At 40.4% G+C, this 119,265-nt stretch overlaps 4 protein-coding genes and 1 long non-coding RNA gene across 12 annotated transcripts; 2 read left to right on the top strand and 3 right to left on the bottom strand.

The window, feature by feature from the left end:
• The first annotated feature begins 2,446 nt into the window (after positions 1-2,446).
• Positions 2,447-61,672, top strand: tns2a (tensin 2a). 7 transcript variants are annotated; one of them, XM_077514771.1, is made up of 28 exons: positions 2,447-2,966; positions 21,344-21,449; positions 21,901-21,938; positions 38,384-38,422; positions 38,905-38,943; positions 40,078-40,127; positions 40,406-40,589; positions 41,498-41,548; positions 41,644-41,766; positions 42,518-42,582; positions 44,165-44,248; positions 44,396-44,508; positions 44,968-45,028; positions 46,309-46,384; positions 50,056-50,185; positions 50,721-50,786; positions 51,492-51,608; positions 52,285-53,829; positions 53,914-54,079; positions 55,477-56,642; positions 57,704-57,835; positions 58,090-58,185; positions 58,273-58,350; positions 58,448-58,525; positions 58,719-58,887; positions 59,086-59,154; positions 59,395-59,424; positions 60,059-61,672. In XM_077514771.1, exons 1-28 carry the CDS (start codon positions 2,838-2,840, stop codon positions 60,195-60,197), a joined length of 5,139 nt encoding a protein of 1,712 aa, XP_077370897.1. In that variant the 5' UTR covers positions 2,447-2,837; the 3' UTR covers positions 60,198-61,672. The 7 variants fall into 7 exon arrangements, with proteins under 7 accessions (XP_077370897.1, XP_077370895.1, XP_077370899.1 ...); XM_077514769.1 differs by having other exon boundaries at positions 38,902-38,943; XM_077514774.1 differs by lacking the exon at positions 2,447-2,966 and adding an exon at positions 9,726-9,870 and having other exon boundaries at positions 38,902-38,943.
• Positions 24,246-24,774, top strand: LOC144013232 (uncharacterized). Its single transcript, XR_013282194.1, has 3 exons — positions 24,246-24,281; positions 24,359-24,392; positions 24,470-24,774. It is a non-coding gene; the product is annotated as an uncharacterized LOC144013232 (long non-coding RNA).
• A 74-nt stretch (positions 61,673-61,746) lies between the features above and the next one.
• On the bottom strand, positions 61,747-66,138 carry tmem106c (transmembrane protein 106C). Of its 2 annotated transcripts, none has more exons than XM_077514777.1 (8): positions 65,972-66,138; positions 65,465-65,742; positions 64,816-64,879; positions 64,577-64,736; positions 64,088-64,228; positions 63,933-63,982; positions 63,777-63,830; positions 61,747-62,648 (listed from the first exon to the last, which is right to left on the bottom strand). In XM_077514777.1, the coding sequence occupies exons 2-8, from the start codon at positions 65,688-65,690 to the stop codon at positions 62,516-62,518; spliced, it is 828 nt and encodes a 275-aa protein (XP_077370903.1). In that variant the 5' UTR covers positions 65,691-65,742; positions 65,972-66,138; the 3' UTR covers positions 61,747-62,515. The 2 variants fall into 2 exon arrangements, with proteins under 2 accessions (XP_077370903.1, XP_077370904.1); XM_077514778.1 differs by having other exon boundaries at positions 65,831-66,057.
• A 24,258-nt stretch (positions 66,139-90,396) lies between these two features.
• On the bottom strand, positions 90,397-92,701 carry LOC144015106 (keratin, type I cytoskeletal 18-like). Its single transcript, XM_077515424.1, has 7 exons — positions 92,301-92,701; positions 91,819-91,901; positions 91,574-91,730; positions 91,239-91,403; positions 91,036-91,161; positions 90,724-90,947; positions 90,397-90,605 (listed from the first exon to the last, which is right to left on the bottom strand). Exons 1-7 carry the CDS (start codon positions 92,676-92,678, stop codon positions 90,479-90,481), a joined length of 1,260 nt encoding a protein of 419 aa, XP_077371550.1. The 5' UTR covers positions 92,679-92,701; the 3' UTR covers positions 90,397-90,478.
• A 2,362-nt stretch (positions 92,702-95,063) lies between these two features.
• Positions 95,064-99,979, bottom strand: krt18a.1 (keratin 18a, tandem duplicate 1). The gene is made up of 7 exons (XM_077514768.1): positions 99,498-99,979; positions 97,513-97,595; positions 97,059-97,215; positions 96,370-96,534; positions 96,161-96,286; positions 95,730-95,950; positions 95,064-95,636 (listed from the first exon to the last, which is right to left on the bottom strand). Exons 1-7 carry the CDS (start codon positions 99,900-99,902, stop codon positions 95,522-95,524), a joined length of 1,272 nt encoding a protein of 423 aa, XP_077370894.1. The 5' UTR covers positions 99,903-99,979; the 3' UTR covers positions 95,064-95,521.
• Positions 99,980-119,265: the final 19,286 nt, after the last annotated feature.

The raw sequence follows: 119,265 nt of genomic DNA, 5'->3' as shown, positions 1-119,265 counted from the left end.
TTGAAAATTGGGTGTTGCTCGGCAGTCAAAAAGTAAGCAGCAAAACGGAATCAACTGTGTGTCCTCAAAAAGCTTGGAGAAGATTTTCCCATCTATTCTAGTACATCACATAGCTTTTGTTAGTTGGGGTTAGCTTTTGGCAGTTTATGCTGCACAGAGAGATTCAAAGTAGACTCTCTCTGCAGCATCATTACTGTACATCTTTCTGGACGTAATGGGTCCTGACCAGATTTTTAAGATCAATTTCCTCCTTTCCTTTCCATGATGACTGAGCAGACTGACCTAGACACTCTGTTTCCGTCTTTTGTACTCGACACGTTTCTTTTGCCGTGTAACAAACATTTACAGTATCTGATGACATGATTGTGTAATATTGACACTTTTTTTTTTTTTTTTTTTTTTTTTTTTTTTAAATTTAGCAAATGTGACAATTTCCCCCTGGACGTTTTTCTTAATATCATTGTGATTTCAGTCATTTTTTTGTTCTCTCCAGTCACGGTGTGAAATTGACATGTTTTCTTTGCTCCCTGTTTCAACTAGCAGCAATATTAAAAATATTTGTGCTTATTTACTGTCATAATAAATCTCACAAAACTACCAGTCAATTAGATATTATGTCTAAATGACAATGCATCCCAATGTATTTTTAAGATTAAAAAAAAAAAAAAAAAAAAAAAAAAAAAAGATTAAACCCCATATCTTCTAAGTAATGGCAAAGTTAAAAATAATTTGTCATATACTGTACATATTGCTAAAAAACAAAAACAAAAAAAAGAAACACAAATGGACAATAACGTGAGAAATGAACAGACAACCACAAGTCTGCTCAACGACATGATCTGCATTTTCATGTGCATTCCAGTAGTGTACAGTACAGGATAACATAATTTCAGTGCTTTTGCTCCACCTGGTGGAGAGCCGTTAGATTACAGTTTCGTGAACCTTTAGACAAAAAAATAAAAAAATAAAAAAATCAAACTTCCCCAAAGTTTAGGTTACTACGGTAGCCTACGGTATATCTGAATTTAGTGGAATACTGTACATATAAACATGCTAGATAGGCTATTATGTAAATATTTTTATAATCGTATATGAATACATAAAATACTGGTGTTTTGTTCACATGGTAACATTGCATCTTGCTTGTAATTTGGGGAGAGAGACAAAATATGGGGAAAAAAGACGTGTGAGATATCAGGCTGTCAGCATTGCTATGCTTTATGAGGCCTCATCATGTGGACAAAACACATGCCATATTTTTGTTATTCTCTTTGGTCCACCAAATATGCTGTAAAGCCGCAGACAATGAGAGTCACATCACTGCCAAACCAACCAAAACAAATTTGCTGCTATGGCACCTGAATTTCCCTCATAGGGTGAATAAAGTTTATATTTGTCTCGTTTACCCTGCCATCCCCCTTTTTCACTCTCTTTTCCCATATTTGGATTCGTTTTGTTGTCGTGAGTCTCCTCTCTGACCACCCCTCAGCCTGTTGTTCCACCTTTTCCTCATTTCACCATCTTCCAGAAATAAGCCATTAATCTTTGTTCATCCAGACTGCATACTGAGTGTAGAGCATTCCTGCCAAGTATGCTGCATGTTGAAGCTGAAAGACACTTTGGCCAATAAAACAGCGTAAAATAGGATTTGCAAGCTACTACCCCCATATTTTGCAGGTGGAACATCAAGTTCTCACTGGGTACAAGGGGGGAATCGTCACAGTTGTTTAGGAGGAGTTAATTTCACATCGTGTAAAACCAGGAGGACGGATGTAGTTGTAAACACTGCATTCTGAGAGCAGAAACTTATAAAGAAAGGTGAGGAGATTGTAAAGTGCGTATCTTCAGGTGGTCTCTCAGTGGTGGATTTGTGGGCAAGGAAGGTCTCCTGGAAGGCTTTCTTGGGGGAAAATGCCTGTAATAACAAAGATGTGGAGGGTAGGGTGGGGGCTTGTGGAGGTGCACGGAGAATTTGCCTTTTAAGGGGGTCCGCTCTCTCTTGTGCAAGCCCTGTGAGCTCATGCGCAGCCATCACAACACTGAACAGAGTAGTTTCAAAATAAACAAGAGCAGAGAAACATATGTGGAGCCTTTTCTTTTTGCTGCGATAGTTTGCTCCTTTTTCAGGTTTTCTCGGCTGAATGGATCATATGTTGTTTACATACTTGAGCACAGTGGACAAGAGTCTGCGGCTGAGTCAGCGGCGTGACGAGCATCCTATCAGCCGCCGTCACCGCTGCGGTTTTCCAGACAATACCGACAATGTGCTTTGGGAGTGAGCCGGCCAAGGGGAGGCCGCTTGCATCTGGGGGCAGGAAGCCCAAGGAGATGAGATGAGACGAGGGGAGGGGGGGTAAGAACAGAGAGGTGATTGTATATATAAGAGTGAGGTAACCTAGCTGAGCGGCAGAGGCAGGGCGGGCAGGAGAGGGAAAGGGAGATGTGTTCTTGGGATGGGAGTGGGAAAGAGTGAAGAAAGTGGAGATGGATACTGTAGAGTCGAATAAGGAATAAGTCAAGTAGGGAAGCGTGCGTGGGAAAAACAGAATAATGGGTCCACACGTGCCAGCATGGAGTTGAGTAAGAGGTGTTTTTAAAGTGTACTTGGAAAGGAAAGGAGGGGTGAGCATATCCTCCCCTCTGTCCCTTCTAGCAAGTCCAACCAGGCTGTACAAGAGCCAGGAAAAGGGGAAGGGCCTCCATCTCCTCGTTTTCTAGCTGACAAAAACAGCTGCCCAGGAGTCCGATCAAGAGGCTTTGCGGAGGACCGGGAAGACGAGGACCAGAGGGGAAGAGGAAGTGGGAGACGTCCCTGAGGTCAGGACCCGTCCGCCTACATGGGTTGCGTCCTGAGTTCGGACTGGTGCGGGGAGGACGTGGTGCAAGCCGTGCCGGTGGTCAGGAGCACGTCTGTGAGGAGTCGGAGCCTGGAGAGGAGTGACAGCGGCACGATGAGGCTGATGAAGGTCAGTGTGGGAATTTTGATCACTGCATTGCATTCCACAGTACAAGGTTTGACATTTTTATGGTGGTGTATGAGGGACTTACAAGGAAGACTGAAATTGATGACTACTGTCAATTATCATTCACAAAAATACGTAGGTGACTACGTGTTACTGTATTTACAAAAACAACGTTGAATTGTCTTTAATATTTACAAAAACAGGCATGAGACTAAAATATCTTATATGATGACAAAAACATGTAGGTTATGTTATGAAGTTGAATACTGTTTGTAAATTGTCTTCAATATTTACAAAATAGGATTAAATTATCTTCAGTGATAACATGCAGCCTACTGTATTTTATGTGATTAAAACCTAATTATCATATTTACAGTATGAACGTTTTATGTGACAATTTTTTTCAGTGATGATTAAAACGTGAATTTGAGGATTACTTTATTGATAACTTAACTGATAAAAACATATTAAGGACTAAATTATCAAATCAAAACAATGCAATAAAGGCATAAAGGAACTGAATTGTATTTACTGTTTACAAAACGGTTTTCTGGAATTTAAATTTTTGAGTTCACATAAATGTGTTTTATGTTCATTTAAGACATACACATGACTACATTTTCTTTAATGATGACAAAAATATTTACAGTACGTGTATGGCTATAACAAAAAACAGTTTCAACTACAAAATCTTTTTTTTTTTTTCGTTTAAAATATAAGAATGCATCGAATCAAACTTAAATCTATTAGACTAAAGTGTTCATAAAAAATATCTTCAGTGTTCCGATGGTTACAAAAACATGACTAAATTATCTTCAACGATGACAAAATCATATACCGGTACTCTATGTTATGTCTCTGAAGACTAGTTATCTTCAGCGTTTACAAAAAAACAAATGCGACAAAATTATCTTTTGTGGCATCATTGAATGTGCTCAATTATATTTTAAATCAGTACCAACTGTGATGGCCTAATCAATGACACTACTATGCTAATGGGATGACAAACTTTCAGACGGAGAAGTCAGAAGTCATCAGATTTTACGACGTATTCCATGTGGCTTAATGATGATGATGATGATGATGACATCGCCATCCCATCGCACATCTGTTGTAACACAAAAATAACAGTGTTGCAGTGTGTGATGCTGTGCTGTCAGCGCTGTAATGCAATGACACACTCATAATGCACAATGAGGCACTCTGGCTGATGCCGAGAAGCTACAAGTAATAGTCAGTGAGTACTGCTCTTGTCAGAGACAAAGTGAAAATTTATATTTACCTGCCTCTGACTGTTAAATGCAGGACACTCACAAAGTTTTTGTGCCTGCGAGTCTTTGTCTCCCAAAACGTTTGCCTTTTGCCATCTGTGCTCCATGTTTAAGTACGCATGCTTGGTTGCACCACATGTCCCTGCGGGGCCAAACTCACATGGCGAGCACTGTGGGAATGTGGCGCCCTCTGGACCACGTCAACTGGCGGCAAATGACCCCTGCTAGAGTAAATGTCTGGGAAGCAGCCCGATCCCACTAAAAGATGTCTCTTCTATTTATGGAAGGTTTTTTTCTTTTCTTTTTTTCTTCAATGCACTTGATTGCATCTAGGTTTTTGGTGTGTGGACTGCAGTTCACATAATGTGGCTTCCTGTAAATATTTAGTAGGCTACCTATGAAATCTATAAGCGTATGATTCACAAATCTTACACATTTGAGTATATTCTCCTCATAGTAGACTCTTTCTCTCTGTGAATTAATCTTATAACTGCACAAGCAGCATGCCTTTTTTTCTTTCATATTTTTCTCATAAACTTTAAGTTGATTTATTATTATTTTGCTGAGCAGCCAGTACAAAGATAGGTGTACCCAAGCACCAGCTAATCTAGAAGAAGCTAGGCTAAATGCTAGTTGTTAGCTAGACAGCAGATGCAAAGTCCAAAAACACTCTCCTTGTAACTTTTGTACAATGATTTTGACAGTGATGGAGTACATGGCTTGGCCAACCTCATTGCTGACCACACACATAATTTGTGATTGTAAGATATGATATATTTAACCTGTTTTCCAAGCAGATCAAAGGAAAAGTGAAAAAACACCTTTTAAACCTCACACCGCTGAATAAGCTCAGGGTAATTTTGAGACTCGGGATTGTTGACTTTGATCACAAGAGAGGAAAAAATGGTCAAATTTAGTGCCTATTCAGAAATCAATGTAGCTTCAGTGAAGTTGAGCTCGTACAACATCTATTTGATATTCTAAAATACATGGAAAAATGACGTTCTCAGCCCCCCTATGTGTCAGCATAGTGGATTGCGGATGATGTAAAGTTGGCCATGGCGATTACAGATCACTGTAAAGTGGGCACTTTGGGACCGATTTCCACCCCAGTCGTTTGTGTCCAACCCCTCACCCACAATTGCTGTGCTGTGGTCCAGTGTGGCGATTTTAAAAGTATAAAGATGATGATAATAATGCATTTAATGATTTGATTTCTACATTGATTCCGAGATCAACTTCACCAAAAAAGTGTTACACCATCTGTGCCACAACTTGGACTTGTTTTGAGCTGGTCGAGTTTAGTCTACTTTCAGTCAACAAATTGCAATGTGCGCTGGGGTTGTGTAAAAGAAAATGCCCTCAGTTTACTGGAACGCCCAGCCTGGCACAGCACGGTCGTCCAATTTCTGAAACACTCTAAACGCAAGTTTTTACGCCCAAGTGCACGTGCACTCTCCACAAAAACTGAGCCCATAGTGTTTGTATGACTTATATTTCATGGCAATTGTACAACCTCAAAAGCCTCACAGCAAATCCCTGGCAAATTACTAGCATGCTAGCATGCTCAACAAACATTCTCAAACTTCTCACTCATCTTCCAGTAAAGAGGTGGCCACCACTGAAAGCTTTGAATAGAAACCACTTTTGCTTTTTATTATTAGAAAAACAAATTTGACTTGTCATTGTGATGTTTTATATCGCATGCGTCCATCTCCCTCTGTAATTTTCATGTGAACAACAATGTTTAGATTGACCTAGACTGCGGCCTGAAGCCGCAGGCATTCACTATAAACACACCCGAGACAGGAAGGAGCACTGTGGGAACAGCTATTGGTAAATATAGAACCGCTTCAGACTAGAATACAACTGAGGACATTTTCTCTCAGCCATGTTTGTGAAAAAAGAAAAACAAAAAACAAGATGGATTCTAGTCCGAGTGTGGTTGCTGTATATTGTAGGCTAGATTCCTGTGGCTTCAAAACAATCATCTGGACCAAACTCTGGGCTACGTTTAGAAGTCTTGTTTTTTCTTACAGACGATGAAGGGCAAAGGCACAGAAATAATCTGTTTCCTTTGGCACGCTGCAAATTCCCCTAAAATAATGTTTCACAACCTTTATTTGTCCAATGCACCCATTCTGCTTTCTACATAGTGAAATGATGATGGCCTTGTGACTCTTGTCTCATTGTATTTACAAATTTGTAGTATTTGCTCAGAATGTGGGCATGTAGGAAGCCATGATTTACAGTGAACCCCTGCGTATTCATGCTCAATTCAATTACAATTTCAGTTGTTACACTCCACAATTACAAAATCGGCGTAATCATAAACAAAAAGAAAAGATTATTAATACTAATTTTGAGGTGTTTAAATGTATAGATTTGCACCTTTTTATTTTAAAATGACGAATTTAATAAATCTTGTTTGGTCCAAAAGGAACTTCACAAAAGGAATTATAGTTTCAAATAAATGTATTTGTCTTAATATTTTTGACACGTTTAAACATTTTCTTGTTAAAGAGGGCGGTGAGTCTGAGAGGTGGGTTCAAAATGAAAGGTCATACTGAAATAAATGTAATATATTTTTGAAACGGATCCTCCATTATTTGTGTGTGTGTGTGTGTGTGTGTGTGTGTGGGGGGGGGGTGAATCATTTGCTGTTTCTTAGCTCAGGCAATAACAACGCAATAACAATATTGCTGCGGCAGCATCTTGGAGTCAAGAAAGTATGTTGACATGAGTTTGCAAGAGGTGCTTTGCTCACCCATCTTGTGGTAATCTATAGGCAATTATAAATCTCGTTTTTAATTATTACTCATGGATTCAGGCTTTTGGATGGATGGATGATTTGTTTAACGCATAAACTGAGCAGCCACATCCTCTCTTATGTCGCAGTCGGTTGAATGGTTATCTCACTCACTGATACCAATCTGTGGTCAGCATCGTCATAAACCAAAAACCAACGGCATGTTGTGTGTAGCCATCAAATGCCCGCAGGCTGAAGTCTCACAAGATTTGCATTATCACCTGATAGTGATTTGGCTTTAGAGGCATATTTTTGTTTTCCCAGGAAATATTAGTTGCAATCAGCTTTGGAGGGTTCATTCTTTACATGCTGGATTTTTTGTTTGGTTTCTTTGGGGAAATTACAAAATGGAAGTGTCAGAGATAAACAGAAACACGTGAGCTAGTCGTCCCTCGTGCTTTCTTGCTCCTAAACAGCTGCACTTTATCAGTACTTTGGCTTAGTGCGCACAATCCAGCCCAGCTTCTTTAGTCTCCACCTCTTCCTCCTCCCCTCATTTCCTGTTTAGCCCCCACTCCATCCTTTTTGTCATTTAGCCTCATCCACCACTGGTCCATGTTATCTCATTTGGACAGAGCAGACAACCACACCCTAAATGATGAAATGATGATGTGTTTATTAACATCTAAAGTAATTTTACCTTACCCACCTTCCATCAGCAATTCAATTTCTTTTCCACGAGAGACCCTCCCCCACCATGGCCTCATTCCAACCCCAAGCATCGGTTTCCTGTCTCTCGATCCTCATTACTTTTGTGAATGGCAGCCGCCCATTACATTTATTTCAGTATGACCTTTCACCTTTCATTTTGAACCCACCTCACAGACTCACCGCCCTCTTTAACTCCCTTTCAAGTTGCATAAAATGTGCTGTAAATTCCGAACTAACTCCCAAGAGATGGGGAATCAAAATCCAGACATTCCATACGTATTACCAAGAGGCATGGACTGCATTTGTGCATGATTTGTGTTCAGAATCGGCCGTCACATTCTCCTCTGATTGGAAAGGATACAGTTACCCCAACATCACACGTGTGTCTGACAACATAAACATAAACATATGGCCGTTGCTGTTGCTGCAGAGAAATAAAGCTTTCGTCTGTCAGTTGTCAATTTTCACCACTAGATGGTAGTGCTAGCACACTTACCTTTTGTTGAGGATTCAACTACTTCCTGATCACTTGTTCACATTGTTTAATAGAAGAAAATGGATGTCTGATTCCAATTATATATATTTCAACGGTAATGTTGTAGACTTGCAAACATAATTAGTGTTCAACTAAACTACATTTTTGGCTATCGTGCACTTTTTACTGGTCATGTCACTTGTTGCTTGGCAGAAGGCCAGGCCTTATTTCAAGGTATCGTCCTCACACTGTTGGTGGCGATTTCATGATCAGGAGATGGAAATTAGAAATGTAGAAAACAGCCATTAATTAAATGTATTTTCAAGGAAAATGCTAATCTATGATATATTGTTTTTTAAATTATCTGTCATTTAATTTTGGAAATGTTATGCATCAAAAGTAATAGTGGTGTCGGTTCTTGGTATCGGTATTGGTGACTACTCAAGAGTTGAATACTTGTACTGGTATCGGTCTGAATAAAGTGGTATTGAGCCCTAATTATTATGGTTGTCCAAAACCAGTTTCGGTCATCTGAAACCCTGCAAAAAAATCTGATAAGAACCCAACTGTGATTTGCTAATTGATTGATTAATTGATTGATTTTATTAAACTGTAAACATTACCAGATATGAAAACACAAATTGAAAGAAAGAAAATGATCATCAATAGATGTCATAGTTCAATGCACTTTACATGCTCAACGGGAATAAGAAGAAGTATAAAAACTTACCAGTCCTACCCCATATTACTCATGTCAATACACTAGTTACTAGGTTTATTATTTTCAATAATACGTATATCAAAAATAAAAACTAAACAAGCTAATGTTCATGTTTATACCTGATTTGGATTTCTTCCCTAACACAGTAGTTTTAAATCTCTTTTTGAACACAGCGAGTGATTCACACTTTTTCAATTCTATTTCATAATTGTTCTATGAATTAATACCTTTTATAGAAAAACACATTTGCTTTACGTTTGTTCTCATCTTGGATTTCTTAAAGTGTACCCCTTATAACTGTAAACCTCTCTGATCTGACTATTGGTTTAAAAATAAATCTAATATGATGACATACATGGATGTGGATCTTAATTAAGCCATTTATCTGGAATTAGTGCATTACAATTGTCATTTTATTTTAAAACATGCACTTTTGTATCCAAAACATTAAATGATGGCACAGATAAAGAACAGTAACACACATACACAATGAGTTGGGGAATCCAGGTACAGAAAGTAAAAATCACTTTTAGCCACAGGTGCTTCAACTCACCTGTCAGGTAAAATAGCTTGTCTTCACCTGCATCTGTGGCTAAAGCCAAAATGTTTTAGAGTTTTTAACCTTGTGGACTTGGATTCCCCATACTGTACCTACGACTTGTCCCAAGAGGTGTTTGACTGTCGTGGGGCATTTGAGCCAATCCAAAGCGGCCGTTCTCGCGCTACCACCCTAAAGCGACCAATGGGACGGCGTTTAGCGGTAATGTCACGCCCCCAGATGCAAAATGCTGCGCGTGGCCCCACCCTGTTGCTGCAGCCCACCACCACAGATGAGGGTGGACCGGAGCAGAGCAAACAAGTGATCTCATAGCAGCAACAGCAAAAGAGTGTGGCCGTGTTCGTGGACGCTCGCCTCGGCATGAGGGGCCCCCGTTGAAAGTTCAACCACTGGAAGCATGTTTAGCGGCAAAGGGAGCAAGGTAAGAGCAACTAGTGTGACAGTGTACAATCCAACACACTATAGTGAGTTGTTGGATGAGTGATGGGCACTTTGGATTGTGTGGCATGTGTTTCGCGTGAACTTGGTGTCAGTTCAAGTTTTCAAGTTCTCACAATATAATCTGATCCCTTGTTGCGTTGTACTTGATTCCAATGACATGCGGGACTTGGGAGGGGGGTTTGTCATATGATTCATTAAGTAGTCCGTTCCCACCCCACCTCTTCACCCCCTCAGGGTTACTGCGTCAGAGCAAGTCATTTGTTGTTAGTGTCACACAGTTAAAGGATTATAAGGAAACTCACCAGTGAATAGTAGATGTGTGTACGTGTACGGTCTCTTTGTACAGTGTTTCCCAAACTTTATTGAGCATAAAAAGGTTAATTAAGCACCTGTTGGTATTTAGTGGAATAACATTAATTCATTGCTCACATTATCTCGCTAGCATAGATTGTCAAAGTTAATTAAATTGAAGTGTACATCATTTGCGGACCAGTGAAGTGAAATTGGATACTTTCCCATGGCACACTGGTCAAGAATGACTTATCTATCCTCACTGTCATTGGCCCAAAATCACCTTTTGACATGAGCAGAATATCTAAACTCAAACACAGTCTTATTTCATAATTGAAGTCAGACACGTTCCAAACGTGGATATGGGATGTTCATATGAGCGGGGTGCCCCAGTGGTGCATGCAGCCGGCGGCGCCTTTCATCCTTTGTTTTCAGTATGTATTTTAGATATAATACAGATCCAAAAAGGTTGCAAAAAAGTGTTTTGTCGGCCTTCGAGTCTTAATTTTTTTTTCCCAGTAACTTATATCCTTCATTTCTGTTTGCCTGACTTCAGGTTCCTGTTCCCAGATGTACTTTCTATTTATAAAGGATTGATTAAATTATGAAGGACTATGTGTGTAATTAAATGGCTCCTAACCCATCTGTTTTTTTTTGTTTTTTTTTGTTTTTTAGTATTTCCATGTCTGCCTGACTTCCTGGTCCTGGTCCTAGATTTTTTTTATTATTATTTTTTTATTTTTTTTAAATACAATTGAGTGGTTTAAATGGGAAATGGAAATACATTAAAAAAAAAAACAAAGTCATCATCCTTATCTTTTTAGAGTAATTTCCTGAGGATATGTCAGTAGTAATAAATTGTTACTGTCAGCACCTATGTCTAGGTGCAGAGCACTGTCAGTCTGGTTCAAATAACAGACTTAGACTGACTTGTCACAATTTTTAAATTGGTCTTTGTGGCCGTTGTAATTGATGCCTATGAATTAAAAAATTCAAACATCCATCCATCCATCCATCCACTCTGTAACACTTACTGTATGTTCATGAGGGTCACGAGAATCGAACCCGCACATGAGAACTGTAAGGCAAGATGAGCTCAACACTAGTACACCATGCTGTACCCTGCTATGAAAATGTGACCACAAATAATTCAGCTCACATTCATGCTTCAACTTCCCACTTCCATTTGCTGTACCCCACGTCACTCACCATGCCTGGCCCCGCCTTTTTAATCCAAACTCACTAACAGTCACAGATACTACAGTTGAGCATGGACATGGCAACCCATAATGAACAAAGATAATGCCTGAGCATTACATGCACCTTTTTTTTTAATTTATTCATTAATTTATGAATTCCTGGCTCAATCAATTTTATTTTTTACAAGTTGTACTGTGGCTAAGTAAATGTGACACTTGTGTGACCATTAGAATGTTTAAAATGGAGATGCACACAGCCTATCTGTCTTGTCATCTGAGAAATGCCTTCATCAAAGTTTTCTGTCACTGTCCATGAAAGATGTAGATTACCTCTAATGCATTCTACATCTTTTGCATCATTAACATTTAAGCGTGAGACTGCTTTTGACATCTTGTAGGTGTGTGCGTGTGCGTTTTGATGTCAAAATGATTAATGATTGGTGTTTGTGTTGGCTCTACAATCTACATCATGACGCTTTGTCAGGGTCCCCATCCTGCTTTACGACTTAAAGAACAACCAGCAAGCAGATAACATTGTCTGCAGTGCCACCAGCTTTCCTCCGTCAAAAGTGCTGTTATTAGTAAAATTCTAAAACCATATTTGATGTGTGACCCTGGGAAAAGTTTTTTTTTATTTATTTATTTTTTTTTTATCAAGAACGTCTGCTTAAAAGTGGGAGTAAATGAAAAGATTAATGATGTGTGTCTGGGATAGTTTACATTATAGGGTGTAACTGTGATTGCTGGATGCCAGGCAGCTGTTCTTTCCAGGTTTCCACTCTCACCTAAACTTAGCCAGCAGCATTAAAGGAGGCATATTATGCATTTTTTGGTGAACATTTCACCACTGGAAAACAACTCTTAAACCTGTGACACTCATATTGAAATGACTATTTTGAGGGTGTGGTTCTGTGTCATGCAGTGGAGTCACTGTTTAGTGCCAATGGGTATTTGTTACAGTGGTGACTGGGGGAGCGAGAGGGGGAGTGTTGCCTGGTTGTTATGACTGAGTGGCTGAAGAGAAAGGCAAACAGGATTTGAACAGAGAAAGACAGAAATTTTCACTCGTGGAGGCAGCACAGACTACAGGCTAGAATTGCAGCTCTGCTTACCTTTTGGCTTTGACCTGATAGCCTTTTGGTGTGGATCGAAAAATCAAAACTCCATGAGTTCCTCTTTAAGGAACCTTGAGATGTAAATGATGTCCAGCGTGATCACCAAGTAGCAACAGCTGTTTGCTTCCAAGCTGACTGATGCTTGGATGATGCCATCCTCTCTCTGGGCCCACTTCAGTGCACATGCTTAACATTTTTAAAGCAAAGCAGATGTTGCATTTTTCTGGTAAACATGAACAAATGCAGCTGGACTGTCAGTATTGGTCCTTAGAGACAATTTTGTGTGTGTGTGTGTGTGTGTGTGTATACTTGTTTGTGTGCTAACAGCAGGAGTCCTGAGGAACGGAAGTGCGCCGTGGCGGTGCACTGACCTCACCTCAGGAACAGGCACTCTCTGTTCCCTTCCTTGCCTGTCCCACCCAGTGGACACACACACACACACACACGCACACATGAATTAACACGCATGTAATAACTGGAGTGGATGCCAGTAAATGATGCTGGCATCCTGATAGCAACCCATGTGACAGAATTTCAATGGAGGGTGGGACTTACATAAGCATGATATAACAAACAAACCAATGAATGAATACAGCCACAGTTTTTCAACAGGAAAACAGTTGTTTTAGGTGGTTGGCGTCCGATTAAAACTAGTGTTGTTCCGATACAGGTATTGGCAGAGGTGCCGATACTATATTAAAACAGTGGTATCGGTATCGGTGAGTACTCACAAGTAACATGCCGATACCATTAATTCCAACACTAATGTAGGAGTTTGGATGCAGCATCTTGTGTCTTGCTCGTGCACGACATTCCCTGATATGTGACATGTTCACTGCATGCCGATCTAAGATATCCTATTGGCCCTTGAATGCTCTGAACCAATGGCAGGACAGCTTTTTCATGTTGAGGGAAAAAAAACCTTAGGTATTGGTATGGTATCGGTATCGGCCGATACTGTAAAGCTGGGTATCGAAATCGGTATCGGGGGGCCAAAGAACGGTATCGGAACAGCACTAATTAAAACTCTTCAGTACTCTTCTTTAACTTTTTGTTGTGCTGTTGAATTCAATGTACGTATCACTGGCACTGCTAAACTGCTGTGATTGCAAAATAATCTATGATTCTTATCATACGGCAGATTCTCTCAAGGTATCATGTCAGTCCAGTCCAGTGTTGATGAAAGTGACTACCGTGACCAAAAATAATCTTTAAATTGTATTATGTTTCATATGGGTAACAATCAAGTATAATTGAAGGGACACACAATCAGTCATGACGATTTGCTGTCAAACCAATATGAAACATTACACATGTGTGTCCTGTGTCGTTGTCACCGACCATCTGCGGCCTAATCTGAGGTTAAGATATCCAGTCACATGTCGGTCATGCACCCCTCCCACACAACGGCCACACTTGTCCCACTGTGGGGATATTTTTAGAAGGAAAGAAATGAGGAAGAAGTGAGGAAGCATCACCAATGGCCCTCACTGTGTCGATGTGTTAGTTGATTCATGTGCATGTGCACCTTGCCTTCTGTGTGCCTCACTTGTACATGGGCACAACCCCTCCTTCGCTCAATCCTGCCACTGTTCTGCCATGGATGGCGAGCAAAGGGAGGGATTTCGGGTTAGGTTGCGTTTCTTTGACTTAAACATCTTTGCTTCGTCTCAATGCTCGAGGAACTGATAAGTAAAGAAAAAAGGTCTTGTGTGTCTGCGTGGAGCATATGTTGAGGGGTCATGGTCTGTCCTGGCATATGGGGTGATGCAGGGATGGGAATAGTAATAATTTCCTCTGACTCTTTAGAAAAAGACTCTTCGACAAAAAAGTGCTTCTCAGTTGGGTTTGACTGTGTGTTATAAACAAACATGGTACAGTCAAACCTCGGTTTTCGAACATAATCCGTTCCAGAAGGCTGTTCTAAAAGCGTTTTGTTCGAAATCCGAAACAATTTTTCCCATTAGAATTAATGTAAATAATTTTAATCCGTTCCAAGTCTAAAAAAACTTTTTCCAAGTTTTTTATTTTTATTTTTATTTTTTTTATTTTTTATTTTTTTATATTTTTTTTTACTATTTTACACCATAAACTGCACTGTATACTGTTTACCATAAGTAGAAAAGGGTAGAAATAGACACTGTTTTATTTAGATATCCTATCAAAAATGATGAAAAAAAACAAAACAAAATGCAAACATTTCTTTTTTAAAGTCAATAGTTCTGCACACTACTTTTCCTCTTTTCTTCACCAGCTTTACCACTTGCACTTGCTTTCCTCGGAACCATGATTAGGGGCTAATACACGATGCAAAACTACAAAAAAGATTTGCGTAAATAACAATGAACAGGTCTGCTCCAAACGAACTTTGAACACGAATGTACTACGGAGGAAGCATTCGAGTTAGCTCGGCTCTCGAATGAGTCACGTTCAGGTACGCTCAGCTTTTTTCAGTTTGGTCGAGAGACGATTTTTTGGATGAGTTCTGAGACATAAAATTCTCAAATTTTCTGGTTGAAAACCGCTTTGGTTGAGAACAGAAGCGTTCAAAAACCAAGGTTTTACTGTACATTATTCTTTAGTTTGATGTACTTTTCGAATGTTTTTTTTTATTTTTTATTTTTTTATGTAAACTAAGCCCAGTGATAAAAATAATAACAGATAACTAAAAAGTAGATAAAAGACAACAATCTTCCAAGTGATTGAGTGTGAAAAGATGCTTGAATTTTGCCATGTATGAAACTGGTTTGCAATGTTTACATCGAGCGACACTGAGTGTAAATGCAGACTATAGTCTCAATTGTGGTATGCTTTGTAGCTTGCTGAAAAGGGCACGTGTGCAATGCGGCTGCATGTTCGTGTCCATTACTACAAAGAGTCCCTAATGGCAGACAGACAGTCTTTTTTTATTGTGGTTGTGCATTCACATTGTGGGTCAATAATTTTATTTGTCTCATTTTGGATGCGTTTTATCCGCCAGCAGCAACATTCTGACCAGAAACAGTCTTGAGTATTATATCAGAGTGAGGAAGATGTTTTTTAGCTCTTCCAGTGGTGACAGTAATTACTGACCTGGGGACCGGCTTGTTTTTAAGTCCTGATCCGCTCACACTGTACCAGCTGTTTTCTGTTTCCTCCATTGTAAACCTTCTGCAAACTTGTTAAAATGCTCAAATGTTTGGATCATTTAACGATCAACTTAAAACTAGTAGTGATGGTGTTGCTACCTTATAGTAAGATGAATAACTGTAGATCAACTATCTTAATGGTATATTAGGGGCGGGCAAAGTAGCGCTAGCTTAGCACTTAAATCCTTTCCTTTCCTTTTCCTTTTATTATTTTTTTGAACATATAAACAGATGAACAGCAGAGATAAAACAAAAAACAACAATCAAAAAAGAAGAAAATCCCAATAACATAATCATTCAATTAATCATAACTTACATGTTCAAAAGGGAGTAGGAAGAAGTTAAAAACTTATCTAGTCCTACCCCTTTTACTAAATATATTTAAACTTATTTCATTATTAATACAATTTTAATTTACTGATTATTAAAAATAATAATAAAATAATAAATGATATATATAACCCAAGTTATATATATATATATATATATATATATACACAAGTGCACTTAACCTATTCACATTTACCAAAAACATATATACATAAATTTACTAAACATATACCATAATACCTATCTAGATCACTTACACATACTCACATGTACATTTTTCATATACTGGTTTGACATAGATAATTTTTTTTAACTTTACTTTTAAACATTTTTTTAAACTCCAGCATTGAATCACAATTTTTCAGAGCAATTTCCAAATGATTCCACAGATCAACACCTTTTACAGATACACACCTTTGCTTAATATTTGTTCTTGTTTTGGGTTTTTTGTACACACTTGTACCCCTTATATCATAAGGACTGTGTCTAATTTCAAATAACTTCTGAGTACTGTGGCAGAGTAAATTGTTATAAACTTTATACATTATTTGTGCTATTTTAAAATCCACCAAGTCATAAAATTTCATTGCATTTAATTTAATAAATAGTGGATGTGTTGGCTCTGTATACTTTGATCCATTAATAATTCTTATAGCTTTCTTTTGCAATTTGAAAACGGTGTTAGTATTTGTTTTATATGCCATTCCCCATAATTCCACACAATAGGTCAAATATGGTAATAATAGTGAACTATATAATATATATAATGATTTCATGTTTAAAACATCCTTACTTTTATAAAGTATCCCTATGATTTTTGACATTTTCCTTTTAACAGTTTCTATGTGTGGCTTCCAACATAATTTATCATCGATAATAATTCCCAGGAATTTATTTTCATTCACCCTTTCTATTTCAATTGAATTCACCATAATTTTGACTTGATGAGTGATTTGTCTCGTGCCAAAAACTATGAACTTGGTTTTATTTAAATTCAATGATAATTTATTTACATCAAACCATTTTTTTAATATATTCAATTCATACTCCACAGTAGTCAGAAGCTGCTTCAGGTTTTCTCCTGAACAATAGAAAGTTGTATCATCAGCAAATAAAACACTTTTCAATGTTTTTGAGACACAGCAAATATCGTTTATATACAGTATAAATAATTTAGGGCCGAGCACAGACCCTTGGGGAACTCCATGAGTGAAATCCAGCACATTGAGCATTTACATGATCATTTTGTTTGATTCATTTGTGACTTAGCGAGGTAGTGAGCATCGATGGTCAGTGGTCACTAGAGGTGGGAATCTTGGGGCACCTCACGATTCGATTGCGATTACGATTCAGAGGCTACGATTCGATTATAAAACGATTATTGATTTCCCCCCCAGGCAGCAGAAAAAAAACAATGTATTTTGGTGCTTTTAATGTTTCGTACATTAGTTACAAAAATAGTACAAAAGTCCTCTCAGGCCTACATAAACTACTATTTCAGTATCAAGTTAACAGTTCAAAACAGTAAATAAAATACTCAAGTCCTCATTCTGTAACAACAGCTTTTAAGTATATTCAGTCTTCAACAGAATAAAACATAGCACCGAGCAAAAATATATTATTTTTATCCACTCAAAAGTGCACTGAGGTATAAATGAAAGACAATGTGAACTACTACTTCAATACAAATGCCTAAAAAAAAAAAAAGTGCTTTCCTGCTTTTTAAGTTGTGTAAAGATGAACATGTAAACATTAAAGTTTCTCAGAGGTACAAAAAAAAAAAAAAAACCCTCAAGTGCTTTTCTGCTTTTTAACTTGTGTAAACATGAACGTGTAAACATTAAAGGGATCGTTCGGCTTTTTTAACATGAATCTCAATTTGATCCTCACCTCCCGTGTGTGCGATCAGCACTGACTTACCCCTGACAGCGTTCGGTGACACCAGTTCTGGTTCGACGTTGGACGAGAGGAAAATAGTCCAGCAAGCTGGCTGGGGTCTCGGAAATAAAGCGTTTTTCTTCTAAAAACTATTTGTTTTCAAAAGCGTGATACATTTCCACCACAATACTCTTTTCTGAATAAAATCAGACGCCATTACCGCCAGCCACTACTTTTCTGTTCGTTCGTTCGTATCACTGCGCGGTGCCCTGTAGAACGCTAACCGACGCATTGCAGCCAGCTAGCTGATACTTCCGCCTGAAGTTGTTTGCCTTTTCGGAGCAGGTCTGATCTCACGAAGAGGTGGGTTGGTCAGCTCAGCCATGCTTGTTTTTGTTTTGAATCTCGAGGCGTGAGTTGTGGATGTGTACTCTCGGTCCGTCCCATTAAGCGTCCCGAAGACCGCGCGCGCTACTGCATTTTAGTTCCGCGTACTTTTCGCTCCGGTTCACTTTTAGTTTCGGTTCCCTTGGCATATTTATATAATCGGAATTTGGACGTTTGTGAATCGTTCTCGATTGTTCCACGGCCGAATCGTGAATAATCTAAGAATCGGAAATTTTGCACACCTCTAGTGGTCACTCAAGAGATAACTATCGAGTCTATATTAATCTATATTATAGACCACTATGTATTGCGAGAAGTAATGCACAGGTGCATCATGACAGCTACGGTGGTCAGGTGATGTGCGATGAGGAGCAAGTAGTTAGCTGGCTGTCTGAATCACCAAACAGAATGAGAGAACTATATACACTGTAGGTTACTATACTATATGGTGAATGAGGGATTAGGGGATAAGCGCGGACATTCGGGTTGGGTATGAATGTCCGACATGCGCATCATTTGCTATTGCTAAATTCTTAGACGCAAAAGCAGGAAGTAGTTGTAGTTCTTGCTCTCCTGCTACACAAGTCCGTCCTGCTACTGATTAGCTGCGGATCCAAATTAGAAGGCAAATGTGAATTTGGAAGTAAATAGGAAGGTAATTAACAGTTATATTCTCTTTTAATAAGTTTATCTATTGAAATATCTATGACAACTGTGGGATTGACATCGACATGGCAAAAAACGAGACGCTGAGAGAGGACCGTAATGCGTACTGGACCCATTTTCACAAAAAAAAAAAAAAAAAAAAACGGAAACTACGTCATCATTCTATCTCAGCTTCCAGTCCTAGCGATTTTTTCTTTTATTAGAGAACATTTGTAAGTAATGGCGTGGCAGTGGCCTTTTATCTATTGCTTGTCGTGTCATACTAGTTCCATACTGTTACTTGAACATATTTATGTTCTAAATTTTCCCTAACCCTAACCGCAACTCACTCATAAAAGCATACATGAGGCTCACCATAACTTTAAGTTAGCACACTGTTGCTGTTAGTGAAACCACACTGGGGTGAAATACACATTTCAAATAAGTGTTTGGCAGAATTCCTCTGTTTGAGAGGCATCAAGAACACAATATAAAGCCAACCACAGGCTGCCGTGGTCAGACAGTTCAACATAACTCTTTTATGCTGTAGCTTGCTTTCCGGCGAATGGCGAAATTCAATATGTTTTTGTTATATATGTTAAATTTATTGTCAGGTTCGGTGTGGTGGTGGACCCAGGTGCAGGAGGCCAACGAAGCAGGGAGGCAGAGATGCTCAAAAAAATAAGTAATTTAATTAACCAAAACTAACTTCAAAACATAACCAAAACATGAGGGAAACATGGCAAACAAAGTGGCAGCAAGGCGTGACGAAAACAACAACAGCAACATGAACCAACCAGAACTGAACGGAAAACAGGTGACTAAATACACACCACAGACTAATTGACAATGACTAGACACAGCTGGGCAAGACACAAGTGGCAGGGGAAGCTGATTGGTAGATACACTGGGAAGGGAAAACACACGCAGGTGGACAAGGTTAACAATAACGAGACCAGGGGACACAAACCAGAAAGCACAAACAGAAACATGACAAACTCAAAACGCCAACAAAAGCAACAAAAACCCAAACCACAACATTTATTACTTTATAAATATAATTTAATGTTTACAACACATATTTTTATACCTTAATCATTTTTTGTCATTAAAGTGAAGAGAACATGTGTAACTCCATCCCACATTCAAACTAAGACGGTGGGGAAGAATTCCAAGCCATTTACCTGTTGCACTGCCTTGGTGAAATGATATGTGGGGGTTTGTTGACTACAAGTGACAACAGATTGTGTTTCGGTTCTACTGTACTCTATGCAAATTATTGATTTGAATGAAGTGAATATCTCATTTGAAATCCCATGATCCTGTAAGTATGACCAGTAGATATTTAATAAGTGGTGTCACTTTTCCCTACACAATATGTTACATAACTAATCTGATCCAATCAGGGTGCCTACTGCTCACTCTCCCTCCACTTGTACTAAGAGCCACTCAACACAGCTGGTAGTGGGCAATGCCAACAAGCAGGCAGCTGTCCAAACAATGACCAGCCTCTAGAGCTAAGTTGGAGCGTCAGGACCATGGAAAAAGTACGCAAACAACTTAGTGTCTTTGTTACCAAGGAGTCACCTCAGAGGAAACAAAAACTCTCTTGTGCAGAAGGTAGATGAGTTAAAAAGATGTTTAATCTCCAAAGAGACTACACTCCAATCACTTCTGGATACTTGCCCTTGTTTCCATAAAGATACAAATTTCACTTTTCACAAATGTTCCTCATCCTTCGCTAACTATGCATCTAAGCATCCAAACTACAGCCTGTAGTCATAAGCGTGCTCATGTTCAGAGTGTTTGCTGTGTCATGTCAGGATTCATAACACTGTGGTTAGCATGTCTGCCTCAAAATTCTGAGGTTAGGGGTTTGAATCTTGGATCTCAGCTTCCTGTGTGGCGTTAGCATACTCTCCTTGTTCTTGTGTTACTCAAACCTTTTCACACATTCCAAAAAAAAAAAAAAAAAAAAGCATGTTAAGTTCATTGAAGATACTAAATTGCCCAAAAGTTTTAATTTAAGTGGGAATGGGATCAGTTGTATTGTCTATATGTACCTTGCAATTGAGTGGTGACCAGTCCAGAATGTACCCCAGATCTCCCCCAAAATCACCTGGAATAGGTTCCAGCCTCTCTGCGATGATTATGAGGACAAGCACTATTGAACATGGATGGATGTTAGCTACCTTTGCTTTTCCCTGAAGTTCTGAACACACATGCACATGCACGCATACGCAAGGTTCGGATTATGATGTGGTATGAGCGGGAACCACGGGGATTATTTCTTTAAGACTGTTACACAACCAACGGTAAAACAGGTGAAAGGAGTCGTGGGTGAATGTGCATACAAACTTTTTAAGCCAATACTGTGCACTAAAAATTTGATTGTTTTCATTACAGTGCAACTAGTTGAGAAATCAAATAAAAGTCCAAGCGTTTTTTCTGATTGTCCTTTGTTTGTGTGTGACTACTAGTCAGGGAAGGGGGAGCCTCACGTCTTCAAGGAAAAGACCTTCAAGAAAAGGCGTCAGTGCAGCGTGTGTCACCAGAACGTGGACAACGCAGGCTCCTTCTGCCGAGGTAATGTAGTACAACTACTTGTTGGCCACTGTTAGGCCTAGTATAAACTGCTACGTGTTGTTGGTACGAGAGAAATCTGAAGGAAAGGGAGAAATATTCAGTCCTAACTTCAACAACATGAACATCATTAGTTCACTTGGACTAATGTGAAAAGGTCACCATTCGTCAAAGTCACGGTGCATAAGGAGATGTTTATGAAACACATCATTCTGTCGACATGGACAAGAGACTCACAACTTGAGTTTGTTTTCATCTGGATTCAGAAGTAATTCAAATTTTCACTAATTTATTAGCATGACTCAACAACATTTGGCTATTAGACGTCACAATGTATATATTGATTGTAATGAAATAATGTTACATTTCTTCTGTGGTTATTGTTCGGCCAACGGAGCAAAAGTAAGACGATATTCTTAATTTGTTCTTTTGTGTGTCCACCTTACCTTCTCAGTATGCAAGACAGCCACTCACAGGAAGTGTGAGAGCAAGGTAAGACTTAATTTGATAACGTTGTTTATGGAACTCCTGAGTGCGCGTGTGTGTTTTATGTCATCTTGCACATTATAATATTCAAATGATAAGTATTAATTGCAATCACTGACAAATAAGAATTAACCATGGAACCTTTAGCGATACTGTATGCTAGTGTTTCCCAACCCTGGTCCTCGGGGCACACTATCCAGCCTGTAAGCCTGATAAGGATTCTCACCTGCGTGTGGAATAGGGAGACATTGAAAACAAATGGATAGTGTGCCCCGAGGACCCGTTGAGAAACTGCTGTGTGCAATGCCAGTCAATTCAATAAACAAATAATAAAACTTGAAAAAAAACAAACAAATCACAATCCTTATTAATAAACATTTGTCCAATCATTGTATCATTAAAACAGGTTTTTTTTTTTTTTTTTTTTTTTCCCTAATATGGATGGCCGTTAGAGCACTATAAAAATCTCTCTGTAATAAATTATAAATCCTGAGTGATTGTGATACATTTAACTCTTTGACCGCCATAAACGTTTAAAGACGTTCAGTATAAACCTAGAATTGGCCGCCATAGACGTTAATTGACGTCTACTATGTTTTTTTATGGAGGGTGGAGGAAAGTCTTGGGCAGCTGTGCTCCAAGTATCAAGCCGATCGGGTTACTATAATGAGTATTCCTGGCCACTTGATGGCTGTGATGAGTCTTTTGGACAAGATCGGGTAGGAGACAACAGTAGAAGAAGAGAGGCGGAGCTAGAGTGTTGAGGGGGAGAGAATGGCTAACTTGGCTAAGGGAGTCAAAAAGGCTACAGATGGCAATCAGCTCATACTTGATCCTTATTTTCAAAGCTCAAAAGCATCGACCAGTGCTCAAGAGCACAGTGATGACGGAGTTAAGTCATAGTTGAAGCGGTGACGCGGCCGTTTCGAACACGTCCTAAGGCCCCACCGGCTAGCGATGCTAATAACTAGTGATGGCAAAATGAAGCCCCGTAAAGCAGTGAAGCTCTGCAGTGAAATGCTTCACACACACGTAGGGGCTTCAAGATGATTCATTTCCTCGACTACGCCATCATGTGGACAGAAAAATGTATAACATGCTTGGTGCATGCAATAAAATGGTGGGGTGTAAATCATGCTCTAAATACAAAAGAATATATATTTGAAGAGCGTTTTAACATGAATTGTTCTGTGTTACTTTGTCTATGTTTGTGCTTATACAACAAGTGAAAATGTGAAATGAGGTAAAATAAAGTGCTTATTCATTTTTATTTAAAAACAATATTTTTTCCGAAGTTTTTGGACTCAGGCGGTTTCTTTTTTTTGCAGACAATTTCACCTGCTTTGGAAAAAAACTCTCACATGGTACTGATGAAGCAGGGGTGCATCGATATGAGATAGCAAGTTTGTATAGAATTGGACGCGTATATTTCTGTGATTCCCAGTACTGAAGGGGACTTTCAACTGTTAACAGAAAAATGTGAATTTTATCTGTTGTCACATTTTATTTTATTTTATTATTGGAATCTGTTAAAATAGTACCGTAATTGCAGTGCATTACCTTCTGAGGTGAGATCTGTTCAAAGTTCTCCTAAACAAGGGAAAATCTCTTTCTTGCTGGTTCCATCGCAAAGAGAAGCTCGTCAAATCGAATGCCAAAAGCAAAAAAAATAGCGCAATAAGGGACCCGAAAACACAAAACGTGAAGGGGAATCCATAGCGTTTCTTTGCAGCTTTTATTTCGAACTACACTCAAACCTAGCGAATCATTTCCTGAATCAGTCACGTGGTACACCTGCTTCGTGGGGCTTCAAACGTCACCACGTACGTCATCAACACACGCATTGACACGCCGTTCATGAACCACTCATCTGCATTACTCGGCACACGCTTCAGGGATTCGACCCGAGAAGCACATCACTACTAATAACGTCCTAAGGCCGCACCGGCTAGCGATGCTAACACCGGTGAAAAGTGGTGCACAACTGAGCACGTCTGCACAGATGACGTTTCATCGGACGATGACGACTAGTATGGGTCCGATGCAAGACAGTCTTCCAAAGAACGTGAAGGTAAGCGCTAACATGCTAAGAGATTGCAATTAAGATTACTTTCCTAACTTTCTCGGGCGATCTGCTAGCAGCGTGTGTAAATGTGCTGATATACACTAGAACATATATTACCTATACAAACGTGAATGTATATTTTATAGATCGTGCTCACAGCAACGTCCGACCGCTGTTTCTACGACAAAGAAAGGTAAAAAAAAACAAAAACGTTTTCAATACACCGCAACAAGCTCTCCCTCATAGGGCCCAAAGTGACCCTTCTCACAGTGAGCAGAACAAAGGTAAAAAGAAAAAAAAAGAAAGATTCTCCACAGCTCTAATAAAATATTTGATGGTAAACGTCTTCTATAATTTACAGAATGTGCATCAATCAATACATCCAAGAAAAAAAGGTAAACATGCACACACACACACACATTGCATCACAGTGCTGTAAAATAATATATGATATTGAAATGTATATTTGCAGATCCCAAAGATTCTGGCTGGCTTGAAGTTGATGAATTCGGCTGGCAGCCAACCATCTTCCCCTTTGCTGCAAAACCAGGACCAAGGGATGCTGCAGCAGAGCTGAATTCCCACCTGCCAGCTGACATCCTGGAGCTCTTCATCACGGATGAACTTCTCCAGCACATCGTTCATCATACCAACCTCTACGCAAATCAGTCCATGCAGAAGCAGACTGACAAAAACTGTTGCGCACGTGTAAATAGTTTGCAAAGAGTTTTCCAAATTGTTTGTTCGGATTGCTACTGTAGCATGTAAATAAACTGTTATTTTGCAATCAAAAATTTTTTTTTATTGTTGGGGTAGTGTTTTATAGAAGTTTAGGTGTTTGTAGAATCACTCATGCAAAAAAAAAAGTGCCACATTCACTAGAGTGCATGAAATAACATCGTTTCACAAAAAGCTTGATTTCTCCGTATTTTGGAAGAAAATAGAGGATTTGGGTGCAACGAAGGTGTTTTCTATTGTTGATTACTGAAGATCCGAATAAGGTAGAAACAAACTTTTTTTTTTAGATGAAAGAAGAGACTTCAATCTTTCATTTGGTAGTATCCGCGTTTCCATAGTCCTAACACAACATTTTCTGAGGAGCTTGAAAGATCGGTAAAATTCTGTAAATCAGCTGGCAGTATAGGGGTTACCTTTTCCGAAAATGGCTGGCAGTCAAAGAGTTAATGGATGGAAACCAGTAGCGGTGAGAGTGTGGGCGACTCAGGGGGTCACCTGTTTTTATCACGAACCACACTGTAGTTACAGTTGCCTCAGGGAGACAGTTATAACAGCGAAGCCACATAAATGTATATTTGCTTACAGGGGTGCAATGGTATGCCAAATAATCACGATTTGGTGCATCGGCTACACTGGCTAACTTTTAATGTCATGGTTCAGTTCACATTACAGTCAGGGAGCAAAATGCAAAACAGACTGCTTCCGTTTTGTGAAAATTAAAGGACATGAAATGACAAAATGAAACATCAACAGCTTGAAATCTTTTTTGAAAAGTGCAACATCAATATTGAAATTGTTTTTATATGGTTACAATACAGATCCGGATATCACATGACTATTTCTCTGAACACACCCCCCTGCGGCAGGAAAGTAGCGGCACAGCGTTAATGGACTACAACAGCGAGGAGGGCTAATACTAGCGTTTATCTACCAACTTTCAGCTCAAGAGCATTGACAGTCACTTTGATGAAAAGGACATGAGATGCATGCGCAAAGTGGACATGTTGGATTGCCGATAAAGTGTCAGGAGTGCTTTTTTTTTTCAACTCAACTTTTCAAATCTCATCATACAAAGGCTTTACAAGTTCGTACAATCCGGATTTATTTCCCCTTTATGTGTGGCCAAAATACCATCGAAGTTAACAGTTTCACGTTTTCAAGTCTTGCAGTGTCATTTATGTACGTTAGCAACTTAGCAGCTGCTAATTCATTTATGCCGTAAAAAGTCTCCTTTATGGTGTTGGTCAGTTATTAAATTCAACTATATCTATTCAACTGTAGCAGCACAAACAAATGAAACAGATTACAGTATTTCCCCCACATTTTGCATGTGGTAACAGTTAGCATCTGCTGATTCAGCCACCATGTATGTACAAAGTGCTCCATTGGCTACACATTGGCTCCTCTTTTGGTTGCCTGGAGCATGCTCGATCCTTTTTTTTTTTTTTTTTTTTTTTTTGCCTCTTCTAGTTGTGGCAGCTGGTCCGCAACAGCTGTCAATCATTCTAAAGTATCGCGTTTGCTGTTTACTCAAAGTGGCAGACACGTTTTCTATGCTGCCAAAATGGCTGTGTTAACGCCCATTTTGGGACTCGTGACGTCAAAGTCCGGATCTTTATGGATGCAGACAACAGTAACAGTTTGACGTATATTATTCTATAAAAACACCAATGGCATTTGTTAAGAAGAGTGACTGTTTAAAAGCTGCTGGAAATCATGACATGCAAATTCATAGCCATGACATACACTTGGCAGAAGCTGAGCTGCCGTGAGTTTGTTTACGGATTAAACGTGTGGTACGAGAACATTTCTTGTCCCTTACCTATTATTATGTATTAGTGGGAACCTTAAATCGCCCCAACGTATTACCTGCATTTAATTATTATCACATTTATGATCAATTACTAGTTTTGAACAGACTTGAAGGAAAATTCGTGGCAACATTCCACGAGACACATTAAACGATGTGGAGTGCCGTATATGGTCTGCAGGTCTTGAGTTTGACTCCACGTATACTTTTAATACTGACTTAATATCAATGAGCATAGTAGATGTATTATTTGCACAGTAAAGTGTTGAAATATAGCACAGTGGGAGCAGAAGTCTCGAGACGTGCACTAATGCAGTAGCCGCCCTGTCACATTCCTCAGAAAGAGCTGCGAGCTCGTTCCAAAGCCGCCCTGCTGCCTCTGTGAAAGGCTCATTGATGGAGGGATGCTCTAATGAATAGACAGAATTGAGTTGGGTAGGGGGCGGGATGTATCGGCCATGCTTGGAGCGGGTAAGAGTGGGTAGGTAGAGGCCGGGTAGCTGTCGAAAGTTGAGGGCAAACACTCCAGCACCCTCTATCATATTCTTTTTTTGGCTGAATTGAGGAATTCTCCAGAAGAGACAGAAAAGAGTTCTTTATTATTCATAAACGCTCGTAAAAAGTTATTGTGTTTTCCTCCTTCAGTTTAATTTTGGACATTGCTTTTTTTGAAAACATTTGCACCGTGTGCTAACTTCCTCATTGCCAGCCGAAGCGTTTAATTGTGCTGTAATCAAGCTAAATGTAAAGTGTTGGATCATGCTTTTACAGTTTTTATCAATATTAAAAAAATTCTATAGAAAGTATGGTGATTGATATCGTGATAACCCACCCCTGTGAATCCGATTTCCATTCGGATTCAGCCTTTTCATTCTGATTGAGGTGTTTGTATGGGGCATTTTCATTACGTTTGGCCATTTGGATTAATTCTAATCGGAATACATGGCTCCATGTAAACATGGTTATAGAGACCAGGATAAACATTCTATAGTTGAGCTTCAGTACAGCAGGATGTTCTGTAATAAGCTGCACTGTAATCGTTCTACACAAGCATGTTTCTTGATGATATCAGTCGCGGCTGGATGCTCAGGAAAGGAGTGGTCGGATATGCCAGGGTCTATGGGCTCTAAACTTGAAGGAGGGTGGGAGGAGGATTAAATCAGGGCTCAAGACTATTTTTTATTTTTATTTTTTTTAATTACTATCATCACCGTTCGGTCCTAACCTGAAATATTAGGAGCTCAAGTAAAAACATTTAGGGACACACATTCTAAGCCTGTCAGCAACAAAACTATTCGAGAATAGTAGTAGTAGTAGTAATAATAATAATAATAATAATAATAATAATAATAATAAAACCCAGCAAATTTATTGGTTGCACTGGCACGAGTAGATGCAAATGTTAATTGCGTTGTATGTAATTTTAGGAGCAAGACGCCACCATTCAAGCATAGACTGGAGCAATGGTTTAAACCACAAGATGTATTTAGCTTAATTTTAGTGTAGGTACAGTTTGAGGGTCCGTAGCCTTATCATCAGTCTGGTTGTGGATTGAGTTAAACAGCTGTTACAAGTGTGATAAGTTCAAGGTGTTTCCTTTCTTGCACTTCATTCCCATTTGGGACCACCTCAACACATGAACTTGCAGATGTGTGTGGGGACACATCTGGATGCCTGCCACCTTTATATCCTGCTTCAAATTTGTAACCTTGGTGACTAATTTATGCTTCTCTCTTCTTTCTTACCAAGCCGTCGAGTATCATGTTTGCCCATTCTCACTTATAAAACTGTCTTTCTCATACACTGTTTTAAATATTTCCCTCATCTTCTGCCATTCTTACCCCAAATCTTTGCCTACCATGTTGACAGCTTGCAGCTGGCTCATCTCTATTCTCTTAACTCATTCACTGCCATTGACGGAAAAAGACGTCAAATGATACGTTTTTGCTGGGCTGGCAGTGAATGTGTTAAAGCAACTGCTTCCAAAAAAAAGCATAGTTAACTTTATTTTGGGCATGTTTCTCTTCTGAGAACAGACCTTCCTTATCTTGATCCCGAGTGGAAAATTGGCGTCCAGTGGGCCTGCTGCATGAGGCCCAGGGGCAAAGATGTGGAGAGAAGTTTGGAACAAGACAATGAGAGAAACGGGGAGGAGGGAAGAGTGGAACAGTGGGAGAAGGAAGGATTAAGTTATGTGAAATGCAACCTTTGACAAGTAGACTGGCCCGTCTGTATAATTGGGAAAGAGTGGGAATTTCCGCTGGCCGAACAGAAAACTTCATCAAAAGCACTTTTTCACTGCCTGTCAGAAGAAAGACAAAATTTGAGCCTTTTTTCCCTGTTTGTTATTCTGTATCAACATCACTGACACAAATCAGTGCGCAAAGTCAACCTGGCACTTTTTGATCTTGGATGTTTTATCTGAGCTGCAACAAAGGCACCACCATATAGAAATCTTTCAAGCAAACTACATCAGCACAATGGGATGTCTGGATTAAAGAGGCCATTGATTGCAATCCAACGTCACATACTGTAGATGCTCGCTGGCTGACTATAATTTATCGAGGTTGAAGAAAATACATCCTCATTGCAACGTAACTAAGCGTTTTTGACGATGCAGAGGTCAACATCATCAACATTGTTTGCAGTGTGTCTGTCAAGTTTGCAAGAGCGTATTATGGGTTGACTCACTATTTGGCATCGTGCTCATTCTTCTAAACTATCCACTCTAGCTTGTGTTTTTTTTCAGGGATTCCTATTAATTTTAACAATAAACTCCATGTTTATTTCTTTAACATCTAACATGCTCAGTTCAAAGTACTTCCTGGAAGACTTGTTGCACGGCGCAGTACGAGGACACAGTCCACGTAATTACAATTCCTGCTGCACGTTTTTGTGTGCTCCGTGTGCATTTGTCTTGTAAGTCCTTTCAACTACTTGAGCTGCAGACATTTTAGATGGAGCAAAAAATAGGGTGCCAACTGCCAACCACATACGATGGCTACACTGTATATTCTTTTACTGTCAGTGCCACTACCTGTTGCTAGGCAGAGTTCATTCAGCTCCAATGTAACTGCCCCATAAAACAATGTAAATGAAAGGCCACATCCACTAGGTTGTTTTAGTGCTCGAACAGGCACACACTCAGAAATAACTCCCTGAACATGACATACAACATAAACAAAACCAACTGTGATCATTTGGGAGGCAGATTTATGAATGCAGATCAGTTGAATCCTTGCATTGTATTAAATAGCAAAATAAACGCTGGCACGGTGAAAAAAAAAAAGTTCCAACTACTGTAGCTTGTTTAATCCAAAAAGCAAAGTAGCAGGATGGGAAGTGGTAAGGGTTTCAGTTGTGTGCATTAGAGCAACATAATCCTTCTGATGTAAGACCCTATGATTAAGGTTCTTGTGGTTCCAGTTGTCTTCCTAAACCAAAAGTCAAAGCCACTCTAGCTGGGAGAGGGCGCATGAAACTGAGCTCTGACCCTCGCCTAGAGAGCTCGAACACCGGCAGGTGAGCAAGTGATGAAGCCATGGGATGATAGTCGAATACAAAACATTCTCCATGTACAATCTTGTGTTTCCCATGATCCAGCTGAGCCGACAGACCCGCCTCCACGTCCCACTGGACGTTTTGCTGGTCAAATAATACTTCTACTGTGATGTAATGTGTGGCTCTTTGCCCCTTCTTACTCTTTAAACATGAGGCACATTTTACTTACGTAGTGGTTTTATTGGCCATTTTATGTTTAACAAATCCCCCTCTAAACCTTTCTGACATCCTTCTCCTCTTTCGCTTTTCAGCAAGCAAACTTGGGAGTCCAGTTGTGGTATCACTCGTGATGAATCTCTGGTTTACTTTATGTGGCCTTGAGTGAGGCCCCCCCACCGCTGGCCCTGTACCCCCCACTATTTTTTTTTTATGTGAGTGAGTCATTTAGGATAACACAAGCCAAATGTAATGTCGCTGGGGCCTTAATGCCTGTCTCTGCTGATGATCAACCAGCAGACAACACTGCTATCACACACACTTCTGGTAATTGCAGAGATAGGCTGACGTGTTTTGTGTATGCATGTGTTTGTGAGGGTGTAGTGAGGGCTGAGAGACACAAGAGACACTGCGTGACTAATTTGACAAGGTCCGACTTGGTCTACAGTGTGTGTGTGTGTGTGTGTGTGTGTGTGTGTGTGTGTTCATAGGCCTGTTCTGACAAGAATTTAGGGGGATTTTGCAGGTAAACAGTTTGATGGAGTACTAGTTTTGAAATCAGAAGTCAAGGATAATAGTTGGTTCAATTATTGCTGAAGTTACTGTAACCAGCATAACAAAAAATATTGCAAAATATCCATCCATCCATCCATCCATCCATTCATCTGTCCATCCATCCATCCAGCCATCCATCCATCCATCCATTTTCTTGACCGCTTATTCCTCACAAGGATCACGGGGGTGCTGGATCCTATCTCGGCCGGCTTTGGGCAGTAGGCGGGGTACACCCTGAACTGGTCGCCAGCCAATCGCAGGGCACACAGAGACGAACAACCATCCACAGTTATTGCAAAATATCTATGTTATATTACACATGACAATTTGTAATTCTGATGCAGATTTTAGCAACGATCTTACAAGACGATCCTTTCACAGGCCACATAAAATGATATGGCAGGCTTGATCTAGTGACCTATAGGAAGAGACAACCGTCCACACTTGTATTCACCGTCACTGTGTGGGAATTGAACCTGAATGAAAGTCAGACGAGTGAATCACTACATCATCAGTAATATGTTTCTGAACATATTCTTAGGCAACTGCATCAGACCATCCATCCATCCATCCATCCATCCATCCATCCATCCATCCATCCATCCATCCATCCATCCATCCATCCATCCATCCATCCATCCATCCATCCATCCATCCATTTTCTTGACCACTTATTCCTCACAAAGGTCGCGGGGGGTGCTGGAGCCTCAGCTGGCTATGGGCAGAAGGCGGGGTACACCCTGAACTGGTTGCCAGCCAATCGCAGGGCATCAGACCACATAGTACCTAATTTCTCTAGCTTTAGGCTGTATTTGAAATGGTCTTCGAAATGCGACAATCCCCAACAAGTGAATTGGGATACTGTATACTATTATATTCTTTTTGCTACTTAGCAAAGCTAAACAAAATAAAACAAGGCATCAAAAAACATCACAGAAGTAAATTAAGTTGCGATTGGGTTTAAATGTCTTTAAACAGGGTTCAGGCTAATGAGAGCTGCAGCTGTGGAAAAGAGTGAGGGTGTCTGGGATGTTTTTGGAAGTGTGGGTATCTGAATGTTCTTATCAAGATCAGGATCAGTCACAGAGATGTCATGGACGGTGGCTGAAGTACAAAGGTTACAGAGGGAGGAAAGCAGCGTGTTTACATTGCTGATCCTGACTCTTGTCTTCCTGTTTTGTTTTATTTACCCATGTTTATTTATGTACTGGCTTTCCAGCTTTGAGTCCCTGTTCGTCTCGGGTAACGCCAGTTATATGGCAAAGCTGATGTTTTCATCTGCGTGTACTTTGTGTGTGTGGCCTTCCACACGCACACGCAGCAGTGAACGCGCATGTGCAAGCAGGAACATGTGTGCATTCTTGTTTTTTGGACTTCCATCTACATGCTCGTGGGCATTTCTCTTTATGTGAGCGCTGACCCAGCTCAGTCCGTAACGTGGAATTGCATTCCACTTGGATGTTAAAGCTCCACCTCAGGGACCCGTGTGACCTACGATATGCCTTCCTCTCAGCTGCTTGGGAGTCAGAATGAAGCACACAGAGGTTGATTTCTTTCCTTTCAGAGCCAAAGGATAGTGTGGGAACAAGAGTTAAAACACAGACGGAAACGTGCAGAAGAGTGTGAACAACTCTTTGTTAGCTGGCCCCACATATCAGAAGCCATCTCCCAACCAGGGTGCCATGAGAGACCAGCAGGTGTAGGGCTGTGCAATTACTTGAAATTCAATTACAATTTCAATTATTATTACAAAATCAGTATAATCGTAAAAAAAAGTTTATTAATACAAATTTTTTTTGTTTAAATTTATACATTTGAACCATTTTCAAATTTTAAAATCACTAATTTAATAAATTTTGTTTCATCCAAAAGGAACTTGCATAATTATAGAGTTTTAAAGTATTTTATTTGTCTTAATATTTTTTTTTTTTACTGGTAGTTTTTTATATTTAAACGTTTTCTTGTTTTGTACCAAAAAAATTGTCCTACTGCACAGTGGCACATGCTGCTCTCCAACTTCAAGTTTTTGCCAACGTAAATAAAAAAATAAAAAAATAAATAAATAAATAAATAAATAAAATATATAATCTGCGACCCTTGTGAGGAGCAAGCGGTTTAGATAATGGATGGATGGATAAATATATATTATTATATATTCTGTTTGGTCCGAAAGGAACTTAAATAATTATAGTGTTTCTATTTCATTTAATTGGTATTAATATTATTAAATGTGTAGATAAATTATTGTTTTGTACCAAAAAAATAAATGATCGTCCTACTGCACAGTGCACAAGCTGCACGCCAACTTCAAGTTTTTGCAAACATAAATAAAAAACTAAAGATATATTATTCTAAATATATATTATTGTAAATATATATTATTTTAAATAATGTTTGGTCCAAAAGGGATATTTTTAAATGTTTAAATATTTTCTCATTTTGTACCAAAAAATAAATAATCATTTGAATAATGATGATTTCAATTATTGCCAAAATAATTTTGATTATTATTATTTTTTCCCATAATTGAGCAGCCCTAATCAGGTATACCGAGGGAGATTGTCCAATTTCCCTTAATTTGTCTGGAATTTATCATTATTATAGGTGCAATAAAGCTATGTATCCACCTGTTGCCTGCCATTGGTACAGCAAAATAAATCATGGTTTCCTGTGTATAGTACTGTATATCAGCTGTTCAAGTAAACAGGTCCAAATTCCAAGTCAATATGTGAGTGAATTGAGATGAGATTTTTGCTTGGTTTAATAAAAGTTGTAAAACACTGCTCTAAGTCCCCATGTATAGTTATTTTTTTATTTTTTTATTTATTTATTTATTTTTTTATCCATAGGTGCTGGTTTTGCTTAGCCATGGCCTTGAAGTCCTCTTGTGTTGCTCTGCATGCTCTTTTTCTCAAGCAGCCCACCTTGACATGCTTATTAGACTTATGAGGTGCACCTTGAAGACTTGGCAAGGTCACCCCTAGTACTGCCATAAAATGAGCCATGCAGGTTTGTGCAAAAAAAAAAAAAGGCTCCAACTTTTATTATTTTTCACTAAGGCACTGCTCTAAGTTATTTGTGTGGCCTACTGTAGAAAACTGAAAAAATGGAGTCAGTACCTCACGTAAGGATTTTGCATTTTATTGATTATGAAAAATGATAATACTGTAGTGTGTAACCTCTAATGCTGAGAATAATCCACACTGTGCTAATTAGTTCATTTTGTCAAAAACAACAATCCACATTGAATAATCCATTCATTCCATCTTCAAACACAGAGGCAATGTTAATATTAAATTGTTCTTACACTTGTATGATGATTTATCATCAACAAATGACATTTATTTTTTGGTACCAGCCCCAAAACATATTTAAAAAAAACTTCTGTTGGTGTTGTAAATAATTAAAGATCTTCTTGGGATTTGCAATGCAACTATAGATCGATAGAACATATATGTAAAAGTTCTTACTAGCCAAATGAAGTTGGAGATCATACGTAATTGTTGAGTTTGTGCTATATCTCAACAATCCCTGGCATTTGTAGTGGATTACATCTGCCATGTCTGTAGTCTTTTATAGCTCGTGTCACATCTGTTCCCTCACTGTTGCTCTCTCAATCACTTCCACAATTCCCGGATCTTATTGCAAGTCAAACCCCGTTGTGGTTTGAGCACATAGCAGCTCACCCTCTGATGATGGCGATGATGAAAGCCTGCAGGGGTAACAGCCAGCTCCGACTCTCATTGCTGATTTGGTGTAGCTTTCATCAGTGTGTTGTGATTGGCCTTCCCGAAGGGAGTTGGAGGAATGGCGAGGCAATTAGGCTTAAGGCCAGCCATCAAACCAAATTCCCTGTTCGTATGAGGATGGTGACAAAGACTGGTCATGCATGGACCAGTAAAGGGAATTTCTGAAGTTTTTCAAACCAGACCCACTTTCGATAAATATTCATTTTTGCACGTCGCTGGCCGTCGGCGAAAAGGATCCGTCGTCTCGTCTGCACGAAAAGGATTTGGTGGATGTAATTCGTCCGCAACAAAATTGTTCCTAGTCCGTCTCTGCTGTCAACTTACTAGTTTTTCAATGACAAGCCTTCACTTGGTTATTTTATTTTCCTTAGTGAAAATTTGTGAGCCTCAAATCTCTGCCGCTGGAGTGGGAGAAAAAAAATCAGAGACACTTTCAGCTGTTTATTGAATAAAAAAATTAAAACACTCATTAGGAGCATGGAGCAGATGCTAACATTAACTGTTAACTGTTGCTCCTGAAATCACTCACTATAGGCCACACCCCTAAAAGGCACACGTCAACACATGAATGTACAGTATTACTGTATGCTTATGCAAGTGTGACTTTTGTCTTAATTACACTTGATAAAACCAGTTTATTTCTTTTCTTTACAGAATAAATTAAACTCTTAAGTTAGGTATCACTCTACTTTGAACATTGTGACCAAAACCTGAAAGGCTAGAGGAAATTTGGAGAGGAAACTTTTTTTTTTTTTTTTTTTTTTTTTTTGTAATTGATTTAGAGAAAGAGGAAGGAAGTATTTGACGGAGAGAAGGTGAAGAGGAGGTGCTGTGAAAAGAGGAAACGATGTCGGGAAAAGGTTGGGCTCATAAAGAGGAAGGATAGAGTGATAAGACGTAGAAATTTTAAGTATGACCTCAAATGTAGAAACACATAAAGGCGTACAAAGAGAAGGGGATGGGTGGAGGTCTATTGGCAGGAAGTTTCTGCGTAAGCATTGGCTTGAGGAGATGGAATCTGGTGTGGTGTTTTTGTTGTGGTTCAGCAGCCACCCTCTGCCTGGCCCTTTTACGGGGCACCCGCCGAGAACAACATTCGGTTTCTGGCTCTTTAAAAAAGGCAGTATGAAAGGTGAATCAAGGGTGACGGGTAAATCCCGACCTGAGTTTAGCCTGATTCATGCTGCAGGGTACGCACCGGATAGCTGTAGTCATAACAACTAGAAATTCGAAACAACTTGAACTGTATCCATATGGCCTCCTTCCAGGCTCGGGTGAGGGAGGAGAAATGCTTTTCTCTTGTAAGAAGCAGCTTGGATTGCTGCAATTCGCAACTATTTCACTAAATTGTAATGACTGGATTGACTGAGACCAAACGTGAACCTTTGAAAAGCGCTTTGAGCACCATATGGTGTAGATAAAATGGCTATATAAGTGCACTCCATTTACCATCTACCATTTACCATGGACATTCTTTTGTTTTTTGTCTGGAATGTTAGTTGGCTGGAGTGAATGAAAGGTGGCTAATTAAAGGGAGGGCAAAGGCGACAACAGAAGCAACTCTCAGCAGGAGAAAAATTCAATGGTGGACCAAGTAGATATTTTATTATAATCAGTGAATAAATATGTTAAACAAAATTGCAAGTATACATTAACCCAGGCGTGGGCAAAAGTCGGTCCTCGAGGGACGGAGTCCTGCAGTTTTTGGAGGTTTCCCTCTTCCAACACACACTCTGATTCCAATCAATAGGATCGTTATCAGGCTTATGCAGAGCTTGCTGATGAGATGATCATATACCAACTGTTGGAGAAGGGAAACATCCAAATCCTGCAGGACTCCGGCCCTTAAAATGGCATACAGTATGTACACATTATCATCATATCAGTACTACAAGTAATCCACACACAGAAAAAGTCTCCAGTATGTATCATTTTTTCTATTTTTTTTTTAAATGTTCTGTTATTTTGGATACTGACGCTCCTAGTTGGGATTCTCAAATGATTGTTGTAAGCACGAGGACCATGTTGGCATTGTTGCCAGTCATTTGTTTGCAAAATAGTCGCCAGAGCGGTCACTAAATATACTGGGAGTGACAATGTTGCTAAGTGTACAACTCCGAAAACAACAAATAGATGCTCTTCAGTGGTGCACATAACAATTTTGTTCTGGTTCTGGAGCACCAGAGTTTGTCACTTGGTACTATATTTTCCCCATCCTACCAACCTTACTGAATGAACTTAAAAACGTACAGTCAGTAGCGGTTCCTGGTTTGCGAAACCAAGCATTCATCCATCGTGTTGCCTTGGTAGAAAACAGTTTAACAAAATGCTTGCAAAAACACACGCAGCTATGTTGGCATTTTAAGAAAAATAATCAATTCCCTGTTAATGAGATTCAGGCATTCAATGCAGGGTGTGCTGTTGGATTACAGATGCAAGATGCTGGAGCATGCCACATTATATCCCAGAAAATGGCTTTCATATGCTGCTACAGACTCATAAATAGATTTCAAGATTTTTTGGACTGTTTGCATGGTTGTAAAAGAAACAGACTTGATCCAGTGATAGAAGTGAAAGAGCCAAGCCTGAATTTATATGGTCTGAATGTGGGTTCAGGCAGGGAATGAGAAAAGCACCAAGGATCCACAATATGGAACAAGAACAGAGATGAATTTCCCTGTGGAGATAGAAGGCCATCAATTCTCAGAATGAGTCACGAACAGACACTTATTTGACAATCACACCCGGATCTGGTTCTGGATTTAGCTCGTTATCTGCCCCTCTGCTTTCCTGTTGATTCCTGTCGTTACTGTACAAGCAACAACAAGTGACATGGCTTCATGTTTGTGTGGAGACCCCCCAAAGTTCAGGGCCTGTGTGACTTCCTTTGTGTGCACAAGTAGATATACACAAGGCCTTGCCCTTTTCCTGTGTCCAAATAAACAGTCCAAAAACAGCCACATGATGAAGGAGCTGCCTCGTGTTCATGTTTTTTCCCCCTCGTGTGTTGCATCTGTTACGTAAGCGTGACTGTGCCGCTACCTTCTTCATTAAGTTGGCTGTCCAAAGCTCCTGCTTCCTTTGGTCACAGTTCATTGACATGAAGGCTAACAACATACCAGAGAATCATGTGCCACACAATCACAGTCACAGTGTTCCTAGTCAAACTGCATGATAGGCTTTACATTATCCTCTAGAAACAAGAACAAAAAACAACAAAAAAAGCAATTTTTGTCACATTTGTCAGTTGTTGCAGAGTACATCTTTTCTCTGAAAAATTCACCTTTTCGCTTTCTTCTAAGATGCCAGAAGATGGTGCCAAAGAGCTGGCTAATAGTAAAATAGTAATAGATGTCAAGGACGCATGTGAAAGTGGTACACTTTGACTATGGCTAAGAGCTTTGTGTGTTGGGGAGGAGCTAATACTAGCTAGATTGTTCGCAGAAGTTACATAGAGTTTGTCGCCTGTGTATGTTTTCGCAATAACTATTAAAAAAGATGAAGCATCTGTTTTGTATCTATTTATTTTGAAGGATGATGATGATGTAAAATTAGTTTGTAATGATATTAACGTGTTTTGGGATAGGTTGTGGTATATTTACGGATTCAACAAAAAAAAAAAAGGGGGTAATTCTAAACATTTGGGGGGCCATCATTTGCTGGTGTTTTAGGTACTATATAGAAATGGTTTACAAGATGTAATGTATATAGTTGATCACTTTTAATCTATTGAAATAATCCAAATAAATAATCTAAGTGTTCTTTAGCAAAACAAATGTGTCTGTTATTCACATGTGGTTTTCCTTGTGTGTTTTAGGTGACCACAGCATGTATCCCAGCTCCTGCCAATGACCTGGTAAGTCTCTCTAATATGTTCGTATTTTCCTCAAAAGTCTTCTGCATACGGAAATACTTGAACCCTTTTTGGTTCTCCTTTGTAGCTTCCAGCTACAATACAGTATATGGTATTTCAAAACCACCAAATGGTTTTCTTCCCCAAATTCCTTCAGGGAAGCCGATCCCTCGGTTGGCCTAGTTTGAGCTCTGTTCATTCCTCGTGCTCTGCAGGATTCCTCTCCTGAAGAAAAATGTTGATGTTGGTGTAGGAAGTAGTAATGTTTATCCATTACAGAGCCTGTTTGTTTAATTAATTCTCCTTTCCTTCCTCTGCACACCCTTCTTTTGCGTTCTTTGCCCTTCCTCTCCTATTTCTCGCCCTCTTTTCCACATCATTTACCCCCTTCTTGTTCTCTATCCTTCAAATGCTTTCCTTTCTTGTTCTCCTTCCCTTCATTTTGTGCCATTTTGCTGTCATCTTTCCGCCTTTGCTTCCAGCAGCGAAGAGGAACAGCTCCTTCACGAAATGCCCAACACCTGGTAAGTGCCTTCATGTTCTCTCTCTCTCTCTCTCTCTCTCCATCCCTGTCTGTAGACAGGGGCCACGGGGCAGCGATAGCTCAAGTGGTATTGAAATCCCAGGTGACCCATAATTGTGTCAGTGGATGGATGAGGCAACACTGTAAAATATGTTTAAGTGCAATGAATGGCAAAACATTTACCTTTTGACTTTGCCATTTCCTCTGTTTCCCCCATTATCTTTAGTGTTGTGCCTGTCTTCCAAATGTCATCTATACAATGATGAATGATTGAATGATGACATGACTTTGGTACCCAGTAGAGTGATGACCTTTCCCAAGGAAGAACAGACCTAATTTAGATTGGCACCTACTGTAATAATAAAAAGGAAAGACATGTCTATGTTTATGTGATTTTAAAACCCGTTTTCAACTAAATCACCAAAACCCCCCCAGTGTAAAACTTTCCACATAGTATTTCAATACATTTTGTATCGGCAAAAACAAATGTATAAAATACAACAAAATTCCATATTTGCTATGTTCTCTCTTGTACTATGTACCACATTGTTGGTAGGAACACTTTGCTTAATACTGCTACTCAAAAAAATACTCTTAAGTTCTCCTTGTATCAAAAATACATTTTGGATAATGTAAAACATTATTGTGATTTTTTTTCTTTTAAATTGTGTTCATGTTGAGCAAGTTAAGCATTAACACACACATTTTAATAGCACATGGCAAAGTCACAGTTTCACAACAGATGTGGACTCGAACTATCAAAGAACAAAATATGAATATTTGAGATAAAAAATACATTAGATAATAATAATAATAATAATAATAATAATTATTATTATTAGAATAATAAAAATGCTTTCTCAGTCTAAACACGTGACCAATATTGTATTGCTTTTCTTAAGAACTTTGTAACGGAGATCATGGGCAGAATCTAATCACATTACCTATACTCCTCCTCCATGTGGCTTTTTCCATTGTATTTGTAGGTTGCTGTGATGAGTGTTATAGTCCTCAATGAATTTGTTACTTTTAAGCTTGACAACAGCACCTATCACATTCACTTTCCATTTCTTAGGAAACGGCAGTTGCTTTTTTCAAATTTCATTGTATGTTCTAATTGTATTCTACTCTACAGGGCTCCACCAAGTCTTTGACTTACACCAAGCAAAGAAACACGCTGCCAAGGTAAAGGTCATCTCATTCTTTCATTTACGACCAAGCCTATTGGTTCTTTCCTCCAAAGAGAGGAATCTTTGTATGGGCTTTCTTCTGCTTGTGTCTTGCACTTTACTTTAATTACTGACCTATTCTCTCACAAAGGGTCACCTCTACATTATAGAGGCTTTGATTTAAGCACATGTTGCTTTTCTTATTTCGCTTTGGTGGCCATCATAACTTTATAAATGGACTAAGATGCCGTACACAACTTTCAGTAAGCTCAATCCCACCCCAACCTTTCACAGGAGCTTCAGCGTGGACCGCGTGATGGAACGAGTGATGGAGCGCCACTACGACTTTGACCTCACCTACATCACGGAGAGGATCATCTCCGTCTTCTTCCCACCCAAGCTGGAAGAGCAGCGGTACCGCCTCAACCTGAAGGAGGTGGCCGCCATGCTCAAGTCCAAGCATCAAGACAAGTTTCTGGTGAGGAATATGCAGCTGGCAAATGATGAATGTTCCTTGTTTATGCATAACATATAATATACAGTATGTTGGCATGACTTTAGGTACTTGCACAATATATTGACCTCCTATATACAGCATTAAATGCTGGAGGCGGCCACAATTTTTCATCAGTGCTACAGGGGGGCCACATGGGACCACACACTTTATAACCAGAGGTGTGACCAAAATGCCATTTTAAATATGGATGAAATATGTGAATGTGAAAATTATGTGCTCTTAATATATCCAATTTTTCACATTTCTTAATGATTAAATAAAAGATTCATTATTCTAACCTAAAGGGTGTGAAGCAAGCAACAAGATAACCACAAACTGTGATTTGCATTGCAAAAGGTTCTCTAGCATAAAAATTACCACTCAAACTAACTCACTTTATGCATTTTTTCACAAAAATCAATTCACTCAAAATTTTAATATTATTGTGGCATTGTTTGTCCTGCACATCATTCCAATCCACAAAAACATAAGACCCGTAAGCACAACTAAGCCATGTTTGCCATCTAGTGATGAGTGGTGGTATTACAATGTAAAACTAAAGTTCACCCCTGCATACTCGTGGTTCGACACCTACGCATTCACATATTTGATGATGTTTTTTTCAGTATTATCTTTGTCCTCATTTAACCACCGTTTTTCATACAATTAATGTTGATCAGCATTTTTTTTTTTAATAATATTTGGCGTTTGTAAAAAAAGTTTTTAATTTTTTTGTGTGAAAATTAATCAAGGACCCACTCAGAGTGCGGCTATTACGAGTTTTTTTTTTTTTTTTTTTTTAAGTGAAAAACAAATCTCAGTATTTTAGAGAGCATGTATTGTTAAATTAATATTACATCACTCAATCAAGGTACTTTTTTCTGTTTCAGCTCCTCAATCTCTCAGAAAGGCGCCACGATATAAACCGACTCAATCCAAAGGTAGCAATACGTGCTGCATTTCTCATATCATCAACCATTCTTGAAATCTCCTCTCTCATCACATGATGCTTTCCCCTGCCTGCGTCCAACAACAGGTTCACGACTTTGGCTGGCCTGACCTCCATGCTCCGCCGCTGGATAAAATCTGCGCCATATGTAAGGCCATGGAGTCATGGCTGAACTCTGACCCCCAGCACGTGGTGGTCCTGCACTGCAAGGTCAGAGTTCATGGGTTCAGTTTTTTCAGACAGATGTTTTAGATATTTCCCAGGGCTGGAAAGACTGATGTATGAAAATGCAGCTGAAAAAAAAAATCAATGTAGGGTCAAAGATTCTATGAAGAAGGTCCTTCAACATACTTAGAAATACGTGTGGTTGATATCTACAAAGTTTAGCTCGGAAGTTGGACACAATCGAACATCTTGATGTCCAACATTTGAGTGGAAATAGGGCAACTTTTCTACTGCTTCCCAGAGACGAGCAGACAGCAAGGGTGACCAAGCACTAAGCGGCTTGACTGGATGTTAATGGTTTTGGTCAGGGAGAATTTAAATCCTGAACCCAGACCAGGTCTGTGGTGTGTTGACGTACTAGAGCCACATGTTATTCGGTCCCGGCTGTAATTCACCCTACATACCCAAGTAAACAAGTCATTCGAGCAATGAAGAGCCCTTCACTGAGCAGTCACTCTGCCTAACGAACTTTAATTTGTGAGTGCACTGGTGCAGCCTCCTTCCTGCTATCTGGAGGGGTCACATTAGGAATTTGATGCTGGAATGTTCTTGGAATGCTTCAGGATGTTTGGGATAGAAAATCATGGGGAGAGCTTAATAATTTGAGAATAGTCATTCTAGTACGAGTTTGATTACTTGTAAGAAATGTCAAATCTCTTTAACCTCAAATCATAAGAACAAAACTTACAAAATATGTTATTGAAGGTACTGTTATTATCATTTTTTCTTCCTGCAGGGTAACAAAGGTAAAACGGGAGTGATCATTGCAGCCTACATGCACTACAGCAAGATCTCAGCAGGGTGAGTATTCTAAACATCACATATCAACTTTGCTTTGTATTTGATCATACTTAAAATAAAATGCTGGCTGCAAGGTGGCGCAGTCATTAGCATGTCAGCTTCCCAGTTCCACTGAACTAATACAAAAAAATGTATGGACATTGTTTGCATGCGTTAAAATTCCATTTCACATTTCAACATATTGCACAAAATAAAATCATATTCATGTTGGTGAAACATGATTATTTTCATACATGCAACCAATGGCCATATATATATATTTTTTTAATGTAAATCCAACAGGCTTTATTCCCCTCCAGGGTCTGAGGATTGGGTTAAATCTTGGCCTTCCTGAGTGGGGTTTGAATGTATGATAGGTTCATTGAAGACTAAATTTTCCATAGGTTGAATGTGAGTGTGAATCAGAGTTATAATAGTTTTCTACTTTTCATTGTAGTTTTTTTTTTTATAGTTTTTTTTTTCCATTTTGACTGTTGGTTTTCAAATTTTGTTAGTTTTAAATAGTTTTTAGAGCACGTTTGTTAGTTTTTATCTGTTTTAATTTTTTGAAACTGCTTTGTTTTATTTATTTTTTTTAGTGTTTTTTTATTCTTATTATTTTTTTATGTAAAGGTCATATTTGACAGGTCACTACCTGGTAATTATTGTGTAACAAGTAAAGTTCAATTCTTAAACAACTGTTTGACCTTCCTTCTTCTGTACAGATGTACAGTAATACCAAAATAAATACATTCAAAATAAATCCCTAAATCTCATGTATGATATGAATTGAGAAAGATGAAAATGAAGAACATTTTCACTATAATTATACCAGTAGTTAGATTTAGTTTGCTTGATAATGTTAAAGAAAAGTTTTTTTTTCAATTTATTTTTAATAATTGTTCACGATAATAATGCTGCTGTGAATGGTTTCATCAATCCATTTTTTTAACCGCCTACTCCTCACAAGGGTCATGGGGATGCTGGAGTCTATCCCAGCCCCTATCCGGGCAGTAGGCGGGGTACACCCTGGACTGGTTGCCAGCCAATCGCAGGCTGTGAATGGTCATTTCTCTAATATATGGCCTGCAATGTCTGGCGACCAGTCCAGGGTGTATTCCGCCTCTCGACCAAAGTCAGATGGGATAGACTCCAGCTCCACTGTGACCCTAATGAGGATAGCTTTGTCAAATTAAACTGCTGCTGTTAAAAATGTGTATTGACTGTACAGACTGTACAGTTTTCAATACACATTTTAGCAATGATATGCAAAAATAAGTTACTGTAGATATATAAGAGTGATAAAACTCCCAACCCTTAACTTTAATGATAAATAACAACTTGTATGTGATTTGCCTCTTGCATGTAATTCTTTCCTCAATGCGCAGAAACATAATTTCCATTCTGACCTTCCTGGAAATTGGATGAATTGAGCCCTTTGGCTTTAGCACAGGAACACTGGAATCCTGTGGCCAATGCCAGCTGTATCCTCTCCATGTCTTTTCTGGCATGAAGAGTGTCTGGTGTGAGACCCATGATGGAAATTTTCTGCTGAAAGGGCATGTGTATGTGTGTGTGTGTGTGTGCTTGCATTTCGGTACAGGGCGGACCAGGCTCTCAGTACCCTTGCCATGAGGAAGTTCTGTGAAGATAAGGTGTCCACATCCCTCCAGCCATCCCAAAACAGGTAAGGGAGGTTTGGTTGAACCTCTCTCTATTTCTATTTCTATTTCTATTTCTATTCTATTTGCTCAGTGGCTCATCACTGCATGTTGTCGAATAATTGTTGACAATGAGCTATTTCATTCATGCAACTACGTTTTCCACCTCTCAGGTATATCTATTACTTTGGGGGTCTTCTGTCAGGAGCCATCAAGATGAACAGCAGCCCACTCTTCCTCCACCAAGTCCTCATCCCATCACTCCCCAACTTCCAAGGGGAAGGAGGTTGGTGTTTACTTGCACCGATTAATTTACGTAATTGACAACACCGCTACTATGAAAGGAGAGATTGTGAGCCAGGGTCTCTTACAGGCCAAACACCAGTGACCTGTAATCTCACAAATGGACATATCACAAAAACATCTTGTAGAAAGTCTTGCTAGAATAAATGCCATTGTCATGTTATGATCTGAGTTTTTTCAGATCCATGCAGTGCAACAAAATGCACAATGGTAACACGTGGTGTGCAGGACTAAACAGGCCTCCCTGCTGAATCCCAACAATGTTAAAACCACTTACACTGTCATAGTTGGTCACATTCAGCACTCCACCCACACAAACATGAGTGTGTTTATCTTTAATCTGATGATGGAGTCCATCAGGATAGAAGATGACAGTCAGTCAGCACATTCCTCTGACTTCATGATGATTATAAGTGCTCCATCTGTCTAAATGTGTCTACAGGTTACTACCCCTTCCTGAAGATCTACCAGTCAATGCAGTTGGTCTACACTTCAGGCATATAGTGAGTAACTTGGCAAAAAAGAATGTGCATGACTACAGAGGTCTCTACAGTTAAAGCGACACTAAGGAACTTTCAGTTTATGTTGATTATGGTGGCTCCGTATGGACAAAAGTGTTAATGTTATGCCTGAAGGAAGACCCCATTTCCCATGAGGACAAGCGTGGTGCGTCATTTTTGAACTCATGCCAGCGAGTGAAAGCTGGGCCAATGTTGATCCTTGACTGTCCTTTTATCCAGAGTTTCCTTTTTCTTTTTTGTCTCCTCAGCTAAAACATTTCAGATGTTTTGAGGCTTCTGCCAGGAAAGCAGAAATTGTGCGTCGACATTCAAATTGACTTTCGTCTTTGTAACAAATGGGGAAAGGGGGAAGTGACGTATGTCATGAAGCAGTCAGCGCATTTGTAGTTTTGTGTGTGGCAGTGTTACTATCATCCTCAAAGTTGCTTAGTGCCAGTAAAAATGATAGAGACCCCCTCAGGCCATGGCAAAGGTACTAATCACTTAGTATTAAGTCCATGTTTCAACAGAAGTTGTGAAAATATTTTATTAAGGTTGAAAAGTTCCTTAGTGCTACTTTAATATATTAATCAGCAGTAAATGTCACTTTTATGCTATTTCTCTTGCTGCTGACTCTCCTTTCACTTGTCATTTCACTGCTGTTTGGGGTCTCACAAATTCAATTAACAAACAATTGACGAAGCACTGTTTTTAAATGTCACTATTTGCCCTTCATTCCATGTTTAAACAGGATCAGAATCATTGTCAAACCAAGAAAAAACCAGCATTTATATATTTATGTATTTATTTGTTATTTTGTGGCAGTGGCCCACCAGATTCAGTAGATGTTGGGTCATATAATTTTTACTTCTTCCAATATTTATTTCTATAAATATAGTTAAGTAAATATCTACCAGTACAGTACCCCCCACCCTGTCCTATATGCTCTGGGTAGAAAGCCATTTGCCATTAAAAAAAAAAAAAAAAAAAGAAACATCTACTTGAGGTGGAGCATTTTTAGTGTCTGCTGTATTTGTGTTTTTAAAGTTGTTTTACTGTCTTATTGTATCACTGATTTTTACTCCACTTTGAATTCAGCAGGGGTTGTTTAACGAAATTGAGTTATGTTCAAAAGGATCAATGTGCAAAAACAAACAAACAAACCAAAACAAAACATTGTGCCAGATCAATTTATAGATCAGTTGCTTGGCATTTGTTTGCAAATCCATCATGAAGTCTATCAAGTATCTTTAGTCATGTGTTGTGCTCTGTTCGGTCTACAGTGACCTTCAAGGAAGCGGGGGGAGGCGACTGTGCGTGACTATCGAGCCAGCACTACTGCTTAAAGGTGACATCATGGTGAGTTCACACTGAAAGGAAATGACAGAGAAGCCCAGATCAAGTTGATATCGTGACATTAGCCAAAACAAACATTGACTGAATATAGGGCATTCCATGATCCCCGCCAATACCAATGTATAAAAAAAGTAGCTGTGATCTAAACAGACCACCCCAGACTTAATTAGTTCTTCCTACAGTTCTTCCTATTAGTTCTTCATACAGCTCCCCACCCGCCGACCTCCATCTTTGGCTATGGAGAATCTCAACTATAGCTCGGTCTGATATGTTTTGGGTCCAGACTACATATACAATATAAAAAACGTGTGTTCCCAGAATAAGTCAGGACCCAAGGAAGCTTGTAGCATTCCTGTGATTACAAGAAGTAGAAAGTTGGCAAAAGAAATGAGAAGAAATAAGTCAGAAGCTACAAACCTAGTCAGTATAGCTTGTCAACCTCTGACTAAACCAGCGTCTCCGATTGCCACTGTGAGACTAGCGCTACTAAATACAAGATCACTAGTTAACAAATCATTGTTGATTCATGACATTATTATGACATATGATCTTGACTTATTTCTCCTCAGTGAAACATGGCTAACAGAAGGTTCCTGCAACACGGTTCTCAATGAGGCAACACCAACAAATTTTAGTTTCATGAACAAATGTCGTAATGGCAAAAAAGGCGGTGGACTTGCTGCCATTTTTAAATCTCTATTTCAGTGTAAAGAAATTTCATTGGGAAGCTTTAATTCATTTGAATATCTTAGTCTTTTGGTAAAAGGTGAACCAAATATCGTCATTGTCATAATTTATAGACCTCCAAAACAAAAAGGCAGATTCATGGAGGAATTTGAAGAAATGCTGTCAGTAATTTGTACCGATTATGATTATCTGGTCTTAACTGGAGACTTTAACATTCATGTTGACAACAACTTGGATAAAAATACCAAAGAATTTTGTAATATACTTGATACTTTTGGTCTCTCACAACATGTAAAAGGTCCAACACACAATCAAGGTCACATTCTTGATCTCGTCATCTCTAAAGGTGTTGACATTTTATCTGTTGAGGTGAAAGATCTGGCTATTTCAGATCATTCCTGTGTGTTTTTTGAATTACAAACAATCCCAGAAGTTCAAACAATTACTGTCTCGATTAAAAAAAGGTACATAAATGAGAATACAAGCAACATGTTTATGGAATTAATGGCTGCATCACCAACTGTAAATGCAGAGACCGTTGATGAACTTCTGGATGAATTCACCTAAAAAATCTCAAATGTTTTGGATGCTGTTGCTCCTATTAAAACTAAGACCATTTCATCCCGAACTAAAACACCTTGGAGGTGTACTACCAACATAATGACTTTGAAATCTAAATGCAGAAAAGCAGAGCGAAAGTGGAGAAAAACTAAACTCCAAGTTCATTTTGACCTGTACAGACAATGTCTTTGTCATTTTAACCAAGAGTTAGTAATAGCTAGACAACAACACTTTTCTGAAATTATTAGTAGGAACCTCAACAATACACGCACTCTATTTGGCGTGGTTGACAAACTTACAAATCCCCCAAATCAAACAGCGCCAGAACTCCACTCAACAGATAAATGCAATGAATTTGCCTGCTACTTTAGTGAAAAAGTACAAGCCATCAGGTCAAACATTGTTACAAACCAGCAAAATAACAAAACGATGCTGCACTTAAAATCACCTAGAAATCATTTAATTACCATGACAGAATTTGACTCAGTGGATCAAAATACTGTAGTAGACTTGGTTCAGCAATTGAAACCTTCCACGAGCTGTCTTGACACAATTCCATCTGGCTTTTTCAAAACCATTGTGAAATCTGTTCAGATCGATTTACAACAAATAATTAATTGCTCACTTCAATCAGGTGAACTTCCTAAATGTCTGAAAGTAGCCGCCGTCAAGCCCATTCTAAAAAAGAGAACACTGGATGTCTCCCTGCTAGCAAATTATAGACCAATCGCAAACCTTCCCTTCGTAACTAAAATAGTTGAAAAAGTGTTTTTTTTAATCAACTCAGCAATTTTTGAGCTTAAACGGACTTTTGGATAAATTCCAGTCAGGTTTCCGACCTCATCACAGTACAGAAACAGCTCTGATTAAAGTACTGAATGATATAAGATTGAGCACTGATGCAGGGAAGGTATCAGTGCTCGTCTTGTTGGACCTCAGTGCAGCATTTGACACGATTGATCATAATATACTGTTAGACAGGCTGGAAACTTGGGTGGGGTTAAATGGAACAGTCCTTAAATGGTTCAGGTCCTATTTGGAGGAAAGGAGTTACTTTGTGACCATTGGAAATTTTGAATCTGATCGAAAGGCCATGACATGTGGGGTCCCTCAAGGGTTAGTCCTTGGACCCCTGTTGTTCAGTCTGTATATGTTACCTTTGGGTCAAATGCTTCAGAACACCGATGTTGACTATCATAGTTATGCAGATGACACACAACTGTATTTATCTATGTCCCCAAATGACAGCAGTTCTATTAACGCATTGTGTCATTCTCTAGAGCAAGTTAACAACTGGATGAACCAAAATTTCCTTCAGCTGAACGAAAACAAAACGGAGCTCATTGTTTTCGGCAATAAAGAAAAGAGGATTGCTGTTAAAAAACAGCTTGAGTCACTGTCTTTAGAAACTAAAGACCAAGTTCGAAATCTTGGGGTACTAATAGACTCAGATCTGACCTTCAGCAATCATATTAAATTCATCACTAAAACAGCCTTTTACCAGCTGAAAAACATATCCAGACTGAAGGACTGCATGCTTCAAGCAGACCAAGAGAAGCTTATCCATGCTTTTATCTCCAGCAGACTAGATTACTGTAACGGTCTTCTGACTGGACTCTCTCAAAAGAACATGAGACAATTGCAGCTCATTCAAAACGCTGCAGCTCGAGTTCTGACCAAAACAAAAAGATCAGAACATATTACTCCAGTACTTAAGGATTTACACTGGCTCCCTGTCAGCTGTAGAATCGATTTTATAGTTCTGCTACTCGTCTATAAATCGCTAAATGGTTTGGGTCCTGAATATATCCAAGAAATGCTGATTGAGTACAAACCCAGCAGGGCTCTGAGATCCACAGACTTGGGCCAACTAGTGGAACCCAGAGTTCGAAGCAAACATGGTGAAGCTGCATTTAGCTATTATGCTGCACACAGATGGAATAGGCTGCCAACAGAAGTTAAGTCAGCCCCGAGTGTAAATGGTTTTAAATCCAGGTTAAAAACTTTGCTTTTTTCAGATACCTTTGATTAGGGACTTTTAAACAGCTTTAATTAAGTGGTTTTTTTTTAGTAAATTTTGTAACCTATTTTTATTTATTTATTTATTTTTCCTCTGAATGTTAACTATTGTTTCTTGATGCTTATGTGTTGTCTTTCCTCATGTAAAGCACATAGAGTTGCCTTGTGTATGAAATCTGCTATACAAATAAACTTGCCTTGCCTTGCCTTGCCTTGAGTCATGCAATACTGTACGCCCATCTTTTGGCATCAGGAAATGTTTTACTACTCAGTCATCAAGCATAAAGTAGATTTATCCTCAAGATGTGTGCTTTGTCTCTTTGGAGTAAGTGTGGTTACATTTTCAACCATGTACAGTACATGTTGGACTTTTATGCTTCAGCCTCACTCTCTGCTGCTCCCTGCAGGTCAAATGTTACCACAGACGAGCCCAAAGTGCTGACAGAGACAATGTTTTCAGGCTCCAGTTCCACACTTGCACCGTCCATGGAGCCCAGCTGTGGTTTGGCAAAGGAGAACTAGATGAAGCCTGTACAGGTACGTTTAATTTATATGAGAGGTGTAAACTATCAAGAACTGATACTGATATCAGGGTTCATACATTTTTTTAGAAATAGTTTTCCATATCTCCTCAATGACTTTTTTAAAACCATTGCTTAATTTTGGAGACTGAAAAATTAACACATTTCAGTCGGACCCTGAAAATTACCGAGATACACAAAGCAAAAATACTAACTGGTTGTTTTTCATGCATGGAATACATAATGCGTATAACTGAGGAATTGTTTGGTCATAGTAGGCCCTGAGATATTGTTAATGAAGCGTCACAGATGTACTTAAGTACACCTTTGTGGTTTTATGTAACTGAGGACACATCTGTGGAAGATATTAGTCTGTACTAGGGGAAGCAATTGAATTACAGCCTACAGTCAACATTGTGGGTATCATGAGGAGATTCAATCTACTGTGAATTGTTGATATAACCTAATGTCAATGATCTGAATAGCTAAATCCCAGGGCCTTTGTGGTTCTTTCTTAGCAGTTATGTATGCATTTCCTCTTTCTATTCAAGATGAACGTTTTCCATCGGATGCCACAGTGGAGTTTGTCTTTTCCACTGGACCTGAGAAGATCAAAGGTTGGTGCACTCATTACCGTGATAATCTTCAGTTCATCTAGACTCAGAATCACAGGACAGATCAATGTCAATGTGAAAGCCAAAAGGGAACATAAAATATTTTTGTAAAATAATATTATTAAAGCATTAGTTACGTGCACAGGTTCTCGTCAGGCTCAGCAGACCCCCCCCAAAAAAACAACAACAAAAAAACAGCTGACATTCCCAGCCCAGAACATATCAAAGTTCCTCTTCATGCTAAATTAGGACCCCATCTGTTGTCTGCTATTTTCTCCCACTTCAACACATTTGTAACATCTGGAATGGTAAACTAGAACTTGGCTGCTTTTTGTATTGTGGTGCATTCAATCGGGATGATTATTTCTGTATAAATAATTACCATAAATAAATAGCAAAGCCAGTGTAACCCGGGAAAAACAAAAGACAGCAACGGAGGATGCCATTTGGTAGTGTTTTACCCAATGGCCTACAATGTATCTTGATATGACCACTGCTCTTGGTACCCAACCAAAAGAGGACAAGAAATGATGCTGTTAGATCACTCACGTTGGAAATTCATAGCACTTTCAATAACTGGGGAAGTAATATTGAGATGATGTGACTCCTGTAGTTCACCGTACCTTCCACTCTTCTGCCACTTTTCAATAAACGTCTTACTGTAGGTGGCAAATTGAATGTTTAACCCCAAGTGTTACATCTCTCCAGGTCGTGAATACCACAGAAATGACCCAGCTGTCACGGTCGATTACAACACTGCTGACCCTGTAGTTCGCTGGGATTCCTACGAAAACTTCAGTCAGCGATACCAGGACAGTCTTGAAGGTAAAATTCCATCATATTTGAATGCCATTTTACTGTCGATAACAGTGCAAGACATTCAAGTTAATAATTATTGCAAATTCATAGGGCCTTAAGATGGCCGTTCTGCCGATTAAGCATGATTCTGAGAAGGCTGGCTAACTTTTGAATTTGGGCTGATTTTGAAGTTGTATTGCGCACATTTTTTTTGTGGTGCCGTCTATAGGGTGGAACAAGGAGTGTTTGTCTGCCCTCGACCGGTCATGCAACGGTGACTGGAAGAATTTCTAATGTTTCAGAAATTTCAGTGACCTTGTGCTATTTGACTGACATTAGGAGTAGGTTTTCTTAACTCTGCTTCTGTGCCAAGTGTATGAACAGTATTATCCAAATTGTGTCATAAAGGGGGTTATTCCAAGTATATGTATATCTTTGTCATTAGAGCTGAAATCAAAGTACAAAATAAGTACATTTTTCTTTTGCAACAATGGAACAGAACCATCCCAAATGTACAGTGAGAGCAGACAAGTCATGGCTCTTATTTCACTTAAATCATTAGTTAATATGTGAGGGGGGAAAAAAAATTCAAAATGTATAACTACTGACAGTATACACTGAATACATGATTCACTAAAAGTTAAGCATATTGTGCTTTATAAGTAGTGTTTATATAAAACAAGTGTTGTGTTTTTTGTCCCAGATATTGCGCACACAAGAGGTCCTCTTGATGGCAGTCTCTATGCGCAGATAAAGAAGCGCCGGGGCCCAAGTTCTGGTTCTCTTTCTTCAACCAATGGCAGCAGCCCCGGAGCAGAGGACAGACCTGATCAATTCCTCCCTCAACGCTCTGACTCCGCCCTTTCAGCACATTCCAGCCCTTTTAACCAATCGTCCATCCATCCTGACCACCATGAGGGCACATTACGTCCACCGCCTCCGACCAGGCAAGAACGAGAGGAGCTTGAGCGTCTTCTTGGAGGCATAGAGTGTAGCAGGGATCCAGAGCGAGAGACGGCCATCTTGGATGACGGCGATTCGTCACCGTCAGAACACACCGGGATGCTGAGGCTCAGCCGGTCCTGTTCCTGCCGAGATGGATACCGGTCTCAGCGCTGTGCAGAACCCGGATGCGACCGCACCCTCCTAATGCCAAACGGTTACTGCCTCGATGGAGCACCCGGTACCAATGGGCACCACGGGGCGACTCCTTCTCCGATCCTCAACTCAGCTGCTCCTCCCTCGCACATGGACCTATGTCAGCACTATAGTCCACACCCCCACCAATCCCTCCCACCACCAGACCTGGTGTGGGATCGCCAGGGCAACCAGCAACACTGCCCGCACCGCTCCTGCTCGGAAGCTACCTCGTCACGTCATCTCTGCCCCTACCCTCCGCTTGACCCCCACAACCATCCTCACTATCCTCTGTCTGCACCAGCTCGCCTCTGCTGCCGAGAGGATGATTACGGTCCCTGCCATCTCCCTCCTCTGTCTCACAGCCACCACCACACCAACTCTCACCACCCCAAGTCCTCCATCAGCCCTCCGTATCACGAAGTAATGCTAATGGACGGTCTGCCGCCCCCTGGCTGCTCTTGCAGGGACTGCGGCATGAGGAGAGAAGAAGCATCAGCAGCCTATCACAGCCTAAGGCTTGATCGGGGCAACGGCTACCACTGGGATAGAGAGGCGGAGCTTCAACAAAGGGAGACGGGGCTTCGAAGAACCAGAGAGGCCGAATTAGCCCGTGGGGGATCAGAGAGCCATTGGGAGAGGCGTGGCCGAGAGTTTTCCCTCCCATGGGAGCGGGACAGAGAGGCGGAGCTCCAGTGGGAGAGGGAGAGAGAGGCGGATTATTGGCACAGGAAGGACACCGTGGCCTCCTACGGGCCACAGGGTCACAATCTCGCCGCCTTCACCTTTGACCCCCTGCCATCATGTCACCCTGCCTATCCAGAGGCGTCACGGTCTCACACTCATTCGCACCTTGACCTCAAGTACAGCAGCAGTAGCAGCGGCTACCAAACGCCCCGGCAGGTGTGCCACTGCTCGCCGTACCAGCCGTCGCCGTCTGAGAGCAGGGGGTATGCCTCAGGGTACCAGTCCGAATCCACGTCACCGCTGCCACCGGCGTCCTCCATGATGGGGCCCTGTAGTCGTAGCAACGGGTCTGCTGAGCACAATCACAGCCACCACCGTCACCATCCAGACACACAACAATCATACAGCTCTGACTCACACACTGGTGAGACACGGACAGAACGCTATTCATTTACTTTTTATGTATTGCCACTGGGGAAGTTCCTGAATTATTCATGTCATTTTGCAGACGGTATTCGTAACTCTGGCGAAAGTGTCGGCTGGAGAGACCACATTACCATCGGTTCCTTTAAAAGGGGCCACAGAGAGGGCCATGGTGCGTGCTCCACTCCGTCAGACATGTCTGGACCGTCCACTCCTGTCCATACCAGCAGTCCTCTACGGACGCCAGAAAGGTATTCCTCTAATTTAACTTATTTGCTCCCTAAAACATATAAATATGTTCTATTTTAAATGTTTTAAGTGTCCCAAAGACGTTTTTTTTTTTTTTTTTTAATGCGAGAGCATACAGAAGGCTTTGATGCAGCCTTTCAACTGCAAAGAATGGTTAAGAAATGGTAGTTATTAACGGATAGCACGTGGCACAGAGCAAAGGAGATCAACCAAGGCCATGTTGAAAAAAAGCTCAATTTTGTTTTATTTTTTTTTTTTACATTAAGCAATTATACACAAACAAACAAGGCACATTTGTATCATCAAATGACAAATAACTTGACACAAACTGAGCATAAGCATTACTGAACATTGAAAATAAAATAAAAGAAAAAAAGAAAAGAAAAGAAAATTTAACAGAAATTGCACTTGCAAGAGGACTATAATAAATCAAATCTTCCCAATAAAGAAACTAAATGAGGGGCTTTACTGTCCATAACCAATTTCAAAGATTTACCAAACAGTATAAATACTCACAATTCTAAATAGTTTTGTGAATGATGAAACTTTGCTATATTCTAATGCTCATTGCTGCAAAACGGAAACCGAGAGAAATATCCTTTTTTTTTTCTTGATGAAAGAAGAGACTTTAATCTTTCTTTTGGTAGGTTCTATATTTTTATAGAAATAGAACACAATATTCTGTGGGCCATGCAAAATCAGTCAAAATCCAGTAAAACAGCTGGGAGTGAAAGGGGATTGCTTCTGTGAAAATGGTTGGGAGTAAATGAGTTCATAGAGCTTATGTGATGATGAAACCCAAAACATTTTAAATCCTGAGTTACTCATAACAACAAGCTCTCTGGTAAACTTGATTTAATACTGTATGTTCTTATAGCTTTTACTAATATTTCATCACACTACTTTCACGTTTTTCCTTCCAACTTTGTGGGAACCGTCTGGGGAAGCCCCTTCTCATCAACCATTATGATTGCGGGATTTTCCATGTTAAGTTTAAGTAACTTTCAAATGTGTTGTCTGGATTGGATCCAGATGAAACTTGATTCCATGTAACATTTTAAACCTGGCGGGTAAATTCTTTTGTTCCAATTTTGGGCTTGAACCAAAATATAATTCAAATGTCCTTTGAGAAAGAATTACTCTTAACAATCCAGAAGTTGTATTGAGACCATTGCCAATGAAAACATCCTTCGTGTATTTGTAACACGTTCCTTAATTTATTCTGGGTTCCAATTTGCCCTTACTAAGAAACTATACACAATTGTATGATTTCAAAATTGTGGGAACAGTGTGGGAAGGCCCATTTTCGGTGCCAGTTTGTGTTATTGTAATGTCTCGCTACAACAGTTGATGTAAAAGCTGTTTAAATAATGTCCAACATGAATATTTATGATTTTAGTCCCAGTCCGGGGAGAGAGTACGAGATCCGGAAAACGGTTATCAGCAGTGACCACGAGGCGTCACAGCCCCAGAATGGGCACTACTCTTCCGTTAACGTCATCCAGGAGTCCACGGAAATCCCACGAAGCAGCACGGATTTGTCAACCTCACCGATGAAAAGTCAAAACACAAGATCTCTAACTCAAACGGACTCAAACAACCACTGCACTTCATCATCTGTTCCGTCCCCTGCAACAACCGGCCCACAGCATCACTGTAACCATGATGCACCATCATCAACACACAACACTTGTTTGGACTCTGTGACGGCAACCGCGTCAAGCCAGGGACACCTCCACTCCTCTTCATCGGCTCTCCATACCTCACCTGCGCCAGCCCGCCGCCCCCAGCATCCCAGTTTGGAGACCCCCCATCCGTCTGAGGCTGCGGCAGTGCCTTCCTCGTCGACACAAGCAGTGTGTCACCCTCCGAGCCAGACCCAGGCCACCGGCTCGGTATCAGCTCCCTCACAACAGGTCAATGGATGTTCTCCAACTAGGGGTTCTCGCCCAGAAACCCCCAAAACTACCAACAGTTCTACAAGTTCCCCGACAAGCCCAACCCCTGCATCGTCTTCAATCCAGGCCGCCTCAAGCAGCATGGAGGGATCCCCCGTTTCCGATAGCCCCGTTCCTGGCTTTGCCACTCTGGGTAGGAAGTTGATGATGAGCGGCTCTGACCTCCACCATCACAACCACATCCCCGTCCAGCACGGACCCCCTCACCACCCCTACCCAAGGATGGAGCACAATCCAGCTATAGACATCAACAAGAGGCACTGCTACTCTGCTCCCACCCCACAGCTTCAGCAGATATCCGTCTCCAACTACTCCACCATCTCCATCCCGCTTCCCCACCCACAACCGCCTCTACCGGAGAAACGCCATGCTCAACCCGGCTCACCCGCTGACGAAGCGGAGGTTCTGAAACCAGCCGTGAGCCACTCCAGCAATGCTCAGCATCAGCACCACGTCACCTTCTCGCCAACCGTGGGGGAAATTGCACCCTGTGAGAACCAAAGTGATGTTGGGTCTGAGGAGCCCGAGAATGGAAACAGAGTCAGTGTGAAGTTTGTCCAGGACAGTTCGAGGTTCTGGTATAAGTCCGGCATCTCCAGAGAGCAAGGTAGGTTTGAAAAGACAACGTTCTATATTTTACAGAGGAACTGCTAATCCATCATATTCCATTCCAGGAATTGGTCACACACGTTTATTTTATTTATTTTTTTCATAAAAAGAATGGAAATAGGAAACTGTCACCATCACAAAACTTAACTAACAGAAAATAATTACTATACCCTGTTCTCTAAGTCTAGTGTTTTTGGATACCATATGGTAATGAGGAGAGTTAGGCCATTACAGTTAGACAAGCAGCTACTTCTTCACTCATTACACTTAGCCTATCAGTACGCAGATTAGTGCATGTGGCACATACAGCTGACACATCGTGGATCATACATACACTCCAGCCATCCATTGACAACTTTTCCAAATTATTACTATTCAGTGGTGTTTGCACTTTGCCCTGAAAAAAAAGTAAATGATGAAATATGCACTGCTCTGTCTACAATTCATTATGTGCTAGAATACCTTCAACTGTTGTTCATAAACAGCTGCTTATCTCAAATAACAGACACAATTTCCTTTTCATTCATCCCTGCGGTGCATCGGCTCTTATTTTGTTTTCACAGTCAGACGCTGCTTCATAGAGTGGGTTGTTCCACTGCGCGAAACGCGGACTGTCATAGGATAAATGCTGGGCTTTTTCTCGCCCATCGGACACACAGCGTCTCTGGAGCTTTATGGAACAGTGGCCAGACATTCGGCTACTGCGTTATGATTGGATGATCTGTCTGAGACATCAAGAATGAACGTCCTCTCATTTGAATGACCAGCAGCCGCCACTGTTACTATTATACATTTGAGTGTGTCGGTTATCAGAAGATAGCGCTGATCACGCTGTTAGCTAATACTATTGGCAAATACAGCAGCTCTGCTTACCTATTGGTTTTTGGTAGAGCTTCTTTGTTCTTGGCGAGAATCCAGCAATTACATGGAAATGGCAAAGCTTGGTAGCCCAAGCTACCTGTAAATTAAAATTCAGAAGGGTTAGCTCACAGACAGTTTCAGAGATAATCAGGTGACTATATAAATATCTTCTAACGTTTTGTTTTTTCTTGATCATAGCAATTGTTGCTTTGAAGGAACGAGAGCCTGGAACCTTTCTGATCAGGGATAGTAATTCCTTCCAAGGGGCTTATGGCCTGGCACTGAAGGTGGCCACACCTCCCCTGAATGTCACCCAGCACAGCAGCAAAGGTAAACAAATGTATACTTTATAGCATTATCTCCTTTTTGTATTGTGCTCAGTTAACCTAATATTGTGGTCAGCGGCGTTATTCATTGCCGTTTTATTTTTACCCTCATTTTTTTCCCCTTGCCCTCTTGTGGTTCGATCAGGAGATGTTGTTAATATTTGTCTATGACTATTGTGTGATGAAGGGCTATATAAATAAACCTGACTTGACCGTTGGTAACGACTGCATGTTGACAGCATTTCTCTGTTGCAACAGTCGGCGACCCTCTGGAACATTTGGTGAGGCACTTCCTCATAGAAACAGGCCCCCGAGGAGTCAAGATTAAAGGCTGCCAGAACGAGCCCTACTTTGGTAGGCCTTTCATCATGTGTCTCAAGGAAAAATACTTTCAAGACTAAGTGACGGGTTAACATGAGTTGTTTTAATGTGCATCTGTAGGGAGTCTGTCTGCATTAGTCTACCAACACTCCATCACACCCATCTCTTTGCCCTGTGCTCTGAAGATCCTTGAAAAAGGTCAGCGCTATTCAATATTGAATGCATTGCTTATTCAGTAAAGATGACATGCTTCAAGCGTGTATTTTACTTAATTTGTGTTTTGTTCTGTTGTCAGACCTGGTAGGAGATGTCCCTGAGGTTCAGCCTGTTAGTAACATCAGCACTGCCGCTGACCTTCTCAAACAAGGAGCAGGTGAGTTCACTGACCTCCACATATACAGTACTACAAGTAATGGAAAATATGGCCATGAAGCCTACAGGAAGTGAAAATATGAGCAACTATAACTATTTTGAGTTAACATTATTTATTAGTCCCTATCTCCCGCAAATCTATTAATTTGTCTGTTCTGTTGTGTTTTTCGCTCACGCTGCTTCTCGTCCCTCAGCCTGTAACGTTCTCTACTTGAACTCTGTGGAAACGGAGTCTCTGACTGGCCCTCAGGCCATCGCCAAAGCAACAGACGCCACGCTGGCTCGTAACCCGCGCCCCGCTGCCACCGTAGTCCAGTTCAAGGTGACGTCGCAGGGCATCACGCTGACCGACAGCCAGCGCAGGTACAAAACATCACGAAACAATATTACATATTACCTTGAATTATTGGGCTTGATAAAGAATTGTTATTTAGCAGGTACGCCGTGTGAACGTGAGCGTAAATAATAACGTTAATGAAGTTAGCCAGTGACTTTTGTTTGATTTCCATTGCACTAAGCCATATCCTGTTATGTCTTCTTTGGTGTTCTGTCTTCTTCTAGGGTTTTCTTCCGCAGACATTACGCAGTGAACAGCGTAACCTTCAGTAGCCTTGACCCCAAGGACAGGAGGTGGGCCAGCCAAAGATTGTTTTTGTATCGCTGCAGTTGGAACTGAAACTAACAGAAAATCCGCAGATTGCACCAAGGATCACGTGGCTGCGTCCGTTGCTGTGATCCTCGCATGGTTGTTTGTGTAATGTGGGATTTGGGAGCGCTTTTATGCATGAGTGTGTCTGTGTCTGTGTGGGTGCGTGTGAGCATGCTGGCTGCAGCTGCCTGAGCCTGCTCTCTTTCTTTCTCTTTGAATAGGTGGACTAACTCAGACAACACTACTGCTAAGTAAGTGCTCTGTTTGTTTGGTTACTGATGTGAGAAAGCATGTATACTTCTTAAAATCAAGAAAAGTAACAAAAGTACAGTTGAAAATCAGTGAATATGAGAATCCGTGGGTGCTGAATCACGAGCATGTGGGGGTGTATGGACAAACGTATTGGGGCCACCTGCTGAAACAAAGGAATTGGAAAAGATAAATCTCCGTCTATTTGTGGTTCCCAATTCATGACTTGTTTTGTGTTCTTTCTGCAATATTACAAGATGTCGCCAAAGCCCTGGCTAATAGGAAAGTAGCAATTAAGAGTCAAAGAAATACGTTGTGATGATACTTATCAAGCGGAATTAAGTTCTGCTTGTGCTGTTAATGGTAGAAGTTATGAGTGAGTTTCTGCCTCAAGTGTATGCTTTTGCTCTGCTAACTGGCTATTAAAGCTTGACAATTGCTATTTCTATGAGCTTGCAATATTTTTAAGGGTCGCGAATAGCAGTGGTCTATTGTATGTACAGTTTGCGCATCCATTTTTAGATAAATGAACATGTTGATATAAGCAGAATTTGATTCCTGAAGTGAAAAAGGTTTGTGAAACCCTTGCTGACCAAATCCTTACCGTCCCTGCTCTTTGTTATCCTCTCCCCTCAGAGTTTTCGGTTTCGTAGCCAAGAAGCCAGGCAGCCTGGCGGAGAACGTCTGCCACCTGTTTGCCGAGCTGGACCCAGAACAACCCGCCATTGCCATCGTCAACTTCATCAACAAGGTCATGTTGTCGCAGCGTCGGTAAGGGAGTAGCTGCGTCCATTGAGAGCTTGGTCCTAAAACCTGGGTTAGGATTCGCTTATTTAGGAGCTAATCGGACTGGAGGCTGTGTGACTCTTCGAGACCAAAATGAAGTATATCTCGACTCCAAATGGGCAGGCAACCTTTGAGGTTTTTATCTGCATGGCCCTGCCTTGCAATTCTAAAAAACAGATACTCCAATAATAAACATTTTATTTGATCATCTACTGGCTCGCATCACCAAGCTAAAAGTCTGTTCGCTCACCATGGTAACACAAAGCAGGCCTTTTATAAACTGCTTTGCTAAATGTTGGTTTCATTACAAAATTCTCAAGACTCCACATTCCTGCAAAAGCCGGAGATGATGTAGTAGGTCAGGAGATGTGATCACTGTTGGGTAAACAAAACGTATTTGATAAAAAGGTATTTGACCATACATATTTACGGAGCCCCTAAAGTAACATGGGTGAGAAACTTCTCATCCTAAGGAGAAACACATTTCATTTAAATGACCAACCCCCATTTCACTTTAGGGGCTCCATAGGTTACTTATTGGCTATAGAATGATTTTTTTATTTTTTATTTTAGTACGTACAAGCAAGGACAGCAAAATCATATGTAAATAACTAGAACTGCTGCATACTGATTGTTTTTACTCAATAAGCACATTCATAAGTATAGCACTGATATACATTTGTTGGATTTTTTTTTTTTTACATGAAATTGAAGTTGAAAACTGAATGAACCAACTGTCTGAATCCAGACAACATGCAAAGGTGAACAAGATGATTTGTAGCATCACAGCTGACACATGAATAATAAGAAGACCAAAGACCTGATCGTGTTTAGTGTCACGTTACACGTGTACATTAACTTACACCACCATTCACGACAATCCTGCTACATTCCCTCCACTCACAGAACGTTAATGAGAACAAGTTTGAGACTGCTGCTGAGCGTAAATAGGAACGTTAACTTTTTAACCGTGTCGGAGGCAGTTTGAAAGTATTTTGGCGACCAAGTGTCATCACGTCCGCTCTTAACTAAAGTAACGCAAGTGAAATGGGAAAATGAGAGGTGAGGAAGGACATACAGTGTTATTGAACTATTATTGTATTTGAGTGTAATTGTCACACGGAGGCCAAAAAATGTACTTAACCAAAGATGAAGCACTCTTGTATGAATAAGCTTTTTATCCAGTTATATTTTTGTACTTAACTGCTCTTTGTAGCTCTGCATTTATTTTAGTGTGTTGCCTTCGTAAAAAACAAAACACTACATTTAATACAGCAATATAATATATGGTGGACTTTGTATTATTTCTCCATGTTGATCTTTATATTATGTAGTAATATATTTTCACATGCAGCTATAGGACCATGTATGAGACAACAAAAGGAAAGTTGTTTTGTTTGAAAAGGTTATTCTGCTATTTTGTACTCTGAAAATAGAATAAAGTGATAATGATGTGGTACCTTACACACTTTTGAGTCACTGCTTATTTTAGGTTGTGGTGGGGGATTCAGGGAAAAAAAATAAAAGATTAGAAAGAATTTACATTATTAGTATTTATTCACATTTCTTTTAATACTTCTTTTGCCTTAGAACACACATCGAAGTCATTTTTCTAAAACATCTGCTAAAACGTATTAGTCAAAGCAGAATCGTACAAAAAAAAGCACCCCTTTAAAAAGCAATGGAGACACCCAGAAATCTATACACAGAACCTGATGAGCAACAAAGGATTCAAGTAAAACAAGCATGCAGGATAAGGCAAATTGCTAACAGCAGAAGCAAATTCTCAAGTGCGTGTGGCTCATAACGTTCAACACATTTGCCTTATGATGCAATCCAAAACTGTTCAAATGCAGCTATAAGGCAAGAGTGTAGCTTCACTTCTTAATCAAAAATGAATATGTGCAATGTAGGTTACAAATTCTTTTCGGCTTCATTCAATAATGCAGCAAGAGTAATCTTTTTATCTATCATTAACTAGCTGCTACGGTGTGTACGTCTAAACAGCCTTTCAACTGTGCAGAGTTAAACGTAGCAGCAAAAAAAAATAAAAAATGCACCCTAAGAGCTTATCTTTGCCAAGGTCTATCGTACACTACAACAGAAATATGAGTACTTTGTCAGAGTTTTGAGAATGTTTGGTACCTGAACCCTTGAGGAGGTAAAAAACAACAAAAAAAAACAACACATAACCTTCTTTAGAAAAGTTGCTCAATTCAAGAGGCAGTTTGGCCATGGAACCAGATAATGTGCAAGCTTCGACCCACTCGAGAGAACAAATGCTCCATCTTGCCATTGCTGTGGGAACTAGAATTGGCGGCGGGCCGAGAAGGAGTGCCAGTGCTGCTGGTATGTGGTGTTGGAGCCACAGTCAACGTAGTGATACGCTTCCAGGCTGTTCTGGGACGTTCGCACCATGTGTGAGGTTGTCACAGAGGTTCTGAAAACACAGGCAGGTCTGTGAATAAAGAGAGTTGCAGCAAGCGTGGAAGGCACATTGCTGACACTGCCTTTACAAGCACCATTATTTAAAAGGAAAAATATGATGACCATTCAACTAGAAATTGGCATCAATGCAACATAAGAGTTGACAATGTTACTTAAAAATTCAAGTTTCAACACCACTAATTTAATCATCATCCAATGCAAGTTTTTCATGTGATATATGGAGCGCGGATGTCAGTACTGTTTTGATGTCGAGTCTAACAGCTCTTTGGATTGATGAGAATGTTTGAAGCAATGGAATGACATTGAGCCTATGGAAATGCTACTTTTTTTTTTTCCTAGTCTAAAACAAATGCACTTTAAGATTCGCTATATCATTTATTTTATGAATCATAAAACCGTTAATAGTGGTTCACCCCATTCAACCCCCCACCCCCTCTCATTGCTAAATGCACAATTGTCTGTCTATGCATGAGAGTAAGCAAAGTTCCTGGGTACTGTCAATTTAGGAACTTATTGAATAGTTTATTTGAATGAAGTCTGCATGTAACTTTTTTTTTTTTTTTACCTTTTATATTGTGAATGATGCAATGTTTGAGGCAGTTGAAACTGCTGATTATTTCAATCTGTTAAAGATTGTGTTACTAAAAGCTGATAAATTTAAGTTTTTCTTTCTTTCTTTTTGACTGAATAGTTGCATTGTGCTAGCAATAGTTTTATATTAATTATCTTGAATAAGATAAATACTTTTTTGTCTAAAATTAAGATGATGATATGGTTGCTTTTTTCCAAATAGTATAGCCGATGGCACTCACGCACCATAAATAAATAATAAGATAATCAATGTGATCGGAATCGGTATTGACCAATCTTACTCACAGATGATCGATATCGGCAGCATAAAACCCTGATGGGAGCATCCCTAATTCTAAGTACAAACAAATGAGAAGCTAAACTTCCTTCCAGAGTGGATTGTGTGTCCACTATTGTATTATTTCCAGGAAGTGAAAGTGGATTAAGGGAAGGAGTAACATTCAGAGCACATCAGAACTGAACAGATGCATGCTAATTCTGGAGGATGAATCTAAACAAATATATATATATATGTATAAAAAATACATACTGCATAAAGACAAGGATGTTGTGGACCTTGATACTGGGCATAGTGCAGAAGGCGCTGAAATGACACAAACATTTGCCAATTTGTATTTTTTTGTAAAAAACAACAAATACTCTGTACGTATGAAATACTTCTAAATTCCCTCAACTCGCCACTTACTAGACATACGGTGCACTGTTGCCAATCTCCACGCTGACTGTGTAGTTCACCTGTAGAACAATTATGGATGGGGGAGGGGGGTTGGGGGTCGAGCAGACACGTGTTTCATTGCCAATTTTGTTGTCGCTGTGATGACGACATCCTAAACGACGTACCTGCCGCTCGCTAAGTGGTAAGATGGTGGTGGCTGTGTTGAGCTGATGCGAGCCGATCACCTTCTTCATGTAGAGCACCTGACAGCTGACACTCTGCACCAGCACTGAGAAGAAGTTGGGGTTGCTGAAGTTCAGTGTGCTCTGGAGGGAACACGAGTGCAAATGTGTTACACTTCACTGACTTTTTATTATTTGTATACAGCTGGTTGGTCGCTGGGGATGCTGGCGTACCCAAGCGTAAAATTATGCAATCTAGTAAATGTTTTGTGAGCTGCCCATTTCTGAAAACATGTTTGTAAGCGAGATGTTCCAATTTTTACTGGATTGTGACGTCAACACAGAACCCTCCCATACAAATTAGTAATACCAGCTAGTGTGGATGTTAAGTGTGCTGTTCTTGATCAATTTGTGTACATCACATCAGTTTAAGAGTGATTCACATGCTTGAAACATAAGGTGGACTGTGCTGCAGGTCGAGGCATCACACACCGTTAAGTTCATCTGGACATTGTAGTTTGCGGGGTCAAAGTGCACCGTCACCGCACGTATCCCATCATCCACCACAATCACTGATCGCGGGAAGAGGAAAAAGGCCACCAGCACGGACACAAGGAGACACAGCAAGATGGACAGAGCCACGTAGAGTTTCCTGGAACGATGACGGCTTGTACGTGAGGTTAGTACACAAAAGTGACATGCTCTATTGTAGTGCACTGATGATGACTTACGTTCTTTGAGGCTGCAGCCTTTGATCGGTATACGGGATCAGTGCAACCAGTTCATTGACTTGAGCTATTCGGCAGGGACAGTGAGTCATGTAAAATGATGACTGAGCATTTTGTCTACAACAATCAACTATACTACGGCTATGTTATAAAAGTTGCTCTTTATTTGCTTTTGTCATAATTGTGCCTGTGATGTCTTTGAAAATGGAAGCTGGCTAGTGATCAGTCAGTGTGCCGGCGTGAGCTGTGGACGATATACACTTGAATGAATGTGGATTCTGTTTCTGCTTGTGGAATAAAGAGACTAATGAGCTCCAGCATTGAAATGTGTTGTCCTTTAATTAACCACCTATGAGGGTGTTACAGTTTTTGACATACCTAATTTAACCACCATTGCTTCCTTTTTTCAAACTCTTTTCAGTGGCATTGTTGATGATGAAAAAAAACTTTTTTTTTTTTTTTTTTTTTTGTAATTATTGCTGCATTTTCATTTTGATATTACACACGGACCTATGACGCTTGCTAGAAATACATTAACAAAAGTTTCCTCGACGTAGTGTAGCAACTCCTGATGGGATAAGGCGAAAGTACTTCTTACTTGCTAACGAGCCTGTATGCTAATGCTAATCCGAGATCCACCTGTTGTACTGACCTGATGGCATGCGTCCACTTCCTTGACACGCCGGGCACGTTATGCTGTCTCTGCCGGTGAACTCCACGTAAGGAAACTGGGCGATGTCTTCCCTCCTCACGAGTCCGTCCAAGGAGTCGTCATCGGACTCTGCCTGCGTTTCGTCACCTGGCCGCCGGGAGCCCCTCGGCCTGTTGGGCAGAATCGACAGTCCGCTTCCGTCCCACCGAGAGAACGCGCTCCCCATAGCAGACGGCTTGCCTCCACAGTCTGTCACTGCCTGGTTTCTGCCTCTTCTTCTGCAGGTTGGTGAGACAACGAGCCAGCCATTTGTGCATAAACGACAACTTTAAAAGTTGTATTGTTTTACAGCTAACTGCCAAATACCAGGAAATGCAGAAATGCGCAGTCAATCAGTAGAGTCTATTGTGATTGACTATTAAATAGATGGACGGACATAAATAAAAGTGGCCACCTTTAATGTGTCCTAACTACATCGGTAAGAACTTTAAAAATCTACGTGTCTACCTTCTCAGTTTGTTTCCATCACAGTAGCACGAGGAGCACTCGGTCTCCACTCTCCAGCAACTTCATTTTGTCGCGTTGCCTTCACGTGAACTACGTAACGTTTGCTATTATCAATCATCCTTTGCTTGGCGTGCTGACGCAACCAGCCGCGTTATAAAAATATTTAAAGTCAATTTATGTTAATGTGTTTTACATGGTGTGAGTTCCATTCTGTATAGAAGTCCCAAAACTTCCAGGTTACCGGGGAAGAAAAATAAAATAAAATTGTACTGTTAATGTGTTTGTAGATGTGCCGTTGTATCAAGATGAGTTGTCTTTCCCCAGAGAATTTGTAGGGTTACAATATTTTTTTTTTATAAATCCAGTTCATTTCTCTTTACTCAACAATTTCAATGGTTTAGTCGTTGACTCCCCAAAAGTGTATGCTCCATTTCATAAATGTGGCAATAAACAAAACAGGAAAATGTATCTTTACGCCCCTAAATGTCTGATCCTAGAATAGCCCCTGGTGTAGTATATATTCAACAGCCATTTTATTTTATTAAATACTTGGTTAATTTATTAGAATTAAATTAATTATAAGTAATACAATGAAAAAAAATACAATGAAAGATTGTTTTCATTTTAAGATATGCTATTTTACATATTTACATATACATTTGAGCTTTTTTAACATCTGCGAATGACCTGGCGACGTATTAAAAACGAAATGTGACCACAGAAAAACAACTTTATTTCTGACGTCACAGGCATAAAAAAAACAAAAAAAAAATCCCACTTGAATAGTTAGGAGATACTGCTCCCTATCGTTCAGGATGCAACATTACCCGTGCAGATGTTTATCAACATGCAAAACGGATTGTCTTTCGTCAGCGTTACTCTGGTTATATTTACATAATATATACAATATATTATATATGTATGTTGCATACTTTACCGTATGTATAAGGGTTAATAAACGTGTTCTGTGCTCAGAGAACAAATACCTACAAGGGTAGGTCCTTTGTGACACCATTTTGAGTTTACGAAGTAATACGTCATCCTGTGTCATAAAATGGCATTCTAGTTTACATGCTGCAGTGCTTTAAAAAACAAAACAAAAACAAAAATCCCAAATTGAATGCTACATAAAAATAATTTACAAATGGACCTACTGTACAATCAGTTAGACACAATCGCGATTGTCACTTTTAGTCAATCAGCACAAGGGGGCAGTGTAAGCAAAGAAACTCAGCAGGACTAACTCATACAGCCTTTCATAACGTCATAAATATTATTCATTTAACTTTTCAATTACAATATAATCATGCTTTTTCGTTTCTGGGCTTGGTTTATTATTATTATTATTATTATTATTATTATTATTATTATTATTATTAGTAGTAGTAGTAGTAGTAGTATTGTTGTTGTTGTTTCATAGTAATACATTCATACATATGCAGTACATACACATATTGATGTCAGGTATTGATCAACAAATCATGAGCAACTGCTTTCTAAACAGGTTTTATGTGCATGATTGTGAGGTACCTTACTGTACTTTCCCCCAGATTTTCCCCCATTTGTGGTTTCCTCCTCCTTCTTCTCCTTTTTTTTTTTTTTTTTTTATTATAAAGAAACTTTGGCATGGGTTTTTATGGACGGATGCCCCTCCTGGCTGCAACCCTCTGCATTTATCTGGACTTGGGACAAGCACTGAGGCTGGCTAGCCCCCTGAGTTGGTCTCTTCTCGTGACACCCTCATGCCTACCCCAATGACAGTCGATGGTGGTAAACTAAAACTTTCTGTGAAAGGAAAATTTATTTCAATTGATTTGCCATTTTATGCAATTTTGGTCAGGGTCACATACACATTAATTCAGTTGTGTCAAATGTATTTTCTTCACTGTGTGTGTGTGTGGGGGGGGGGGGTGCATGCGAGAAAGAGAGTGTGAAGCATCTAGCGAAAGTACAAATAGAAATGTGTTTTATAGCTCTGGACAAACAGCCTTCACTGTGGTTATTTAGTGCACGTAAAGGGCAACATTGTCGGGCTTGTCTGACCGTGGTGGAACACTGTCTACTTGTCATTAGACCAGCAGGGTTGCAAGCCTTTGTTGCATTTGAAGTGACAACTATTAGTCTTGAAAACAATACATTAAAGACCATTTTATTTTTATTTGACAATTCTATTTGTCTCTGTTTGCTCACAATTTCTCTTAGTATGAAAGGCTGGAAGCATTATATATATATATATATATATATATATATATATATATATATATATATATATATATATATATATATATATATATATACACGGGGGTTGCTGGCGCCTATCTCAGCTGGCAGGGGACACCCTGGACTGATTGCCAGCCAATCGCAGGGCACACAGAGACGAACAACCATACATATGCACAAGCACTCCTAGGGACAATTCGGAGCGCCCAATTAACCTGCCATGCATGTCTTTGGAATGTGGGAGGAGACCGGAGTACCCGGAGAAGACCCACGCGGGCACGGGGAGAACATGCAAACTCCACCCAGGAAGGCCGGAGCCTGGACTCGAACCGGAGTCCTCAGAACTGGGAGGCGGACGTGCTAACCACTCGACACCGTGCCGCCCCTATATACACACACACATCGATTTTCGGAGCCTATCCTAGCTGGCTTCGGGCAGTAGGCGGGGTACATCTTGAACTGGTTGCCAGCCAATCGCAGGTCTACTGCCCAAAGCCAGCTGAGATAGGCTCCAGCACCCCCCGCGACCCTTGTAAGGAATAAGCGGTCAAGAAAATGGATGGATATATGTGACACTTAAGTGTAATTGGATAATTTCCAACTCGATTATGAGAGACACATACAATATTTTGTGTACAGTTCAGCCTCCTAATTCAAATCCCGCGCAATTTGAATTCAACAACTCTGGAAAAATAATGCCTTTAAAGTCGCACAACAATTTGGAGTTCAAAATGTGTTTCGCTATGTCTTGTTTGTAGGCTGCCAACATAAGGGTATGCAAAAGAGGATAATGTGATGATGACCACATGAAAGGAAAATATCGTAAGAAAGTGGCATACTGAACTGCATTACATTTAACTTAGGAGAGCTCATTGGTCTGTAAATAAGCAGTAGTCCTGTAACACACATGGAGCTTGAAAAGAAGCGATATGGACATAAATCACTGTGTTGGCAGCAGGCTTTCTGTGTGCGTGTATGTGTGGATAGTTTTCCACTGTGGTTTTCACCCTGCCATTTTTCCCTGAGCGGTGTTGAAGTTTTGTGTAGGGAGTCAGGACTAAATTTAATACAAATGTTCTCTCGAAAAAAATAAAACAGATTAACGTGGGGACAAAGCTGCCATCATCACCTCACAATTAAATTCTTCTCAAGTTAACATCACCTGGTTTATTACTATACACATTTTTTTTTTTTTTTTTTTTACACAGAGGGTATAATGAAAACTTGATGATGTGTTGAGATGTGTTTTACCGGTGGGCCATTGAGCGGTCAAAGTGACTCTATGTCACTTCTCAGTAAATATGTTTGAGCGTGTGCTTCCTCTGTGTGGTTCCCTGGAAACTTTTCAGATATTTGGATTCACCAAACCGCAGTTGGTCCCACTTTGCCAACCGGGCCTTGAAGTGAAAGAACCTTATTGTCTGCTGGTTGTCTGCAAACATTCAGAACGAGTGACTCAGTAAATTGGTTTTTCTAGAACGTTTGATGAATTAGTCGGTGAATTTGCACAGACCTTCCATCCTTGGTAAAATTGCACGCAAACACACGCACACAGACCTTAACATTACAACTTTTTCAATGTTATGGCTACAGTGGTATTTAAAAACAATTTGCAAACTATGACAAATCATGTTTACCAATCTGAAACACATGGACAATTTCACTTCACTGATTAAACTGTTGGGTGACTTAGCGTGCTAATTGTGCAATTCTGCAATTATGGATGGTGTTGGATAACCCAAACTATTATGCTTAATATTGCCCCACAGTTGGCAAGTCTGCAGCCTATTTTCTACATCCTTCCAGTCCCATCAAATTTTTGCTAAGAAGTTGATGCTAATAGCTGAATGCTAATATTTGCATGCATGTGGAATGCTTGTGAATAAATTGAAAGATAAATTACATGAAAATCACTAATTATTAATTGTAGTTGAATGACTGAAAAACAAACCCTTCACCTGCAACCAATCTAAGGTGGGATTCTAACCCTTGCCTCTGTTTACTGTTTTTAGCATTCCTACAATTATGGGAGAATTGAATTGAGCAGCCTTATCAACAGATGCCCCAGCATAGAAAAACAGTCATTTCACAACATCAACAGCATTGCACGGGACCTTTTTCCTGTCCTTCAGTCACTTCCACTTGTTGCTGGGCAGAATATGAAGTTTTATAATGCTAATAGACCAAGGAACAAAATCTTGTAAACCGGGTACACAAATGAAAGTGAAACAAGCAAGGGACTGACTGCATTGCGGCCCAGGACAGAGAGTTGACAGCAAGTATTTACTAGTTAGACATTCTCACAGCAATATGGATCAACAAAATTGTTTACATACTGTATTTGTCATAGACACTTCCCCAGTTATTAAGGCAGAATTTGTGCATCACACAGAAGAGAAACGACAAGGAGAGCAGTCACAGGAAAGCAGAGAAGCCACCTTTTGCCCAACATTAGCTGGGATAAGCACCTACACCCCGTGACACTGAACAGGATAAGTGGTATTGAAGGTGAATTAATCGATATTATATTATTATATTGTATTATGATGATGATGATTATTATTATTTCAGAATCATTTTTTTGTCCCCACAAGTAGGCTATCACATGAAATAATTCTGACCAATCAGAAGCAGCCTTTCAGGCTTGCAGATGCGTCGTAAAATCTGTGCACATAATTAGATGATCAATTTAAAACACATGTATCCTATACTACACACTGATGGGACAATTACAGTATTTGCAGTAGCAAAGGAACATGGATTACGTAACTATCAGCCCCCTTGTCTTGCATAAGCAAAACTTAACTGATTTATGGTCGCATAAAAACAAACCGAAAAAGTCTTGCAAAGGTGACCAGTACATCTATAACTTTTTTTTTCTATTATTAGGAACTGTTATTGGATGGTGTGCAGTTACGTATGCTATATGTAGGATCTTGTTAGCTTTGAGATGTACATTTGTTTTAATTTTTTTTGTGAAGGTGACTTCCGTTAATGCTGTATTTTACATTTAAGTGACATTATGTATGTATGATATTTAATAACCACTTATATATACAGTTGTGCTTGAAAGTTTACACACCCTTAGGTTATATAAATTTAGGAGCACAATTGTAAATATCCGAAAGCTAAACATCGCTTAATGACACAAAAATGCTACATACACACATCTCTCCTCATGCCAACGTCAATCTCTGAAAATATCAAAACATTTGACACAGTACTTTGGATTTTATGGGCATTCAACCCTTTTCTCACCATACAGCACACTCATAAGTTTACACACCCTAGCCCAGGATATGTAAACTTCCAAGCACAACTGTAACTTGTAGTGCTTTGCATTTTTTTTGTTTTTTTCGACTTCTACACCATGCTTAAAGCAATCATTTGTATTAGTTTGATTTTTAGATTAAGGCTTCAAAATGATGGACTGTGCACCAGCTTGTAATACACCAAATAATAAGTGATACCACGGCAGCCTAAAATTGCACAGTTTTATGTTTTGGTTTGGGATGTAATATTGGTGGACCAGCCAGGACACCTTTTATTTTGCGATACCAATAGTGACTTATGTATACTGTACACTGTCATGTTTTGGTTTGGTGGGGGTGGGTTTTTGTTGTCTTTTGGTCGTTTGTCATGTGTTCCTCGTTTCTTCCCTTGTCCCGTTATGTCAAACCACGTCCACCTGAGTGTTTCTTCCCTTCCCAGTGTATCCACCAATCAGCTTCCCCTGCCACTTGTGTCTTGCCCAGCTGTGTCTAGTCATTGTCATTAGCCTGTGTGTATTTAGTCCCCTGTTTTCCGTTCGGTTCTTGTGGAGTCATAGTATCTGTTGTGCCTGTTGTTGTCCCTGTGTTCCATGCCATGCCATGCCTTGCCTTGTGTTTGTTTTTTGATCTTGTTAATTTTTTCATAGTACCTTGTTTATAGTTTTTGTTAATTAAATCCCCTTTTTTACCTGCATCCCTGCCTTGCCCTGTTTTTTGGTTGCCTCCTGCATTTGGGTCCTGCCTTCAACACCCCACATCGTGACAGAATGACTCCACCAGAACTGGACCCAGCGGGGGCAATGGCGGAATGGGAGCCCTGGGAGAAGAAGGGGCTTGAGGCCTGCGACCGAGCCATTGCCGGGCAGAAGGAGGTACTGGCTTTGCTCCGTGGCGTCGGGAGTGACGGGTCAGACAGGCCTCAAGTCCCTGAACCTCGTCTGCTGGAGCCTCTCGCTCCTGAACCTCGTCTGCTGCAGCCTCTCGCTCCTGAACCTCGTCTGCTGGAGCCTCTCGCTCCTGAACCTTGTCTGCTGGAGCCTCTCGCTCCTGAACCTCGTCTGCTGGAGCCTCTCGCTCCTGAACCTCGTCTGCTGGAGCCTCTCGCTCCTGAACCTCGTCTGCTGCAGCCTCTCGCTCCTGAACCTCGTCTGCTGCAGCCTCTCGCTCCTGAACCTCGTCTGCTGGAGCCTCTCGCTCCTGAACCTTGTCTGCTGCAACCTCTCGCTCCGGAACCTTGTCTGCTGCCGCCGCAGCCCCTGGCCGCGTCGCCTGGGCCGCTGCCGCCGCAGCCCCTGGCCGCTTCGCCTGGGCCGCTGCCGCCGCAGCCCCTGGCCGCTTCGCCTGGGCCGCTGCCGCCGCAGCCCCTGGCCGCTTCGCCTGGGCCGCTGCCGCCGCAGCCCCTGGCCGCTTCGCCTGGGCCGCTGCCGCCGCAGCCCCTGGCCGCTTCGCCTGGGCCGCTGCCGCCGCAGCCCCTGGCCGCTTCGCCTGGGCCGCTGCCGCCGCAGCCCCTGGCCGCTTCGCCTGGGCCGCTGCCGCCGCAGCCCCTGGCCGCTTCGCCTGGGCCGCTGCCGCCGCAGCCCCTGGCCGCTTCGCCTGGGCCGCTGCCGCCGCAGCCCCTGGCCGCTTCGCCTGGGCCGCTGCCGCCGCAGCCCCTGGCCGCTTCGCCTGGGCCGCTGCCGCCGCAGCCCCTGGCCGCTTCGCCTGGGCCGCTGCCGCCGCAGCCCCTGGCCGCTTCGCCTGGGCCGCTGCCGCCGCAGTCCCTGGCCGCTTCGCCTGGGCCGCTGCCGCCGCAGTCCCTGGCCGCTTCGCCTGGGCCGCTGCCGCCGCAGCCCCTGGCCGCTTCGCCTGGGCCGCTGCCGCCGCAGCCCCTGGCCGCTTCGCCTGGGCCGCTGCCGCCGCAGCCCCTGGCCGCTTCGCCTGGCCGCTGCCGCCGCAGCCCCTGGCCGCTTCGCCTGGGCCGCTGCCGCCGCAGCCCCTGGCCGCTTCGCCTGGGCTGCCACCTCCTGTTCCTCGTCAGGCGGCGCATGGAATGCGGCCGCCACCTCCTGTTCCTCTTCAGGCGGCGCATGGATTGCGGCCGCCACCGCCTGCACCAGTTCCGGCGGCGCTCGGCCAGCGGCCGCCATCGCCTGCACCAGTTCCGGCGGCGCCCGGCCAGCGGCCGTCTCCTGCTCCTCATCTGGCGGCGAACACCCCGCCGCCACCTCTGCTCCTTGTCGGGCGTCGAGGACGCCCTCCTGACTGGCCCCGCTGGGACTCTCTTGTCGGGCGTCGAACGCCCTCCTGAACTGCTTTTTGTCTGGGACGGATGGGTGGGCCGTGTGCCCTCCTCCGTGCCCCCTTCTGCCCGCCCTTGTTTTTGGACTTTTTATGTTGGACGTCTGGGAGCCGTCCCTTGAGGGGGGGGTTATGTCATGTTTTGGTTTGGTGGGGGTGGGTTTTTGTTGTCTTTTGGTCGTTTGTCATGTGTTCCTTGTTTCTTCCCTTGTCCCGTTATGTCAAACCACGTCCACCTGAGTGTTTCTTCCCTTCCCAGTGTATCCACCAATCAGCTTCCCCTGCCACTTGTGTCTTGCCCAGCTGTGTCTAGTCATTGTCATTAGCCTGTGTGTATTTAGTCCCCTGTTTTCCGTTCGGTTCTTGTGGAGTCATAGTATCTGTTGTGCCTGTTGTTGTCCCTGTGTTCCATGCCATGCCATGCCTTGTTTGTTTTTTGATCTTGTTAATTTTTTCATAGTACCTTGTTTATAGTTTTTGTTAATTAAATCCCCTTTTTTACCTGCATCCCTGCCTTGCCCTGTTTTTTGGTTGCCTCCTGCATTTGGGTCCTGCCTTCAACACCCCACATCGTGACATACACATTGGTTGCAGAATTATTAGACATAATTATTGGCGTGTGGTGTAGTTAGTTCCCCTCCCTCTGACTATTGCTGTAATGCTGAAGTAGCTTAGCAAACACTTCTCACATAGCTTCTTACTTGTTTGCCTTTTCATTAGGCCCGGAATGAATCAGTTGAAGCGAGAGCACAGTAAATCACTCTAATGAACATCTGCCACCGTTGAATCAGCTCTTATCACAGCATGCTCGCCCTCCTTTCTGCTGTGATTTTTGCCTCAAATTTTGCGCGTCCCTCCTTTTTTTTCCCCTTCATATTTTTTTCTTGGCAGGAAAACGGCTTGATTGAGATCTTTCGGCAGTCCAGCTCACGGAAATGTCAATTTGGTTTATTTTCTGCATCAAATAGAAAAAAAAAGGAGGGAGGTGGAATTTCACAAGCCGTTATGTTGGCATTATCCAAAGATTCTTGTGTGTAATAACAGCTATTGACTACCTTAAATGTAATCCTGAAGCAAAAGAGAAAAAAAAAAAAGGATCAAGTCAGTTATAAAACCATCCTCTTATTGGGTTACATCACCTAAACATACGCGCACACACATACACAAAAGGGTTTTTTGAGATTATGGTCTCATGCTGTGATGTCACAGGATGAAGCTGCAAGGATGAATGTTCTTTTGGAAACAGTTCCCGCATTCCTGTTTCACTCAGTCAGTCCGACTATTCTTCTGTAGACAGGTGTGTGTAATACAATCTGTTTTACTAACACCGGACATGGTTTTGCTTCTTCTGCTCTGTTGAGAGCCGACGCTGACCTCAGATGAAATCTGCTCCAATGTGATGCCGTTGAGTTTTTTTGGGGTGGATTGTCCCCCTTGAGTTTGGGTGAGGCTCTCTGTATGTTAGCTCTTTTGTTTTTACCATTCAAGTGATAAAGGAAAGCTGCAAGTGCCAATTTGAGAATTTAAAGGTTTTCCGTGTTTATATGATGTTTACAGCTCATCTTGTGCAGTAATGAGAACCTATAGCGTAACATCATGCTCATGCCTGAAGCAACTACAATATGCTGAAGTCAGAACAACATAAGTAACAAGTGGGAAGAGCAATTCTTATTCTTCTTATTATTTTATTAAACAGTACTCAAGAAAGCTATTTCTTGTTGAACAGGAATTTGAATGTTCAAAGGGTATTTGTTCTTAGAAGAATTTAGTAGCATTCGTCAAAAAAAGTAAAAAAAAAAGAAACTGCAAACACAACATTGACCTTAGCTTATGGACATAAAAAAAAATATCTACAGTGCTAGTACATGAAAAATATTGTATTATAAAAACACATTATGTAACACTTTGATTTGTAACATTAATATTTCTTTGTAAATGATAAAAAGAACATTATCGAAGTCTTAATTTCTTGTTTTATTGATTTAAGTACCATAGTTTTTACGTTAGGGTTACTAGTTATTATTATTATTATTATTATTATTATTAAAAAGTAATTGACTCCAATACAAATTATTTGCCTTTTTTCTGACAGTGCACTAAATGTTGTGCTCATTACGCACTCCACAAACATTGTGGCCATGATATGCACAAATAGAATTTTCAACATTTTTTTTTTTTTTTCAGGAATACATAAATTTTTATGTAATGTTCAATCTGGACTATTTTTAAGAAACTTGTCTTCTACATGGCACGCACGCACACAATCCACAGACATGGCCACTGCAAGCACACTGTTTCGCTAGCAGAATAGCCAAAAACAGCTACGTAAAATGAATGAATGAATGAACATTGTATTAGGGCGGCACGGTGCATGACTGGTTTGCACGTCCGCCTCCCAGTTCTGAGGACTCGGGTTCGAGTCCAGGCTTCGGCCTTCCTGGGTGGAGTTTGCATGTTCTCCCCGTGCCTGCGTGGGTCTTCTCCCACATTCCAAAGACATGCATGGCAGGTTAATTGGGCGCTCCGAATTGTCCCGAGGTGTGCTTGTGAGTGTGGATGGTTGTTCGTCTCTGTGTGCCCTGCGATTGGCTGGCTACCAGTTCAGGGTGTACGTCTACTGCCCAAAGCCAGCAGAGATAGGCTCCAGCAGTCCCCGCGACCCTTGTGAGGAATAAGTGGTCAAGAAAATGGATGGATGGATGGATGATTGTGTTATGAATTGATGTAAGCCTACAGAAATGACAAAAATTGCCGCACTCAGATTTGCATATTTACTGATTTTTACTCCCCTAATCTATCTCCAATATATTCTAATTTATTTATTTGATTGTTGTCGTTTTTTTTTGTTTTTTTTTTAATTTACTATTTACCCCCCATCGCTTGTAGAAAATGATATTGTATATTTATCAGTGTTTTTGGAAGAATATTTTGGATTTATTTAATTAAGTCCCTCAAAATGATTTTCACTGGCCATCAATATACGTATCTAACTATATCCCCCATGAATAGTGAGAATACACTCTAATCCTCTTGCAGCATATTGAGCCGGCTTTAAAAAAACACACACACACACACACACACACAAAAACAAACAAAACAACAACAAAAAAGAAGAGGAATGAATGTCCACTTGAGTGAAAACGCAGCCAATATGTCATCATTTCCCGTGTTATCTTGAAGACTTCAAGTGGATTTGACCGTGTGCATGTGTTAAACACACCAGATAATTGAACTGTCATGTTTCACATCTACTGTAGAAGGCATTTTGCACCAGAAGCAAACTAAATATGAGGTTATTGCTTGGATGACGTACCATCGCGTGGGGCTCTCCTCTCTGCTCATATAAGGAAGACTTGTCAGTAACTGAAGTGAGATCAGTTCAAGATATAAGGGGGGCAGGCGGGGGACAATTCCCAAGAGACAAACCAGATTAGGTGAAGAAGTCAGGAGAAAACATTGCATGGGTGAAAAAAAATATAAACAAAACAAGAGATGCCTTTACACTGAGCTCATAGGGAGTCTCCCTTACATAGACGCAGCCTTTTCTGTCTTGAGAGGTTGACCCTGAAGACCAAAGAAGGACCAGTGCGCCTATTAGCATGCTTACGTAAGAGCTCAGCTTCTTGGCAAAGACCAAAAGTAGTTTCAGGAACAGCCTCTTTCTTTTCCCCTCTTTGACTTCATCACCCTCTTCTTGAAGCTGCTCCTCATCATACAAAGGACTTATTTGCTCAGTTGGCTTAGCGAGGATGTTGACCGGTGGAAATAATCGGTGTCAGTTCTACACATCATTTGTAGCACGTACTGTGACTCCTCCGCTGATCTATCTGTTGTCACTCTCATGTCAAGGTTTGTAAATGTTTGCAAGCGCTGATAAAATACGACATTTTACAACACTTTCCGCATAGCTGTGTGAGAGGGTGAATTGGTTAATCATCACACAAACAGGAGAGGTCTCATCATCCTGCTCACATTCAAAGGTCCCATGTGTTGAGACTCGCCTTACCCTACTCTTTATTACGTCACTGCGTTTTCCAACCAACCCGCAGTGACCCTTTGCTGGTATTTTGCAACAATTCACAGATAAGCGATAAAAGCAGGATTCCCAGTACAAGTATGTGGCCAAAGGCCTTTTTTGGTCATGTCACTGTGATCAGAAGCCAAATAAGTCAGCCAGACTCGAAGCTACATTGCTGCTGCTTGGCCGACCTTTGGCAACGTTCCATTGACACGCACACGACATGGAAGTACATTCTGATCCTGGTGATTAAAGTTAAACTCTTTAACATTGACGTGATATGTTAATTAAATACTTTTTTCACTGAGTAGAATGTCTTTTGTACAGCCTTGGTGGATCTCAAACACTAGAGGGAGTGAATCGTCCTAATAACCGGCCCTTGAATGCAACGTTTCATTGTTTGGTCAGTAATTGCCACCTGCTTCACACAGAGAAGGAAAAGATTGTTTCCTTCTTGGGCTCACTGAGATCCAGAAGCACGTCCTGTCTAACACTTAACTGTTGAAAAGAGTTTACAGTACAATGGCTCTTCCTTTTTGGCAATTCACAAATTCATATGTACATGAATTGCTAATTAGTGCTTTTAAAAGTAAATAGTTTGCTACATTACTCTTCATTAAAATGAATTGTTTTACTTTTTACCCATTATATAATTGATTCATGAAAATAGAAAAAGAATAGAAAACATATTTAAAATAGAAAACATATATATACTTATATATACTTTCAATCTTTCTTTTTTCTTTTTCTTTTTTTTTTTTGGGGGGGGGGCCCTCTCCTTAATGGGCTCTTTGCACAGCTCGACTACTTCCTGAACTGAATACCACATTGCTATACTGTACATGGGTGTATGTTATTCACGGGTTTTACAGTTTATTTTATATGATTATTAATTTAGTTGTTAATTTATAATTCGTAAATAATAAAAATATGTTTTTTGGTTTTACAACAAAGGATTTGACAGCCGTGTTTTTATTTATACATCATCTACAAATGTCCTGGCCAATCTGTGAATTTCACAAATTAAAGTTTGTCCGGAACCACTGCATGTGACAGTTACCTCCCCATTTAAACCCAATATTCATTATTTGCTTCAGTGTTTACTGTTTATCATACATTGACACATTCTCTCTGTCACTGCATAACCATGTCAACAAAGTAAACACACTTCACCAAGATCCCTGAGGGACCTTTCACCCCTAAATATACATAATGATTAATGCAGGTAGGTCCTCTCTTTCCACTTTGAGCAAACACTCCAACCCAACCAAAACATGAGGTGGTGATCACTACCAAGACCCCAAATGTTAAAAGATTTCATAGAGTGTACCTCTTCCAGATACAATTGTTACTCTTTAAGAGCAAGGTCTGCAGTGGGAGAGGTTGAAATCCCAAACTTGATCGCTAATCTCCCTCAACCACCAAGTGCAAAGCCTCATCATGTCAGGCCTCCTGAGTGTTGATATGTTGAGTGGCAGTGTGAACACCAGACCAGGTGCAGGACCATGAAAAGACGTAACTCTTAGCACGGCTAGCAGACCATAACGCATCGGCGAGTAGTAGTGTAACTACCAACTACAGCACTAGAACCTTCCAGTCCCAACATAAACTAAAATTTCCTACTATGTTTTAGTCCTCAGCAGCTGGATTGAATTCCATGCTGACTTGAGGGCTTGTGGTTGCCAAGTGCCTCATTTTAAAAAATTATAAGTATAGGGAGTCCTCGAGTTACGACATACTCGACCTACGACGTTTCGACTTTACAGCGCCCGTGCCTTGTCTGTAGCACCTTCTTTTTTGTTAACATTTCCCACTTTAATCACCGATTTAAAGTTGTGTTGTTGTTACCAGTTACCAGTTACTTTTATAAATAGGGGGGCCAGGGGGGGGGCAAGGATACTTCATCCAAAGATGATGCCAAATTTGTTTTCATGAAAATTAATTTCAATCGGAGTCTCTATCGATGTTCAAATATATTTAAGTACATATTAAGCACAGGGGAGATTTTTGCACATAATGTGCCGTTTATTAAGAATGTACGCACATGCAGATACTGTATTCATGCAATTACAGTACTTTTATCAACATAACATTATAATATGAACATAATGCAAATTTGTATTACAGTATGACTAAAGATCCTGTCGAAGTGCCAAACTTCATTTTCCACACACGCTATGAAAAATAAATGTATTACTCCAACTACTACTTCATTTACAACCACATAATTTATTAATGTGATTAATTAATAATCATGTTAAGAAATTCTCCCCTTCTACCTGTAAATGCAAACGTCAGTTAGTGTCGGTTTGAACTTTCAACCATTGGAGGGTGCTATTGTATTGCATAACAACAACAACATACTTATTTTTACATGGCACAAAACTACGTTGCTTATTGATGTCCGTCCAAAACAATCTATCTGAACTAGAGGTGTCAGTGGATTAAAATTTGTAATCATAATTAATCGCATTACTTCAATAATTAACTGACTATTAATCACACATTAATTGCACATTTTATATCTCAATTTATACCTACATTTACAATAAAATGTACCCCCCCCCCAAATTTCAATATGGTTTTATTTTTTTTTAGTCATTGATAGAGCAATTTCATAATAATTCAATTAAAAAAAATTGAAAAATTCATTGATAGAGTAATTTCATAACAATTCAAGAAAAAAAGTTTTAAAAAATACAAATAAAATATGTGCTGTACTGTAAAACCAAACCAAAGCGTGACTGATTTGTTTTGGTCATTTTTCTCTCACTACAACATGGTATAATTGCATTTGTAAGACAATAGTGAAAGCTCAATGCATTTCTCTTTTCATATTAGGAGCGGCCTAATTTTTAACATGAAGTAACTTGTGAAATTATGCACATTTTTAAAACTGTAAAATACAACACAGTCCCCACAAATATATGCATTCGCGCTAGGCTTTTATTTTGTGAAGTGAAATAGGATGTGCATTGTAAAATGACGAATTTTTACTGCATAGGAACCAGAAACGACCGATGTGTTCTTTTCATATTAATAGCGCTGTAATTTTAAACAATAAGTAACTTGCGAGTTTCTGCACATTTTAAAATTGTAAAATACAACTTGACGCCAATCCCCACACATTAGGCAGTATCATTTAATTTATTACTGCTAAATTGTGTTATAGTGAGTCCTTTTTATGACGTCTGACGCTTTTATTTTGTTAAGTTCTCGGATGCGAGACGCAGCTGAGGCCGCTCTACTCTTAAAGGCCTCAGTATGCTTCTGCGAGAGGCTCGCGTCGAGGCGTCACGTTGGAGCTCCGCTCGTGCGTTTGCCTTCCGACTTGTGCGCAATACACATCGGTGTCTGCTGGAGTTTCACACCAAGTCCCGCTGTCGCTATGGCTGGGACGCCACAGAGTGGCGATTCCTCTGCATTTTATGACAGATTCAGGAAGTTCAATTTAATTCAGAAACACGAAACAAAGCCGGGGGGAGAGTAAGTTCATCACTGTGGCAATTAATTATTGCCAATTTGCACCGGTGTCGGCCGTAAACTCGCCAAAACACAACAGCCGTGCGCTTAGCGAACACAGTTTTTTATTTTTTGTTATTGTTGTTTTCCGCCTCTCGTCCCAGGCACATATCCACATGCACAGCCGTGGTCTCCGAGCAGGGAAGTCGATTTGCGCCGCCAGTTGCCTTCACGGAAACTATCTGGGCGGGGGGCGGGGAGAGAGAGAGAAAAAAAAAAGAAAAAACGCCATCGAACGGACCAATCAGAAGCGAGCGACGCCCCGCCATCGACGTGCGTCCAAGGTTTGGCGACGTTTGCACGTCGGCCGGCCACGAGCGACGCAGCACTTAAAATTCATGGCTCGCGTCGATCATGTGATCGACGGCGCTCATCGACGCGAGAGCAAACGTGGAGGCATAAATTAGGCTTTACAGCGAACACATCGGTAGTTTCACTTTCACCCTGATGAGATATTTTGTGGAAATGCTGAATAAAATACGCCTCACGTTTAAAGATAAATAGGCTTGTGCTCACTCCAACTGTCAAGACGGCGTCCATTCGGCTCTTTACTCTCACAGGGGTTTCAGAGTGCCCATGGACGCCTCTTGGTGCTCGGTGCGAACGCAACGGCTAACCGAGTGCGTTCTTTCAAAGTAAGGCACGGGTGGTAGTGGTGAGACACAGTCCAAATGGCTCCTCCACCTATATTCTGCCCCTTAAACACTGTATTTTAGCTTCAGTGCATTTCTATTGGGTAGTTTTGACGTGGACGTTTCTACTGCGTGGTGACTAGAATTCCCTGAGTAGAGGCTTTCCAAATAAGGAGCGGTCGTTAATCGAGCGTTAAAAAAAAATAGTGCCGTTAAAGGCACTTTAAGTTAACGAGATAATAATGCGACAATTTTGACACCCATAATCTGAACATAAAAGTTATTTTAAACAGTCACTCACGTCTCACAGGCAAACAAACATGATACAGCCAAACGCCAACATGCATCCTCGGTACTCAGGAGACTGCTCCTTAAAACAGATTATTCTCCTTCTCCAGACTCCGAGTGAGGTGGATTATAATGCTTTGTCGTAAGTAGCGCCAGCTACTGTTCAGGAGGGGCATAACAATTAGTAGGCGTCTGCTTGGAAAAAAAATGCTGGCAGGCTGCATCGGCCAGGCGTGCGACGTCACTGCGCCGGTGCCGTGATATGTCAATCATTTGGCGTCTGCTGGGTCCAATCACATTTCAGCAGGGGCACGTGCCACCCCGGCCCCCCCTCTGGCTCCGCCATTGGTTGTTACCTCCAGCAACGGGCATTCATCGAGCAGGTCGGCCCGCCGTCATGTGTGTCACATTTCTGTGTTTATGTTTCTACGCGCTGCTTTGCCGGTCTATCAGCAATAATTGTCCGTGCAGAAACAGGAAGTATTGGTTCCCGCAACTTCGGAGTGCTGCAAATGTGTGGTGTTTTTTTAATTATTGTGCAAAGTATTTTGACGTAAATTTCAACTTTAGTGGTGAAATTCAACTTACACTGAAATTTGGGCTACGTCGTCAGCGTAGGAACGGAACTCGTTCATAACTCGAGGACTCACTGTATTATAAATAAGTGAAAATAAATCACCTGCCAGCATTTTCCTCGGCAAAACGAACGAGTGAACGGACTGAGTAGTCGGGTTTACATCCAATTGTTTAGAATTTTTAAAGCAAATTTACTGAGAATGCATAAAACAGACATGCGACTTTTGCCCGTTTCCATCTGTTCTTTTTCTGTGAATATTGATAGGGGACTCCGCCGCTGTCCATGGCGGTATACACCTTTGAGATGTAATCCACCAGTAATTTAAAAGAAGAGGAACAACAGGAAGCGACTGCGCCGTGCGATGACATCGTGTGAGGTTGCGTTTGTAATTCTTAATAAACCGTAGCGTTTCTTTGCTGTTTTCCCATCTAAAATTGCGTTAATATTTGCTTCTTTAATTGATTCCAAAAAGATTTCTGTTTCGTCATCCGCCATTGCTTTGTGACTACAAACGTAGGTGTGATGCAATATGCGGTCAAAACGTGTCACATGTATTCCGGATACACTTGTCAGCGTTTAGTCGTAATACCTGTTTCCATAGCCAAAATTCACAATTTCCTTTTTTCAATATGCTTCAAAATCCACCCCCTTGAAGCATAAAAACTTATTTACTAATGTTGATCCCCTTTTCGAATTTATAGCATTTCCATTCAGTTATATTTTTGCATTTCTTGCAAATTTGAATAAAAATGGGTGACTCGTACTATTATTAGTACTATTAGTGACCATACTAGTACTAGTGACTGATAAACGATCTAACTAAAACTAACACCTCAAAATGTAGCCGTTCATCTCAACTAGTCTGTGCTTGGTAGCGGTAATGAGGCTTTGAAAATGGTTTCAAGTCTCCAGCTGCACACAAATGAGCACTCAGTGAATTAGGGGTTTGGCGCATTGCTCAAGGGCACCTTGTCATCTCCTAGGAAGCAAGCTGGCATCTCTCAGCAGTCCCCCTCTGCCTGTTTTTTTTTTTGTGTGCCATAGTTTAGAGAAACAGCCCAAGGACTTTAGTTCAAATAGTCCCACCCGATTTCTCACTCTCTTTGTAGTTGACTTGGGCAAAAATATGTCAAGATTGTGTTACAAAACCTTTTTGTTCTCATACAGTAAAGGAAGATGAGATTTAGAGGTGTGCAGTATGTATGTGTTTTTTTTTCCCCCCAGCTCTTTGAACCATTTATGTTTATGAGTCACCTTCCTGGAGCAGTTGTTGTTTTGACAGAGGGTCACGCTCAAATTTGGAACGATTTAACTTCAGACTCTCCCTTCCTGTGATGGAATTCCTCTCATCAAAAAGTCAATTTCCCAAACACTTTCTATTTTTAGAGAGCCGTGGAAAACAGCTTTGGACGTTAGGGCAACTCTGGTAGATTGCAATCACGTTTATTTCATGAAGCTGAAATGCACACAGAACATTTATACATTTGGATGTAGAGTTGTGGGAAATAATGTTGAGATACACTTAACCTCTTATTAATTTATTGCCAATGTAGAAGTTTAGTTCCCTATAAAGTGCAAATACCCAGGATGTGCTAGTAATCAAACTTCCAATTGTTTTTTTTTATTCCAAATAATACGTTTCCAGAGAAAATTATTGACCGTGAATTAATCCATTCCAGGGTGAAAGTGACACAATCATTTAACTTTTATTTAACCACTGTATAATCTGAACATGAACAATCCTATTAAACAACATCAAGTAATCCTCAATGACATGTCGTGGGAACGAGCGAGGAATTATTGCTGTTCCTGAGTTGACTTAACATCACAGCTTTTTAACATGCCATACAAGGGAACGTATGAGCAAAGTGTTGTATTATAAAACTTATTGCATACTATTTTTTTGTCTTTAATGCCTTGTAACTTAGTGATGTAATTGCAAAGATGTTTTGCAAGGTGAGTCCCTTCACATGAACACGTTGCGGTGTTTTTTTTTGTTTTGTTTTTTTCCCCCTATCATCATCCACTTGATATTGCTCCAACATTAGTCAATAAAGTATTTATGGCTTTCGTAGGTGGGTCTAAGATTTGACATTCAACACACACATGCTTGGAGCTTAAAAGTGTAGATAAAAGCGCTATATAAAAAGCAGTCCATTTACCATTTAAATGCTATATCTCTGCACCTCGATCAACTCCACCAAAATTGTGTTACACCACCTGCACCACAACTTAGACCTACTTTTAGCTGGTCTACCAGTGCACATATGCAGTGTTAATCATTTAGATGTGCACGGAACAGAAATGGACACGAGATAAGTCTTGTGAAATATGCTGTCTCATATGATTTTTATTTTTTTCGGCAAATTTCGCCCAATTCCAATTTTTTGCAAGGCTTTCCATTTTGGAGGTTCCACTGTAATGGCGACAAAATGCCCTCACCTAACTCAAAGGCCAAGTTCCCAAACTGCTGCAAAATTAATGCCCCTTTGTGGCAGTTGGCAGCATGGGAATGACATAAGAGCAATCTTATTGGACAATTTCATAGGCGATATCAAGTTCTACGTCATTATGGAAAATGCATTTCATAGACCTTATCTAAAGAAAAAAATGGAAATAATAAACAAAAATAAATGGAAATAGACTGGTGACACATTTAATGGATCCATTTTATGTTATTTTTCCAAAAAGATGTTTGGGGCTGAAGGTGCTGAACAACAACATTCCAGAATTGAAGCCAAATATCCTGTCCTTTTGTTTTGCCATGACACACAGACAGACAAAAGCCGGCCTATTATTGTAGGTCAGGCTCAGAGGACCAAAATAAAAGATTTCAGAACTTCTATGTCATGAAAAGAAAGATATGTTAGATTTGTTGTATAGTGTATAGCATTAAGACTTAATCATTTACTCTGGTGCTTTGCTTTGTTAAGTGCTAGTCACTCATCTAAAAAGTGTCACGGTTAATGAATAAAGACATTCAAACGACCCTTGTACACACCATCATAAATTGTATATTTGCTTCGTCTTGGAGTTGTTATCGCTGTATATTTAGCAGAGTAGAGATCGTAATCTTCTTACTCCTTAAGGCTTGGCACTTACTGGTCACAACTTTTTTGGGGGGGGGCTTAGTCTCCATGGAAACCAGACATGAGTCACCCGTGTCAAGTTTAGCCAGTTCAGTGCTCCAAGCAAAGTCGTGAATTCCCAGCTATCTTTCCCTCTATGCAGCATGTCAGGGAAATGAAAATGAAGGGGTTTGGGTGGTGGCACGTTGCCTAGTTGTGTTCTTACTAAGCTGCCCTTTGCCTCATCTACGTCACTGCCCTCATATGCCCCCGCTCTCACTTGTCTCATATTACTTTCAGAATTCATCTGCATCTCCATCGTTTGCCCTTCTTTACAACTTATATTTGTGTTTGTTCAATTTTATTTTTTATTGAATATGTTGCATTTTACCCTGTAAAAAGTAGTACAGTATTCATGTAAGTAACACTTGTGGATACCCATCAAGGCACCAATTACATTGGCTTCAGCATGAGCAGAAACACAATTGAAGCCTGATGTTACTTTGGTCCATTCTAGTGAGATGAACATTTTGTTGTGTACGCCTTCATACTTTTTCACAGGGATAGTTTGCACATGGCGGAAGACATACTATACTGTATGCACATACCGTACAACCTTAGTTCACTGAGTATCAAAGTGTGATCCTTTTTGTTTTTTTTTATTTCCAACGCAAAAAAAGGTATTTAGAAAAGAAGAGCATGACCTAGTTTAAGGTCAATTGTTTGAGTCTGTTTTACTATTCACACTGGGTAACGTCTTGTGACATTTGCATGACAAGTAAGAATGTTACCGATGAAGTGCATCTGCAACAAAAATGACCTTTGCACTATGCCTTCATCATCGCTGTGGGAGTAGTGCATTTGAATGGTTTTGTAATCAGTAAACTAATGCAATACGTAATGCAATCAGTAACGCAATTCCCAACAATACATGCTGCTGATTGATTCTCATTTTATGTGTAATTGTTCGATAGGAAGTTGTCCTACTAAGACTTTTATCTGATGTTGTGATCTGTTGTGTTGGCTATCACTGTCCACTCGTTTTTTTTCTACCCCTCATCCTGTTCAGCGTCACAGGATGCAGGAGCCTATTCTTGTCTTGCAAAAGGCAGATTACTGGTACACCCTGGACTGGTCCCTTGTTAGTCACAGGGAATAAATAGAGAAAGTCAACCTTAGACTTTCACATTCACACCATCACCGAGTGTAAACTGAACCCACGATACCTTCAGTAAGGCAAGTAAACACAGTCAATGGCAGCCATCAATGTATTAATGTTTACTGTCATGCTTCTTCACTTTTGCACAGAGTAAATTAGTTTGGCCATGAAATGGCGTATTTGTATTTCCTCTGACAAAACACATTTTAAAATGTGTTCTATTTTGGAGCCTCCACTGGTTCCAGCATTTATTTCATTTCTGATATAAACAAAAGTATGTTGACTCTTGGGTCTGTGTGTTAAGTTAACAACCTTATGTTGGTAAACGATGAGCTCATTGTTTGGCTTCTGATTTCAAAACACTTCCTGTAAGTAAGTAGTCTGTTGGACTTATCAAACACAGCTGCTTAAATGTGTGAAATAAAACTGCCTCAATAAATTCTTTCAATGAATGTTTAAAGTCGCTTCATCATTAGCCCAATTTATTTACTTTGACTTAATTTCGTCCTTCTACCCTCCTGTCTGTTCGACCTTTCACACACCATCCATCCCCTCACTGCCCCCGCCTCCTCCTGCTCACTGGGAGGAGACCCAACAAGTCGGATGGTTTACTCTATGACCCACACCCAGCAGATGTGCGCACCAGAAGGAAAGACAATGTGTGTTTGATTGTGTGACAGAGTAGTGAGAGATGATTCATGGTGTGTGTCTAGGCTCAGCCCGTAACTGTTTTACTGCGGAAAAAAGGAGGCAGAGATGAAACAGCGGGATTTTACACAGTGAGACTCTGGCCTGAAGAAAGTTTTGAACAGAGGAAACTACTCACGTCTAGTTTAAACTGTTTATCTAAAGTACTTACAGCCCCTGATAACCTCTTGTGAAGCTGCACTTAATGGTAGCATTAAAGTCTGTCAATTAAAAAAAACCTCAGAAGTAACTTACACTCAAAGTGATGCAACATGCATGCAACACTGACATGAAATTATCTTTATTAGATACTTATTGAATAATGTGGAATCTGTAACGTCAATTGCTCCAAAAGTTGTACAAATTTGAATACAAGAATCATATTAGTCAAACACCACTTCTGAGTTTGAAGCCTTGTGCAACTTTAGAATCTCTTTCCCCCAGAAAATTTGGGTTAAATTCCGAATTGAACGACATACAGGTTGACTCACAGCTGTTCAACTTCAGTCCACAGCTCCACTGCAGTCCACAACCTGTCAATGTACTCGACGTACTGGACAATATTCAGCCCTCACATCCTGGCTGTGTGCAACAAACTGATACAAATGGTACATTTCCGTAACCCTATATTTTTTTTGTTTTACTCACCTTTATGATATCTGTTTTTCCTCTCATTAAAGGTCAGTCTGTAGAGGTAAATAGGTCCTGACTCCTGATGTCGTGTAATGGCAGTACATTTTTCTTGACATGTACAATACCCCACCTGATATCAACTCCCGTCATCAGCCCTAAAGGCTTCACCTCATTTAACCTTCAGACCGTGAAGACTACATGTAGCCTTGTCTATGCTTTCTCTCAACATGATGACAAGCATGTTAGACATAGGCTCATAACATAGGCTCTAACCCTCCTGGTGATATCTATAGCCTCTCCTCATGTTTTGAGGAGCAATAAATCCTCTGGGTTTCCTGGCTCTCTATTGGTAGACTGAGGTATTGTTCAACTTGTTCTTTATGAGGTCTGCTGAGGAATTACTGGCATGCAGATGTTATTCCCATGGGTCGTTTTAGTTCTTTAGTTCACTCTTTATCTGCTTACCTTTGCCCCTCCACCCGTTCTCTAGAATTCCCTCTTTCCGTCGATGCTTGTTCTCGCAGCTTCTTTCAGTCAGTAAATGGCTGCGTCTTTACATTTCCATTAGTGTAAATCAACACTACACTTCTTAGACAGTAAGAAATACTCAAAAGTATTCATCTTATAGAAAAGTATTATTGGTTTGATCAACTATACTGTGAATCTGTCAAAGGAGGCTGTGACTATAAGGGGCTCGACACACGGTAGGCGACAAGCGACAGCAAATTACGTATCGTGTCGCCTCCCATGTCAAACTGCACACACGGGAGGCGACGAGGTTCTTGTCGCCACACACGGGAAGCGACAAACAGTTGTGATGGCGGCAGCGACTGATGTCACCTTCTAGCGCGGCTTGTTGACAACAGATTTGATTGGCTATTAAATTGGAGGGAATTATTGTAAACGGACGTTCCATTACATAGTTCGAGGATGGAGATTCACAATATATTACTGGAATTAACTCAACTATTGTTGCTAAGTGTCCTGTCCGTGTCACGGAAATCATTGAGTGAGAAGTATCATATAAAACTGGATGGTCGGACTGCTAAAATTAGATCCTCCCATTTTGCCGTGTATCGCACTGTCTAGCATGCCCTGCGTTCATTGGCTCGTCAATGAAATATTCGGTGATTGGTTGAAGCTTTAGCGGCAGCCTCGGCGATGCGACAAAAGTTGAACATGTTTCAACTTTCTAGTATCGCATCGCGGACCTACGGGTGCACGTCTACGTGTACGCGCGCGATTATTCACATGCACGAGTCTCGCCGAGGGGGAGGGGGGAAGGCGATTTTCGCCTTGTCGCCTTGCTTCCATAGGAAATGAATGGAGAGCGAGCGACGTCGCCTCCCGTGTGTCGAGCCTCTAATATTGTATAAGTAATGGTTTAAGTAGCATTGCCACCTAGAAGTACCACGTCCAGTTGTAAGTGTATTTTAGTTCTGCTGGCATCCCTCTCTTCCACTTTGGCTGCTCATTAGTGATACCCTACAGAAAACGTGTGCCCTGTTTTGGTTTGAGTTGCTTTCTTGTTCTCGTTTTGGACCATATTTTTTTTAATCGAATGAATTAAGAATCAAACAGTTGAAATTCAAATGATCAACAACAAAGGGTAGATGTGTTCACTCAGGACAGTTTTTTTGGTTATTGTCTATTGCTCTTTAATACAATTATACATCCCATTCCAAAAGAGGTCAGTGTATGAGTCAAATAGCAGGCAGGACTAACAAGAATACAGATAAACATGGTTTGCTTGCACAAGGCATGGGAATGTGGCCTTCTGCCCAATATGGGACACTTCCCAAATGCTACAGGTCAGAGTGTCGATTTTTCAGAAGCAGAAAGAATTTCCGAGACTCAATGCAGACTTGTGAGAATGCTGGCAGGAAGCCAGACAGGAAGCCTCTGTGGCTGTTTTCCGATGCTTCATGTGGATGAGTGCATATCGGTCAGAGGATGCAAAGGCTCTGTACTGTATTCAAAGATGTTTGACAAGGTGAGGACCACTATATCACCCTCCTAAGTGTTGTTTGTAATTGGTCCAAGATTGATTGCAACTGTTTAGTTCCTTTAACCCCACCCCAACCTCAAATCATACACAGGCATGATAGGACATCTTAGGATGGGTGTATTTCTGTTTATTCTTTGAAGTTTTTTTCAAGGATCCACCATCACACCAGACTTGACATCCTTGCTCTCTGACACCACTTTGCCATCCACCAAAGTTTGAGTGACCGTCACCACTTTGGTCTCGACCGTCTTCTTTTTGAGGGCATCGTCAAGCCTGTAAAAATGGACAAGCACAAATTCTACTTATGTTGTCTATGAAGCATACAAAACAGGCTTTGTTTCTACATTGTGATGATGTTTTAAAGGTTCTAGCTGTACTCGCTCCAACTCACCTGAAGTCTTTCTCTCCGTCCAGCAGTCGCCTGTACTCCATAATCTCAGCCTCCAATTTGACCTTGATGTTGAGGAGGAGTTCGTACTCTCTTCTGTCTTGTTGTATCTCAGTACGAATCCGAGTCAGCTCTTCCTGCAGCCTCAAAATGATCTCATTGTATTTTTTCATTTCCATGCTTTTACGCATTTCAATGTCCTGGACTGTCGCCTTCAGGGCTTCTAGCTGGGTGAAAAGAGTTTGCGTTATTCTGTTGATCAATTATTTTGTATTATGTATATTATCTTTTTCCTCAGAATAAATAAAAAATTACCAGGCTCAGTGCTGACTGCAGTTCAATCTCCAATGTCTGATACTTTCTCTTGGTTTCAGTTAGTACTGTTGTGGCTTCTTTCAGGGCTGTGGTGTGCTCAGTTACTTTGACCTGCACTTCTGTGATCTGCACACAATATCAAAGATGCACAGTTCCTACCAATCACACTCAACCAAGTGTCTCAAATGAATCATTTGGAAGACCTTGGACTCGTGCCATGCTTTGACCTCCTCCGCATTCTTTAGTATGATCTTCTCATACGTAGCCCTCATCTCCTCCATGACCCTTGATATGTCCTGGCCTTTGGGGGCATCAACATCCACATGGACTCCGACCTGACTGATCTTGGCACGCATTTCAGCAACATCCTGTCAAAGGGGAAATAAACAGGGAGTGATTTCCTGAGCAAAGCCTATCCTGTGCAATAAGTTAAACAAATGCATATACAGTCATGGTTCACTTTAGAATAGATGATGCTTAGGTTTGAGTGGTTGAATTGTTTGGGTGAACTGTAATGCTTTTCTGTTCGCGCTCTCACAATGTCTCGGTCCTTCTTAAGTTTGATTAATTCCTCTTTCAGCGATTCAATGTCGCTCTCCAAGTGCAGGCGGATCAAATTAGTGTCATCTAGAATCTTTCTCAGTCTTCCAACATCAGCCTCTACTGTCTGACACATGGATAGCTCGTACTCCATCCTAGAGAGAGAGAGAGAGAGAGAGAGAGACAGAGATGATTTTAGCTTCAGAACTAGGAACCCAAAGATTACGAAGTTTAAAAACTCACTTGATCCTAAAATCATCTGAGGCCAAGCGGGCGTTGTCAAGGGCGATAGCAATTTTCATGTTGCTCTTAATCCTGTCAAGAATCTGAAACAGCGAGCGGATTCTTTCATTTTTATCAATGTGATGAAACTTTCGCATTTCACACATAAATAGATTATGATTTAATTAAGCAGGTGAGAAAAAAAATCTTGTATGATTTATAGGAGCTCCATATAAAGATAAAGATCTGTAAATCATAGATAACAAAGGAAGAAAGATATAACAGACATTATTTTGTGACTATTATTATTATGACTATTATTATTATGATTATTATTATGATTATTTATGACTTAAGGTGTACGGTGCAAAGTCTACTATTACCAAGTATCCTATTCTGACTCATTTCTGAAAACTTCATCAGCCAATCATGAGCGATTGTGAGTGGTGCACTAGGAATTGGTCCACCGCAATATGCACGACAGCAATGTTAAGTTTTCTCACCTTTGCTCTCAGATCTGCAATGATAGCATTGTATTTGCTGTAATCCTTCCCCTCCAGTGGACCTCTTTTCTCGATGGCCTCTCTGATTTTGATCTCCAGCTTGCTGTTGGCCTTCTCCAGACTCCTCACAGTCTCCATGTAGCTGGCCAGGCGGTCATTCAGCTGCTGCATGGTAAACTTCTCATTCTCGATGGCCATGGTTCCAGGAACGAACCCTGCGGACTCATACATGCCGCTGTACCTGTTGCTAACTCGTCGGCCAGAGGTGGAGGTAGAGATCTGGATTCCACGGCCACCTGCCCCGCCGTACACGGTGGGAGCATATGACGTAGAAATAGCTTTTCGTTCAGCATTCCGTTTTACAATCACAGACTCCATGGCCAATTGTTGACTGAGCAGAAGCGTCCGAGGCAGAAATGTTTGGCCGCCGAGAGCAATGGAGAAGGAGCAGGAACATGCTTGAGTCTTATATATAATTGTGGAAGGCAATATTCCCTCCTGCCACTCCTCTCCTATCTATATTGCATTTTCACCTTTAACCATGTTGTGCAGACTTTGTCCGAGCAACACCCACAATGATGCAGACTGTCAAAGACATGAAGGTGTTCCAACATTTTCGCACTGATTGCGTTTACTAACTGAACTGTATTTGTGATATCTGTGATTACAAGCGCAGTTAAATGGTTGCTGGAAGGATGGTAATTATATGGTCCAAAACCTTATCTAGAGTAACACAAGCTAATCTAATCTAATCAGATCCGATATAAGCGCTGTTGAAGGATAAAATAAAATAAACTTCAACAAAGATATGTTTAATATTCAGTTTCATTTTGAATCTGATTTTTATTGAGCCTTTATTTTAAATTATGTCCAGAGTATATATTACCTTTCTCCCAAAATCAGCTGGACTATAATAAATAATAGAAGACAAATATTAATTTAGATTTTATTTCTTAGTTTGTTTTTTTCTCTTTAAAAAAAAACAAAAAAAAAACGACAAAAACATTTGAATAGAAATATGGTCAACTATGAATATTGTTGTTTTTTTATATTGTGTTTTTGTCTTGTACCCTTTATGAAAAGCTAAAATTTCCATCCATCCATCCATTTTCTTGACCGCTTATTCCTCACAAGGGTCGCGGGGGCTGCTGGCGCCTATCTCAGCTGGCTCTGGGCAGTAGGCGGGGGACACCCTGGACCGGTTGCCAACCAATCGCAGGGCACACAGAGACGAACAACCATCCACACTCACACGCACACCTAGGGACAATTCGGAGCGCCCAATTAACCTGCCATGCATGTCTTTGGAATGTGGGAGGAGACCGGAGTACCCGGAGAAGACCCACGCGGGCACGGGGAGAACATGCAAACTCCACCCAGGAAGGTCCGAGCCTGGACTCGAACCTGAGACCTCAGAACTGGGAAGCGGACGTGCTAACCACTAGACTACCGTGCCGCCAAGCTAAATTATGATCTCCATATTAATCAGCCATTTGTTTAAGCAGATACGTCTTTGTAATTCATTTAGCTAATTATCTTAATTCTTGGGTTAAACAGCAGCTGACAAAGATCAGGAGTCAATGCAAAAAGCACTAAGAGTTGTAATGCCAGAGGCAGTTACACAAGAGTTTGTGTCGTGTGCCCCACAAAGATAAGGAGCAATTGCATAGTCTCTTAAGGTAATTTGCAATGCAATGAAGATAAACTGAAAAGTGTTACAGTCCACCATCTTTCACTTAACATTTGTATTATATTGAGAGACCCTGTAAACTGAATTCAGGGATTTGTTTCTAAAAATGGTATGCCATCCATCCATCCATCCATCCATCCATCCATCCATCCATTTTCCAAACCACTTATTCCTTCCAAGATAGTTGCTTACAATGTGCCAAGACTGAGAACTATACTGCTGAATTGATGAAAGAATCTGTTTTACTGACTTCACTATGACAAGTTTACAAAACTGTACAAATTTATTTTATTTTCACAATACTTTAGGGTGGGCGGCACGGTGGTCGAGTGGTTAGCACGTTCGTCTCCCAGTTCTGAGGACTCTGGTTCGATTCCAGGCTCTGGCCTTCCTGGGTGGAGTTTGCATGTTCTCCCCGTGCCCGCGTGGGTCTTCTCCGGGTACTCCGGTCTTCTCCCACATTCCAAAGACATGCATGGCAGGTTTATTGGGCGCTCCAATTAACTAACCTAGGTGTGCTTGTGAGTGTGGATGGTTGTTCGTCTCTGTGTGCCCTGCGATTGGCTGGCAACCAGTCCAGGGTGTCCCCCGCCTACTGCACAGAGCCAGCTGAGATAGGCGCCAGCACTCCCCGCAACCCTTGTGAGGAATAAGCAATGTTGAAAATGGAGGATAGATGGATGGATAACAATACTTTAATAGATACTTCTTGATCATGTGAGTGCGACGGTCCAGATCGGGTGGATTAGTTGGACTTGAAATGGACATACAAATAGATCAACTTATGTCAGTTTTTGTTCATTTGATTTAGTAAATCACACTAATCAGTTATCAGATATATAATCTTGTTGTTCCCTCTGTGAAGATTACATTTGAAATTGGTTTATGTTATTGTTTAATTGTCTTGTGATTAATAGGCTCCTAATTAAGGATGTCGTTTGACTCTCACCCAACATCAGTTGGAATGCGTGTTGTTTCCCACAACACTGCCTAAGGTAAATGAAACTTGATGCATATTTGTTTAACATTGGTTCTATTAAAGTTACGATATAAAAATTCAACTGTCACACAAATCCCTGGAATGAACTTTATTGATATGTCTGAACCTCACAGCACGACAGACAGACAGATTCAACTGGACAGAAAGAAAAAAACAAGGATGTCAGAAAAGTGATGAATTGTAATAAAATGGCCTTTGTATTACTTAGTTTCAAAACATCCCTCAGCTCGCCTCATAATGTGAGCAGGCATCTGCAGGCCAGCATACAAACACATAAATAGCAGAACGTCTATGATGAAATAAATAACAGATGATGTTGTTTTCTTCTAGTCCAGTTTTCAATTCAGTCAGCCTGTGCGGGGGGTTATATTATAAAGAAGTCAAGCTAATCACTGCAGTGGTTTTAGTCTAAGGGTTAGTTACTGTTTAACTAAGATGCCACGAGCCAATTGGAGCAAAAGATCAGCTTTGGCCAAATTGAGTTTCTTGTTATTGTTGTTGCTGCAAATATTCGATGGTTGCTTCTTTTGTTTAGAGGTTCTTGGTCTCTGTGCTGGAGGACACAACTTTGCCATCCACCAGGGTCTGTGTCACTGTCATGACCTTGGTCTTCACTGACTTCTGCTCTTCCAGAGCATCCTGGAGCCTGAAGAGAGAGAAAAAAAAACAGGAAAATATCAAAACAAGCTTTATTTCTCAAATCAAACACAGCCTTTTCTTGACTGCACAATCTACACACTTGAAGTCTCCGCCATCCAGCAGCCGCCTGTAAGTAGCAATCTCGGCCTCTAGCTTCATCTTCATGTTGAGCAGGGTTTCATAGTCCTGGGTCTGCAACTGGATGCTGTTACGAAGCTGTGTGAGTTCAGCCTCCAGGCCCAAGATGATGTTGTTGAGGGACTCGATGTCCATGTTGTAGCGCATCTCTGTGTCCCTCAGCGTGCCTTCCAGGGATAATTTCTGCAAAAGCGGAAGGAAGGCGAAGCAAAGGGGTTAACACGTGAAAACAGTAAAGCCAGCTGGCTGATGACAGCACCATAGCGACGGGTCAGCCGTGTGTAAAGCTTATGCCAACAAAGTCCATGTGTGGGTGCTGAGTTGGGCATTTCAGGGAGCTGAGATAAGCGTTGTGTTCAGGTCAGTGAAGTGTGTCGGTTAAGTGCTTCTCACCAAGCTCCTCTGGGACTCCAGCTCGATCTCCAAGGTTTGAAGCTGTCTGCGTAGGTCATTCAACTCTGACTGGGAAATCTTCAGGGCCTCTGTGTTCACATTGACCTCCGTCTGCACTTCTGTCATCTAAAATCAACATTTCAGATGAAGCTACCTCAACCAAAGACTTGTAATTTAAAAGAACTGTAATTTATGTCCAGGTAATTTACCTGAGATTGATGCCATGCTTTTAGTTCTTCTTGGTTCTTCTGTGCCATCTTCTCATACTTAGCCCTTATTTCTGCCATGATTTGAGCGAGGTCCTGTCCTTTAGGAGCATCAATGTCTACGTGGACTCCTGACTGGGCGATCTGGCTACGAAGTAACTGTACTTCCTGGAGAAAGAAGCAGCAATACACTACTTGGTAAAACTCAATCAGAACATGGTGGCTTTCAAACATAATGGCATACTTTGTAACTGTCCGAAGCTTTGAAAAAAATAAAACAAACATATTGTTGTTTCAGGTTTCTTTAAAGAAAAATTGTCTCAGAAATTTAATAAAATGTTATTTTCCCGAGCGCCCAGAAATCTCTCAGGAAGGGTGATATGATACTGTTTTGTGCAAGGCTATGTCCACCACATCAGTATTTCTAAGGCAATATCCCTTTCCGCTTTGGCTTGCAAAGATCTCTGTCTATGCCAAAAAGACATTTGCCCTTATTAAAACACGTTTCAAAGTTATCAAGTTAACAGATGGTGTGAAAATGCCTCCTACACTAAAGTCCTTTTCGCTAATCAGAAACCAGAAGAAAGTAATTCCCCGAAGAGCATATTTGGGTAGTTTCTGAACATATACGTTTGTTTGGGCATGACTGCATGGAGCATACATCCGAAAAAAATGTTTGCAGTTTTACTCACATTGTCGTGGTTCTTCTTAAGGTGGATGAGCTCCTCCTTCAGGGTTTCAATCTCGCTCTCAAGGTTCATGCGGCTCATGTTGGTGTCATCAATCACCTTCCTCAGACCAACAATATCGGCCTCCACAGATTGGCGGATAGCCAGTTCGGACTCAAACCTAATCGAAACATAATGGTTACGCGTGAAAGACTGATAAAATGGGTCAAATTCAGAGATTAGGCCTTAAAACTCTTTCACTCGACATTCGGACAATTTAGCATGAAGCGCATTTAGTATTTTCATTTGACTGATATAAATGCAATGATGGTGTAAAAGTGACAATTTATCACTACATAACAGTTATGATCGTGGCAGGGATGTATTCAAACTTGGAGCCGTTCAACAGTCAAACAGGGTGTGCCTGCAGCTGTTTGGCTTCAGGTTGCCTGTTACAGCAAACAATCGCATGCCTTACTTCACTCTGAAGTCATCAGCTGCCAGGCGAGCGTTGTCAATGCTGAGGACCAGGCGGGCATTGTCCATGGTGGCATCAAACACCTGCAAGAGGTTTACAAAAGAGGAACGCCATTTAAATTGAAATCTGATGACAGGGAGTGGAACAAAAAGCTGTTATTGACATTCATGCTAAAAGGCTTTCAAAGACAAAAGGAATTGAGACTGCCTTTCAGCAGTATATATTTTGGCTCATACAAACTGTATTAGCTGATTAAAACAGCACACAAAAACTGTTAGCAGTTTAGCTCTTCTTAAAATAAAAGACCAACTGCTCTTGAACAGCATATCACCCATAGAATAACATTTATGAATGTAATAAATGTAGTAGTTGCTTTACTACTCTCACAGTATGTGCTAAGTTAATAGCCTTAGCCTTTATGCTAAACTAAGTCAAGCTGGATGGTAGGTATGGTGCCCTAGGAAAATTCTAGCTCCCTTTGCCTAGAAATGTAATATTTCCCAAAACAAGAATGTACCACATTATTAGGGTTTTGTATGAAAAGTAATGTTGAAAACTGATATACATTTGAGTTTTTTTTTTTTTTTTTTTTTTTCAATATGGCATTGAAGAGGTTTTTAGCATAGCATATGCTCATGCCCAGATATAATCATTGTAGGGTTTAAAAAACAACAACAACAACAAAAAAACAACACTTTACTACTAAAATTATTTTGGGGTATAAAACAAAAAGTTGTTTTATTTAGTCCCAAAGAAAAAGTGAGTGCCACTTTAGTTACTGACTGGATATGTAGCCTACATTTGAACATACACGTTTGGCACTGTTTACTTTTGGAAAGAGTACAGTAGATAAATGAGGCAGACGTGTAGGTGAAAAAGTCCAAGAGCCAATGAGAAACTGCCACAGAGTCAACTGCAGTCGGGCCTGCTGGCAAACAGGATAGTTCAGCCAACAGGATGGGGGCACGTGATTTGCATAAGGAAGGTGGGATTAGAGGTCAGGCTGGTGTGTGTTTGTTTGTGTGTTAAAGCTCTTGTGTGTGCGTTTGCAACGGGCTGTTGACTTGTGTGCTGTGTGGTTGCTGCTGACGTTAGTCTGTTTTCTCAGATGGGGGTGGAAGAAACCATTTAAGTATTTTTTGCATTCCACCAACAGTAAATGGAGATGATTTTGAATATATTCTGAAGAATTGAATTACCGCATCGTCATCTTTTATAATTCTGATGTACCCTCTTGTGCAATATTTTGAGGATGTCAATACCTTAGGAAAATATGGTCTTTGAATTTGATACATATAATATAGCTACAACCTTGACACGATGATATTTGTGTTGCTGCCTGTACGATATATACTGTAATAAGTTTTCCCATCCCAATTCCATTTTCCACAGCACCACTTTTACTCGCTGAATTAACATTAACAAGAACTGGAATGTTGAACAACTGAGATTTTGAAGGATGAATACAGTTCTTTTGCAGTATTCATGATTGTGCCCTGTCCTGAAAACCATTTGAAAATTGTGTGCTGGTTATAAGGATGTGACTTGATACACAGTATACCGCAATGCATTGAATGAAAATAGATAGTTTAAAGTGATGTGGCTGATTCTTTTGGTCCTGGAGACGTTTAATGCTGTTTATCTTTGTTTCCCAGCCTCTGTTATCCATCATGATCCTTCTCCCTACTGTTTCCGGTCCAGCCCCCAGTTCCTGGCCCACAGAGGAAGAGGGGCGGGGGTGGGTGGGGGTGATCTTTGCCATGGACCCACAGGAGACCAGTCTACTCTGTCTGCGAGGTATTCACTGCTGATGATTAACACCGACTGGTTTCTAGCTAAAACACACTCACTATTCTTCTCATCTACCGTCTGACTCTGGATTTCATTCATTCATTTCACCTATGACCTTGCCGGCCCATCCAACCCGCCACGTGCTTTTAGCTTAATGAAACGACGTAAAACACATTGCCCAAATCCATCCTCACCTTCCTCCTCAGGTCATCCAGGATGGCCTGGTACTTGCTGTAGTCTCTGAAGTCGGGTCCGCTCTTGGCCATGGCCTCCTTGATCTTAATCTCCAGCTTCTGGTTGGCCTGCTCCAGGTTCCTGACCGTTTCCAGGTAGTTGGCCAGGCGGTCGTTGAGGTTCTGCATGGCGAACTTCTCATTGCCGGTGATGTTGGTCCCGCTGCCGCTCACCTGGACGCTGCTGGAGAAGCCCCCTCCTACTTGGCCCATTCCCGCTCCCATCCCGCCGCGCACACTGGATGAGATGCTGACACGGCTCCCCCCGGCGCCACCGTGGATGGTGGGGGCCCTGTACACAGAGCCTTTGCCACCGGATGAGGTGCGCACAGAGTAGGTAGTTTGCTTGGAGGTTTGTTGCATCATTGCTGGAGAGACTGAGAGAGTGAGGCACAGGCTGGGCTGCTTGAAATGGGAACTCACAGACACAAGGCAGAAAGAGGGGAAGCCGCTAAACTATATAAACCTTTTGGGCCCTCAGGTCCGCCCCTCAGACCACTCCCCTTCAACCCTCAGTTACCTCCTCCTTTTCCACCGGCCTAAACCGCAGCCGCGCTTCAGCATGCCTTTGTCCCTTACAGTTTGTCCTAAGTTGGTAAATCCATCACACTCCTTTCACTTTGAACAGTTTATATCTTTATGTTTACGTGTCAACATGAATCAACTGAATGGAGAGCTATTCACCACAGAGTCATTCTTTACTTGTCAGTGCTGAAATATAAATTAGCAACTTCGGCCCTTGTCTTTTAAAACTTATTTTCACATGAGACATGACGTTTAAAACTACAGTTATAAAGTACAAGCAACAAACAAGTAAATTGTAAACATCAACAAATCAATTGAATAACAATTGATGGATATATAAGAAAAAAATAAAATAAAATTTTACAATGTGACCCAAATACACTTTTGTGTTGTTGTTGTTTGTCTTTAGGACATGCAGTGACACATAACATTCTTCACTCTTCTGGGATTGAGAAACAGCCCTTTACTCAAGTTATTTCTCGATCATCCCATTTAGTCAGCTGTGTGACATACTGTAAGTTGATGCCACACCCGCGAAAAGGGAGGCTTGTTACGATAATGTCTGGAAGTTAAGGTGTGCGCTACATCGAACTCCTGATCATTAACATTTTGCAAAATGATCAAGATTCTCATAAAACAGTTTGGGGGATTTTAATAGGTTGCAAGATATGCTAGACATTTTCGTAAATACTTTAGACATTGACATATATTTTCACAAAAGTCAATAAAATCATCTTGGAAATTAGGTAAAACATGTTTGTTGGAATTTTTTGACTGCAGTATTGATCATTTGATTAAATGGCTTGATTAGGCTTAAGGACATCTGAAGCTTGACGTTAAGTCATCGAAAATCACTTGGTTTTTGGCTTGAGGAGGTGGACGAGCTGTTTTGAGCACCTTGTGAAATGAGTCCGTCACCTTATTAGATTTAGATGATTTTCTATTTCTGAATGTAGCTTTGGTAAGTGAATGGGAACCAGGGAAGGGGATTTTCAACAATTTTTTGGCCTGCACAAACAAAGTGGGAGGAGAGGTGGGAATTATTCCACCACACACAAAGAGGTCTTTGATTATTTTCAAGCACTAAAAACTCCCACTATGCAGAACCAGCTGCTGTGTTTGGCCAAGAGCAAGGACAGGTTTAGAGGATGGCCAAGTTGTGCAAATGTTACCTGCCTGTTGCAGAGGCAAGCACACCAATCAAGAGCATTTTTTTTTTGCTGGCTGGAAATACCATTATGGAGCTCTTTTGTTCCAAGGAGTATGTTTGGCATGCATTCGTTGTATGAACGGTCCATTTTTGGTCAACATGAATTATTGCCAAGCATTCCCTCTTCTTGTGATTATTTTTTTCAGTATTTTATGTAAAACAATATCAATGTCATTGTCAATGACAACGTTGACTCGACTTTCGTCACATTATTGATCTAATAATATTTGAAGTTGTGTTAACGCCTATAGTATAAACAGAGGGGACGTTCGCCTTGGCCACCAGCTGTTAGACAGCCGACTTGACAGCAAATAGCAATCCAATGGATCTCCAATTGAGATCCAGAAGGCAAGCAAGGCTCTTTGTGCCTTTGACACCACAAAGCAGGGAGGTAAACTTCTCAACTCTCTTTTGTTGATTTTTAATCAAATGAATGTTCCACCATGACTATAAATGCATTCAACCAAAATTAGAGAGTAGCCTACTCCAAACAATCAATATCTTGTAATCTGACAATTCTTAGGCATGATCACTCTTGTTTGGTTTGATAAGAGCTCTGACTCTTTTGTGTGTTTTGTCCAGTGAAAGATTTTTGTAAACAAACTGGTGCAATTCAGTGTTAACACTACTCAAACCAAATAACTGGACTAGTGTTAAAATGACTGCTTGAGCCTATCCCATCTGATATTGGGCGAGAGGTGGAGTACACCCGAGATAAATTGCCAGCCTTTTGGATGGTGCATAAACAAACAACCATTCACACTCACATTAATGTTGCTGTTCAAATGGGGAAATGACGAAATGACGAAGCAGTAAAATAAATCCAGGGGAACCACCACCATAAAAAGACCTATGTATAAAAAAACTGCAGCAAGTACATTTTCAAGGAGCATTAGTATTGTATTGGTACACATTACTTTCTTTGAACTCACTAGTATGGGTTTGGTTTGCCAGTCATTGGAGCTCTATAGTGCTGAAGGCTGCATTAAGAGTTTCTGGTAGAGATAAGCTATTTCTAATATAGACTCCAGCTCACCTGTATTCCTAAAGAGGACAAGCACTTTTTGAAACTGGATTGATGGCTACAAACACATAGTCTCGCAAGCAAAGTTTATAGAACATTTTTTTGTTATGATTTTAATAGTAATATTATTCAGCATAAAGTCTTTTCAATGTCATTTAGTATGATTATGAGGTATCTTGACCTCTTTTGCGTGTGATGTTGTTCCCTCCGAGCAGGATGTAGGTCGTAATTGACCCCCTCCCATGAAGGATATGGTCAAACAAAGAAACAATTGCACAGTCTCCTTTGTGGACACATCAGAACAATGACTTCTGAGCTTAGGTAAAAACATTCCAGACGTCCCTCATGCAGGTTTTTAACACACGCACATTCCATTCACAAGACCACTAAAGCTAAAAGTTATGCTCAGAATTGTGTCCCCCCTGTTGAATCATATTAAACAGTAAGAATTGAAGATCAAGCTTATCATTTAGATGGAAATTTCAGTTTTTCATTGGAAACAAACATGAAGCAATTCCATCTTCATTGGAACCCAAAATGAGTCAGCATCAACATATGTTGTGTCAAATTGTCTGAATGAGTTGATGAGTCTTTTACTTATTGTCTTATATGAAAGCACATGGCAAGATATTTAAGGGTAGAAAATACATGAAAAGAACCCTTGTACTGCAGTAAAAAGTTAAATGTGAAACGGATTCACACATCTGGAATATAAACCAGAAAATTTTTGGGACACTTGCACTCATCAGCACAACACATGTATGACAAACAAAGATAATAATCAAGGTAGAGTCACTGTAAAAAGTCAGGTAGTTGTATTTGTGTTTAAATAATAAATCTGTCCTGAAACATTCCCAACTAAAGGTATTAGCCCCAAATATATACTGTACTGTAGGTGAAACCATCCCTGAGCAAACCAGACTCATTTGTTGTCAGCCTAGTCGTGGGCTTGGTGTGTCTGGAAGTGGTGAACATCATCCAGTGTTTTGTCTTCATCCAAAGATGGCCACACCTAGATGAGAAAACAGACGCATGGGTGCAGTGATAAGACAAAGAAGATGATTGTATCCCGTTTCAAACTCATAGCCTTTGTCTAAGATCAAATATGGAGGTTTGTGGTGCCTTGACTTTGTCATACAAGCCAACAAAAACACCTAATCTAGTTGGATGGGAACTTGACAATTAATCAATAAAATAAGGTACACTCACTAGCTAATTGATGCCAATCTTGTAATCCACAAAAGCAAATTTTGGAGGCATCTAACACAAATGGTGAATGTAGGGCTGGATTCTGTACTTGGTCAGACAAATAAGTTCTGTCAGGCTGTAATGACAGCAAGGACTTAGAGTGCCTCAAAGGTTCTGGCCCAATGTCAAGAATTCCGTCCGTTATTAGCCAGATAGTCATCTCCATGCTCTGAATGGTTTCCAGCTACTCACTAATCCCTACACGCTAAGGCGTTGAAACACTTCAGTTTCTGTCTACAAATTATGGCTAGAATTGGACACAGCTTAAAACAGAATAAAGAGCTTAAAAGGAGTACATGTCATTGTTTGCTGTGCAAACATTTATTGAACCATTGTAGATGAGGTACTTTAATCTTGAAATTATGTATTACCGGTACCTTAAATACATTACATTTATTATAAGATCACTTTAGTTATGTCAAGTGCTCTTGAACACAGCAAATAAAAAATAAAAAAAAACAACAACAAAAACATTTGAACACATTTTCATTATGCCACAGCAACAGTTTGTGCTGTATCCCTAACTATTGGGTCATTTTTGCTGTTTCACACTTTCACAGGAAAAGGCCAAATAACAATTAAGCCTTGAAGGAAGGGAACGGCTTTGAGTAGATTTTGTGTAAATTGATTGTGAAGGGGGCATTAACTTGTCTGCAAATGTGAATCCACTTACATAGTGTGTGCGTGTGATCCTGTGTGTTTTGGGGGGATTTTAAAAGGAAGAACCTGGTGCTCTGGCCCATAACGATCTCTTAACAAGTGAACTTACTTTGTAGTCCGCATGGTAAGTTAAATCGCGTGCTGTCTCGCTTTCCCTCTTACACACGCAACCTCACAAGCACACATACGATCGTAAAAAGTCATCTGATCTATAATTAAGTCACAACAACAGACAAACACGGTAAAGGCTATTATTTAATTAACAAATACCACACAAACAATTATATGTTTTCATGTTTCTATTGGAAGTAATGCAATTTCTCGCACAAAAGAGCTCTCAGTATACCAGCAATTAAGAATTCTTGACTTGCACTAAAGTGGAAATATTTCTAAAAACCTTGATATTCATCGGTGCAGTCTATAAATGGAGAAAGTTCAGCACTGTTGGTAATCGACTTAAGACTGACAACCCCTGCAAAGATGACTGCAAAAGAACAGCACTGAATGCTCAGTGAGGTGAAGAACAAAGTGTCATCTGAGTACTTCAAGAAATCTTTGGCACATGTTGACATCTCTGTTGACAAATCTGCAGTAATTATTGCACTAAATGAGAATGGATGTAATTGGAGGACACAACGAAGGAAGCTGTTGTTGTCCAAAAAAACATTGCTACAGGTTTAAAGCTGGTAAACGAGCACCTGGATGTGACACAGCACTTTTGCTGAAAACCAAATTTGTGCATGAATGTGCATCTGTTTGTCTGGAAAATAAAACTTAGCAAAAAAAAAAAAAAAAACACAGCACAAAAAATAACAGCTGAGCAAGAAAATGAGCAAAACAAATCTGATATAACTGAGCAGAGAGAGAAAAAGTGGAACCTCTCCTTGGCGTATTCAACTGATGTCATCGAACTACCGTCATGGGAGACGGATTAACTTTTTTTTTTTTTTTTTTTTCTTGGTCAAAGTCTTTGACTTTGTGTGGCTTTAATTTAAAACGAAAAAGCAACTTCATTTAAGTCAATAAGTGCCTAAAGAGAAGAAAATGTAATATGAGAAGAAAATTGAGTTGAGTTTAGGAGTTTAGTTTGTACATATTATATATATATATATATATATATATATATATATATGGTTTAACTAACTTAGAGAGAGCGGCATCCAGGAATACTGTGATACTGTGTATGTGTGGCACTTGGAATGGGAGTGGAGATGCTGATTACATGATAGCCGCTGAGTCAGGAAGTCACAAGACTATTGCACCTGAAGTCTGAATGTAGCACACTCCTTTTAAAGTATGAGTGCTAGTACAAAAGTCCCGAGCATGCACACATGCATACACACAAACTGTAGTATTTATACACTGTGTGCGAAAGCCACCCTCAACAACATACTTGATGTCAGCACTGAGATAATCCACTGGTGAGACATCATCTACAGTACTGTGATAGTTGGTACTTTAATAAAATCCCCCAGTTACAAAAAAAAAAAAAAAAAAAAAAGAAAGAAAGAAAGAGAAAAAGAAAGAAAGAAAAATCAGCATCTTGGCTGACTTGGGCGACTCAGACTGTGGAGTTCTTGTTCATGGGGTCCATCCTTTCTCTGCTGTGACCTCCGAGGCCAGAACACCCACGGAAAGCGTTAAATCAGAGCAAGTCCTGACAATTCGGCAGCAGTGAGACAACTGTGAAGTTTCACTCGCAAGCCCAGTCAAAGGATTGTCCAATATAGACGAGGGGTCAGCTGCTTATCAAGCACTTGGCTTCTCATATTGACACCTAAATCAGTAGGAGGACAAGCCACAATAAAGAAATTCACTGAAACATCCATTGAAACTCCTACAGCAGGCCTTCAGTCACAGCTTCAGTACTGTTGGAGCGATGTTCTTTTTTTTTTGTTTTTTTGGATGTCAGCAAAAATGTCACTGGCTGACTTTCTGACTATGTGACATTACTGCCGGAGTGTGAGAAAATGTAGCTGAAGAAAGACAGACTCAGTCTTGCGTTGTAAGCATTGATGAAGTGACACTGGTCATTTTCAGTTGTGTGCAACTTTGAACTGCATCATCCTGTTCTCAATATATGCTGTGCCTCCCTGTCATTATGTCATAGATATCATTACATCTTTTTAGCGTCTAAAAAACTCTTTTTTTTGTTTCCATAATTGTGCTCGATAGATTTCTTTTTAACAATTTGCTGTGTGTTGCCAAAACACTTGATTTTCCCAATGAGGGTCATTCAAGGATTACCTTACCTTATCTCTAAATGCAGGTGATGTAGTTTGCAGCTGTGATCTCCACATTTGCACCATCACATTGAGTAGCACTGTGAAATAATGTGGCAGGGGATGACAATGAATGTTTTTTATTGCACAGTATACACACACACACAATTAAAAGCTAAGAACCTCCATTAAACCTGTTTTGCTACCTAAAATGTTGCCATTAAAGCACAGCATAAATCATCACAACAATAATCCAGGTTAATAGTCCAACAATAATTCACTACAACTACTAGTTACTCACGACTAACTCACTATTCTAATACACAGAGGATGCTGCAAGATGAGGGTCACAGGACCTTTTTTTCTTCCTAATAATAATAATAATAATAATAATAATAATAATAATAATAATAGTAATAATAATAATAATAATAATAATTATTATTATTATTTTATTTTATTTTATTTTATTTTATTTTATTTTATTTTATTTTATTTTATTTTATTTTATTTTATTTTATTTTTTAATTATGCATGTGACTCAAGCAGTAAAAATAAATTCGTCTCATAAAAATATAAAGCTGAAAGACTTGCTTTTTTTTTGTCAGCCAACATGGAGAAAATGCATAAAATGTTAGGATTGGCAGACTGGGCTTTATCATTTGCATTTTTGGAGGGGAGAAAAAAAAATATCACTCTATTTGCATTTTATATGGATTGTACCAATATTTATTTTGTTCTCTCCTGCCAAGTCCCCGTAAAAGTTTCATTGAAAGCACTTTTATAGTTTTTGTATAATCTTCTGTAGCGATAAACAAACAGCAATCTATGCCTCTCGATTTGGGGAGGTAATCACTATCTCTCTGGAAAGGTCAATTTAAACTGTTGTTGTTGGTGAATGAATGAATGAATGAATGAATGAATGAATGAATGACATTTTTATGATATATTGATATATTGAGTCATGAATGCAATCGTACACCCAGCCTGCATGGGCGTATACAACACAAAACAATGAAATGACCCAGCACCAGGACAAAGCACAACAAAAACTCGTGTCAAAAGTCAGTTTGTTGATGTATTGTATTGGCTGTCATGGGTGTTCCTAATGAAATTGCCAGTGCGGGTTGGCTACAACTGAATGTCAGACTACGAGCGAAGTGTGACAGCTGGAAAAATGCAAATGAGCAACAAAAAGCTACAACAACGGTCCGATTCAGACACACTTCCTGGTAGTCAGAGGTCGCATGCCTGGGTGGAGTAAGTCCATGAATTCTGGTCTGTTCAGGGAGGGGCACTGGAAAAAGTACCCTAAACTAAACATGCACATATGGAAGCTATTATTTTACAATATGATATTAAATCATAAAATGAGAGTGAACGTCCATCTGGGAATGTGAGCTGTCGGACCTCTCGTGCATTTTATAGGGAGGTTTGTTCAAACACACACACACACACACGCACGCACAACTTTTGTTGTCTGCAGCCGTGGCAGTCTCTTTAAAGCCCTGTTACATAATGTTGTGGGCATAGAGACGTAGAAAAGTGACCTTTTCAACAATACGCCGTTTGTTGAACCCATTTTCTATCTATCTATCTATCTATCTATCTATCTATCTATCTATCTATCTATCTATCTATCTATCTATCTATCTATCTATCTATCTATCTATCTATCTATCTATCTATCTATCTATCTATCTATCTATCTATCTATCTATCTATCTATCTATCTATCTATCTATCTAATACTTGGACCCGGATTGTGTACACAAAGTCTGTACTGTGGTTCGATGTGTTCACTGCAGCGGCTGGGAGGAGTGCAATGATTTACACTTCCAGGTGGCATTTGTTTGGTGGGATGCAATTGTGGAGACATGCATTCCTGCACATGAAAGGGAAACATGGATTCTGAATGGGAACATTGTGTTTTCCTGTAATGACTGTATGGTTGACATTAGATGAGCATTCAAGGAAGTTTGAATCCAAGATTCAAAAGAGGGCAAGGCCATGAGGATCTGTCCTACAGTATAGGACCGTGTTTTACTTAACATAAGGCATTTTACAGCATATGATTTTTTTCGCCTTATAGTGCCCAAACAAGAGTGAATACGTTGTCTAAATCACTTTCTTTTTCACCCTGTCAGCTTCTTTCTTCCATGCAGACATTATGGCCGCCGTGTCTCCTCTCTCCCATCGCAACCCGCGCTTTTACTCTGTAATTGCTCCCAGAACCTCCTCCCTCTGACTGATGCTGAGCTGTGCAAGGAACAGAAAAATTCCAAACCGAGTCCTCGCTGTGTTTCCACAGCAACAGGAAACACATCAGAGTTCATTTTGGGAAAAAGGCCTCTGTTTCGGCAGGCTATTATTTTTACCCCTCCTTTCAGTTCAGAAGCGTCCTGGCAAAGCTCCGCTGGATTTGACACACCACATTTCACAAGTGTGTGCAAGACCACACCGCAGTAGCCACAGTTGAGTTTTTAGGTGCTCGACTCCCGTGGCGTGGAGCTACCGCGAGAGATGTTTTTGAACACAATGGGCTCATTTGAGTGGACAGTGAAGAAAGTCCTTCAGGGCAATTTGTAGTCAAGGACAAAAAGCCCGAAAAGGAGTGGGTGGAAAAATGACCACTGTCTGGTCACAAGGAATGTACAAACTGGCCAAGTCGGTCTTGGGAAGAATCATCCATTGATAGCAATGCGTGTGAGAGGGAGATGTTCCTCTTCATGGCACATGATTTAAAGGGTAGGCCAGCAACAAGACGGTTGCTTTTGTCAAAAGACACAGGACTTCTTCCTTTTTGAGAATTGACAACTCATCATTTCCTGGATTTCATGTAAATGTGACCCATGTACAGTAGGGGCGTCCAAACTTTTTTCTTCAAGGGCCGCATACAGAAAAATCGAAAGACGCAAACGCCACTTGGACATACATTGTCCGACTTTGTTAAACATGCCAAAACCAATCAATCAAGCAATTTTGTACTATAGTTATTTACGTTTTTTTTTTTTTTTTTTGGGGGGGGGGGGGGGGGTATTTGTAACACCTGTTAAAGGTGATAAGGCAAACAAAACAGTTTGGGATTTTTCATCATTTTGAGGTTGCCCACAGCATTGTATCCAACTAGAAAAGATCTGACCCTGCCCTTAGCAGAGCTCCACATTCAGAACCAAAGCAAGCATAATCAGAATCATGACAGTTTTTACATCAATATTTAATTAAAGGTCTTATTTAGGCATTAATGCGATCAGACCTTGACACAGACAGTAGAAAGTAGAGGAAAGCATTTTGGATTGTCAAAACTGAAATATGATGTATTATAAAGAGAAATGTTATTATCTTTGTAAAAAATAAATAAATAAATAAAAAGTTTTAGCATGTCTATCAAAACTGTATGAGTGAAATATTAGTATTAATAGTTAGTTGTCAGGTGCATCACACCCATGGGGTGGTTGAGGGCCGCTAAAAAATGAACAGCGGGCCACAAATAGCACCAGATAGCATAGGGAAGCTTAACAATTTACGTTTGGTAAGCTGAAAAAAAAAAAGGTATATTTATTTCTACTGATTTACCCCTACTAATTCTTAAAAAAAAAAGTGTGACAGCCTGTTGAATGAACAGCATCACGACTATGTTGAGTAGCTATAGTAATAGTGCTAAAAATCGTAGAGTACAGCGTTATATAACTCAACAAGCAGTATAGAAATGAAAAGTCATCCCTATTTTTTGGTTTGCATTGGTTTTCCCAGCCCATCTCTTAAGTGCCTTTTGAAATGGGAGTTTATTTCTATTTCAGGTGACTGACTCATTCGTACCATATAATCACATTGTGGCTACCCAACGGCCGCCTCGCATGAAATGAGACGTGCGTATGGAGCGGAGGCAGCTTGAGGGAAATCCCTCTCAAATAAGGCTATCCCTTTTTTTCAGGAAGTCCTTTTGTCTACCTTTCCCCTTCGTCGCCGCCCCAAGACATCCTAAACGAGCATATGCACGTCTGGAAAACATTATATCCTCCAACGGCTTTCCACCCCCGTTTATATTCCTGCCTTTCCATCCTTTTTTTTTCTCCACGCCACGTCACTGCGGCCGTGTATGAATTTAATGGATTCCAAATGGTGCAAAAAGCAGTGCGCTCTTTGTCTTCAAGCTATGAGTCTCACTTGTATAATTTGCAGGCAAACACGCTGCCGTGTGACTACATACGACACATACTTACTGAAAATGATTGAGACGGCATGCACCGAGTTGAAAAATATCACATAGGTGTACTAGGAGCAACATATGCATATGAAAATGCAAGATGACATTGTGGACGCCTCCCACAGTGCCGCTAGGATCAACTCCAGTCTGGCAGCCTTATGCTGATATGTCAGGAGGTTGCACTTTGACCTTTTGGAGCTTGGTGCTCACTGTCTTCTCATTTAGGCTACCAAGGGCTGAAAAAGATGCTTTGTGGCTCAGTGAAGCTCAAAGAAACAAACATGTAAAAGTAATAATAATAAGATTGATAATGAGTCAGTTTTTCCTCAAAACTCACATTGCCATCTTGATTAGCTTTGAACTTATTACTGTATATCAATTTGTGTTTCTTATCCAACAACATTGTTATTCCACAGACAACAGTTGATGTAATTCAACATAAAGCTGAAGTAAAATGTGTCCTATTTTGTAAACCCGTTGAAGTATCTCACCATCTGTTAACATTACAATTGAGAGTGATCACTTTTATTTAATTTCATAGAGCTCTTTGCCAATAAAAAAAATAAAAAATAAAATATTCACGACATACCAGTCACAGCCCCTTTTGTTTAAACAATAAAGGACCTCTTCGTATTCTCATTTTTTATGAAGACTTTTTCTTTCCCATCTTATACAAGTGAGATGACCCAAGAGTATTTGAAAGCTGTTCAAGTTCTAAAAATGCTTTTTAAAGAAGTTAATCCGGACCAACCTTTATGAAAAGATGTTTCACATAATCCTTTGTGGTAGCTTAAAGCAAGAGGCTGTTGACAAAGTTAAGCGACACTCGAGAAGACAGAAGCAAAAAGAAAAAAAGAAATCACCTACATTATGATGAAGAAGCGAGCAAAGCAAATATCTGCAGTGTTAATATTACATAACTTTAGAGTATGTTTGCATCCAAAGATTATTGGCTGTGAATTTCCACATCATCATAGGTTTCGTCTCGTAAGTAATTTCTCACCATTGGTGACAATCTGATTAAAATAAATAGGACAAGTAAGCATAGACAAAAGTCCATTTTCAGAAAACAGCAATTTCATGCGAGAGACTTACGTCAGAAATACTTGCATTCGCACGATAAGGTCGCTTAGGAAAAGTGGAGTCAAATTCATTTCAAACAGTGCTCTGCTTCTCTGTGTTTGGAAGGAAGCATGTTTTCAGCTCTCCTTGACCCGATGACTTTTTGCACAACGGTTAAGGAAAGGCGCAACAAAGATTAGGAGATGTGATTTTCTGACGAGGACCAGTCTGGTCTTTGGCAACCCCATCATAAACGTAGTTAAAGATACATTAAAATGCTAAATTAGCATGTTGCATATTAAGCAGAGCAGTGCAACGAAATCACTCCAGGAACTAACCGTACAAGAAAACATGACTATAGGACACATTTATTCATACGCTCTGTATGCAATATAAAACAGACATTGTCAGGAAAGGAATACTGTGCCATCTGGTGGGGCACTGTTTCACCATCCTAAATGAATACTCTCTAAAACTACTCCTTGTTTGAGTCATACAAACACCTCCCACTGTGTGTTCAGTTCACGTTCCTTTCCAGACATCTTGCTGTAAGCGCTTCTTTTTGTTGCATTTGATCACTATGTCTTGTCACTTGACTTTTTGACTTTAGGAGTGGCAGTTGATAACCAATCACTGTGCAGGAAAATGCAAGTTGCAAGACTTTCTTGGCCTCCCACGTCCTCTGTGCTCTGGCTTTTCATTAAGACTGTTTACGCCACAACTAAGGCTGTGCGCCAAGTGCTAATTATGCACTCTTCTCCTTGGTTGGCTCTTATCGCCTTCCTGCTTTTTCTCTACGACTCCCCTCCAGTTGCAACTGTAGTTTACATTTTACTGTTAGATTCTGCCACTGTTCTTTCTTCCCATGGCCGTCTATCTTTCAGACACCCCGTGATTTACTCCCCCTCGCCCTTTATTCCCACCCAGACCTTGTGTGCAATGCCTTTTTTTTTTTTTTCTTTTCACTCATTTCCCTCCCTCCCTCACCAAATCCCTCCTACACTCTTTTACCTTCCATCCTCCCTTCCATTGCTTTCTGACCTTCCAACTTCAGGGCTGTGCTCGGATCCAACGGCGCACGCCCATCTCCCCCGCAGGAATGTGCTGTTTGTACCTAAACACAACAAGAACACTGATAAGGACGTGTCTCCACAAGGACAGCTGAAACTGGGCCCTATCAGGGGAGCCGTGGCGGAAGGGAGGCAGAATTAGTCGTTAAATTGGAGGGGAATTCCTGATTGTTTATTCAGCAGGCCTCTTACTGTAAATCATCAGCAAGTGGACAATGGGGTCAACTTAATTGCTAAATCAGTCGTGAAATGAATAATCACTGGTATGATAACACACAGTCACTCTTAAAATTTAGATTTTGGTTCATATTTTCGAATTGTGGACATTTGTTCACATTGAGGTCACAGAAATTAGAAACTATTTAACCGATCGGGTATAACGGTTTTCAAAAAAACGTTCCGTTTTTGAAAACCGTTTTTATATATATATATATATATATATATATATATATATATATATATATATATATATATATATATATATATATATATATACATACACAGGGGTGAACAAAGATTTATGGATCGATCCCAGAGGACACATTCGAAAACTAAGTATGATGTCATCTCACCGGTTTTATTTAGTCAGCAAACTGACGAGACGACCCTTACCCCTGACTTATTTATCAATGGTTTACTGGATAACGAGAGTATCTAAGCTTCAGTGAAGAGCAGCTGCGTGTAGCTATTTAGTCATGGATGCCTGTGCCAATCTACCGTGAAACAACTAGTATGGATGCATTGGAAACTCCGTGGAAACATTTTGTAGAAGCTGACTCACTGGGCAAAATGGAGAAAACATCCTACTTCCCTCAAAAATAGGAAATCACTTCAAACATCCTGCGTATTTTCTCGTTGATTGGCTTAACATCCCTGGGATCTCATTCCTCAGATGTGCATATCTCCCTAGCCAAGCATTACATAACGGCATCGGGTTACACGCCCGTGCAGATGAGCTGCACAATGGCAGTTTGTTCTTTTGCCACTGTGCTCAGGAGACATCTGGACATTGTCTCATGGACAACTACTTTAGAATGAAAGGAACTCGGTGGAACACTAACTCCTAATTTGGAATTGCACCAATTTGTACACCTCTGTACTATCATGTAACATGTTTAGATTTTGTCACATATGTCTAATCAACATATATAAAAAAACAACCTATAAACATCAATAAGTACAAATAAAACTGTCATGGTTGTCTGAAGTCAGCAGGGAATGACACCAGCTCATCCATAAACCTCACGACGACATGCACTATTAAAAAAAATAAAAAAATAAAAAATAAGATGGGCAGGTAAAGAAAACATAATGTGGCTGCACGATGTAATAGTCATAATCAACAACAGCCCCTGGAATTCCCCCTGGTGGAGGTAACCCTACATTTGTTTCACTCACAGTTAATAGAAAATATAGGCAAGTTAAATGAGTTGAATTACTGTACATTCTTATTTGAAAAATGTTTTAACTTTTCTTGTCATAACAAACACAAGAAAGTGGCAAAAGACTGTCATATGTGGCTTTGAAAATGAATTTACTATTTTCGTAATTTTTGTACATTTTGACAAACTATTAAAATGGATTAAAAATGATTTACTTTCTTTCTCAATACCAGCATATCAAATATTAAATATAATATAAAATGTTCTGGATTTTGCTAGATGTTACCAGAATTACTTTAGAAGGATGCAAAAGAGGGAAGAATGTGAAAAAGTTTTTCCCCCTTCAAAATCGTGGCAATAAAAAGTGTCAAATATTTTTCATTAATTCTTCTAATACAAGACCTGCCATTGACTGGTGGCCAGAACAGGGTGGAAGTGGCCCAAAGTCAGCTGGGATAGTCTCCAGCTCACCCATGGCCCAAAGACAAGTGGTCTATAAAACTGACTTTTTCTTTTCCCCTTCATTCTTTCAACACTTTCTTGTGCCATTTCCAGCTTAAAGATAGCCCTTAACCCGATAAAACTTTGATTTCACTCAAAATTTGGCCATTGTAGAAATTCTTTTGTGCTTAGGCTAACTGTGACTTCCAGCAAGTCCTCCTTCACAAAAGTGATCCAAGTTTGATTGGTGCAAGTCTGTAACTTTGTGTGTCATTATTGCAGTAGGGGGCAGTGTGGTGCAGGTGTGCCAGGTAAGGAGTGAAAAAGTCCAATATTCCTTCCCATGCAGATGGAGCCTTTCTTCACAGAGCTGTAACTCCCCTGCATTGCGTAACCGTCAGCCCCCGCCCCACTGCGTGCAAATGTTTTCATGTGTCTGCTGTGGCTTACTTTTGACTGATTGCATGTCTGTGTGTGTGCATGTAGTTTTGTGAGTGAGTGAGTGAGTAAGGGAAGTGTAGAGACATCCAGTGAAGATAACCAAGTAGCTAAGATGGCCTTTCAAAGCATTGGGCCAGGGCGCCAGTGTGTTGTTATCACACACATGGGGTCTTATCGGTCGGTAGGGGGAGCGAGCAACATAAGAGGTGTAGCCGCTGCGATCTAAAACAGTGCCTCTACGAGCAAAAACAAACTCCAAATTCCCACATGCTGTTTAAAAAAGTGTTTGATTGTTATCTTGCCACGGCATACACAGTGGGTAGGAAATAACAGCTCTGCTCACTGCACCGCTCCTTGCTAAGTTCTCCACCTCCCAAAGCTATTATTCCCGTTACATACTACGTCTAATAGGATCCCTGTGCAATTTTCTTCCCAAACTTTGTGTCTCATTATATCCTCACTCCTTTCAACCACTGTCTGATCCTCAGGTATTCTCCTCCAGGCTAACAACACGTGTCGTCAAACCCGTCGACCTGGTTTTGTTTTCCCAACCTGCAATTTGCTCTGTGGCATGAACTCTGGATCCCGGGAAACGAAAGAAGCTTGGATGCACTAATCAAGCGGACGTTCTTTGAAATGTTGATGCTTATCTTGACGAGATCAATCAGTATTGGACAAAATGTACTATAATTGATAGCAAAAACATGAAGCAAAGTCCAATAAGCTTGGTTGATAACATGTTTAAAACTGATAACATGATGTCATTAAAAGAGCATGGAAAGTTCTGGTTTACCTCCATCAAATTTCACTACCTTAAGTAGCAGGCTTCCACAACTTAGGAGATGGGATTCAAGTACATCGATTTGCTATAATGGAAAGATTAATGGAATTTCTGTTGGAAAAAAAAAACAGTAACGAAAAAAAAAAAGAAAAAAAAGAGGAATGCTGGTATCTCATTGTACGGTGCGCTTTACATAATTGCATCCAATATCTGCAGCATCACTGAAGGATCCAAACTCAAAGAGCAAACTGTCACTCTCATTCTAAGCCAGTGTTTCTTAACTTGGGTTCAAGTGAGCCTCGGGTGTTCAGTGAGCCAGTCTCAGGCGTTCGGCGGAGGTCAAGACACAAACCCAAATGATTTGTGATGATATACCCCGCTTGGCCATCATTGGCTAGAGGTGATCACACTATATTTATTATAGGACATTTTGTGCACTTAGTAGTCGTTTTCATACTCACTGTTGAGCAAATAAAGAAAGTGGTTGGACAAATATGTTCAATATGAATTCACATGTATAATGGAACGTATGGTGTTCCACAGGGTTCAATTCTGGGGCCTCTGCTGTTTTCATTCTATCTGCTGTTGATGCTATTGATTTTCTCTCCTATAAATCCAATCTTTCAATCTAGATTCTCGATTGAATTCACCTTGAGGAATTCTAGATTCTAGAATTCCTCATTACTGTTCAAATTGCAATTGAAAGAGTCCGCATTAGAGCACTTAATGTTGCCAGATTGTTTCTGGGACATATTACTTGTGGTGGTCTGATAAATTTATCAAGCAACAGTTCAAAAAAGTTGATCTGATTGGCCCATAATGGATCTGATAGAATTATCATACAACAAATCATTTTCATGTTGAATTGTTTTTCTAACCCAACCCTAATCATGATACAAAAGTGTGACAGATGCTGCTACAGACAAAGTGTGACTGCATGTGACCAGGCGGATGCAAATTGTTTGTAGAGTCAGTCTCCACCCATGCAAACCTTCAGTTTCTTTGGTTGCATGTACTGACTGTAGGGATTAAGCAATCTTCATTCTGGAAAGTGCTATGCACAATGGCTGCACTCCATTCGTGGTAACACGGACTTGTTGAAATTCAAACACCGCACACTCACAATGTACACAGTGTGTGCTCTGATGGAAGTGTGCTAAGTGAGTTCACGCTACCTTTGCTGACTAACACAGTTGTGTAGTGGATTTGGACACAGTCAATAATTTCATGAATATATGTGATATTTGACTACGATTTGGATTAAAAGGAAGACACTCCCATAATTATCTATTTTCTTTTGGTGATAGCATAGCACAGCTCAAGTTCCGTTCTTTTTGCGGCTTGTAGAAAGCAACTCACAAACCTTATTTTTTTTTTTAGATAAGGCAAAAATGCAAAGTTGTGCAAGGGCACTCGAATGTGTTAATGATTAGGCGTTAACACATTGTACAGGTGTGGATGCATATCAATTATTGACAGTGTTGCCCAGGCATCCACAACAGGTGTCTGCAGCAGTCATGTGATATTCTACACAATGCTTTGTAGCATCACACACTCATGCAACAACATCAACACACGCGCTATCAATTTCATCACAGCTGCACTGGCTTGGTTGCATTTAATGGATGGAGGTCTTACCGTGAAAATCTAATGGAATCAAATTAGATCAAGATGAGAAAATATTTCTTTTGGAATGGTCTTAATCATACCAAGAAGTAACCTAACCTCAGCTAACTCAAACTGATTGGACTGAGAAGGGTCAGCACAATCAAGTATGCACTGTAGGGGCATTGATTCTCAACTGGTGGTTGGGATTCAAAACTGGGTTGCAGCCCTATTATGGTTGGGTCTTGTGCACAGACAAAATTATTGGAGGGGTGCCTAGAATGTCTGCAATGTCACCAACATGCAAGGTTTTGAAGTTACAAACAAGCTTAAATTAATTGAATTATTAACTTTGTTCATGACATTTGTGCAATGGCATGAAGGCCTTTTCACACTGCACTTAGTAATGCACAGCACACTGTTGAAGATCCCATTCATTGTGTACTCCTGAAAAAAAGAAAAAAAAGTGTTCTATTCGAGAGCAGCATTTGAGTGACAACTAAAAGTGCCTCCAATAAGAGATTGGCTAACAGAGTGCTATTTTGGCAGACTTTTACAGTAAATGGCCAGATGAAAATAGAGGAACATTACATTTACATGCAGTCAATAACCCCTTCAAAACTCGAATATTTACAATTATATAAATATTCAGGTTGTGAAAGGCCATGTAAATGCGCAAAAATCTCAATATTATCATATTCGGATTTTAAAAACCCGAATAAGACCCCTTTCTCTAACCCAAACACCTGGTCATATAAAAAGTTTATCCGGGTACTTCCATCCATTCGTCCAGTTGTCCATCCTGTTGAATAGATCATATAAACTGTTCCCTGCTCAGCCTGAAGCAAATCAATCTTGGTGGCCCAGTAGCTCATGAACCACATTACACTTTTCACCTTCTTGCCGAGTCATTAGTACTGTATATGATGCACCCATTTCTTTTTTCTTTTTTTTTTTTTTCTGCTGCACCTCTCTTTCTCCTCCACTTCCTTAAAATGAGCAAAGCCAGGCCTTTTATCTGTAACAATGACAGCTACATCTTGCCGAGGTGTGGTGTACTTCTCATCAAAATCAACATTAAAATACTCCTTGTTTACTTCCTGGTATGCTGGTACATCATCTCTTCCAAATACGGGCGAGGTTACACCAGGTCACTATAATCCTTACACCCTTACTCACTGACCTTTCCCAAGAAGGCCCTCTAATTAGTGTGGCAATAACTGTTTTTCATTATTTATGGCTCAGTTATGGTTTCCATACAAATAATTACTGTAACGTGGATTTTACGGTTGTGTTAGTGTTAGCACAGGTTTATGAGAGCATGGTGCATTTTGACTAAGATACCCATTTGGGGTATATGTGGAACTCTACCGAGTCCCCACACATAACATATTAGGCAAGGGAATTTCCTAAAATAAAAAAAATAAAAAATCATTGACAATATATATAAATGATAAAAGGTTGTGGCTTGATTTCGCGCAACTTGTTACAATCATTTGGACTGTGTTTATTTTTGAACATGTAGTTGTAATCTTCAACTTCAGGAATTCAACTTGAACATGTGTAGTTATGTTAAAAAAAATATGACATGTGTTTTTTGAAAGACAATTTTGAAAACATTTTCTTCATTTTATAAAAGTGGGTTGCTGATTAGCTACAATAAAAAAAATAACATGCGCCAGCCACTGCTGCTTACGTGACACAGTTCATAAATTCAAAGTAAATACTTAAATACTGTTGCGTAAACATACCCTTAAGAGGTGCTTGACATGACTGAAATCTGAAAAACAAGAGATTAGTATGGATGTTGGATGATGAACATGCCAGCAGTTTTATCAGAACTTCACAATA

Source organism: Festucalex cinctus, chromosome 2 (genome assembly GCF_051991245.1).
Source record: "Festucalex cinctus isolate MCC-2025b chromosome 2, RoL_Fcin_1.0, whole genome shotgun sequence".
NCBI classification, from domain to species: Eukaryota; Metazoa; Chordata; class Actinopteri; order Syngnathiformes; family Syngnathidae; genus Festucalex; species Festucalex cinctus.
This window is presented reverse-complemented; position numbering and strand designations above follow the sequence as displayed.

Coding starts and splice junctions, on each gene's coding strand:
- tns2a (XM_077514769.1), top strand. CDS start 2,838: ATGGGTTGCGTCCTGAGTTCGGACTGGTGCGGGGAGGACGTGGTGCAA. Junction 40,128..40,405: donor CAAAGAAACACGCTGCCAAG/GTAAAGGTCATC, acceptor AACCTTTCACAG/GAGCTTCAGCGTGGACCGCG. Junction 58,351..58,447: donor TCTGAAGATCCTTGAAAAAG/GTCAGCGCTATT, acceptor TTCTGTTGTCAG/ACCTGGTAGGAGATGTCCCT.
- tmem106c (XM_077514777.1), bottom strand. CDS start 65,690: ATGGGGAGCGCGTTCTCTCGGTGGGACGGAAGCGGACTGTCGATTCTG. Junction 64,737..64,815: donor AGGCTGCAGCCTCAAAGAAC/GTAAGTCATCAT, acceptor TCATCGTTCCAG/GAAACTCTACGTGGCTCTGT. Junction 63,983..64,087: donor TACCACTTAGCGAGCGGCAG/GTACGTCGTTTA, acceptor ATTGTTCTACAG/GTGAACTACACAGTCAGCGT.
- LOC144015106 (XM_077515424.1), bottom strand. CDS start 92,678: ATGGAGTCTGTGATTGTAAAACGGAATGCTGAACGAAAAGCTATTTCT. Junction 91,731..91,818: donor TCAGATGATTTTAGGATCAA/GTGAGTTTTTAA, acceptor CTCTCTCTCTAG/GATGGAGTACGAGCTATCCA. Junction 91,404..91,573: donor TTAAGAAGGACCGAGACATT/GTGAGAGCGCGA, acceptor CCCCTTTGACAG/GATGTTGCTGAAATGCGTGC.
- krt18a.1 (XM_077514768.1), bottom strand. CDS start 99,902: ATGATGCAACAAACCTCCAAGCAAACTACCTACTCTGTGCGCACCTCA. Junction 97,596..99,497: donor TGGATGACCTGAGGAGGAAG/GTGAGGATGGAT, acceptor AACCTCTTGCAG/GTGTTTGATGCCACCATGGA. Junction 96,535..97,058: donor TTAAGAAGAACCACGACAAT/GTGAGTAAAACT, acceptor TTCTTTCTCCAG/GAAGTACAGTTACTTCGTAG.